General features: G+C 37.8%; 3 protein-coding genes and 1 pseudogene across 3 annotated transcripts in view; 2 read left to right on the top strand and 2 right to left on the bottom strand.

Moving 5' to 3' along the window:
- The first annotated feature begins 205 nt into the window (after positions 1 to 205).
- LOC127948397 (GTPase IMAP family member 8-like) lies at positions 206 to 30,163 on the top strand (annotated as a pseudogene).
- Positions 30,164 to 36,905: 6,742 nt separating this feature from the next.
- Positions 36,906 to 107,207, top strand: LOC127948398 (GTPase IMAP family member 8-like; the record flags this gene model as incomplete). Its single annotated transcript, XM_052544833.1, is given in 6 exon segments — positions 36,906 to 37,550; positions 37,552 to 37,663; positions 55,326 to 55,951; positions 85,134 to 85,152; positions 102,348 to 103,331; positions 106,621 to 107,207. Coding segments are annotated over 6 exon segments (2,973 nt in total), but the record flags the coding sequence as incomplete, so codon positions are not given.
- A 2,972-nt stretch (positions 107,208 to 110,179) lies between these two features.
- On the bottom strand, positions 110,180 to 110,839 carry LOC127948399 (GTPase IMAP family member 9-like). The gene has a single exon (XM_052544834.1). The coding sequence runs from the start codon at positions 110,822 to 110,824 to the stop codon at positions 110,180 to 110,182; it is 645 nt and encodes a 214-aa protein (XP_052400794.1). The 5' UTR covers positions 110,825 to 110,839.
- A 31,783-nt stretch (positions 110,840 to 142,622) lies between these two features.
- The window catches only part of LOC127949460 (polymeric immunoglobulin receptor-like), a 5,686-nt gene continuing 4,129 nt past the window's right edge, over positions 142,623 to 144,179 (bottom strand). The window contains exons 7-10 of the mRNA XM_052546793.1: positions 143,549 to 143,602; positions 143,318 to 143,410; positions 143,153 to 143,195; positions 142,623 to 143,060 (exon numbers count right to left, since the gene is read on the bottom strand). Coding sequence (XP_052402753.1) covers positions 142,709 to 143,060; positions 143,153 to 143,195; positions 143,318 to 143,410; positions 143,549 to 143,602 — 542 coding nt within the window. The 3' untranslated portion in view covers positions 142,623 to 142,708. The remainder of the gene's footprint in view (positions 143,061 to 143,152; positions 143,196 to 143,317; positions 143,411 to 143,548; positions 143,603 to 144,179) is intronic.

Raw genomic sequence — 144,179 nt, forward strand, 5'->3', positions numbered from 1 at the left:
TTCTGAAATTAATAACTTAATCCCACCATGACAGCAGTCAAAATCAATGTTAGTTTTGATGCTATAAAATGTTGCATGTGTATATTTATATTAATAATATATAAATTATAGTTTCATGCTAGAGAATGTTTGATTATTTCAGCATATGGAATTGCATATATGTATATAATATGTATACTACAAAAAAGTAATATTATTTCAACAAAAACACTTTTACATTATAGAAGATCTGAGGATCGTTCTTCTGGGTAAAACTGGATCAGGAAAGAGCGCAGCAGGAAACACCATCCTGAACAGAGAAGCGTTTACAGTGAAAGATTCTCTGATGTCTGCTTCAATGATCTGTAAGAAACAAGAAGCAAATGTGAGTGGTCAAACGGTATCAGTGACTGACTGTCCTGGCCTGTTTGACACTTTAGTCAGTCAAAAAACCCTTAAGATTTTAATAGAGGAGTGTATCTATATGTCTGCTCCTGGTCCTCATGCGTTCCTGCTGGTTATAAGACTGGGTGTGAAATTCACAGAGGAGGAGAAAAATGCAGTGAGATGGATTCAGGAGAACTTTGGAAATGATGCTCTAAAGTACACCATTGTTCTGTTCACTCATGCTGATGCACTGAAGGGTAAACCTGTAGAGGAATATATCAGCAAAAGCAAAGATCTACAACAGTTAATTCAGTCCTGCTATGGTAGATATCACTCATTCAACAATGAGAACAGAGATGATCGAGATCAGGTCATAGAACTGCTGAAAATGATAGAAAAGATGGTGAAATTTAATGCAATGAATCCCTACACTAATGCCATGTATAAAGCAGCCCAAGAGAAAATTAGGAAGGAGCAGATGCTAGCAGAAGCTGGAAAGAGAGGACTAGCAGCAGTAGGAGAAGTTGTTGCTGCAGGGGCCAGAGGAGCTGCAGCAGCTTTTTCTGCAGTGGAAACAGCAGCAGAAACAGCAAAAAAGTATTTAGATGACTAGACATTTTCCAGTACTATTCAGCACTCTAGAATATCTTTATGAGATCCTTGGGATGATAAACATTGGCTCCTTGGGATGGAATTGTATTAGCAATGTAAATATACATACATGCTATTTTAAAGGAAATTAAACTGCAGTTACATTTTCCCTGCCCACCAATAAAGGTTGCAGGCAATCAATAATCAATTTCAATAAATTATAAACACAACTAATGCATTCCACATACTGCAGTATCCTAGAGAATGAAAACTACAATTCTATTACTATATGCATATTACTTTGCATTTGAATTGAATATTAGTTTTATAGAATCATACTGTCTAGTGTAATGTCCCAATGAATGGGAAACCAATTTAACAACTTTTTGTGAAACATTTATTTTAATGTAGATGTAATAGTGCTAAATGTTCTGCTCTACACAATATCTCTTCTGGCTGTTTTCATATTATCTGTTATGTCACTAATTAATAAAATCAGTGTCAATGAAATTAAATAAAAGTTTTTTCTTCTTTATTTCTATTGACTTTTTTCATTTTATATTTGTCTGAACAAAAATCTTAAGAGCATCAGCCTGCATTTCCTTTTTTTTACTATGACAAATGCAGATATCCAATGCCAAGTATCCACCATAAAAAAAATAATATTTATATAAACTGAAATATTTGTGAACATCCATAGAAAAGAGTTATGCAAATTCTTATACTGATAAGGAGAGGTATGACACTGGAGAGTAGAGCCTCTGCACTGATCTTCTGCTGCTTTATGTAAAGACAGTAAATGTGGAGTTGCTGATGCAGTGATGATCTCTGTATTAAGTACTTCATCACATACATGTGTACTATAGCTAACAATGAAACGCAATTATTTGAGCAAAATTCATGTTTATAGTTAATTTACTATGACACATTAAGTGTTTGCAGTTTTATTCTAAGAAATATTCCTTCTCAGTGGATTCTAATGAAATAAGTTAATATTACTAACATCATACTGTATGAATGATAGATTTTAAATTTGAACAGTTTTAAGTAATGGGAGCAGAGTTAATTTCCATGGTAGAATTACAGTAAAACACTGTTAAACATAAGAGTTGTAAATTAACAGTTGAGAGCTATAAATTAACAGTACCTTGATGGCACACCTGCTGCCAGTAAATTACTGTTATTTAACGGCACAATCTTTGTGTAAAAAGTTTACGGCTGCCAGACAAAAACCCTACAATTAATGGTAAATATTAAATTTAAATAAAGTGCAAAAAAAAACTTTACATATATATTTTTTTTTTTTAACAGATAATGTTATTTTAATGAGATTTCCCAAAATATTAGGCTAAAACAACTTAATTGCAAAAACAAAAAACTAAACAACAACAAAAAACAACTGTCAAATAAATGCCAACAACTGCTACAAATAAAATAAAATAAAATAAATCGAATTAATAATCTAAAAACAGTTAATCAAGAACAGCATACACAAAACAATATAACTATATGACACTGCTTAAGTAATTTCAGAGTTATTAACTTTAAATAAAAAAAGGCATGCAGTATAATATGAACTCACATCTTATCATGGCCCAGTTTGTGCTGATTACAGTGAGATTAGACTTTAGCCATTTAGATGTTTATAAGCAACTGAAAAAAGTACAAATGTCAGGGCATGACAAAACTTCTCCAGGACCCAAAAATAGGACCCCCCCCACCCCCCACAGTATTTCATGCACTGCATTGCATAATCAATATACACAACTGCAGTTGTAATTCAAGCAATATACATGTTAAAAAGCCTTTTATTTTGAACCTAATTTATATGCAATCATTCAGATTAATTGGGGATTATTATTTGATATTTCATCACTTATTTAAAATGATTAGCATGATTTGCTGTGGTTTCAAAGAGCATTATTGCCATGTGTGCTTACACACACACACACACACACAAGGAATTTGTCTTGGTGACAGCAGCTTCAAGTGCTGTTTAATTAAAAAAATAAAATAAAAAATAAAATAAAATAAACAAGTGATTATAAAATAGAAATGTGAAAATCAATACACAAAAGACAATAGTCAATAGAAAATAAGACAATAGACAATATAATATATGTGCAAATGTATGTAGCAAACAAGTGAGGAGTGCTGTAGTATATTTATTTACAGTGACAAAAATCATACAGACTTTTTAAAATCAAAAATCAAACAATGATGGAGCATGAGTATAATAACTAAAATAGAATAAAAATATTTTTTTCTACCTTTACCTATATGAATATGATTAAAGTCTACTAATACTACTTACTACCTACAGCATACTAAACAACAATAATGATAAAATAATTGTGTGTGTGTGTGTGTGGCTGTTTTAAGACTACACAGATGTATCTTTAAATCACTGATATGCAGTAAAACTACATGTAATTTTACCATTCTCAGGCAAAATTACATGCAGAACAAAGACACACCTGTAAACAATTTGTGAATAAAATAAATATAAAACACAATAATAATAAGAAAGCACCAAAGAAATAGTAAAACTCACAAATAGTTAGGAATAAGAAATATATTAATGCTTAAATTAAATACAGATAATACATATAGTAGTAGTATTTTATTTCATTTCATTCATTTCCTTTAAAATTGCTGCACTTACAAATGTCTCTCCTTTTGAAAAATACTTATTTATTTGTTTTGCTCTCTCTTTTTTAAGTTTGTCTTTATCTGCAAAAAAAAAAAAACACAAAAAACTGTTGGCTATCTTAGAATGGAAAGTACTGAAGTTTTGTTTACTGCACAAATCTCGGACTGCAAATTCAACAAGTTTTGTATTACAATATCAACAATATTGGAGTTCTAGCTTAGTCCCTGCACCTGTACAATTTGTATATGCTCCCACAAGCACAACCAATGCAAAAATAATGCATTATAATTAGGGCCGGCACTTTAACGCATTAATTGAGATTAATTAATTACACAAAAAATAAAGCGTTAACTAAGATTAATTATTTACAACAAAAAAAAATTCCCGCATTTTTAATAACTTATTTTTGCACCGCAGAACTTTTCTCACTGGATGAGTTTCGGCGGACCGATTATACTGAAGCACCAACTAGAGTTTGCATATCACTGCACCACATCGAGCCTTAAGTATCACCTCAACGCAAAACATATAGCAGCTAGCGTGGACTTTACACTTTACGTTGAACTATGTATTATTTTGTTGGTGCAACTGGCAGTTTATGTTAAACTCTTTATTGTTTTGGCCAAGGTTAAAGAGTGTTGGTCTTAGTATGTTATGGCCTCTGAAGCAACAGAGAGATTTTCTAATAGTCAGTGTTTCCAATGTTCTGAATGTACTTGACAGTATTGTGTTTTACTTAAAAAAAAAAACACTTTACAGAAGGTTCCAGCACCTGTAAGCTTCCTGAATTTCTTAAATGTACTATTTCTAAATTGATTCTAAATATGCTATGGCTACACTTCATGGCAAAAATTGCACTGGTCTGCTAGACTTGGTTGAACAAAAATAAACAATATTTTGTTGCTTAAGCTTATGTATTCAGTCATTATTCAATGGTATACTATAAATCCATGTGAAAAAAATTACTTCTCACTGTTCTCAGGTCAAATATTTATATGCGATTAAAATGCGATTAATTTCGATTAATTAATTACAAAGCCTCTAATTAATTAGATTAATTTTTTTAATCGAGTCCCGGCCCTAATTATAATACATATTGACTCAGGTTTTGCCAGCTCTGTTACAAGTAACCACAAACCCATAGCCTCAAATGCCAATGTATTGATGGAATTAACAATTGGAAGTGCTGTAATGTCCTTTACTTAAAGACAGAAAATAATTAATGGCAGCTTTGGTGGCTACAATGAAACATTCAATACAATTCAAATCACTGATGTCATATTTACGTTCAGTTTTGTATATGCTTTGTATAATGTTAGTTCTGCTCTCTTTGTGTTCTTTCAATTCTCAACAACTCATACATATGCCATTTAAGGCTTGATTTATAAGCATTTAGTTTTCTTTTCAGTAAATTTGTTCTTTTGTTAATAATAATCAGGAGTTAACCCTATAGCACAATGCGTTTTCTTTCCATTAACAAAAGCTATGTTTGGTCTTATGGGTGGGAAATATGCTTTATTTATATTTACAGCAAAGCATTTCAAAACACAGCTGTCAGTGAATTGATTTTTTTACTGAATATTACTGACCATCCCTGTTTGTGGAAGAATTACAGGATGTGTTCAAAGGGTTTTTAAATGTGGATTAACTGTTAGTTCTGAAACTTTAAGATAATTATGTGAGAAAATAAATGCTGCTAAATAGTTTGTGTACCAGTTCACACTAGTGTTAGATGCACTTTTCTATATACATGCATTAATAAGTTAGAGCTTAGATCCGTCATTACCTACATTATCAACAAATCACACAATCATTTTTTTTTACTCATAGTAAATGTAGATTTCATACTAGAATTAATTGGATTTTGTTTTTAATAATCATTGTTAATTGGCTCTTTTAAATGTGCTAAGGCTATACAATTTTTTACTTCACATTTAATGTATACATTTTTTTAAGTCAAACATAAAAACATATTATTTTCTACTGATTCGGCATCATTAATTCTCAGCAGGCATTCTTGATTATGAGAAAGTCTCACACAGACAGGAATGTCTGATGAGGTGGGGTAATCATAATTTTTTATTTTTTATTGCACTTTGGTGTGAATATTAAATACTAAAATTATTTTTAAAAGTGGTTACAATAAATTTACACAATATTCAGAAATAATATTCAGTACAATAAAATTACACAATACTCAGAAATAATATTCATAAAATTCATAAATTCTGCTGTGGCACAATGTTAACCTGTCCAATCACAAACCATGTTTGCCTATTCAGCTGAATAGCTCCAAAATGACACAAGATAGTTTCACTTTGCTTTATCAGCGCTAGACTCTGCTGTCTGGTCTTTGGCATTTTCTTGTCCACAAAATCAATTTTATATTTACCACAACACAGGTAAGGCAAAACATGTAAACTAATAAATAATTACATATTATAAAAAAAAAATGTTTATTGATCACGTAAATGTCTGCCAAGCCTTTACAATAACCTCATCTAACAACTGTTCTTCTGTTTTTTTCAGGTATTTTGTTTGTTTGTGGAGACTGAAATAAAGGACAGACTGAGAAATGGCAGATACATTTGCAGGTGAGCTAAAACCGTAAAAGGTATAATGATATTTATTCAGTAATATAATATTATTTATGTGTACTGCTAACAAATTTGAAATGTATCATTGATCAAATATATATAATTGTATTAGTAAACGTCAACAAACTTTCCAAAAGATTGGAGGATTTCTTTAGTTATAACAGCTCTTAGAACCAGAAATTGTTTGAGGAACTTGGTTTCCTCTGTGTAGCAGTGAACAATCTGTTTTTTTCCCCATGTGTACTGGTTTATGAAGTTTGGACTTTTAGTCATTTTCTTTTGTGATCATATACAAGCCTTCCAAGACAGACCAATGAGTGTTGTTCATTTGTTTGATGCAATCAGAGGTCTGTGATACTGAACTGAATTTTGGCTGTTCTGAAATTAATAACTTAATCCCACCATGACAGCAGTCAAAATCAATGTTAGTTTTGATGCTATAAAATGTTGCATGTGTATATTTATATTAATAATATATAAATTATAGTTTCATGCTAGAGAATGTTTGATTATTTCAGCATATGGAATTGCATATATGTATATAATATGTATACTACAAAAAAGTAATATTATTTCAACAAAAACACTTTTACATTATAGAAGATCTGAGGATCGTTCTTCTGGGTAAAACTGGATCAGGAAAGAGCGCAGCAGGAAACACCATCCTGAACAGAGAAGCGTTTACAGTGAAAGATTCTCTGATGTCTGCTTCAATGATCTGTAAGAAACAAGAAGCAAATGTGAGTGGTCAAACGGTATCAGTGACTGACTGTCCTGGCCTGTTTGACACTTTAGTCAGTCAAAAAACCCTTAAGATTTTAATAGAGGAGTGTATCTATATGTCTGCTCCTGGTCCTCATGCGTTCCTGCTGGTTATAAGACTGGGTGTGAAATTCACAGAGGAGGAGAAAAATGCAGTGAGATGGATTCAGGAGAACTTTGGAAATGATGCTCTAAAGTACACCATTGTTCTGTTCACTCATGCTGATGCACTGAAGGGTAAACCTGTAGAGGAATATATCAGCAAAAGCAAAGATCTACAACAGTTAATTCAGTCCTGCTATGGTAGATATCACTCATTCAACAATGAGAACAGAGATGATCGAGATCAGGTCATAGAACTGCTGAAAATGATAGAAAAGATGGTGAAATTTAATGCAATGAATCCCTACACTAATGCCATGTATAAAGCAGCCCAAGAGAAGATTAGGAAGGAGCAGATGCTAGCAGAAGCTGGAAAGAGAGGACTAGCAGCAGTAGAAGAAGTTGTTGCTGCAGGGGCCAGAGGAGCTGCAGCAGCTTTTTCTGCAGTGGAAACAGCAGCAGAAACAGCAAAAAAGTATTTAGATGACTAGACATTTTCCAGTACTATTCAGCACTCTAGAATATCTTTATGAGACCCTTGGGATGATAAACATTGGCTCCTTGGGATGGAATTGTATTAGCAATGTAAATATACATACATGCTATTTTAAAGGAAATTAAACTGCAGTTACATTTTCCCTGCCCACCAATAAGGGTTGCAGGCAATCAATAATCAATTTCAATAAATTATAAACACAACTAATGCATTCCACATACTGCAGTATCCTAGAGAATGAAAACTACAATTCTATTACTATATGCATGTTACTTTGCATTTGAATTGAATATTAGTTTTATAGAAACATACTGTCTAGTGTAATGTCCCAATGAATGGGAAACCAATTTAACAACTTTTTGTGAAACATTTATTTTAATGTAGATGTAATAGTGCTAAATGTTCTGCTCTACACAATATCTCTTCTGGCTGTTTTCATATTGTCTGTTATGTCACTAATTAATAAAATCAGTGTCAATGAAATTAAATAAAAGTTTTTTCTTCTTTATTTCTATTGACTTTTTTCATTTTATATTTGTCTGAACAAAAATCTTAAGAGCATCAGCCTGCATTTCCTTTTTTTTACTATGACAAATGCAGATATCCAATGCCAAGTATCCACCATAAAAAAAATAATATTTATATAAACTGAAATATTTGTGAACATCCATAGAAAAGAGTTATGCAAATTCTTATACTGATAAGGAGAGGTATGACACTGGAGAGTAGAGCCTCTGCACTGATCTTCTGCTGCTTTATGTAAAGACAGTAAATGTGGAGTTGCTGATGCAGTGATGATCTCTGTATTAAGTACTTCATCACATACATGTGTACTATAGCTAACAATGAAACGCAATTATTTGAGCAAAATTCATGTTTATAGTTAATTTACTATGACACATTAAGTGTTTGCAGTTTTATTCTAAGAAATATTCCTTCTCAGTGGATTCTAATGAAATAAGTTAATATTACTAACATCATACTGTATGAATGATAGATTTTAAATTTGAACAGTTTTAAGTAATGGGAGCAGAGTTAATTTCCATGGTAGAATTACAGTAAAACACTGTTAAACATAAGAGTTGTAAATTAACAGTTGAGAGCTATAAATTAACAGTACCTTGATGGCACACCTGCTGCCAGTAAATTACTGTTATTTAACGGCACAATCTTTGTGTAAAAAGTTTACGGCTGCCAGACAAAAACCCTACAATTAATGTTAAATATTAAATTTAAATAAAGTGCAAAAAAAAACTTTACATATATATATTTTTTTTAACAGATTATGTTATTTTAATGAGATTTCCCAAAATATTAGGCTAAAACAACTTAATTGCAAAAACAAAAAACTAAACAACAACAAAAAACAACTGTCAAATAAATGCCAACAACTGCTACAAATAAAATAAAATAAATCGAATTAATAATCTAAAAACAGTTAATCAAGAACAGCATACACAAAACAATATAACTATATGACACTGCTTAAGTAATTTCAGAGTTATTAACTTTAAATAAAAAAAGGCATGCAGTATAATATGAACTCACATCTTATCATGGCCCAGTTTGTGCTGATTACAGTGAGATTAGACTTTAGCCATTTAGATGTTTATAAGCAACTGAAAAAAGTACAAATGTCAGGGCATGACAAAACTTCTCCAGGACCCAAAAATAGGACCCCCCCACCCCCCACAGTATTTCATGCACTGCATTGCATAATCAATATACACAACTGCAGTTGTAATTCAAGCAATATACATGTTAAAAAGCCTTTTATTTTGAACCTAATTTATATGCAATCATTCAGATTAATTGGGGATTATTATTTGATATTTCATCACTTATTTAAAATGATTAGCATGATTTGCTGTGGTTTCAAAGAGCATTATTGCCATGTGTGCTTACACACACACACACACACACACACACAAGGAATTTGTCTTGGTGACAGCAGCTTCAAGTGCTGTTTAATTAAAAAAATAAAATAAAAAATAAAATAAAATAAACAAGTGATTATAAAATAGAAATGTGAAAATCAGTACACAAAAGACAATAGTCAATAGAAAATAAGACAATAGACAATATAATATATGTGCAAATGTATGTAGCAAACAAGTGAGGAGTGCTGTAGTATATTTATTTACAGTGACAAAAATCATACAGACTTTTTAAAATCAAAAATCAAACAATGATGGAGCATGAGTATAATAACTAAAATAGAATAAAAATATTTTTTTCTACCTTTACCTATATGAATATGATTAAAGTCTACTAATACTACTTACTACCTACAGCATACTAAACAACAATAATGATAAAATAATTGTGTGTGTGTGTGTGTGGCTGTTTTAAGACTACACAGATGTATCTTTAAATCACTGATATGCAGTAAAACTACATGTAATTTTACCATTCTCAGGCAAAATTACATGCAGAACAAAGACACACCTGTAAACAATTTGTGAATAAAATAAATATAAAACACAATAATAATAAGAAAGCACCAAAGAAATAGTAAAACTCACAAATAGTTAGGAATAAGAAATATATTAATGCTTAAATTAAATACAGATAATACATATAGTAGTAGTATTTTATTTCATTTAATTCATTTCCTTTAAAATTGCTGCACTTACAAATGTCTCTCCTTTTGAAAAATACTTATTTATTTGTTTTGCTCTCTCTTTTTTAAGTTTGTCTTTATCTGCAAAAAAAAAACACAAAAAACTGTTGGCTATCTTAGAATGGAAAGTACTGAAGTTTTGTTTACTGCACAAATCTCGGACTGCAAATTCAACAAGTTTTGTATTACAATATCAACAATATTGGAGTTCTAGCTTAGTCCCTGCACCTGTACAATTTGTATATGCTCCCACAAGCACAACCAATGCAAAAATAATGCATTATAATTAGGGCCGGCACTTTAACACATTAATTGAGATTAATTAATTACACAAAAAATAAAGCGTTAACTAAGATTAATTATTTACAACAAAAAAAAATTCCCGCATTTTTAATAACTTATTTTTGCACCGCAGAACTTTTCTCACTGGATGAGTTTCGGCGGACCGATTATACTGAAGCACCAACTAGAGTTTGCATATCACTGCACCACATCGAGCCTTAAGTATCACCTCAACGCAAAACATATAGCAGCTAGCGTGGACTTTACACTTTACGTTGAACTATGTATTATTTTGTTGGTGCAACTGGCAGTTTATGTTAAACTCTTTATTGTTTTGGCCAAGGTTAAAGAGTGTTGGTCTTAGTATGTTATGGCCTCTGAAGCAACAGAGAGATTTTCTAATAGTCAGTGTTTCCAATGTTCTGAATGTACTTGACAGTATTGTGTTTTACTTAAAAAAAAAAACACTTTACAGAAGGTTCCAGCACCTGTAAGCTTCCTGAATTTCTTAAATGTACTATTTCTAAATTGATTCTAAATATGCTATGGCTACACTTCATGGCAAAAATTGCACTGGTCTGCTAGACTTGGTTGAACAAAAATAAACAATATTTTGTTGCTTAAGCTTATGTATTCAGTCATTATTCAATGGTATACTATAAATCCATGTGAAAAAAATTACTTCTCACTGTTCTCAGGTCAAATATTTATATGCGATTAAAATGCGATTAATTTCGATTAATTAATTACAAAGCCTCTAATTAATTAGATTAATTTTTTTAATCGAGTCCCGGCCCTAATTATAATACATATTGACTCAGGTTTTGCCAGCTCTGTTACAAGTAACCACAAACCCATAGCCTCAAATGCCAATGTATTGATGGAATTAACAATTGGAAGTGCTGTAATGTCCTTTACTTAAAGACAGAAAATAATTAATGGCAGCTTTGGTGGCTACAATGAAACATTCAATACAATTCAAATCACTGATGTCATATTTACGTTCAGTTTTGTATATGCTTTGTATAATGTTAGTTCTGCTCTCTTTGTGTTCTTTCAATTCTCAACAACTCATACATATGCCATTTAAGGCTTGATTTATAAGCATTTAGTTTTCTTTTCAGTAAATTTGTTCTTTTGTTAATAATAATCAGGAGTTAACCCTATAGCACAATGTGTTTTCTTTCCATTAACAAAAGCTATGTTTGGTCTTATGGGTGGGAAATATGCTTTATTTATATTTACAGCAAAGCATTTCAAAACACAGCTGTCAGTGAATTGATTTTTTACTGAATATTACTGACCATCCATGTTTGTGGAAGAATTACAGGATGTGTTCAAAGGGTTTTTAAATGTGGATTAACTGTTAGTTCTGAAACTTTAAGATAATTATGTGAGAAAATAAATGCTGCTAAATAGTTTGTGTACCAGTTCACACTAGTGTTAGATGCACTTTTCTATATACATGTATTAATAAGTTAGAGCTTAGATCCGTCATTACCTACATTATCAACAAATAACACAATCATTTTTTTTACTCATAGTAAATGTAGATTTCATACTAGAATTAATTGGATTTTGTTTTTAATAATCATTGTTAATTGGCTCTTTTAAATGTGCTAAGGCTATACAATTTTTTACTTCACATTTAATGTATACATTTTTTTAAGTCAAACATAAAAACATATTATTTTCTACTGATTCGGCATCATTAATTCTCAGCAGGCATTCTTGATTATGAGAAAGTCTCACACAGACAGGAATGTCTGATGAGGTGGGGTAATCATAATTTTTTATTTTTTATTGCACTTTGGTGTGAATATTAAATACTAAAATTGTTTTTAAAAGTGGTTACAATAAATGTACACAATATTCAGAAATAATATTCAGTAAAATAAAATTACACAATACTCAGAAATAATATTCATAAAATTCATAAATTCTGCTGTGGCACAATGTTAACCTGTCCAATCACAAACCATGTTTGCCTATTCAGCTGAATAGCTCCAAAATGCTTTATCAGCGCTAGACTCTGCTGTCTGGTCTTTGGCATTTTCTTGTCCACAAAATCAATTTTATATTTACCACAACACGGGTAAGGCAAAACATGTACACTAATAAATAATTACACATATTATTAAAAAAATGTTTATTGATCATGTAAAAGTCTGCCAAGCCTTTACAATAACCTCATCTAACAACTGTTCTTCTGTTTTTTTCAGGTATTTTGTTTGTTTGTGGAGACTGAAATAAAGGACAGACTGAGAAATGGCAGATATATTTGCAGGTGAGCTAAAACCGTAAAAGGTATAATGATATTTATTCAGTAATATAATATTATTTATGTGTACTGCTAACAAATTTGAAATGTATCATTGATCAAATATATATAATTGTATTAGTAAACGTCAACATACGTTCCAAAAGATTGGAGGATTTCTTTAGTTATAACAGCTCTTAGAACCAGAAATTGTTTGAGGAACTTGGTTTCCTCTGTGTAGCAGTGAACAATCTGTTTTTTTCCCCATGTGTACTGGTTTATGAAGTTTGGACTTTTAGTCATTTTCTTTTGTGATCATATACAAGCCTTCCAAGACAGACCAATGAGTGTTGTTCATTTGTTTGATGCAATAAGAGGTCTGTGCTACTGAACTGAATTTTGGCTGTTCTGAAATTAATAACTTAATCCCACCATGACAGCAGTCAAAATCAATGTTAGTTTTGATGCTATAAAATGTTGAATGTGTATATTTATATTAATAATATATAAATTATAGTTTCATGCTAGAGAATGTTTGATTATTTCAGCATATGGAATTGCATATATGTATATAATATGTATACTACAAAAAAGTAATATTATTCCAACAAAAACACTTTTACATTATAGAAGATCTGAGGATCGTTCTTCTGGGTAAAACTGGATCAGGAAAGAGCGCAGCAGGAAACACCATCCTGAACAGAGAAGCGTTTACAGTGAAAGATTCTCTGATGTCTGCTTCAATGATCTGTAAGAAACAAGAAGCAAATGTGAGTGGTCAAACGGTATCAGTGACTGACTGTCCTGGCCTGTTTGACACTTTAGTCAGTCAAAAAACCCTTAAGATTTTAATAGAGGAGTGTATCTATATGTCTGCTCCTGGTCCTCATGCGTTCCTGCTGGTTATAAGACTGGGTGTGAAATTCACAGAGGAGGAGAAAAATGCAGTGAGATGGATTCAGGAGAACTTTGGAAATGATGCTCTAAAGTACACCATTGTTCTGTTCACTCATGCTGATGCACTGAAGGGTAAACCTGTAGAGGAATATATCAGCAAAAGCAAAGATCTACAACAGTTAATTCAGTCATGCTATGGTAGATATCACTCATTCAACAATGAGAACAGAGATGATCGAGATCAGGTCATAGAACTGCTGAAAATGATAGAAAAGATGGTGAAATTTAATGCAATGAATCCCTACACTAATGCCATGTATAAAGCAGCCCAAGAGAAAATTAGGAAGGAGCAGATGCTAGCAGAAGCTGGAAAGAGAGGACTAGCAGCAGCAGGAGAAGTTGTTGCTGCAGGGGCCAGAGGAGCTGCAGCAGCTTTTTCTGCAGTGGAAACAGCAGCAGAAACAGCAAAAAAGTATTTAGATGACTAGACATTTTCCAGTACTATTCAGCACTCTAGAATATCTTTATGAGATCCTTGGGATGATAAACATTGGCTCCTTGGGATGGAATTGTATTAGCAATGTAAATATACATACATGCTATTTTAAAGGAAATTAAACTGCAGTTACATTTTCCCTGCCCACCAATAAGGGTTGCAGGCAATCAATAATCAATTTCAATAAATTTTAAACACAACTAATGCATTCCACATACTGCAGTATCCTAGAGAATGAAAACTACAATTCTATTACTATATGCATATTACTTTGCATTTGAATTGAATATTAGTTTTATAGAAACATACTGTCTAGTGTAATGTCCCAATGAATGGGAAACCAATTTAACAACTTTTTGTGAAACATTTATTTTACTGTAGATGTAATAGTGCTAAATGTTCTGCTCTACACAATATCTCTTCTGGCTGTTTTCATATTATCTGTTATGTCACTAATTAATGAAATCAGTGTCAATGAAATTAAATAAAAGTTTTTTCTTTATTCTTTATTTCTATTGACTTTTTTCATTTTATATTTGTCTGAACAAAAATCTTAAGAGCATCAGCCTGCATTTCCCTTTTTTTACTATGACAAATGCAGATATCCAATGCCAAGTATCCACCATAAAAAAATAATATTTATATAAACTGAAATATTTGTGAACATCCATAGAAAAGAGTTATGCAAATTCTTATACTGATAAGGAGAGGTATGACACTGGAGAGTAGAGCCTCTGCACTGATCTTCTGCTGCTTTATGTAAAGACAGTAAATGTGGAGTTGCTGATGCAGTGATGATCTCTGTATTAAGTACTTCATCACATACATGTGTACTATAGCTAACAATGAAACGCAATTATTTGAGCAAAATTCATGTTTATAGTTAATTTACTATGACACATTAAGTGTTTGCAGTTTTATTCTAAGAAATATTCCTTCTCAGTGGATTCTAATGAAATAAGTTAATATTACTAACATCATACTGTATGAATGATAGATTTTAAATTTGAACAGTTTTAAGTAATGGGAGCAGAGTTAATTTCCATGGTAGAATTACAGTAAAACACTGTTAAACATAAGAGTTGTAAATTAACAGTTGAGAGCTATAAATTAACAGTACCTTGATGGCACACCTGCTGCCAGTAAATTACTGTTATTTAACGGCACAATCTTTGTGTAAAAAGTTTACGGCTGCCAGACAAAAACCCTACAATTAATGGTAAATATTAAATTTAAATAAAGTGCAAAAAAAAACTTTACATATATATATTTTTTTTTAACAGATAATGTTATTTTAATGAGATTTCCCAAAATATTAGGCTAAAACAACTTAATTGCAAAAACAAAAAACTAAACAACAACAAAAAACAACTGTCAAATAAATGCCAACAACTGCTACAAATAAAATAAAATAAAATAAATTGAATTAATAATCTAAAAACAGTTAATCAAGAACAGCATACACAAAACAATATAACTATATGACACTGCTTAAGTAATTTCAGAGTTATTAACTTTAAATAAAAAAAGGCATGCAGTATAATATGAACTCACATCTTATCATGGCCCAGTTTGTGCTGATTACAGTGAGATTAGACTTTAGCCATTTAGATGTTTATAAGCAACTGAAAAAAGTACAAATGTCAGGGCATGACAAAACTTCTCCAGGACCCAAAAATACCCTTAGACCTCAGAGGGTTAATGGGAAGTTTGAAGGATTGCTTGTTCATTGTTTTGGCATTTGCTCACCCCTGATAAGTTGCCTCAGTTTCTTCTAATTTGTTGATTTATTTTGTGATTGTTTGTACTCCACAAAACTGATACCACATTAGATTGATCCACAGATCAACTAAGTGAATAAAACAGTATTTGAACAGCTATTCATTGTGGTGTCATTTATGTTGTGGTCCTGACCTAGACCGGGGCGTAACATGCTGTACTCGTACTCTTGCACCGATCCCAAACACTGATACCACGCAATATGTGACAAGTTCCATATTCAGACAAAGAAACACAGACAACAGAACAGACAGCAGAATGGAGTTATTAGAGATTAAGGTTGTACGTAGGATATCTATGCAATAAATATATAATGTTAAACATTCAGTGCTAATACCTGTAAAGCTGATGTGCGTGAGCTGAAAGTGAATGTCGTGACATTTGCCAAGTATGGTAGTCCTTACTCGGAATTGGTGCTCTGCATTTAACCCATCCAAGTGCACACACACAGCAGTGGGAAGTGAACACACCGTGAACACACACCTGGAGCAGTGGGCAGCTATAGATCCAGCGCCCGGGGAGCAACTGGGGTTCAGTGCCTTGCTCAAGGGCACTTCAGCCATGGTTAATTGAGGGTGGAAGAGAGTGTTGTTAATTCACTCCCTCCCACTTACAACTCCTGCCAGCACCAAAACTCAAACCAGCAGCCTTTCGGTAACTAGTCCAAGTCCAAGCACTCGGAGTGGATTGAGCGTGCAGTGGCGGAGATGTGCAACTTGTCGAGTGAATATACAGTTCATCACTGGAAAGTTTGAACTTCAGTCAGATATGAAAAAAAAACAAGTAAAACAAAACAAACATTACTTTAAAGTAGAAAGAGAGAGAGAGCATGCACGTTTGATCTTTGATGTTCACACATTGGCACACGCATTTGGATTAAAGCTAAATCGTAAAAAAATACAATTCATAGGGGGATTCACTATAAACAGGATTTCTTTTCAACCATACATTACTTTCTGGCGAAAGTAAATCTAGCAGGCTGTGTGTAATGCGGGACACCGTGATTTTGCCAAGTCAGACATGTTCCTGGATCAACATCTTCTAATGATTCTGGATCAACATTATTGTCCAAAATATAGACTTAACCCAATCCCCACCCCAAAACCTAACTGTACCCATAATTTATTCCTAAAATCAGTGGGAAATGCAACTTGATGATGTAACAAAAACTATGGACTCTCTCTTTTGTAGCATTTTAAATACAGTTGCTTCTGTACAGTTGCTAAGGAAGGTTAAGGAAAACAGTCTGCCACCATGGTATAATGAACATACTTGCACCCTAAAGAGAGCAGCCCGAAAAATGGAGCACAGCTGGAGGAAAACAAAACTAGAGGTATTTCGTATTGCTTGGCAGTAACCTACAGAAAAGCATTAAAAACTGTTAGATCTGATTACTTTTAGTCTCTTTTAAAAGAAAACAGACATAACCCCAGGCATTTATTCAAGCTGGTCCTCAGAGTATCAAATGCTGTCTGGGCAAGCGGTGTCCACGGTAGTTTCCTTGGTTTTCCTTTAAGCAAAGCGGTGAGTGGTGCCGCAATAGTATTGTAGTTTCGGATGAATCTCCTGTTAAAGTTAGCAAATGCCTCAACTTTCCTCGTGTGCATCTCCACTCCATGATGACTGATCTTGTAGACTAGAAAAGTGGTATTCGAGACATGAAATTCAAATTTTTCTGCCTTAACATATAACTGATTTGCCAGCAATAGAGACAGAACATCTTTCACATCTTGGATATGTTGTTCACGTGTCTTTGAATATATTAGAATGTCATCAATGTAGGCGATAACGTGGTGGTTTAGAATGTCCTGAAAGATCTCATTGATAAATGACTGAAATACAGACGGTGAACTGGATAGGCCATACAGCATCACATAGTATTCATAGTGCCCCCTGGTGGTGATAAATGCTGTCTTCCATTCATCACCTTCTCTGAACCTGATTAAATTATTGGTACTTCGTAAATCAAGTTTAGTAAAAATTGTGGCTTCACGTAATTGTTCTAAGGCTGAGGTAACTAATGGGAGTGGGGTCCACAGTGGGTACCCTGTGGGAGTGAGTCACATCCAGTACGTATCAAGACCAGATGGTGGATCGGCACCTAGAAAGGACCTCTACAGCCCTGAAAGACAGCGGAGACCAGGACATCTAGAGCCCCAGATACAGATCCCATGAAAAGACCTTGTCTCAGATGGCCACCAAGACAAGACCACAGGAAACAAATGATTCTTCTGCACAATCTGACTTTGCTGCAGCCTGGAATTGTGGTCAGAGGAGAACTGGCCCCCTAACTGAGCCTGGTTTCTCCCAAGGTTTATTCTCCATTCTGTCACCGATGGAGTTTTGGTTCCTTGCCGCTGTCGCCTCTGGCTTGCCTAGTTGGGGTCACTTCATTTACAGCGATATCGTTGACATGATTGCAAATGAATGCACAGACACTATTTAAACTGAACATAGATTACATCACTGAATTCAATGATGAACTGCCTTTAACTGTCATTTTGCATTATTGATGCACTGTTTTCCTAATGAATGTTGTTCACTTGCTTTGACGCAATGTATTTTGTATAAAGCGCTATATAAATAAAGGTGACTTGACATTATACTGTATGATTGGCTTTGGAATATAAATATTATATTCTATTTGTGAAAAATATGACAAGATATTTATAATAAGTGGTTCCCTTCATTGTTACAGCAAAGCACGTCATTACATTACTAAGTTGCTGCAATGTAGCAGCTCTATTGCTATTTAGAGCAAAAACTTGTTAAATATATTTTAATGGGCATAATTAGGTGTGAAAATAACTGAAGGATATACAGTCAAACCAAAATTTATTCAGAGACCAGATATACATTTTCATATTTGTTCTACTAGTGGGTGTAGGACACTATATTTCATTTATGTAAGTGAGGATAGCACAATAAAACAATTCAAACAATGGACTACCAGTAAAACTGAAACAAGTATGGGACCAAAAATTGAAGTTCAGGTTTGCATTGAACCTGGATGACAGCATGCCCAGGAGACTACAGACAGTCATTAAGGCTAAGGGTTGTCACTATTCGGATGGCAAATGGCAGAAAGAGCAGTGATTTAAATTAGAATAAGAATCAGAAGGAGCTTTATTGCTATGTATGCTTACAAATCCAAGGAATTTATCTTGGTGACAGAAGCTTCCAATGCACAGACAGGATAACACGTGACAAGACACAGATAAAAATTAAAATAACAGTGGAAGCCAACGCTGTGCTTCCTGATGATATCTCCCAAGAGTAACACATAAAGTGTCAAAAGCAATGGACCTAGTACTGAGCCTTGAGGTACTCTATATGTAACAAGGTTAAAATAATTCTATTTCACTAGATTTTCCTGTTTATGGATTCAGTGCGGTTCTCTAATTGTTGAAATCAGTGTTTGTAAAAATACATAAAAAAACTAGTAGGGGTAGCTGCAGCTTGGAGCAATGGGCGTGCCATGGGGGCATGCTGAAGTGTGTGTGTGGGGGGTGTGGGGGGGTGGGGGGGGGGTACATGCTAAAAGGTTTCTCTTTGGTGAAAAAAAGGTGGGGAGCTTTCAAAAAGGTAATGTGAAAGCTGGCTGTTAAAAAAAATAAAATAAATCTGGCGAGCTATAACCCTACTGATTAAAAGGAAGCAATAAATTCAATATAATCCTATGAAACCAAATGTAATTGTTCCAAGGTAAAAACGGTGTTAATGATATTAAGAATATTATTTAAAATTACTTTTGAAAAACATGGTTACTGACGTCATCACCACCGCAAGTTTAGGTCTTGATTTATCAATAAACAAAAACAAATTATAATCATTTTTCGAGGATACAAACATCTCTTAACATTGAACTAGCTGTTCTTAAGTTAAAATCAGTTTTGTTTGTTAACATTAGCTAATACACTGTGAAGTGAATTAACAATAACAAACAACGAACATCTGTACTTTTATTAACTAACAAAGTTGAATAAATATTGTATAAACTGATGTATAAACTAACTTTAACTATGAACAATACAATGTCAACAACTTATTGTAAAGTGTTACCCTAGAAAACTAGGTTTTGCCTAATAGAGAAAAATATATAGTTGACAAAACCACTGAATTATAAAAAATGTAAATTTAGTTAGAAGAGTTTAGTTACTTAAAAACCTTAGTTTATATTTACACACACACATATATATATATATATATATTGGGGTTGGGGTGCTTTCATATATATAGATAGATTGTTTGTATATACATTTTTATGTGTATTTTTACTTTCTCTTATATTCTTGCTTCATCTCTGGAATTTTTTTTTCTATTTATTAGTATTTGTTGTAATTATTGTAATTCAATTTAACCTTGTCACAAATGTTTTGAGAATCATTTGAGACAATTATACCATGTGTGGGTGTTCAGTTAATTTATTTACTTTTTTTGCTAACTGTTAAAAAAAGGAATAATTTGATATTCTTGGTAATTTTTCATACTACATAATTGTATGTATATTCCCAATAAACATATATTTAAAAAAAACAACAACAACTGTTGGCTATCTTAGAATGGAAAGTACTGAAGTCTTGTTTACTGCACAAATCTCGGACTGCAAATTCAACAAGTTTTGCATAACAATATCAACAATATTGTAGTTCTAGCTTAGTCCCTGCACCTGTACAATTTGTATATGCTCCCACAAGCACAACCAAGGCAAAAATAATGCATTATAATACATATTGACTCAGGTTTTGCTAGCTCTATTACCAAGTACAAGTTGACAAGTTAACTTAACTCAAACCGTTTGAGTAAACAGATTGCCTTGATTTAAACCATGTAAGTTTTAAAACTTTGCATTCAAGTAATTAAGTGATTAACTAAGTGCTGATTGTGAATTAGTGATGAACAGCTGCTGTTAACAAACAGAATCACTGAAGAAAAGAGAAACACAAGAACTACTACAACTGACTTCAGACACAGCCTTAGATGAAATCAACTGAAATACATGAAATCTCTCAAGATCTGATTAAACAACCCCACAAACAGCATCACCAGCTCCACTTATTAATAACCAGACTGACTTTATTTCTGTCAGACGTCTACAGAAGATCTTATTGAGAATGAACTAAGGTTTAGATGTTGATTTATTGTGTTATTTGAAGTAACCATGTTAGAGATCAGTGTTTGCTTTAGTTGGGCTCTTGACCCTTGATTTCTGTCTCAGCCTTTTCTCTGGCTGTTATAACCATGTGTTTCTAAAACACATTTGTATTTATATATACACTTCTGTATTTTCTTTGCTATTTTGATCTCTGCTATAACTGAACCTAGATCTGTCTTTGTCAGAAGGAGATGCATAAACGAGAACACAAGTGTACCATTTATGGAGACTATATCTTTAACACCAAGCATTTCTGCAGACTCGATGAGATTGTTCCAATAATAGTAAGTAAGAAAACGGACAGAAATCCGAGCAGAGCGGATGTGACAAAACTTGTAATTCACTATAGCATCTGCCACCGGGTTGGACTCGGATGACCAGCCACCCCTAACTTAGACCCCACCATGAGGAGCGGACACCACAGGTCTGCAACAGATGGACAACACCGACGAGAGGTAACTTCAAAAGGAATAACAATCTTTATTGAACACAATATATCAGTAATCACAGAGCTCAGACAGCTCAAGAGGGGATAACAAGATACCTCACCAGCAATACTGCATCATTTGGGACTCCGACGGTGAGTAGACAGGTAAGGATCCCTCGCAGTACAGAATACTTTCGCCGGGGCACATTAGAGAAAGAATAACTTAAAAGCTTACTTCAGCGATGCTGCGTACTTCCAGACTCAGACGGTAAGTAGGGAGGGAAGAAGTCTTCCCAGTACAGGATACTGGTGTCGGTGCATGTGAGGGAGACCGTGGCTTAAAAGCTTACTTCAGTGATGCAGCATACTTCCAGGACTCAGACGGAAAGTAGACAGGTAAGGGTTTTCCAACAGCAATGTGTTCCTTCCTAGGGCACACAAACAGAGAGAGTGGTTAAAGATGAGATCTCAGCATGACAGTATAGTACTCAGAGCTCAGACAACCCAAGAGAGAATAATGCAAGAAGATCGATAACGCAAGATGATACCTCACCAGCTCAGCTGTATCACTCTGGGATTCTAATGGAGAGCAGGCATCATAACTTTTCACAAATGTGTAAGCAGGGCTTGGGACAGCTTCTCAGCAAAAGCACACCACACTCGTGTTCACCACAAATCCACAGCAATGAATCAATGTGTAACAATAAGGCAAAAGCACTACAATTCACTCACACGGTAAGGCTGATCAGAGGTCTCAATCCATTCGTTACACTCCCGTGGGGGACATTCAATCCTCAATTCCTCTTCAGCACACTCTGAAACCCATAGCTTCCCCAACAATCAGATTTACGTTCACTGTATCCTCTTCAAGCTCTTTGAATGTTTGTAAGATGAAATCAATTCCCTTATCTTTCTCTCTCCCTTCACAGCACAGATCCTATCAATAAATCAGTCCATCAGATTCCCACAAACGAACTCTGTTCTAGCAGACTTCAATAGGCCGCTTTCACCCCAACGAGGCTTCACCACAGGCGAGTAAACTCCCAATGCAGACGACTTCAATAGGAAACCTTTTTCCCCGGAGACTTCAACAGAAACCTTCACACCCAAATAACAGCCCTGAGCAAGCTTGTGCCCAAAAACTGCTCCACAAGAACCCACCACCTCTAAACTTCTCTGAATAGCCCTTTTATCTTTGGCTTGTAAAGCAGGAAGCCTATGTGAACGCCGCTCCTCTCTCTCTCGCACCTGCAGTGCATTAGCGCTAATCAGGCCGGAACGATGCTTCTGCCACATCCGGAACCGGAGAGGGATGTGTCGCACACAAATCGTTCCCCCTGGAAACTCGTGAATCGACAAGACGGTTCTGCTCGCTGAGCGTTTTTGTCACGCGGGACACATCTATGAAGACAGCCTTCATGCTTTTAATGTGAAACTAGCCACAGCTAGACAGAATTTCTTCTCAAACCTTATAAACAGTAACTTAAACAACACTCATACTCTTTTTGCCCCTGTTGAGAGACTGACAAACCCCCCAAGTCAGATTCCCAGTGGAATGCTATCAGACAGCAAATGCAATGAGTTTGCTTCCTTCTTTTCTGAGAAGATTATCAATATCAGCAAGGCGATTAGCACACTCTGATTAGCTCAAGTAATGCAGAGGTCAGACAGATTTGGCCACAATATCAAAAATATACTATGTCTATTTTTGAAGCAATTGATAGCAAAATTCTGAAATCGTCCTAAAATCGTCAACCTGCTATCTTGACACACTTTTTTTCAGAAGTGTGCTTAACTGCTTAGAAGCAGATCTTTTAGAAGTCGTGAACACCTCACTTCTTTCTAGGACATTTCCAAACTCCCTAAAAACTGCAGTTATTAAGCCCCTCCTGAAAAAGAGCAATCTTGATAACACCAATTTTATACCAATATCTAATCTTCATTTTATAGGCAAAATTATAGAAAAGGTCGTTTTTAATCAGCTGAACAAATACTTAAACTCAAATGGATACCTGGACTTTCTTCAATCTGGTTTTCAACCAGATCACAGCACAGAGACAGCACTCATTAAGATAATAAATTATATTCGCTTAATTTGTGACTGTGACAAAATATCGGTGCTGGTATTGCTAGATCTCAGTGCTGCGTTTGACACTGTCGATCATAACATACTTCTACAGAGACTGGAAAAATGGGTCGGGCTTTCTGGGATGGAACTCAAATGGTTCAGGTCATACTAAGAAGGGAGAGGTTATTATGTGAGTCTAGGAGAGCATAAGTCTAAGTGGACATCCGTGACATGCGGAGTCCCACAAGGGTCAATTCTCACACCGATCTTGTTTAGCCTGTATATGCTCCCACTAAGTCAAATAATGAGAATGAACCAAATTCACAGCTATGCTGATGATACCCAGATTTACCTAGCCTTATCTCCAAATATCTACAGCCCTATTGACTCCCTCTGCCAATGCATTGATGAAATTAATAGTTGGATGTGCAAGAACTTTCTTCAGTTAAACAAGGAAAAGACTGAAGTCATTGCATTTGGAAACAAAGATGAAGTGTTCAAGGTGAATGCATACCTTGACTCTAGGGGTCGAACAACTAAAAATCAAGTCAGGAATCTTGGTGTGATTCTAGAGACAGACCTTAGTTTCAGTAGTCATGTCAAAGCAGTGACTAAATCAGCATACTATCTAAAAAATATTGCAAGAATTAGATGTTTTGTTTCCAGCCAAGACTTGGAGAAACTTGTTCATGCCTTCGTCAACAGCAGGGTGGACTATTGCAGTGGGCTCCTCACTGGCCTTCCCTAAAAGACCATTAGACAGCTGCAGCTCATCCAGAACGCTGCTGCCAGGATTCTGACTAGAACCAGAAAATCTGAGCATATCACCCCAGTCCTCAGGTCCTTACACTGGCTTCCAGTTACATTTAGGATTGATTTTAAAGTACTTTTACTCGTATATACAGTATTGTTCAAAATAATAGCAGTACAATGTGACTAACCAGAATAATCAAGGTTTTTCGTATATTTTTTTATTGCTACGTGGCAAACAAGTTACCAGTAGGTTCAGTAGATTCTCAGAAAACAAATGAGACCCAGCATTCATGATATGCACGCTCTTAAGGCTGTGCAATTGGGCAATTAGTTGAATTAGTTGAAAGGGGTGTGTTCAAAAAAATAGCAGTGTGGCATTCAATCACTGAGGTCATCAATTTTGTGAAGAAACAGGTGTGAATCAGGTGGCCCCTATTTAAGGATGAAGCCAACACTTGTTGAACATGCATTTGAAAGCTGAGGAAAATGGGTCGTTCAAGACATTGTTCAGAAGAACAGCGTACTTTGATTAAAAAGTTGATTAGAGAGGGGAAAACCTATAAAGAGGTGCAAAAAATGATAGGCTGTTCAGCTAAAATGATCTCCAATGCCTTAAAATGGAGAGCAAAACCAGAGATACGTGGAAGAAAACGGAAGACAACCATCAAAATGGATAGAAGAATAACCAGAATGGCAAAGGCTCAGCCAATGATCACCTCCAGGATGATCAAAGACAGTCTGGAGTTACCTGTAAGTACTGTGACAGTTAGAAGACGTCTGTGTGAAGCTAATCTATTTTCAAGAATCCCCCGCAAAGTCCCTCTGTTAAAAAAAAGGCATGTGCAGAAGAGGTTACAATTTGCCAAAGAACACATCAACTGGCCTAAAGAGAAATGGAGGAACATTTTGTGGACTGATGAGAGTAAAATTGTTCTTTTTGGGTCCAAGGGCCACAGGCAGTTTGTGAGACGACCCCCAAACTCTGAATTCAAGCCACAGTACACAGTGAAGACAGTGAAGCATGGAGGTGCAAGCATCATGATATGGGCATGTTTCTCCTACTATGGTGTTGGGCCTATTTATCGCATACCACACAGCAAAATCCCCAGTGTTAATTTAACACTCTTGAGTGTGGACTCATATAAACACTGAAGCAGTGTTAAAAGTAACACTGCAGCAGAGTTGAAGTTAATGAGATAATTAAGAAGTTAATTGAGTTATGATTAAGCATTATTGAAGACACCTGATGTTAACAAGCAGAATCACCAAACGAGAAAATCACAATTTGTGTGTCACCATTATAGTGGTCAATGTTTGCTTTAGTTGGGATCTTGACCCTTCAGTTATTATCTTTAGATTTTATGTGGCTGTGGTGACTGAATTATATCATACAGACAGACCACAGCAGAGGCAATCATGTGTGCCATTGATTGTGATTTGAGCTATTTGTTATAGAGTGACCTGAATGCCTGAGTTTAAGTTTCTTTACTGCATACATAAATTAAGTGAAAAAGAAAAGTAAGCAGCTCCACATTTCTAACATAGTATGACATGTTTTTAATAGTTAGTACTACGTAAAAAAAAAAAAAAAAAGAAATCTTTTGTTTAGACACACAGACATCAGGAATCAGCGTGAGCATCACAACAACGGTGACCATCAAAAAAGCATGTTGTAGACAATAAAAACTCATCCATGGCTCCCATCATGCATTGCGGCATGAATAAATTATGAGCTGAACTGTCTTTTTAACTTTTTATTCTAACTATATTTTACTTTTGCTGTTTTTATGTTAATTTTTTTGTATCTAGTTTTGTGATGTTCAGAGTTGGTCTGTTTATCTGAATATGTTGTTTGTCACCGTTGTTGAGATTCATACGTTGATTATTGTTATCTGTGTGTGCCTAAAATTAAAATTCTTTAATTAAAAAAAATCAGAATCACTTGCTAGAGAGATCTACAAAATGTATAGAAAATACAGATTTTTTCATTGTGGAATCAAAGCTGTGACAATCAATAATGGAATTTTGCCTTGAGAAAACACTGTAAATGAGTTCAATGACTCATGTCAAACAACGATTACATTAAAACATAATCATCAACACGCGATGATTTTTGCTCTTGGTTTGACAAACAAACTTTAAAAGTAAAAAGTTACAAGCCAAGATCCCAGCTAAAGCAAACACTGACCACTATAATGGTGACACACAAATTGTGATTTTCTCGTTTGGTGATTCTGCTTGTTAAAATCAGGTGTCCTCAATAATGCTTAATCATAACTCAATTAACTTCTTAATTATCTCATTAACTTCAACTCTGCTTCAGTGTTACTTTTAACACTGCTTCAGTGTTTATATGAGTCCACACTCAGAGTGTTAAATTAACACTGGGGATTTTGCTGTGCAGGGATCATGGATCAGTTTGCATATGTTAAAATACTTGAAGAGGTCATGTTGCCCTATGCTGAAGAGGACATGCCCTTGAAATGGTTGTTTCAACAAGACAAAGACCCAAAACACACTAGTAAACGGGCAAAGTCTTGGTTCCAAACCAACAAAATTAATGTTATGGAGTGGCCAGCCCAATCTCCAGACCTTAATCCAATTGAGAACTTGTGGAGTGATATCAAAAATGCTGTTTCTGAAGCAAAAACAAGAAATGTGAATGAATTGTGGAATGTTGTTAAAGAATCATGGAGTGGAATAACAGCTGAGAGGTGCCACAAGTTGGTTGACTCCATGCCACACAGATGTCAAGCAGTTTTAAAAAACTGTGGTCATACAACTAAATATTAGTTTAGTGATTCACAGGATTGCTAAATCCCAGAAAAAAAAAAAAAAATGTTTGTACAAAATAGTTTTGAGTTTGTACAGTCAAAGGTAGACACTGCTATTTTTTTGAACACACCCCTTTCAACTAATTGCCCAATTGCACAGCCTTAAGAGCGCGCATATCATGAATGCTGGGTCTTGTTTGTTTTCTGACAATCTACTGAACCTACTGGTAACTTGTTTGCCACGTATCAATAAAAAATATACTAAAAACCTTGATTATTCTGGTTAGTCACATTGTACTGCTATTATTTTGAACAATACTGTAAGTCACTAAATGACCTAGGACCGAAATATATTGCAGATATGCTCACTGAATATAAACCTTGTTTTATTCTTTTCTTCATTATTATTGGACTTTCATTTATGTAAAGCACTTTAAATTACCATTGTGTACGAAATGTGCTATATAAGTAAACTTGCCTTGCCTTGCCATGCCTAGGTTCAGTTTTGTATATGCTTTGTATAATGTTAATGCTGCTTTCTTTGTGTTCTTTCAATCCTCAACAACTCATACATATGCCATTTAAGGCTTGATTTATAAGCATTTAGTTTTCTTTTCAGTAAATTTGTTCTTTTGTTAATAATAATCAGGAGTTAACCCTATAGCACAATGTGTTTTCTTTCCATTAACAAAAGCAATGTTTGGTCTTATGGGTGGGAAATATACTTTATTTATATTTACAGCAAAGCATTTCAAAACACAGCTGTCAGTGAATTGATTTTTTTACTGAATATTGCTGACCATCCCTTGTGGAACAATTACAGGATGTGTTCAAAGGGTTTTTAAATGTGGATTAACTGTTAGTTCTGAAACTTTAAGAGAATAATGTGAGAAAATAAATGCTGCTAAATAGTTTGTGTACCAGTTCACACTAATATTAGATTCACTTTTCTATATACATGTATTAATAAGTTAGAGCTTAGATCCGTCATTACCTACATTATCAACAAATCACACAATCATTTTTTTTTACTCATAGTAAATGTAGATTTCGTGCTAGAATTAATTGGATTTTGTTTTTAATAATAATTATTAATTGGCTCTTTTAAATGTGCTAAGGCTATACAATTTTTTACTTCACATTTAATGTATAACTTTTTTTACGTCAAACATAAAAACATATTATTTTCTACTGATTCGGCATCATTAATTCTCAGCAGGCATTCTTGATTATGAGAAAGTCTCACACAGACAGGAATGTCTGATGAGGTGGGGTAATCATCATTTTTTATTTTCTATTGCACTTAGGTGTGAATATTAAATACTAAAATTATTTTTAAAAGTGGTTAAAATAAATGTACACAATATTCAGAAATAATATTCAGTACAATAAAATTACACAATACTCAGAAATAATATTCATAAAATTCATAAATTCTGCTGTGGCACAATGTTAACCTGTCCAATCACAAACCATGTTTGCCTATTCAGCTGAATAGCTCCAAAATGACACAAGATAGTTTCACTTTGCTTTATCAGCGCTAGACTCTGCTGTCTGGTCTTTGGCATTTTCTTGTCCACAAAATCAATTTTATATTTAACACAACACAGGTAAGGCAAAACATGTAAACTAATAAATAATTACATATTATTAAAAAAAATGTTTATTGATCACGTAAATGTCTGCCAAGCCTTTACAATAACCTCATCTAACAACTGTTCTTCTGTTTTTTTCAGGTATTTTGTTTGTTTGAGGAGACTGAAATAAAAGACAGACTGAAAAATGGCAGATACATTTGCAGGTGAGCTAAAACTGTAAAAGGTATAATGATATATATTCAGTAATATAATATTATTTATGTGTACTGCTAACAAATATGAAATGTATCATTGATCAAATATATATCATTGTATTAGTAAACGTCAACAAATTTTCCAAAAGATTGGAGGTTTCCTCTGTGTAGCAGTGAACAATCTGTTTTTTTCCCCATGTGTACTGGTTTATGAAGTTTGGACTTTTAGTCATTTTCTTTTGTGATCATATACAAGCCTTCCAAGACAGACCAATGAGTGTTGTTCAGTTGTTTGATGCAATCAGAGGTCTGTGATACTGAACTGAATTTTGGCTGTTCTGAAATTAATAACTTAATCCCACCATGACAGCAGTCAAAATCAATGTTAGTTTTGATGCTATAAAATGTTGAATGTGTATATTTATATTAATAATATATAAATTATAGTTTCATGCTAGAGAATGTTTGATTATTTCAGCATATGGAATTGCATATATGTATATAATATGTATACTACAAAAAAGTAATATTATTCCAACAAAAACACTTTTACATTATAGAAGATCAGTAAAACTGGATCAGGAAAGAGCGCAGCAGGAAACACCATCCTGAACAGAGAAGCGTTTACAGTGAAAGATTCTCTGATGTCTGCTTCAATGATCTGTAAGAAACAAGAAGCAAATGTGAGTGGTCAAACGGTATCAGTGACTGACTGTCCTGGCCTGTTTGACACTTTAGTCAGTCAAAAAACCCTTAAGATTTTAATAGAGGAGTGTATCTATATGTCTGCTCCTGGTCCTCATGCGTTCCTACTGGTTATAAGACTGGGTGTGAAATTCACAGAGGAGGAGAAAAATGCAGTGAGATGGATTCAGGAGAACTTTGGAAATGATGCTCTAAAGTACACAATTGTTCTGTTCACTCATGCTGATGCACTGAAGGGTAAACCTGTAGAGGAATATATCAGCAAAAGCAAAGATCTACAACAGTTAATTCAGTCATGCTATGGTAGATATCACTCATTCAACAATGAGAACAGAGATGATCGAGATCAGGTCATAGAACTGCTAAAAATGATAGAAAAGATGGTGAAATTTAATGCAATGAATCCCTACACTAATGCCATGTATAAAGCAGCCCAAGAGAAGATTAGGAAGGAGCAGATACTAGCAGAAGCTGGAAAGAGAGGACTAGCAGCAGCAGGAGAAGTTGTTGCTGCAGGGGCCAGAGGAGCTGCAGCAGCTTTTTCTGCAGTGGAAACAGCAGCAGAAACAGCAAAAAAGTATTTAGATGACTAGACATTTTCCAGTACACTGTAAACCCCGACAAGTTAACTTAACTCAAACCGTTTGAGTAAACAGATTGCCTTGATTTAAACCATGTAAGTTTTAAAACTTTGCATTTAAGTAATTAAGTGATTAACTAAGTGCTGATTGAGAATTAGTGATGAACAGCTGCTGTTAACAAACAGAATCACTGAAGAAAAGAGAAACACAAGAACTACTACAACTGACTTCAGACACAGACTTAGATGAAATCAACTGAAATAAAATACATGAAATCTCTCAAGATCTGATTAAACAACCCCACAAACAGCATCACCAGCTCCACTTATTAATAACCAGACTGACTTTATTTCTGTCAGACGTCTACAGAAGATCTTATTGAGAATGAACTAAGGTTTAGATGTTGATTTATTGTTTCATTTGAAGTAACCATGTTAGAGATCAGTGTTTGCTTTAGTTGGGCTCTTGACCCTTGACTTCTGTCTTAGTCTTTTCTCTGGCTGTTATAACCATGTGTTTCTGAGACACATTTGTTGTAACTCAAAAGCCCAGAAGAAAAGCCATCAGGTGTTAACCTGTACCTAGATGTAGGTTGTTATACTTTATATTGGTGATAATCATCAATTATTGATTCATAAGAAGTCTAATCTCTGATGAAATAAGTGTTATGTAATTTGATTGATTACAGGAAAAGTGATCCTAAGACCCAGTGGTTCTGTGATAATCCATTAATACAAAGACTTTCCAAACAGTGTGGACTTCTATGGTGTCAATTAGTCACACACAGACATCAATAATCAGAATATGAACCTCAACAATGGTGACCATAAAAAAAAAAAAAAAATCCTGCAGAGCATGCTGGGCGCCATGGATTTTTATTGTAGAGTTTTGTTCTACAATAGTACCCAGCATGCATTGCAGCATGTTTTTTTGTCACCATTGTAGAGGTTCATATTCTGATTATTGATGTCTGTGTTTGACCAGTTACTGGCATAGAAGACAAAAGTCTATGTACAAAATGTTTATGAAGTCATTTTAATATTAATTGAATATTACAGAATCACTGGCTCTTAGTGTCATTTTTACTAGGTCCACTTCTACTAATTACACATCAGAGATTAGACTCCGCATGGATCAATAACTGTGAATAATAATGAATAATTACCATCACCTTTGTAAAGTATAACAACCTACACCTAAGTACAGGTTAACACCTGATGGCATTTCTTCTGGGCTTTCGAGTTATAACAAATGTGTTTTTGAAACACACGGTTATAACAGCCAGAGAAAAGACTAAGACAGAAATCAAGGGTCAAGAGCCCAACTAAAGCAAACACTGATCTCTAACATGGTTACTTCAAATGAAACAATAAATCAACATCTAAACCTTAGTTCATTCTCAATAAGATCTTCTGTAGACGTCTGACAGAAATAAAGTCAGTCTGGTTATTAATAAGTGGAGCTGGTGATGCTGTTTGTGGGGTTGTTTAATCAGATCTTGAGAGATTTCATGTATTTTATTTCAGTTGATTTCATCTAAGTCTGTGTCTGAAGTCAGTTGTAGTAGTTCTTGTGTTTCTCTTTTCTTCAGTGATTCTGTTTGTTAACAGCAGCTGTTCATCACTAATTCTCAATCAGCACTTAGTTAATCACTTAATTACTTAATTGCAATGTACATCTTTCAGTGAACTCAACTGAATTAAGTAAAGAGTACTCATAACTGTTAGTTTTTTCAACTTAAACGGTTTAAGGCAATCAGTTTCCTCAAACGGTTTGAGTTAACATAACTTGTCAGGTTTGAGTAAGTCTGTGTCTGAAGTCAGCTGTTGTTCCTTTCTCTCTTTTCTTCAGTGATTCTGTTTGTTAACAGCAGGTGTTCATCACTAAAGCTCAATTAATCACTTAATCACTTAATTGCAATGTATATCTTCTTTCAGGGAACTCAACTGAATTAAGTTCAGAGTACTCATAACTGTTAGTTTTTTCAACTTAAATGGTTTAAGGCAATCGGTTTCCTCAAACGGTTTGAGTTAACATAACTTAAGGATATCTGTTTACTCAAACCGTTTGAGTAAAGTTTACTTGTCGGGTATTACAGTCAAGGCAATCAGTTTACTCAAACGATTTGAGTTGAGTTAACTTGTCGGGTTTTACAGTGTACTATTCAGCACTCTAGAATATCTTTATGAGACCCTTGGGATGATTAACATTGGCTCCTTAGGATGGAATTGTATTAGCAATGTAAATATACATATATGCCATTTTAAAGGAAATTAAACTGCAGTTAAATTTTCCCTTCCCACCAATAAGGGTTGCAGGCATTCAATAATCAATTTCAATAAATTTTAAACACAACTAATGCATTCCACATACTGCAGTATCCTAGAGAATGAAAACTACAATTCTATTACTATATGCATGTTACTTTGCATTTCAATTGAATATTAGTTTTATAGAAACATACTGTCTAGTGTAATGTCCCAATGAATTGGGAAACCAATTTAACAACTTTTTGTGAAACATTTATTTTACTGTAGATGTAATAGTGCTAAATGTTCTGCTCTACACAATATCTCTTCTGGCTGTTTTCATATTATCTGTTATGTCACTAATTAATAAAATCAATGTCAATGAAATTAAAAGTTTTTTCTTTATTCTTTATTTCTATTGACTTTTTTCATTTTATATTTGTCTGAACAAAAATCTTAAGAGCATCAGCCTGCATCTCCCTTATTTTACTATGACAAATTCAAATATCCAATGCCAAGTATCCACAAACTGAACAACTGCAGCCTTAAATTGTCCACAGGAATATTGAATACATCCACATCTACATCTACATATTTTGAAGATGCTGTCATCTATTGCATTCTGTATTTCATTTGTTAATTCATTCCTTGGGATTAAATAAATGACCTTGTGCAACACTAAAGTGCTATAGGCTCTATTGTTGGAACTAAGTGAAGACTAACCTATATTTCCCAAGTCTCCTTAGAAACCCGATTTCAAAAATATTGGGACACATATCTCATAAACTTATATTTTATTCACAATAGAATATAGATAACATATCAAAATTTGAAAGTGAGATGGGCAGAGGATCACCAGTTCCCCCAATGCTGCAGCGAAAAATACTGGAGCAATATCAGAAAGGAGTTTCTCAGAGAAAATATTTATGTTATCTGTATAAAATCATCTACTGTGCATAATATCATCCAAAGATTCAGAGAATCTGGAACAATCTCTATGCTTAAGGGTCAAGGCCGGAAAATAATACAGGATGCCCTTGATCTTCGGGCACTTAATGAAGTGAAAGTGACATTCAGCCAAGTATGGTGACCAATACTCAGAATTCGTGCTCTGCATTTAACCCAGCCAAAGTGGACACACACCCGGAGCAGTAGGCAGCCATTTATGCTGCGGCGCCCGGGAAGCAGTTGGGAGTTCGATGCCTTGCTTAAGGGCACCTAAGTCGTGTTATTGCCGGCCCGAGATTTGAACCCAAAACCCTAGTGGTAGGAGTCAAATTCTCTAACCACTAGGCCACAACTTCCCCAAGACAGCACTGCATCACATACAGGAATGCTACTGTAATGAAAATCACAACATGGGCTCAGGAATACTTCTAGAAAACATTGTCGGTGAATACAATCCAGTTGGTGTTTTTTTTTTTTTTCTTTTTTTTTTTTTTTTTTTTTGCGAACTATTAAAAAAAAGGGTGGTGTTAGCACAGTGGATAAGTGTCACGGTTGGTAAACCTTGATCTCGGGATGTTTACACTTTGTGGTGAATTCTGTGTGTTCCGCGTCTGCACTGATTAGTTGTGGGCATCTCCGTTAATTGTATCAGCAACAGTTGCCACTCATTACTCATCCACTATATAATGGCTTGTCTCACGTCTTGTGTTTGTGAGATCGTTGTTCTATGTAGATGTGTTTACCCTGTTCGTCTGGCTCTCAGTGTTGTTTGCGTTTGGATGTCTGTGTTTCCCCAGAACCTCATCCACTCTCCGTACGATCACTCAGCCACGGACACTTACCTTCGGCTCTGTTCCCCGCAGTTCCTATGCCATCCTCTCCTGCTGCCTCACGCCGTCATCATCCGGATTACTCACCATCTCTCCACCATCAGCTGGACTTCTCACCGCTTCCCCATCCCCTCTGAGTATCGCTGTCTCATCGTCATTGTTTGTTTATGTACCAACACTATATCTTCTCATTAAATCAGTAAACTTGCATTTGCTTCCAGACTGTCCTTTCACCACCCGTCACAATAAGACACTCACCTTAGGTGTGAGAGACCCGGGTTCGAATCCACTGTGAGACACCAATGTGTCCCTGAGCAAGACACTTAACCCCTAGTTGCTCCAGAGGCGTGTGACCTCTGACATATATAGCAATTGTAAGTCGCTTTGGATAAAAGTGTCAGCTAAATGAACCAATGTAAAGGAATAATCTGATATTCTTGGAAATTTTGCATACTATAGAATTTGATGTATATTCCCAATAAACATATCTTTAGAAAAAAAACTGTTGGCTATCTTAGAATGGAAAGTACTGAAGTTTTGTTTACTGCACAAATCTCGGATTGCAAATTCAACAAGTTTTGCATTACAATATCAACAATATTGGAGTTCTAGCTTAGTCCCCGCACCTGTACAATTTGTATATGCTCCCACAAGCACAACCAATGCAAAAATAATGCATTATAATACATATTGACTCAGGTTTTGCCAGCTCTGTTACAAGTAACCACAAACCCATAGCCTCAAATGCCAATGTATTGATGGAATTAACAATTGGAAGTGCTGTAATGTCCTTTACTTAAAGAAAGAAAATAATTAATGGCAGCTTTGGTGGCTACAATGAAACATTCAATACAATTCAAATCACTGATGTCATATTTACGTTCAGTTTTGTATATGCTTTGTATAATGTTAGTTCTGCTCTCTTTGTGTTCTTTCAATTCTCAACAACTCATACATATGCCATTTAAGGCTTGATTTATAAGCATTTAGTTTTCTTTTCAGTAAATTTGTTCTTTTGTTAATAATAATCAGGAGTTAACCCTATAGCACAATGTGTTTTCTTTCCATTAACAAAAGCAATGTTTGGTCTTATGGGTGGGAAATATACTTTATTTAAATTTACAGCAAAGCATTTCAAAACACAGCTGTCAGTGAATTGATTTTTTTACTGAATATTGCTGACCATCCCTTGTGGAAGAATTACAGGATGTGTTCAAAGGGTTTTTAAATGTGGATTAACTGTTAGTTCTGAAGCTTTAAGAGAATAATGTGAGAAAATAAATGCTGCTAAATAGTTTGTGTACCAGTTCACACTAGTGTTAGATGCACTTTTCTATATACATGTATTAATAAGTTAGAGCTTAGATCCGTCATTACCTACATTATCAACAAATAACACAATCATTTTTTTTACTCATAGTAAATGTAGATTTCGTGCTAGAATTAATTGGATTTTGTTTTTAATAATAATTATTAATTGGCTCTTTTAAATGTGCTAAGGCTATACAATTTTTTTACTTCACATTTAATGTATACATTTTTTTTAAGTCAAACATAAAAACATATTCTTTTCTACTGATTCGGCATCATTAATTCTCAGCAGGCATTCTTGATTATGAGAAAGTCTCACACAGACAGGAATGTCTGATGAGGTGGGGTAATCATATTTTTTTATTTTCTATTGCACTTTGGTGTGAATATTAAATACTAAAATTATTTTTAAAAGTGGTTAAAATAAATCTACACAATATTCAGAAATAATATTCAGTACAATAAAATTACACAATACTCAGAAATAATATTCATAAAATTCATAAATTCTGCTGTGGCACAATGTTAACCTGTCCAATCACAAACCATGTTTGCCTATTCAGCTGAATAGCTCCAAAATGACACAAGATAGTTTCACTTTGCTTTATCAGCGCTAGATTCTGCTGTCTGGCCTTTGGCATTTTCTTGTCCACAAAATCAATTTTATATTTACCACAACACAGGTAAGGCAAAACATGTACACTAATAAATAATTACACATATTATTAAAAAAAATGTTTATTGATCATGTAAAAGTCTGCCAAGCCTTTACAATAACCTCATCTAACAACTGTCCTTCTGTTTTTTTCAGGTATTTTGTTTGTTTGTGGAGACTGAAATAAAGGACAGACTGAGAAATGGCAGATACATTTGCAGGTGAGCTAAAACTGTAAAAGGTATAATGATATATATTCAGTAATATAATATTATTTATGTGTACTGCTAACAAATTTGAAATGTATCATTGATCAAATATATATCATTGTATTAGTAAACGTCAACAAATTTTCCAAAAGATTGGAGGTTTCCTCTGTGTAGCAGTGAACAATCTGTTTTTTTCCCCATGTGTACTGGTTTATGAAGTTTGGACTTTTAGTCATTTTCTTTTGTGATCATATACAAGCCTTCCAAGACAGACCAATGAGAGTTGTTCAGTTGTTTGATGCAATCAGAGGTCTGTGATACTGAACTGAATTTTGGCTGTTCTGAAATTAATAACTTAATCCCACCATGACAGCAGTCAAAATCAATGTTAGTTTTGAGGCTATAAAATGTTGCATGTGTATATTTATATTAATAATATATAAATTATAGTTTCATGCTAGAGAATGTTTGATTATTTCAGCATATGGAATTGCATATATGTATATAATATGTATACTACAAAAAAGTAATATTATTCCAACAAAAACACTTTTACATTATAGAAGATCTGAGGATCGTTCTTCTGGGTAAAACTGGATCAGGAAAGAGCGCAGCAGGAAACACCATCCTGAACAGAGAAGCGTTTACAGTGAAAGATTCTCTGATGTCTGCTTCAATGATCTGTAAGAAACAAGAAGCAAATGTGAGTGGTCAAACGGTATCAGTGACTGACTGTCCTGGCCTGTTTGACACTTTAGTCAGTCAAAAAACCCTTAAGATTTTAATAGAGGAGTGTATCTATATGTCTGCTCCTGGTCCTCATGCGTTTCTGCTGGTTATAAGACTGGGTGTGAAATTCACAGAGGAGGAGAAAAATGCAGTGAGATGGATTCAGGAGAACTTTGGAAATGATGCTCTAAAGTACACCATTGTTCTGTTCACTCATGCTGATGCACTGAAGGGTAAACCTGTAGAGGAATATATCAGCAAAAGCAAATATCTACAACAGTTAATTCAGTCCTGCTATGGTAGATATCACTCATTCAACAATGAGAACAGAGATGATCGAGATCAGGTCATAGAACTGCTAAAAATGATAGAAAAGATGGTGAAATTTAATGCAATGAATCCCTACACTAATGCCATGTATAAAGCAGCCCAAGAGAAGATTAGGAAGGAGCAGATGCTAGCAGAAGCTGGAAAGAGAGGACTAGCAGCAGCAGGAGAAGTTGTTGCTGCAGGGGCCAGAGGAGCTGCAGCAGCTTTTTCTGCAGTGGAAACAGCAGCAGAAACAGCAAAAAAGTATTTAGATGACTAGACATTTTCCAGTACTATTCAGCACTCTAGAATATCTTTATGAGACCCTTGGGATGATTAACATTGGCTCCTTGGGATGGAATTGTATTAGCAATGTAAATATACATACATGCTATTTTAAAGGAAATTAAACTGCAGTTACATTTTCCCTTCCCACCAATAAAGGTTGCAGGCAATCAATAATCAATTTCAACAAATTTTAAACACAACTAATGCATTCCACATACTGCAGTATCCTAGAGAATGAAAACTACAATTCTATTACTATATGCATGTTACTTTGCATTTGAATTGAATATTAGTTTTATAGAAACATACTGTCTAGTGTAATGTCCCAATGAATGGGAAACCAATTTAGAAACTTTTTGTGAAACATTTATTTTACTGTAGATGTAATAGTGCTAAATGTTCTGCTCTACACAATATCTCTTCTGGCTGTTTTCATATTATCTGTTATGTCACTAATTAATAAAATCAGTTTCAATGAAATTAAATAAAAGTTTTTTTCTTTATTCTTTATTTCTATTGACTTTTTTCATTTTATATTTGTCTGAACAAAAATCTTAAGAGCCTCAGCCTGCATTTCCCTTTTTTTTTTACTATGACATATTCAGATATCCAATGCCAAGTATCCACAAACTGAACAACTGCAGCCTTAAATTGTGCACAGGAATATTGTTGAATAAATATACATCTAGCCTTATTTGGCAGTTGCCTTTGTCTGCACTGTTGCCAGTAAACAGCTATTTTCTACAGTTTGTTGCCTTTAAGTCAAGGAAAAAAAACAGCAAAATACTGTAAAACATAAGAAACAGAAGCACAGACTCTACTCTTCAGCACTTTTTCACTAACCACGCATAAGCATTTTCTTTCGCAAAATCACAATCATGTACAATACATGCTGCTCACATATTATCATTGCCCAGTTTGTGCTGATTACAGTGAGATTACACTTTAGCCATTTAGATGTTTATAAGCAACTGAAAATGTGTTGATTTATTTTGTAATTGTTTGTACTCCACAAAACTGATACCACATTATATTGATCCACAGATCAACTAAGTGAATAAAACATTATTTGAACAGCTATTCATTGTGGTGTCATTTATGTTGTGGTCCTGACCTAGACCGGGGCGTAACATGCTGTACTTGTACTTTTGCACCGATCCCAAACACTGATACCACGCAATATGTGACAAGTTCCATATTCAGACAAAGAAACACAGACAACAGAACAGACAGCAGAATGGACTTATTAGAGATTAAGGTTCACTCAAAAAAATAACTCTTTGAACGAACATAAAAAAAATCATGGAAAGGATTTCCACATGATTAATTTGCTTTATTTCAGCATTATGCAACTCTGTTACTCCAATTTAATGTACTTACGTTGGATCAACTTAATTTATTAAGGTTGATTCAACTTATTTACTATGGTTGGGTAAAGCTTAATTTAATAGTGTCAGCCCAACTAATTTGCAATGTTTTGGACAATGTTTTTAATAATTAAGTTCATTTTACAAAATAAGTTTAAGTAAACTTAACAAACCTTAATAGAGTCAACAAACAACAAATGAGTTAATTGTACCTGAAAATGTTAAATAATGGTGACATAAAATTTGAATAATGCCATTTTAGGAACGCCACCCCCTTGCATTAGGATCATGAGCAGCTGATTAATATTACTTTTCATTCATACCTTTCTATAATTACGGCTTATCAAGCATATCTCAAACATATTTAAAATACAAAGCAACATTTCAAACCGTTTGTTTCTTTGTTTGTTTTGTTTTAAAACTTATTAGAACAACTTAATTGCTATAAATTGTATTACTCATCTACCTATCTAATGGTGCTACACTTCTCCAAGAGGGTGACAGAATAACAATTACCCATAATACACTGCAGAAATCCTCAGCCAATGAGATGCAAGTCTGTGTTGGTTTCATTAATTTGTTACTTTTACGCAAAAATGTTATGTTGGCTGAACAAATAATTTTTAAGTAAAGCTGACAATACACACTTTTTTGTTGAATGAACTAGATTAAATCAAGTTCACATTGTTAAATAATTTTTTTAAGTAATCATAACGAGAACGGATTAAGTAAAATTAGCAAAGGTGAAAGTAAATTTTTTTGAGTGTTGTACGTAGGATATCTATGCAATGAATATAATGTTAAACATTCAGTGCTAATACCTGTAAAGCTGATGTGCGTGAGCTGAAAGTGAAAGTCGTGACATTTGCCAAGTATGGTAGTCCTTACTCGGAACTGGTGCTCTGCATTTAACCCATCCAAGTGCACACACACAGCAGTGGGAAGTGAACACACCGTGAACACACACCTGGAGCAGTGGGCAGCTATAGATCCAGCGCACCGGGGAGCAACTGGGGTTCAGTGCCTTGCTCAAGGGCACTTCAGCCATGGTTAATTGAGGGTGGAAGAGAGTGTTGTTAATTCACTCCCTCCCACTTACAACTCCTGCCAGCACCAAAACTCAAACCAGCGGCCTTTCAGTAACTAGTCCAAGTCTCTAACCATTAGGCCAAAGCTGATGAGGCACTCTGAGTGGATTGAGCGTGCAGTGGCAGAGATGTGCAACTTGTCGAGTGAATATACAGTTCATCACTGGAAAGTTTGAACTTCAGTCAGATATGTCAAAAACAAGTAAAACAAAACTAACGTTACTTAAAAGTAGAAAGAGAGAAAGAGAGCGTGCACGTTTGATCTTTGATGTTCACTCATTAGCATACGCATTTGGATTAAAACTAAATCGTAAAAAAAAAGACAATTTATAGGGGCATACACTGTAAACTGGATTTCTTTTCAATCATACATTACTTTCTGGAGAAAGTGAATCTAGCAGGCTGTGTAATGCGGATCACCGTGATTTTGCCAAGTCAGACATTTCCTGGATCAACATTATTGTTTAAAAATATAGACTTAACCCAATCCCCACCCCAAAACCTAACCCTACCCATAATTTATTCCTAAAATCAGTGGGAAATGATAGCTAATTAACAAGGGTGTAGAAGCACCTAACCCTGATTTAAGCCTAAAACATATATTTCCTGAAAAGTTATATTTCAATTCTGATTTGTTGATTGGAATGTTGTTCCAGGATCAACAAGGATGATGATTCAGTAACATGTTGTACTTGAGATGAGATCAAGGTCACCGTGTAATGTGCTAGGCAGTATGTTACTTCTGTCCCGCTTGTTCTGCAACAGAACAAATACATACACATGTTGCTCGTGTTTTGCTTGCTATAGTGTTTCTGCATTATGAGTGGCTTTGGAATCTTATATTCTACTATTTGTAAAAAAATATTACAAGATATTTATAGTAAGTGGTTCCCTTCATTATTACATCAATGCACATCATTGCATTACTAAGTGTCACACTGTCAGTCTCTGTTTTCCTGGGTGTCCACTAGTGAGCTCACTTCTCCTTAGGCACTTCACCATAGGCACTATAATTCCTCTAGTCTGGTCCTGTCTTCACAGTTATTGCACTCCAATTGATTGCACCAGGTGCAGGATATCTACTGTCATTAGTCTCCTTATAAATACCTATCTTTCCCTGTTGTTTGTATGGAGTCCTTACCCTTCGTGCTACCAATGTTCTCATATCCCGAGACTCACCCTTGCTATCTCGTCCTCCGAGTTCCCGTTCCGTTCCTTCCGGTTCCCTCTTTTGTTTTGTTTATCTCCTTTGACTGTTTGTTTTGGATTACCCTTTTTGTTAATAAATCGTACCTGCAATTGGATCTCTCCCTGTCCTTGTGTTTCTCTGGTGCACGAACGTCACAGAAGGACTCCATCCTAGAGATCCAGTGGTATGTCTGCTCCAATTTCCTCCCCACCCATCAAATGGGAGAGGAATGGATTTGAGGGTACTCGCCTAGTTGTGTTCCATGGAACGAGGGGAGGTCGCTCCAGAATGTGTAGTCGAGAGGAGGTCTGGCAGCGATTTGCACTGTGGCCTCCCATTGACCCGGGGTTCAGATGGGAGCCTCCGTTTCCCCATTGTAGACAGAGAGGGAAGAGGAAGCACAAAGCGACTGAGCCAGCGGCACTATGCAAGATGGCCGCCAGTTCTGTGCCACTGCACAAAATGTCCGCCAACCCAGCGCCGCTGCGTAGCATGACCGCCAACCCAGCACCACGAGGCAAAATGGAAATCAGCCCCACACCACAGCACAGGATGGCCGTCAACTCAATGCCATGAGGCAACATGGCCGCCAACCCAGCACAGATGGAAGCCAACCCCACATTACAGCGCAAGATGGCCGCCATTTCAGTGCCACAGTGCAGGATGGCCGCCAGCTCAGTGCCAACGCACAAGATGGCTGCCAACCCAGCGCCAGGAGGCAAGATGGACGCCAGCATAGCGCCACAGCACAAAGTGGCCACCAGTCCAGCGCCACAGCACAAAGTGGCCACCAGTCCAGCGCCACAGTGCAAGACGGCCGCCAGCTCAGCGCCAACGCCCAAGATGCGTTAGCCAGCACCAAAGCACAAGATGGCCGCCAGTTACAGTGGACTTTCCTGAGTTAAGTCATATTCCTGTTGACCTTCCAGAGTCGAGTCAGGTGCCCGTTGACCTTCCTGAGTTGAGTCAGTTTCCAGTTGACTCTCCAGAGTCGAGTCAGGTGTTCATGGACCCTCCAGAGTCAGGGTTAGACACCGTCAACCTTCCAGAGTCAGGGTTAATTACCGTTGGCACTCCAGAGTCAGGGCTAGTTCCTGTTGACCTTCCAGAGTCGAGTCAAATTCCAGTTGACTGTCCAGAGTCGAGTCAGGCTCCTATTGACCTTCCAGAGTCGAGTCAGGCTCCTATTGACCTTCCAGAGTCGAGTCATGTGCCCATTTACTTTCCAGAGTTGAGTCAGGTTCCGGTTGACCCTCCAGAGTCGAGTCAGGTGTTCACGGACCCTCCAGAGTCAGGGTTAGTCACCGTCGACCTTCCAGAGTCAGGATTAGTTACCGTTGACCTTCCAGAGTCAGGGCTAGTTCCTGCCGATCTTCCAGAGTCAAGCCAAATTCCAGTTGACTGTCCAGAGTCGAGTCAGGCTCCTGTTGACCGTCCAGAGTCGAGTCACTTTCCAGTTGATTCCCCAGAATCAAGTCAGATTCCTGTTGACCTTCCAGAGTCGAGTCAGGTGTCCATTGACTTTCCAGAGTTGAATCAGGTTCTGGTTGACCCTCCAGAGTCGAGTCAGGTGCTCATGGACCCTCCAGAGTCAGGGTTAGTCACCGTCGACCTTCCAGAGTCAGGGTTAGTCACTGTTGACATTCCAGAGTCAGGGCTAGTTCCTGTTGACCTTCCAGAGTAGAGTCACGTTCCAGTTGATTCCCCAGAATCAAGTCAGATTCCGGTTGAACTTCCAGAGTCGAGTCAGGTGCCCATTGACTTTCCAGAGATGAGTCAGGTTCCGGTTGACCCTCCAGAGTCAGGGTTAGTCACCTTTGACCTTCCAGAGTCAGGATTAGCTACCATGGACTTTCCAGAGAAAAGGCTAGTCACCGTTGACCTATTCAGAGTCACGTCAAGTCACTGGTGATCTTCAAGGACTGAGTCAAGTCACTGGGGATTTTCAAGGACTGAGTCAAGTCACCGGGGATCTTCAAGGACTGAGTCAAGTCACCGGGGATCTTCAAGGACTGAGTCAAGTCACCGGGGAACTTCAAGGACTGAGTCAAGTCACCGGGGATCTTCATGAATAAATGCAAGTCACCAATAATCTTCATGAGCAGAGTCAAGTCAGCACCGATCTTCTGGAATCCAGTAGAAACACCATAGGATTACCAGAGTTTCATCCTCCCGTTGGTCTGGCCACACGGATGTGGTGGTCTTCTGCTCCACCCTGGGGGACTCCGGCATCAACCACAAGGACGTGGTGTTCTTCTGCTCCACCCTGGGGGACTCCGGCATCGACCACAAGGACGTGATGGTCTTCTGAGGACGTGGTGGTCTTCTGCTCCGCCCTGGTGGACTCCGGCATCTACCACAAGGACGTGGTGGTCTTCTGCTCCACCCTGGGGGACTCCGGCATCGACCACAAGGACGTGGTGGTCTTCTGAGGACGTGGTGGTCTTCTGCTCCGCCCTGGGGGACTCCGGCATCGACCACAAGGACGTGGTGGTCTTCTGCTCTGCCCTGGGGGACTCCGGCATCGACCACAAGGACGTGGTGGTCTTCTGCTCCGCCCTGGGGGGCTTCCGCCCTGACCACACGGTTGTGGTGGTCTTCTGCTCTGCCCTGAGGGACTCCGGCATCGACCACAAGGACGTGGTGGTCTTCTGCTCCGCCCTGGGGGACTCCGGCCTCAACCACAAGGATGTTGTGGTCTTCTGCTCCACCCTGGGGGGCTTCTGCCTTGACCACATGGTTGTGGTGGTCTTCTGCTCTGCCCTGGTGGGCATCACGTGATGTCCTTCACGGACTTATGTTTTTGTTTTCCTTTGTTTTTCTGTCTGTTTCCTCCTTTGTACCTGGCCCTCCGTCCCTCCCCCTGATCCTCCGCCGGTCCACCACCCTCCTGGACTCCTTGTTTTGTGTTACACTTCTCTTGTCTCTGTTTCCCCATTTTACCTGGTTGTCTTGTTTCTATTTCCCCATTTTATCTGGTTGTTTTGTCTATGTTTCCCCATTCTACCTGGTTGGTTTGTCTCTGTTTCCCCATTCTACCTGATTCTCCTGTCTCTGTGTATCATGTTTTCTTGCCCTCCGTCCCTCCCCCTAGTCCTCCGACGCTCCACCTCCCTCCTAGTTTCTTTATCTGTTGGTTTTCCCTTGGTTTCAGGTGGAGCATCTGGCAGCTGCTCCTTGGAGGAGGGGGTAATGTCACGCTGTCAGTCTCTGTTTTCCTGGGTGTCCACTAGTGAGCTCACTTCTCCTTAGGCACTTCACCATAGGCACTTTATTTCCTCTAGTCTGGTCCTGTATTCACAGTAATTGCACTCCAATTAATTGCACCAGGTGCAGCCAATCTATTGCCATTAGTCTCCTTATAAATACCTGTCTTTCCCTGTTGTTTGTATGGAGTCCTTACACTTCTTGTTACCAATGTTCTCGTCTTCCGAGACTTACTCTTGCTATCTCGTCCTCCGAGTTCCCGTTCCGTTCCTTCCGGTTCCCTCTTTTGTTTTGTTTGTCTCCTTGGACTGTTTGTTTTGGATTACCCTTTTTGTTAATAAAACGTACCTGCAATTGGATCTCTCCCTCTCCTTGTGTTTCTCTGGTACACAAACGTCACACTAAGTCGCTGCAATGGAGCAGCTCTATTGCTATTAAATTACAGATGATGAACCATAGAGCAAAAGCTTGTAAAATATTTTCTAATGGGCATAATTAGGTGTGAAAATAGCCGAAGGATATACAGTCAAACCAAAAATTATTCAGAGACCAGATATACATTTTTACATTTTTTTTTACTAGTGGGTGCAAGACACTATAGTTAATTTATGTAAGTGAGGATAGCAAAATAAACTGTGACAAATTATAGCTAAAAAATCTTCATACAGTGGACTAGCAGTAAAACTGAAACAAGTACGGGACCAAAAATTGAAGTTCAGGTTTGCATTAACCTGGATGACAGCATGCCCAGGAGACTACAGACAGTCATTAAGGCTAAGGCTTGTCACTATTTTAATGGCAAATGGCAGAAAGAGCAGTGATTTAAAATCAGAATAAGAATCTGAAGGAGCTTTTTTGCTATGTGTGCTTACACACCCAAGGATTTTATCTTGGTGACAGAATCTTCCACAGACAGGATAACAAGTGACTAGACACAGATAAAAATAAAATAAAATAACATTGAAAGCTAACGCTGTGCTTCCTGATGATATCTCCCAAGGGTAACACGTAAAGCATCAAAAGTAACGGCCCTAGTACTGAGCCTTGAGGTACTCTACATGTAACGAGGTTAAAATAGTTTTATTTCACTAGATTTTCCTGTTTATGCATTCAGTGCGGTTCTATAATTGTTGAAATCAGGGTTTGTAAAAATATATTTAAAAAACTAGTAGGGGTAGCTGCAGCTTGGAGCAATGGGCGTGCCATGGGGGCGTGCTGAAAGGGGGGGGGGGGATACATGCTAAAAGGTTTCTCTTTGGTGAAACAAAAGGTAGGGGGCGTTGAAATAGGTAATGTGAAAGCTGGCTGTTAAAAAAAATTAAATAAATCTGTCGAGCTATAACCCTACTGATTAAAAGGAAGTAATAAATTCAATTTAATCCTATAAAACCAAATGTAATTTTTCCAAGATAAAAATGGTGTTAATGATATTAAGAATATTATTTAAAATTACTTTTGAAAGTACCTTCAACACTTCATGGTTACTGATGTCATCACCATCACAAGTTTAGGTCTTGATTTTTCAATAATCACAAACAAATTAGTTATTTTTTCGAGTATACAAACATCTCTTAACTTCGCACTAGCTGTTCTTAAGTTAAATTCAAAAGTTTTATTTGTTAACATTAGCTAATACATTGTGAAGTGAAATAACAAAAACAAACAACAAACAGCTGTACTTTTATTAACTAACAAAGTTTAATAAATATTGTATCAACTGTATTGTTCATAGTTAATGTTAGTTTATACATCAATGTTAACAAATAAAACCTTATTGTAAAGTGTTACCCTAGAAAACTAGGTTTTGCCTAATAGAGAAAAATATATAGTTGAAAAAAACACTGAAATCTAAAAATTTTAAATTTAGCCAGAAGAGTTTAGTTACCTTATGTTAAGTGACATTAACCAATTTAGCAAACAGATCGACTAAAATACTTTTTTAGCTTTCAGTTTCATTTGCCAATTCAAGTAAACACATATAATATATATATGTATGTGTGTGTGTGTGTGTGTGTGTGTGTGTGTGTGTGTGTGTTTGTACATGTGTGTTTGTGTGTGTATGCGTTTATATATATATATATATATATATATATATATATATATATATATATATATATATAGATAGATAGATAGATAGATAGATAGATAGATAGATTGTTTGTATATTTAAGTGAAATTAATTTTTATGTCTATTTTTACTTTCTCTTACATTCTTGCTTCATCTCTGGACATTATTGTTTTTATTAATTATTATTGTTGTTGTAATTATTGTTATTTAATTTAACGTAATCATTTTAGACAATTATACCAAGTGTGGGTGGTGGTAGTTGGTGGGTGTTTTTTTTTTTTTTTTTTTGTGAACTATTAAAAAAAGGAATAATCTGATATTCTTGGTAATTTTGCATACTATATAATTTGATGTATATTCCCAATAAACATATCTTTAGAAAAAAAAACTGTTGGCTATCTTAGAATGGAAAGTACTAAAGTTTTTTGTTTACTGCACAAATCTCGGACTGCAAATTCAACATTAAGTTGAATGTCCATTACTTAAATAAAGACAGAAAATAATTAATTGCAGCTTTGTTGGCTACGATGAAACATTCAATACAATTCAAATCACTGATGTCATATTTACGTTCAGTTTTGTATATGCTTTGTATAATGTTAGTTCTGCTCTCTTTGTGTTCTTTCAATTCTCAACAACTCATACATATGCCATTTAAGGCTTGATTTATAAGCATTTAGTTTTCTTTTCAGTAAATTTGTTCTTTTGTTAATAATAATCAGGAGTTAACCCTATAGCACAATGTGTTTTCTTTCCATTAACAAAAGCAATGTTTGGTCTTATGGGTGGGAAATATACTTTATTTATATTTACAGCAAAGCATTTCAAAACACAGCTGTCAGTGAATTGATTTTTTACTGAATATTGCTGATCATCCCTGTTTGTGGAAGAATTACAGGATGTGTTCAAAGGGTTTTTAAATGTGGATTAACTGTTAGTTCTGAAACTTTAAGATAATTATGTGAGAAAATAAATGCTGCTAAATAGTTTGTGTACCAGTTCATACTAGATTCACTTTTCTATAAACATGTATTAATAAGTTAGAGCTTAGTTCGTCTCGGTTACGTACGTAACCCTCGTTCCCTGATGGAGGGAACGGAGACGTTATGTCGACCGACAAATGGGGTCTCACTTGGGAGGCCAATCATCTCTGATTTTAAGAGAAAACGCCAATGAAATTGGCAAGTGGATTAACACACCTGAGCCACTCCCCGTGCCAACGGGTATAAATAGGGCGACAGGTGCATCCACTCATTAGGTTTTACGCTGAGGAGCCGAGAATGTGTCCCGGCAACAGCGAATGGTTCAAGGTTGTGGCATGGGGACATAACGTCTCCGTTCCCTCCATCAGGGAACGAGGGTTACGTACGTAATCGAGACGTTCCCTATCTGTCGGTCACTACGATTTATGTCGACCGACAAATGGGGTCCTATGGAAAACGCCATAACCTGAACCTCGTCACAACCCTGAGGCGCTGCAATTGTTGACAAGCCTTGGCGTGCCACAAAAGCTACGCATAAGGTCGTAACCTTCCCAAAGCCCCAGCGCAAATTCACTGACCTTGGTACCGAAGGGGCCAAAGGGTGAGTACATCGCTGCTGGAGAAGGCCATGCTGCTGTTCCGCCCATATAAAGTAAATGGAAGGGATTTCAACCTTGTGAAAGTGAAAAGATTGCTTCAAATCTTCCCTATTTGTTCTTTCAGCTGGCAAGACAATGGGGAAGCGAGCCTTTAGGAAAAGGTCGCTACGGAGACCACATCCTACCCGTAGGGAGGTGACATGTGGATATACCGATATGGACTGACCCAGGGGGCAGTACTACATATGGAAGGGTCTCTGAGGCATGTCCTACCTTGGAGTAGGGATGGAACGGCTGCCAGAAGAGACTGACAGAATGATCTGTCAAGGGAAGACACGGGTTTGCCAAGAGGGAAACCTTACCGTGGAAGAATACACATATGGGATTACCCGTAGGGAACCCAGCCATATGGACACCTAGCCCAGTACAGGGGCTGACCGGCTCCGGGCATGCTAACACCAGTACTGGGCCTGGCGACAGACTGCTCCGCCAAGTCTGACGCCGAGGGTGCTGGAGGATGATCGACCAGGGTACGCCAACCGGGGAACTCTACTGGGAGAAGAAGGCGCTCACATCCCCGTGTTAGGGGGAATGGCGCAGCAAGCGAGACACCCAGCCAGCCCTTCCCGCCAATTACCTGTTACCCAACACACGGGAAGAAACTGGCTCTACACGGAGGTTGTAAAACCTCGCAAGGGTGTTAGGTGTCGCCCAGCCCGCAGCTCGACAGATGTCTGCCAGAGAGGCGCCGTGCGCCAACGCATAGGAGGAGGCCACACTCCGTGTGGAGTGGGCCCTCACCCCCAGGGGGCACGGCTCGCCTTGGGAATGGTAAGCCAAGGCGATGGCGTCCACTATCCAGTGGGCCAACCTCTGCTTAGAGACAGCCTTCCCCTTCTGCTGACCTCCAAAGCAGACCAGGAGCTGCTCAGAGCTTATAAAGCTCTGGGTGCGGTCCACGTATATGCGAAGCGCTCTTACGGGACACAGCAACGACAAGGCTGGATCTGCCTCCTCCAGGGGCAGCACTTGCAGGTTCACCACCTGGTCTCGGAAGGGAGTGGTGGGAACCTTGGGCACGTATCCAGGCCAGGGTCTCAGGACAACGTGAGAGTAGGCCGGCCCGAACACAAGGCACTCTTCACTTACCGAAAATGCTTGGAGGTCCCCGACCCTCTTGATGGAAGTGAGCGCGATCAGGAGCGCTGTCCTGAGAGACAGGAACTTCAGCTCGACCGAATCCAGCGGCTCAAAGGGACCCCTCTGAAGTCCCGCCAGGACAATAGAGAGGTCCCAGGAGGGAATCAGGGGTGTCCTAGGAGGATGTAACCTTCTGGCACCCCTCAGGAACCTAACGATCAGGTCATGCCTCCCCAGGGACCGGCCGTCCACTGCATCGTGATGGGCTGCAATGGCAGCCACATACACCTTTAGGGTGGAGGGTGACAGCCCATGCTCCAGCCTTTCTTGCAGGAAAGAAAGCACGACTCTGACCGGGCATCTCAGGGGGTCTTCTCGGTGAGAAGAACACTAATTCGTGAACAGACTCCACTTCAGAGCATAGGCCTGCCTCGTAGAAGGGGCTCTAGCCTGAGTGATAGTGTCTACCACCGCTGGGGGCAGATCACTTAGGTCTGCCGCGTCCCGTCTAGAAGCCACACGTGGAGGTTCCAGAGATCTGGACGCGGGTGCCAATGGTGCCAAGCCCCTGAGAGAGAAGGTCTCTCCTCAGGGGGATGCGCCAGGGAGGGGCTGTCACGAGGAGCATGAGTTCCGAAAACCAGGTCCGGGTGGGCCAGTAAGGCGCAACCAACAGGACCTGTTCCTCGTCCTCCCTGACCTTGCACAGAGTCTGTGCGAGCAGGCTCACTGGGGGAAACGCATACTTGCGTAAAGCCCGAGGCCAGCTGTGTGCCAGTGCATCTGTGCCCAGGGGGGCCTGGGACAGGGAATAGTACAGCTGGCAGTGGGAGGACTCGCGGGAAGCAAACAGGTCTACCTGGCTTCCCCCAATCGACTCCAGATCAGCTGGACCGTCTGGGGATGGAGTCGCCATTCCCCGGGGAAAGTGAGCTGTCGTGAGAGCGCGTCGGCTGCACGATTGAGCTCCCCCGGGATGTGGACAGCGCGCAGCGGCTTGAGCCACGTCTGACTACAGAGGAGGAGATGGCGGGCGAGTTGAGACATGCGACGTGATCGTAGACCGCCCTGTCGGTTGATGTACGAAACAGCCGCAGTGTTGTCCGTGCGGACCAACACGTGCTTGTCCAGCACTAGCGGACGAAACCGTCGCAAAGCTAGATGCACTGCCAGCAACTTCAGGCAGTTGATGTGCCAAAGCAGTCGAGGTCCTGTCCAGGACCCTGAAGCTGCCTGCCCGTTGCATGTCGCGCCCCAGCCCGAGTTGGAGGCATCTGTTGTGACAACAACGTGCCGGGACACTTGTTCTAAGGGCACGCCGGCCCGTAGAAAAGCAAGGTCCGACCAGGGACTGAATAGGCGGCGACACATCAGTGTGATGGTGACACGATGTGTACCGCGGCGCCATGCCCATCTCGGGACTCGGGAGTGTAACCAGTGCTGAAGTGGTCTCATATGAAGCAACCCGAGCGGCGTGACTGCGGCTGCGGATGCCATATGCCCCAGGAGCCTCTGAAAGTGTTTCAGTGGTACCACTGTCCTGCCTCTGAGGGAAGTCAGGCAGTTCAGCACTGACTGGGCACGCTCGCTGGTGAGACGTGCCGTCATACTCACCGAGTCTAACTCCATGGGGAAGTCGTGGCCTAATGGTTAGAGGGTAGGACTCCCAATCGAAAGGTTGTGAGTTCGAGCCTCAGGCCGGCAGGAATTGTGGGTGAACAGCTCTCTCTCCACCTTCAATACCACGACTTAGGTGCCCTTGAGCAAGGCATTGAACCCCCAACTGCTCCCCGGGCGCCGCTGCATAAATGGCTGCCCACTGCTCCGGGTGTGTGTGTGTGTTCACTGCTCTGTGTGTGTGCATTTCGGATGGGTTAAATGCAGAGCACAAATTCTGAGTATGGGTCACCATACTTGGCTGAATGTCACTTCACTTCACATACCGAGATAAGAGATTCTCTGCACAGGGGAGAGCTTGCTCTTCTCCCGGTTGACCTGAAGCCCCAACTGACTGAGGTGCCGAAGCACGAAGTCCCTGTGATCGCACAACTCTTCTCGGGACCGGGGCATAATGAGCCAGCCGTCGAGATAGTTGAGGATCCTGATGCCCACTTCCCAGAGTGGGGCAAGGGCGCCCTCCGCGACCTTCGTGAAGACACGGGGGGACAGGGAGAGCCCAAAGGGGAGGACCTTGTACTGCCATGCCTGACCCTCGAAAGCAAAGCGCAGGAACGGTCTGTGACGAGGGAGGATAGAGACATGAAAGTACGCGTCTTTCAGGTCGATCGCTGCAAACCAGTCCTGGGGCTGGACGCATTTGATAATGCGTTTCTGCGTCAACATCCTGAACGGGAGCTTGTGTAGGGCCCGATTCAAGACTCGCAGATCCAGGATAGGTTGTAGGCCACCGCTTTTCTTGGGCACGATGAAGTAAGGGCTGTAAAACCCCGTCCTCATCTCGGCTGGAGGGACCGGCTCGATTGCATCCTTCGCCAGCAGGACAGCAATCTCCTCGCGCAAGACAGGGGCGTCCTGGACTGCCACCGAAGTCTCGAGCACGCCATTGAATTTGGGGGGTCGCCGGGCGAACTGAATCGCATAGCCGAGTCGGACCGTCCGGATGAGCCAGCGTGATGGGTTGGGCAGCGCAAGCCACGCTCCCAGATACCATACAAGTGGCACCAAAGGGACAGTCGACATACCCGCAGTGGTGCAGCGATGGGGAAATCGTGCCGGAAGGCCCAGAAGGCACTGCATCCTGAGTCATCGCAACCACACTCCCCGTGTTCCCGGAGGAACTGGCCAGAGACGCGTGGAGAGGTGTTGCCGTGGCGGAACAGAACCAGAAGATTCTCCACCCGGCCCTCCTCCGGGGGAAGGAGTGGCGCTGTCTTCGCCATCTCCTGAAGAGCAGTTCTCCGCATCTCCGAGTTGCCCATGTCAGGGCCGCTTAGTCGACTTCCTCGAGGACTTTGCAGCCAGGAGTGACACGGGGGGGCGCCGCTCTCCTGCATGGGGCTCGACTCGCCGGCCTCGAAGAACTCTCAGCACGGGGCGGAGCTGGTGTGGAGGACGCAGGGGGGCGCCCTCGGCGACGAGCAGGCTGAGGCACTGCCTGCGACGGAATGGTGGCAACCGGAGGATCACGTCGTGGCAAGATGTGCTGTATGGCCTCAGTCTGCTGTTGTTCTGTCAGGAACTACTGGGCACAGCCCCTGACAGCGTCGCCACACAGGACAGCCTGGGACATGGGAGCATCGAGAAAATGCACTTTGTCAATGTCTCTCATACAGACCAGGCTGAACCTGAAACGGCACTACTGGACCACCAGAGTGGACATCGCCTACCCAAAGGACTGCGTTGTGACTTCCGTCACCCAGAAGGGAGAGGTCAGTCGCCATGCACAGCTCCTGCATCAACCTCGGGTTGGTCCTACCCTCGTGCATTTGTTAAAGCCTTGGCTTGTTGGGTTTGCAGGATAGCCATGGCATGCAAAGCAGAGACAGCTTGGCCCGCAGCACTGTAAGCCTTGGTAGCGAGCGCGGCCGACAGCTTACAGGACTTGGGTGAGAGGCGCGGACTATCCCTCCCAGTGGCGGCGTTTTGCGGACACAAGTGCACCGCAATCGCACTCTCCTGCTGGGGAATGTCAACACACCCCTAGCTGCCCCGCCATCGAGGGTAGTGAGGATGGAGGAACGAAATGAGCTGCTTCCGGCCGTAAAAGGGGCCATCCACGACTACATCACTTCCCCATGCACATCCGGGAAGAAAGGAACCAGAGTAAAACGCGGTTGTGAGTCGCGCTCCACACCGAGAACCAATCAAACAGCCATGAGCACTCAGGGCTGGGCGGTGCATTCACCTCCATCCTGATGCTCACAGCTGCCCGGGCAAGCACGGCTGTCAACTCTGGGTCCAATTCGGCAGTGGCGACAACACCCGAGGGGGGCAGCCCCGCCGAATCTTCATCAACAGAGGTCAACAGCCCATCCCCGATGCTGCAATCGACATCTGATCTCCGGCGGCAAACTGAATGACCCGTTGGGACTGCCATAAGACAGCCCAGCAAAATCACCCAGCAGCAGCACAGGACAAACACTGCAGAAGGGGTAAGAGGTCCGTGGGGCGTGGCCCGGCGGAGAAGCTCTCACTGTCACCTTCAAATCTCCCAGAGCACTAGAAGTGCTCCAGAAGGACGCGGACGAAACGGCGTCTTGAAAAAGACGCGAATCGTCCGCGATTTGCTCTTTTAGGAAATCTGCTCTCTTAGTTGAAGCGCCCAGGGGAATCGCTGAAAGGCACACCGCTGTTTGCGCCGTACCGCCAACCAGAACAGCTTCCCGACACAGCAGATGAATGGCTTTGTGGAGTATAACAGCTTTCATACAACCACTCGGCTCCGAAGCAAAAATCTAATGAGTGGATGCACCTGTCGCCCTATTTATACCCGTTGGCACGGGGAGTGGCTCAGGTGTGTTAATCCACTTGCCAATTTCATTGGCGTTTTCTCTTAAAATCAGAGATGATTGGCCTCTCAAGTGAGACCCCATTTGTCGGTCGACATAACTCGTAGTTACCGACAGATAGGGAACTGTCATTACCTACATTATCAACAAATCACACAATAAATTGTTTTTACTCATAGTAAATGTAGATTTCATGCTAGAATTAATTGGATTTTGTTTTTAATAATCATTATTAATTGGCTCTTTTAAATGTGCTAAGGCTATACAATTTTTTTTACTTCACATTTAATGTATACATTTTTTTAAAAGTCAAACATAAAAACATTCTTTTCTACTGATTCTGCATCATTAATTCTCAGCAGGCATTCTTGATTATGAGAAAGTCTCACACAGACAGGAATGTCTGATGAGGTGGGGTAATCATATTTTTTTTAATTTTCTATTGCACTTTGGTGTGAATATTAAATACTAAAACTGTTTTTAAAAGTGGTTACAATAAATTTACACAATGTTCAGAAATAATATTCAGTAAAATAGAATTACACAATACTCAGAAATAATATTCATAAAATTCATAAATTCTGCTGTGGCAAAATGTTAACCTGTCCAATCACAAACCATGTTTGCCTATTCAGCTGAATAGCTCCAAAATGACACAAGATAGTTTCACTTTGCTTTATCAGCGCTAGATTCTGCTGTCTGGTCTTTAGCATTTTCTTGTCCACAAAATCAATTTTATATTTACCACAACACAGGTAAGGCAAAACATGTACACTAATAAATAATTACACATATTATTAAAAAAAATGTTTATTGATCATGTAAATGTCTGCCAAGCCTTTACAATAACCTCATCTAACAAATGTTCTTCTGTTTTTTTCAGGTATTTTGTTTGTTTGTGGAGACTGAAATAAAGGACAGACAGAAATGGCAGATATATTTGCAGGTGAGCTAAAACCGTAAAAGGTATAATGATATTTATTCAGTAATATAATATTATTTATGTGTACTGCTAACAAATTTGAAATGTATCATTGATCAAATATATATAATTGTATTAGTAAACGTCAACATACGTTCCAAAAGATTGGAGGATTTCTTTAGTTATAACAGCTCTTAGAACCAGAAATTGTTTGAGGAACTTGGTTTCCTCTGTGTAGCAGTGAACAATCTGTTTTTTTCCCCATGTGTACTGGTTTATGAAGTTTGGACTTTTAGTCATTTTCTTTTGTGATCATATACAAGCCTTCCAAGACAGACCAATGAGAGTTGTTCAGTTGTTTGATGCAATAAGAGGTCTGTGCTACTGAACTGAATTTTGGCTGTTCTGAAATTAATAACTTAATCCCACCATGACAGCAGTCAAAATCAATGTTAGTTTTGATGCTATAAAATGTTGCATGTGTATATTTATATTAATAATATATAAATTATAGGTTCATGCTAGAGAATGTTTGATTATTTCAGCATATGGACTTGCATATATGTATATAATATGTATACTACAAAAAAGTAATATTATTCCAACAAAAACACTTTTACATTATAGAAGATCTGAGGATCGTTCTTCTGGGTAAAACTGGATCAGGAAAGAGCGCAGCAGGAAACACCATCCTGAACAGAGAAGCGTTTACAGTGAAAGATTCTCTGATGTCTGCTTCAATGATCTGTAAGAAACAAGAAGCAAATGTGAGTGGTCAAACGGTATCAGTGACTGACTGTCCTGGCCTGTTTGACACTTTAGTCAGTCAAAAAACCCTTAAGATATCAATAGAGGAGTGTATCTATATGTCTGCTCCTGGTCCTCATGCGTTCCTACTGGTTATAAGACTGGGTGTGAAATTTACAGAGGAAGAGAAAAATGCAGTGAGATGGATTCAGGAGAACTTTGTAAATGATGCTCTAAAGTACACCATTGTTCTGTTCACTCATGCTGATGCACTGAAGGGTAAACCTGTAGAGGAATATATCAGCAAAAGCAAAGATCTACAACAGTTAATTCAGTCCTGCTATGGTAGATATCACTCATTCAACAATGAGAACAGAGATGATCGAGATCAGGTCATAGAACTGCTAAAAATGATAGAAAAGATGGTGAAATTTAATGCAATGAATCCCTACACTAATGCCATGTATAAAGCAGCCCAAGAGAAGATTAGGAAGGAGCAGATGCTAGCAGAAGCTGGAAAGAGAGGACTAGCAGCAGTAGGAGAAGTTGTTGCTGCAGGGGCCAGAGGAGCTGCAGCAGCTTTTTCTGCAGTGGAAACAGCAGCAGAAACAGCAAAAAAGTATTTAGATGACTAGACATTTTCCAGTACTATTCAGCACTCTAGAATATCTTTATGAGACCCTTGGGATGATAAACATTGGCTCCTTGGGATGGAATTGTATTAGCAATGTAAATATATATACATGCTATTTTAAAGGAAAGTAAACTGCAGTTACATTTTCCCTTCCCACCAATAAGGGTTGCAGGCAATCAATAATCAATTTCAATAAATTTTAAACACAACTAACGCATTCCACATACTGCAGTATCCTAGAGAATGAAAACTACAATTCTATTACTATATGCATGTTACTTTGCATTTGAATTGAATATTAGTTTTATAGAAACATACTGTCTGGTGTAATGTCCCAATGAATTGGGAAACCAATTTAGAAACTTTTTGTGAAACATTTATTTTACTGTAGATGTAATAGTGCTAAATGTTCTGCTCTACACAATATCTCTCTGTCTTTTGTATTTTGGCTGTTTTCATATTATCTGTTATGTCACTAATTAATAAAATCAGTGTCAATGAAATAAACTAAATAAAAGTTTTTTTTTCTTTATTCTTTATTTCTATTTACTTTTCATTTTATATTTGTCTGAACAAAGATCTTAAGAGCATCAGCCTGCATTTCACTTTTTCACTAAGACAAATTCAAATATCCAATTCCAAGTATGCACAAACTGAACAACTGCAGCCTTAAATTGTCCACAGGAATATTGAATACATCCACATCTACATCTACATATTTTGAAGATGCTGTCATCTATTGCATTATGTATTTCATTTGTTAATTCATTCCTTGGGATTAAATAAATGACCTTGTGCAACACTAAAGTGCTATAGGCTCTATTGTTGGAACTAAGTGAAGACTAACCTATATTGCTCTGTCTTGGTTTAGTTCATATCTATCTGGACGCAGTCAGCGTATTCAATTAAAAGGTTTTAGTTCAAGACTATCTACAGTCACCAATGGTGTTCCCCAAGGTTCTGTTTTGGGCCGCTTCTCTTCATTATATATATGCTACCTCTTGGTAATATTTTAAGGAAATATGGTATTAATTTTCACTGTTATGCGGATGACACCCAAATTTACCTGTCTGCCAAACCTACCGGTTCTTTTCCTCCGCCATCTTTGTCAAGCTGTTTAGCTGAAATTAAAGACTGGCTTTCAGCGAACTTCTTGAAATTAAATGCCAATAAAACTGAGGCACTGCATGTTGGCACTAGATCTGTTGTGTCTTAATCTAGCTGTTTCTCTTTACACATTGATAATACTGCAATCTGTCCTTCCTCTCAGGTTAAAAGTTTGGGTGTCATCATGGATAGCACACTATCTTTTAAAGCTCAGATTAATAATATCACACGGATTGCATTCTTCCATTTGCGCAATATTAATCGTCTACGTCCATTTCTTTCAAATAATAATACTGCAGTTCTCGTTCACGCACTAGTCACCTCAAGTATAGACTACTGCAATGTTCTTCTCACAGATATTCCCTCCAAATTGCTGCATAAGCTTCAATTGGTTCAGAATTCTGCAGCTCGTGTTCTCTCTAGAACAACTTATACTGATCACATTTCTCCGGTTCTCCAGCAATTGCACTGGCTTTCAGTAAAATATAGAGTTGAATTCAAAATCTTGCTACTCACTTATAAGGCACTTCATAATCTTGCACCACAATACCTTACTCAACTTCTCCAGGTTTATACTCCTTCACGTGCACTTAGATCTTCATCTTCAATTTCTCTTGTGGTACATCGGATTCGACTTACTACTATGGGTGCCAGATCTTTTAGTTATGTTGCCCCCCGCCTATGGAACTCCCTTCCCCTCGATGTTCGCAATAGCGATTGCTTGTCGACTTTTACAAAGCGTCTTAAGACATATCTTTTTATACAGGCTTTTTTATAAAAAAAATTATAGAGACTTATATCCACTTTATATGTATATGCTGTTTGTTTGTTGTTTGTTTTGTCTCATGCAGTGACCTGTATATTGCTTGTAAGGTGACCTTGGGTGTTCTGAAAGGCGTCATGAAATAAAATTCATTATTATTATTATTATTATTATTTTTTTTTTTTCCCAAGTCTCCTTAGAAACCTGATTCCAAAAATATTGGGACACATATCTCATAAACTTATATTTTATTCACAATAGGATATAGATAACATATTGAAATTTGAAAGTGAGATGGGCAGAGCATCACCAATTCCCCCAATGCTGCAGCGGAAAATAGTGGAGCAATATCAGAAAGGAGTTTCTCAGAGAAAATGTTTATGTTATCTGTATAAAATCATCTACTGTGCATAATATCATCTTCCCCAAGACAGCACTGCATCACATACAGGAATGCTACTGTAATGAAAATCACAACATGGGCTCAGGAATACTTCTAGAAAACATTGTCGGTGAACAGAATCCACCGTGCCATTCGCCGTTGCTGTCTAAAAGCCTATAGGTAAAAAAAAAGCCACACTGAAAAAAGTAATAAGTAAATTTACTTAATTTTTATTTGGCAAGTTTTTGCACAAGCATTTTTCAAGTAAATTTAACACATTTGGAAATTAAGTAAATCTACTTAACTAAATTAAGTAAATAAATAAAATAATAATAAGTACATTTTATTGAGTAAAATTTAATTAAATAATTTTAAATTAAGGCCTTTAGCAGACACTTTTATCCAAAGCAACTTACAGTGCATTCAGGCTAACAATTTTCACCTATCATGTGTTCCCGGGGAATCGAACCCCCCAACCTTACGCTTGCTAATGCAATGTTCTACCACTGAGCTACAGGAACACTTCAAGATCTTGTAAAAAATAAGTGAAAACTTCACTTACTTACATTTTTAAAACCTGAAACAGATATTCTAGAAATTTCTAAATGTAAAATAATTTTTTTCAAAACAGTTTTATCAAATGAGGGTAAATAAGTCTCTCACTTCTGTCCCTTTAAACCAGTTTACAGCAAAGACAGCACGAAGTACTGGATGCACGTGATAAATATTCTGCAATTAAGAAAACAGACAAAAGAAATAGCACTGTAAAACCCGATAAGTAAACTTTACTCAAACCGTTTGAGTAAATAGATTGCCTTGATTTAAACCATGTCAGTTTTAAAACTTTGCATTTAAGTAATTAATTGATTAACTAAGTGCCGATTGAGAATTAGTGATGAACAGCTGCTGTTAACAAACAGAATCACTGAAGAAAAGAGAAACACAAGAACTACTACAACTGACTTCAGACACAGCCTTAGATGAAATCAACTGAAATAAAATACATGAAATCTCTCAAGATCTGATTAAACAACCCCACAAACAGCATCAGCAGCTCCACTTATTAATAACCAGACTGACTTTATTTGTGTCAGACATCTAAAGATCTTATTGAGAATGAACTAAGGTTTAGATGTTGATTTATTGTTTCATTTGAAGTAACCATGTTAGAGATCAGTGTTTGCTTTAGTTGGGCTCTTGACCCTTGATTTCTGTCTTAGTCTTTTCTCTGGATGTTATAACCATGTGTTTCTAAAACATGTTTGTTGTAAGTCAAAAGCCCAGAAGAACTATCATCAGGTGTTAACCTGTACCTAGGTGTAGGTTGTTGTACTTTATATCGGTGATGATAATCATCAATTATTCATCTGTATGGCGTCTAATGAAGTAGGTGTTGTGTAAATTGTTGAAGTGATTCTAGTAAAAGTAACACTAAGAGCCAGTGATTCTGTGATAATCAGTTAATATAAAAATGACTTTCTAAACATTTTTGTACACATACATTTTTCTTCTATGCCAGTAGTTGGTCAAACACAGAGATTAATAATCAGAATATGAACCTCTACGATGGTGACGAAAAAAACATGCTGCAATGCATTCTGGGTACTATTGTACTGCAGAACTCATCAATGGCTCCCAGCATGCTCTGCAGCCTTTTTTTTATGGTCACCATTGTTGAGGTTCATATTCTGATTATTGATGTCTTTGTGTGACTGTTTAACACCGTAGAAGACCACACTGTTTGAAAAGTCATTCATATTAACTGATTATCACAGAACCACTTTTACTATAATCAAATTAAACACATATTTCATCAGAGATTAGACTTCGTACAGTTCAATAATTGATGATTATCATCACTGATATAAAGTATAACAACCTACACCTAGGTACAGGTTAACACCTGACGGCATTTCTTCTGGGCTTTTGAGTTACAACAAACATGTTTTAGAAACACATGGTTATAACAGCCAGAGAAAAGACTAAGACAGAAATCAAGGGTCAAGAGCCCAACTAAAGCAAACACTGATCTCTAACATGGTTACTTCAAATGAAACAATAAATCAACATCTAAACCTTAGTTCATTCTCAATAAGATCTTCTGTAGACGTCTGACAGAAATAAAGTCAGTCTGGTTATTAATAAGTGGAGCTGGTGATGCTGTTTGTGGGGTTGTTTCATCAGATCTTGAGAGATTTCATGTATTTTATTTCAGTTGATTTCATCTAAGGCTGTGTCTGAAGTCAGTTGTAGTAGTTCTTGTGTTTCTCTTTTCTTCAGTGATTCTGTTTGTTAACAGCAGCTGTTCATCATTAATTCTCAATCAGCACTTAGTTAATCACTTAATTACTTGAATGCAAAGTTTTAAAACTTACATGGTTTAAATCAAGGCAATTGATTTACTCAAACGGTTTGAGTAAAGTTTACTTATCAGGTTTTACAGTGCTATTTCTTTTGTCTGTTTTCTTAACTGCAGAATATTTATCATGTGCATCCAGTCCTTCGTGCTGTCTTTGCTGTAAACTGGTTTAAAGGGACAGAAGTGAGAGACTTATTTACCCTCATTTGATAAAACTGTTTTGAAAAAAATTATTTTACATTTAGAAATTTCTAGAATATCTGTTTCTGGTTTTTTGTTAGTGTAAAAACTTTTCCAAAATAAAAAAGTAAGTAAGTGAAGTTTTCACTTATTTTTCAAAAGATCTTGAAGTGTTCCTGTAGCTCAGTGGTAGAACATTGCATTAGCAAGTGCAAGGTTGGGGGTTCGATTCCCCAGGAACACATGATAGGTGAAAATTGTTAGCCTGAATGCACTGTAAGTTGCTTTGGATAAAAGTGTCTGCTAAATGCATTAATTTAATATCATTTAATTAAAATTTACTCAGTAAAATATACTTATTCATTTTTTTTATTATTTTACTTAACTTAGTTAAGTAGATTTACTTAATTTCCAAATGTGTTAAATTTACTTGAAAAATGCTTGTGCAAAAACTTTCCAAATAAAAATTAAGTAAATTTACTTATTACTTTTTTCAGTGCACATCTAAACGTAATCCAGAAGCGCAGGCGTTTTCTGTGGGCTGAGGCTCATTTAAAATGGACTATAGCAAAGTGTAAAACTGTTCTGTGGTCAGACAAATCAAAATTTGAAGTTCTTTTTGTAAAACTGGGATGCCATGTCATCCGGATTAAAGAGGACAAGGACAACCCAAGTTGTTATCAGTGCTCAGTTCAGATGCCTGCATCTCTGATGGTATGGGGTTGCATGAGTGTGTGTGGCATGGGAAGCTTACACATCTGGAAAGGCACCATCAATGCTGAAAGATATATCCAAGTTCTAGAACAACATATGCTCCCATCCAGACATGTGTATGTGTAAGACATGGTACGAATACATTTATTAAAGTATTTCTTGAGAGTGCGTTTTTTTTCTTTTTTATTTCTGGATAACTTTATCATTTGCTCCGACTAAACGAAGTGGGAGTTGAGCGTGCCTTCTGCACTACAATGTCTATTTACAATAAACATTATAGTGCTGCCAAAATGAATGATTAATCCAAGTGATTAATCAAAAACTAAAAATGAAAAATAACTCTAATCCTATAATCCTGATACCTTCTTGATTGATATCTTCCTGTATTCTGTACATACGTCTTCTATGTCCAGTGTTCGGGGGGGAACAAGTTACAAAGTTGGTGTAGCCTACTTATCACCACATAGTCAATCGCGTTGTCAATCGCAAACAATAATTTATTCAAACGTCTTGCTACCGAACTACCTACAGTAGCTTAAGTTGTGGAGGACAAAGAGAAAGCACCCATTTGGAGAAATAATATCTTTTAAGTAGGTCTAGTGCCTTTTCTATAATTTCAAAATGGTACTGGCGCCTTAACGGTGCCTGAACCGATACTTAAAAAAAAGAACCACAAAAAACTATGGATAACATTAAAGAAAATTACAAATATTTAAAATAAATCCATAGCTTTCACCTTGGATGCGCTCATTTCCCAAGTGGTGCTTTCCTTAATCTAAGGCTAATAAATGTATTTCACAATCTGGGTCATTATTTAATACAAAACTACACATAATCTCTGTCACTCACTCTGATATTTAGTTAAGATGAGTGCGGTCTTTCACTGTCTTTAATCAGTTCTGTGAATTACTGTATGCTCATTCTTTATAAAGTAGCAATGTAGCAATCTAGTTTGTAAAGTACAGTACTGTGCAAAAGTCTTAGGCACATTAGTATTTTCACCCCAAAAAAGGGTTTTAAGCTAGTTCCCAACAGGCACAGTACATCAATGTGACATCAGGAAGACGTTGGACTCCAACTAATCCAACGTCAGTCAGACGTCATATTTTGGTTGTAGATGAAAGTCGGGTTGACGTCTAAACCCAACTTTGTTTGACGTCAAACTCCGACATCAGACAGACGTATAATTTTTTCAGTCAGCGATATTTATACTGTGGGATTGATTACTTGATTGTGGTCCACCTGTGATGATTAGGCTAAGTATCTGACGTGCTCCTCCCGAATCTTCATTGATAATTACATTTAATTTTCGATAACAGCATAACAGTTAAACACCATAACAGTGATTAGTGTTTCCATTAGTTGGGCTCTTAACACTTATTATGTCTTTTGTGGCTGCTGTGACAGTTTGTTTATCGAGCACATTTGCAGCATCAAACACAGCCAAAGTGACATGAGATCAGGTGATTATTGTCACGCTCGGTGATACAGGAACGAGGAGAGAGAACCAAATGCAGGTATGAATCTTTATTTAAGGGCAAATCCAAAGGGGTAAACAGTTCAAGCCGGGTCAAAACCAGAGTATCCAAACAACGAGGAACAGACAGAACACAAGGGAAGATAGAAACTACGGATAACATGAGGCAAGGACTCCGTAACACAGACTGAAACAAACCAGGTATTTAAAGACAGGTGCAAACGATGTAAGTGGAAACAGCTGAAAACAATCAACAGTGACGATAAGGGGAAGTGAGACCTCTAGTGGACACCCAGGGATACACAGACCAGACACTGTGACATTACCCCCCCTCTAAGGAGCAGCTTCCAGATGCTCCTCAGACACAAAAAACAAACCAAAAAGACCAGGAAGGCGGCGGACAGGTGGAGGCTCAGGGGGATGGACGGAGGGCCGGAAAAGAAAACTTGGGGAACAGACACCAGAAGTGTAAACACAAAACAGGGAGACCAGGAGGGAGGAGGATCGGAGGAGGTTAGGGGGAGGGATGGAAGGCATGACTAACTGAGGGGAACAGACAAAAACAAAACAGAAACCAAGAACACCAAACAGAAGTCCAAGAAGGGCATGTTGAGGCACCCACCAGGGCGGAACAGAGGACCACCACAGCCGTGTGGTCAGGGTGGAGCAGAAGACCACCATGTCCTCGTGGTCGCCGCCAGAGTCCCCCAGGGTGGAGCAGATGACCACCATGTCCTCGTGGTCACCGCCAGAGTCCCCCAGGGCGGAGCGGATGACCACCACGTCCTCGTGGTCGACGTCGGAGTCCCCCAGGGCAGAGCAGATGACCACCACATCCTCGTGGTCGACGTCGGAGTCCCCCAGGGCAGAGCAGATGACCACCATGCCCCCGTGGTTGAGGCCGGAGTCCCCCAGGATGGAGCAGCAGACCACCCAGTGACTCGACTTGGCTCTGGAGGGTCATCGGTGACCGGCCCTGGCTCTGGAGGGTCCACAAACACCGGACTCCACTCCGGAGGGTCCGCTGGAACCTGCCTCGGCTCCGGAGAGTCCCCCGGAACCTGACTCGACTCCTGAGAGTCCACCGGAACCTGACTTAACTCTGGAGAGTTCACGGGAACCTGACTAGACTCTGGACTGTCTGTGGAGACCTGAGGCGCCTCGGCTTCGGGCACTGCCTCTGGAATGGTCTCGGGCACCGCCTCAGTGACGGCATCGGGAGCGGCCTCAGGCACTGGATCGGGAACGACCTCGTGCACCGCCTCGGCATCGGGCACCACCTCGGCCTCTGGAACAGCATCGGGCACCACCTCGGCCTCTGGAACAGCATCGGGCACTGCCTCGGCCTCCGGAACAGCATCAGGCACCGCATCGGCATCGGGCACCACCTCGGCCTCCGGAACAGCATCGGTCACCGCCTCGGCCTCCGGAACAGCATCGGTCACCGCATCGGGAACGACCTCGGGCACCACCTCGGCCACGGCATCAGGAGTGGCCTCGGGCACTGCATCGGGAGCGGTCTCGGGCACCTCCTCGGTCTCTGGAACAGCATCGGACACTGCCTCGACCTCTGGAACAGCATCGGGCACCTCCTCGACCTCTGGAACAGCATCGGGCACTGCCTCGACCTCTGGAACAGCATCGGGCACCGCCTCGACCTCTGGAACAGCATCGAGCACCGCCTCGGCCTCCGGAACAGCATCGGGCACCGACTCAGCATCGGGCACCACCTCGGCCTCCGGAACAGCATCGGGCACCGCCTCGAGCTCCGGAACAGCATCGGGCACCGCCTTGGCCTCGGCCTCCGGAACAATCTCGGGCACTGCATCGGGAACAGCCTTTGGCACTGCCTCGGGGATGGCAGCGGCCCACTCGGGAACGTCCTTCTGGACGGCAGCGGCCAGCTCGGGAACGTTATCCAGGCTTTGAGGAACGGAAGACGTCTGTCTCCTCGTCCTCCGCCCTCTATGATGGCGAGTCGGTGGCACCTTGACTGGCGACTCAGGTGTTGAGTCGGCCATCTTGTGCTGTGGCGCTAGGCTGGCGGCCATCTTGGGTTGTGGCGCTGGCTCAGCAGCTTTGACGTGAACAGTCTTGGGAACTTCTAGGATCTGTGACAGCATGGAGAAATACTCTAAGAATGAGTCAGCGGCCATCTTGTACTGTGGTGTGAGGCTGGCTTCCATCTTGCCTCGTGGTGCGGGGTTGGTGGCCATGCACCGAAGCGGCGCTGGGTTGGCGGCCATCTTGTGCTGTGGCGCGGGGCTGGCGGCCATCTTGTGTTGTGGTACTGGGCTGGCGACCACTTGGTGCGGTGGCGCTGGGCTGGCGGCCATCTTGGGTTGTGGCGCCACCATGGCGTGCGTGCGCTTCTTCTTACCTCTCCGTCCGCCATGGTGAGACGGGGGCTCTGACTCATTCCACAGGAGCCCCAGATCAAAGGGAGGCCATGGTTGAGAGCGATGCTACATACATTCAGCCAGGGCCGTCCTTAGGGGGTGTTTCTGGTGTTTCATGTTTAATGGTAATGAATGAGATGCTGTGGTTTAAGCAGATAAATGTAAGCACTATAAACCTGATTGAATTGAGGATACATATGGACAAACAAAAATTTTTGTGCCTTTGCACTGATTTGCTTTGACATTGTTTTAATTGTTATAAAGTATGTTCTTTATATGTATTGAAAACACTGAATGTGAAGACATTTTGGTGCAGGGAAAATGTTACAATGTTTCAGTTAAAATAAATAAGTGTAAACGCATTGTTTTGTGGATTAATTTCTCTCTCTCTCTCTCCCTCTCTCTCTATATATAATGTTTTTGTTGTTGTGTTTAAAACACTTATTGCATTGTTGTTATTTAACTCTAATAGTGTTACATTTTAACACCATAATAGTGTTGGCAATATCAACTACTTAGTCACTTGGTTTTTGGAAAAAAATCTACAGGTTTATTTTTTACATTTCATCTGCATTACCATTTAAAAATCCGTATTTACATTAAATCAACATAAAACAAATACACTGGGGTTCTGTGAATAATCACCATACAGTGTTAAATTCGTATACTTAAGAGTGCTCATTTCTCAACACCTTGATTGTTAAATGATACACTAATGCAGTGTTTGAATAATAAACACTTTCGTCAGTGTTGTTTTAACACTAGCAAAGATGGACCTGTATGTTCACCTGGAAAGTGATAATTTTAACACCCATGGGGACAAATCTCCCAACATAATTTTGCTGTGTGGAGGTGAGAGACTGGTGATATACAATGAACATATAATCACAATGAGCTGGTTTAATATCTAAAATAATATATATATATATATATATATATATATATATATATATATATATATATATATATATATATATATATATATATATATATATATATATATTATTTTTTTATATTAGTGTTTAGGTTTTGAATAATCGTCCCAGTGAAACCAGAGCATGCAAAAAAAAAAAAAAGTACAGTTTTTTTTTCTTCCAGTTGATTTCATCCAAGGCTGTGCTTAAAGTCAGTTGTAGTTCTTGGGTTTCTCTTTTCTTCAGTGATGTAGATTGTTAACAGCAGGTGTTCATCACTAATGCACAATCTTCATTTAATCAGTCACTTAATTATCTCATTAACTTTAACTCTTTGAGGACTTGGGATTTGACTCAAGACTAGTTTGTGACTTGGAAGGAATTACTTGTTTCCTCCTCTGGTGAAATCAGCTGCTGAGTTCATGGGTGGAACAAAAATATGGCAGGAATTTTACTCTTTGGCCCCTGGACTACTCACCTCTGTTCTGGGTACCAGCACAGTACAAAACTCACCCATGACTCCCAGCATACAAAGTGGCATGAATAAATTATGCCGCTGAATTGTCCTCTTATTTCCTTAATTCTTTAATGTGCTTTTATATTTCTATTTATATTTTGTTTATGTCTTGAGTTTTAGTATTTCATAACAGCCTGCTCATTTTGCTCTTATGCATTGCCAGTATATAGTTTTTTTGGAACAAAGAACACAGGGTAAAATGAGAAAACATGGTGTTAAATGACAATTATGTCAGTATCAGAGCACAATTAACAATGTGATATAGTCTGTCTTAGCCTGTTTTGCTGTAACAAATGTGTTTAAAAACACATGATTGCAGCATCCAAATGAAAGTTATTGTTATAAAGTCACAGTTTAAGAGCCAAACTAAAGTAAACACTGATCTCCATCATGGTAGTCCCCCCCCCCCCAAAAAAACAAAAAAAAACAAAAAAAAAAACAACAACAACAATCTCTAATTCTCAATAAGCATGTAGATGTCTAACAGAAATAGTGTCAGTCTGGTTAGCAATGTGTGAAGAAAGTGAAGCTGTTTTAGGGGTTGATTAATCAGATCTTGAGAGATTTAATGTTTTCTTTTGTATTTCAGTTGTTATCATCTAAGGCTGTGGCTGAAGTCAGTTGTAGTTCTTGTGTTTGTCTTTCATTCAGTGATTCTATTTGTTAACAGCAGCTGTTCATCACTAATGCTCAATCATCATTTAATCACAGAATTATCTCAGTGTTGCTCTAAAACTGTAGTGTGCACACATTATTAGTATTTTGCCGTGGGGTTTAAAGTGTTAAAGATGTAAAATAGCATGAAATATAATTTAACCGTAATAAACTGTAATTAATTTACCCTAACAGTAGAAAAACTGTTATTTGTTGGAAACTTTGTTGCCAATAAATTGCATGATTACACACGTGAACTAAAGGTAAAGGGCTGTAAATGAACAGTACATTACTGGCAACCCTACTGCCAGTGGATTACTGATTATTTGCTTTGCAGTATTATATTGTAATCTATTTTGCAGCAATTAGCATGATTTTTACAGGATTTTAATGACAAGTTTTTTACAGTAAATCCTGTAAATTCTACAGAATTTTTAATAATACACATCATGTAGTTAGATAAAAATTTTATTTAGGCAAAAACAATGAGCTCAATAAAGCAATTATTACAAGTCGTGATTATAATGATTACAATATGTTGAAAATTTGGCAGTGGTGTATGCTGATTTAGAGTTGGTTTCATCTGTAGTCTTGGCAGGGGTTGGTGTCATCTCTTCACATGTAATCTCCAAACTGAAGCTGGTGTAATCAACTTAGCATTTTTTCCTTTAAATTGGTACAACAATAAAGAAATAAGTTTTATAAAATATAAATATATTGTTAAAAAGCCCTTTGACTAAATTTCTAAAATAACAAAGACAGTGAAAGAAACACAAAACCTGCAAAAGCTTTTCAAGCTATTTCAAACCTAATCTGCTAATATTTTCACTTTACTATTTGCTTTTCTTTACTACTACTACTATTGCCACTACTATCCCACAAACTACTCCTAATTTAATTGCAGTATTTAATTGCAACCTTAGCCCATTCTGAACCTCATTAAACATCTCATTAGTGTAGTACCGTCCTCCATTTTTAAGCACTATTGCATCCATCATATCCAGCAGCTCGTTGACTTGATTTTGATTGCTTCTGTCCTCATTGTTGAATGCATGATATCTGCCACCACAGGTCATAACAAACTGTCGTAGATCCGGACTGTCTTCTATGCGATCTTTCAGTGGTTTTCGCAGTGAATCAGCGTGAGTGAACAGAATGATGGTGTAACGAGCAGCTTCATCTCCAAAGTTCTCCTGAATCCATTTCACTGCATTCTTCCTTTCATCTGTGAATCTCTCATCCAATCTGATGACCAGCAGAAACACATGAGGACCAGGATCAGAGATTTTCATACACTTCTTTATTTCAGCTTTCACTTTGTTTTCATCTGCTGTTGTATCCTGCAGTCCTGGAGTGTCGATTATTGAGATCATCCTGTTCCCTTTTCTTGTCATTTTGTTCTCTGATTGTTGAGTAACTGACTCTGGATCGAAATCCACTTTAAACTCATCTTTTCCCAGGATGGTGTTTCCTGTTGCACTCTTTCCAGCTCCAGTAACACCCAACATAACAATCCTCAGATCTCCTGAAGTTAGAGAGACTAATTGGTTTCAGAATAATAACACACACTTGTCTTTAAAATAAATTATTTTTAGGTTTAAAATTCAGTGGAATTAAGAGACATTATTATGTGTAATTGAGTAATGACAGAAAGCAAGGTTTTAAACAAATTACAACTAGTGGGGTAGAATACACTATGACTTTTAAGGTCTGAAAAGGTTTTAAAAAACATTATAGGCATCATATATTTAGAGCCTATCAAGAGTAAATACGCAGCAGCCATACATTTTCTTTAATACAATATGCTCATCGTTGGACAATGTGGTGATCATTGCAAGGATTTAAGTTATGAGTGAGCACTGCACAAGTGCTTAATAAAATGATGATAAATAATTAACACATAAGGCTTGATCCGGTAATTTGTTGTAACAGTGTTCGGCCATTCACTGATTGCAGGAAACTGTAAAAGCAGGGTCACCTGAGCCCAGGAAAAATATGGGTAGTGACAGTTTGAAATATACAGTGTAAATAAATAAATAAATAAATACATTCTTCTTGTTTCTCCAAAATGAATATAATGGTAGTTAATCACACAAATCTGTTAAGGATTGTATGATAAATGGCACTTTTCTTTCCTTAAAGTTTCAAGATCAGTTGTTTGATTTTTACCTGGCAAGATGATAAAAGTCCCATAGACTTAAACTGAGACATATCCTAGAGATTCAGTAAACAATGGACCAATATAATATATATATATACACACACACACATTTTCAGCAATCCAATAGCATTATTTTAAAATAAATATATTATAATCTTATTGTTAGGTAATCAAATATTTTTTCCCTTGATTAATTTCATCAGATTAATTAAGTTTTACTGACCTGTAACTGGTGGTGCCATTTCTCTAAAAATCGTATTTTTTCTGTTTTGCTCTGTTATACTCTGCCAACTTGTACTTGCAGTTCTCACTGTTCTCTTTCTCTTCCAAGATCTGAATGAATGACAAAAAAAAGTGTGATGGACAGACTGCAAGTGCTCAGGTAAACTCCTCTTATTTGAATATGATCACATGACTGCCCCAGAAAATCTTTTTAGATTTGACATTAATTTGACATTTTTTTAAATACCTTTACCATAAATAACATTATGTTCTAAAATAATTACATAAAACTTTTTTTTTCATTCTGAATAGAAAGTTTAAAATTACTTATCTGATGCATTGTAGACAACTTATTTCTAACTTCTTTAATATGTTGGTCAGCACATTTAAACGTTTCATTTGGTAAATGAATCCCTTGCAGAGGATCTGTAAGAAGGAAATGAAAAGCAAATGACCTATACTCAAGGCAGATATTGATAATACTTTAATCTGGATTATGTTTCAGCATCAACTGTAGCCATTTCCTGCAAATTTTAAGTGAATTTTGGCTTTCATAAAATTTCCTACAAAAATGTGCAGTAATTGAGTGTGTTTGGATCTTATTTACAGAATACAGTAAAATATTTATTTTATATATATATATATATATATTTATATATATATATATATATATATATATATATATATATATATATATATATATATATATATAAATATATATATATATATATATATATATATATATATATATATATATATATGTTGTATTTTGTATTTTTTTTTAATGATCCTCCCCTGTAGTCCAATTATATTGTAGCCTAATAGCTGTCAAACATCCCCACCTAATGTTCAAGGCAAATATCTCCATCTTCAGACTTATTTTACCCAAAGTACACCCGGCTGCAGCCTTTGCAACATAAAGCAGTGTGTTTGTACAGATATTATAACTGAAAGTGACTGATATAATCATAAGTCTGAAACACAAGGGACAAATGGATCTGCAGCAGGGCCGTGCACAGATCTTTTGAGGGGCATGTGCTGAAACTGAAAAAGGGCACCCCCCTCCCTTTTTTATATCAATTATATATATTCTCTTTTTTAGCTATTCTGTTTGGTTTTATAAGCTAATTTGTATTATTTGGTTAACATGATTATGAATGACATTGAGAAGAGGGGAAGGTGAGCAATGAATCAAGAATTTTTGACAAACTTTTTTTAAATATAATTTAAGTAATTATGTCCAACTCAATTCCAGATTATAAGAAACTATAGCCATACCGTTACTATAACATATCCAACATGTATCCGCCTACCTGGCAAAACTTGTATACTGTGGTGGACCAGGGATGTTGGTTTCTTGAAGGTCTCTTATTCACTACACTTTCCCTAAAATAAGCCAGCAATGAAAAAATAAATAAAAATAGTGTGAAAAGTACAGTTGCAGTGAAAAGCATTTCTGAAGGATCACGTGACACTGAAGAGTACTGAACTGGAGTAATGATGCTGAAAATTCAGCTTTGATCACAAAAATAAATTACACTTTAAAATATATTCAAATAGAAAAGTTATTTAAAATTGTAAAAATATTACACAATATTACTGTTTTTGCTGTATTCTGGATCAAATAAATGAAGCTTTGGAATGAATCATGAATTACATTCTGCATGATAAAATATAAAGATTTCACAGAGATCTGTAATTTTTTTTTTTTGTTACTACTATATTACTGTCGTAAAACCATGTTTTACTACATTTTATACATGTGAGGATGAGCGGAGAGTATACCATAACATGATTAGCCTAAATGTTAATAAATTAAGTGTATCAGCAATCATAAATCAAAGAAGAAAATTTCTTAGAAATATATGTTATCAAGGGGACGAGGTACGAACCCAGCTAACATTCACTAACGTTCTTTAAAAGTTGTGTAAATGTTAGTACAAAACGTTATTGAAATAATGTTTTTGGAACGTTCTTATAACGTTGTTAATGTTCTTGTAAGGTCGCTAGAAAACTTTCTTAGAACAACGTTCTCGGAACGTCCTTAGGACGTTATTTGTACTTGATGAATGTTCTTATAAGGTTGCTAGAAAACGTTCTTAGGACAACGTTCTTGGAACATCTTTAGGACGTTATCTGTCCTTGATGAATGTTCTTCTAAGGTTGACAGAAAACGTTCTTAGAACAGCGTTCTCGGAACGTCTTTAGGACGTTATTTGTACTTGATGAATGTTCTTATAAGGTCGGTAGAAACCGTTCTTAGAACAACGTTCTTGGAACGTCTTTAGGACGTTATCTGTACTTGATGAATGTTCTTATAAGGTGGCTAGAAAACGTTCTTAGGACAACGTTCTTGGAACGTCTTTAGGATGTTATCTGTCCTTGATGAATGTTCTTCTAAGGTTGACAGAAAACGTTCTTAGAACAGCGTTTTCGGAACGTCTTTAGGACGTTATTTGTACTTGATGAATGTTCTTATGAGGTCGGTAGAAAACTTTCTTAGAACAACGTTCTTGGAACGTCTTTAGGACGTTATCTGTACTTGATGAATGTTCTTATAAGGTGGCTAGAAAACGTTCTAAGAACAACGTTCTCGGAACGTCTTTAGGACGTTATTTGTACTTGATGAATGTTCTTATAAGGTTGCTAGAAAACGTTCTTAGAACGACGTTCTTGGAACGTCTTTAGGATGTTATCTGTACTTGATGGATGTTCTTCTAAGGTTGACAGAAAACGTTCTTAGAACAGCGTTTTCGGAACGTCTTTAGGACGTTATTTGTACTTGATGAATGTTCTTATGAGGTCGGTAGAAAACGTTCTTAGAACAACGTTCTTGGAACGTCTTTAGGACGTTATCTGTACTTGATGAATGTTCTTATGAGGTCGGTAGAAAACGTTCTTAGAACAAAGTTCTTGGAACGTCTTTAGGACGTTATCTGTACTTGATGAATGTTCTTATAAGGTGGCTAGAAAACGTTCTAAGAACAACGTTCTTGGAACGTCTTCAGGACGTTATCTGTCCTTGATGAATGTTCTTCTACGGTTGACAGAAAACGTTCTTAGAACAGCGTTCTCGGAATGTCTTTAGGACGTTATTTGTACTTGATGAATGTTCTTATAAGGTTGCTAGAAAACGTTCTTAGAACGACGTTCTTGGAATGTCTTTAGGATGTTATCTGTACTTGATGGATGTTCTTCTAAAGGTGACAGAAAACGTTCTTAGAACAGCGTTTTCGGAACGTCTTTAGGACGTTATTTGTACTTGATGAATGTTCTTATGAGGTCGGTAGAAAACGTTCTTAGAACAACGTTCTTGGAACGTCTTTAGGACGTTATCTGTACTTGATGAATGTTCTTATAAGGTGGCTAGAAAACGTTCTAAGAACAACGTTCTTGGAACGTCTTCAGGACGTTATCTGTCCTTGATGAATGATCTTCTAAAGTTGACAGAAAACGTTCTTAGAACAACGTTCTCGGAACGTCTTTAGGATGTTATTTGTACTTGATGGATGTTCTTATAAGGTCGCTAGAAAACGTTCTTAGAACAACGTTCTTGGAACGTCTTTTGGACGTTATCTGTACTTGATGGATGTTCTTCTAAAGTTGACAGAAAACGTTCTTAGACCAATGTTCCCGGAACGTCTTTAGGACGTTATCTGTCCTTGATGAATGTTCTTCTAAGGTTGACAGAAAACGTTCTTAGAACAACGTTCTCTGAATGTCTTTAGGACGTTATCTGTACTTGATGAATGTTCTTATAACGTTGTTAATGTTCTTGTAAGGTTGATAGATAATGTTCTTAGCACAATGATATCTGAACATCTTTAAGACGTTATTTGTACTCAATTAATTTTCTCAATGTTTCTCAATTTTAGAACAATATTCTTAGAGCTTTCAATTTCATTAATGTAAGTTCTAAATTAATTAACTGCTAAATGTTGTTATGCTGTAATCCTAAAATATTATGATAACAGCATGTCCTTATATTTTCAGGTTATTATGAACGTTATCATAATGTTGAGAGAAACTTCTTTCTTATAGGCTACATAAAACATGAATAGAATACAACGGAATACATTAGGATAGAAAAATAAATGTATTTAAATATGAAACTACAACCTTGAGTATGTGGTGGCTAATCGCCTGAATGTAATTTATAATTATTAATTATATATCTTTTTGAATTTATTGAAGTCACTTCGGGGTATTACGTGAATGGCATTCACTGTAAGTGTAAGTGAAATTTGCCAATTGAAGTTAATTAATTTAACTCAAAAATGTAAAATAATATTTCATCTTAATTTGTGATTTGAACTCAAAAGCTATTTAGGTTAAGCAGAACTCAAGCTAAAAAAATACATATTAATTTATTGAATCTACCATACAAACTATTATTTTTAAGTATAAATGGGTGACCACAAAATATTTAAAAGAATAATGAACATAATTCGTGTTTTCAAACAGAGTAAAAAAGTTATTATTTTACTCGACAAAATAATATCCGTGTGTTTTTCAAAAACCGCGCGCATTTTTCAGCCAGTCACGTCACGTGCACTCCGCTCATCCACACTGGACCGCGCTCACTCACTCGCTGATGGGACCACAGCAGGATTAACGTTATTTGCGAGACACGACGCGCTCATGGTAAAAAATACAGGTACGTTAACGTTAAGCATTTCGAGCTTCTTTAATCCCGTTTAAAGCACTCTAAAGTCAACTTTATCTAAAAATTAACAAGCTTAATTATCAAAATGTGTTCAACTCTAGCTAAGGTTAGCACAGGAGCAAGGTGATAACGCACCATTAAGTTATATCAAAGTTATCAACGGTGTTAAGTGTTAAATATGCAGTGTCATACACAACATCATTCATCATTCGTCATTGGTAAATTAAGAAGTATTTTTGTGGTTTATCACATTAAGACAGCGTAAGACGAGTCCCGCAAAGTGTAACGTTATTTTCAAACTAATGTTACCGTTAGAGAGACGCTGATCTCTAACCGTCACTCCTCGTAACTCAATCTGAAGCGAGGTAAAGCGAACACACATTCACTGCATTAAAACACTTTAACCATTGTGTTCAGTATTACTGAATATCTGTAGGTTTTATCTAGAATGTCCCATCTGATGCTGATCAAGTTTACTAAATCCGCCGAATGTTAAACAAAGGGGCTGAAGAGCGTTTATAAAGGCTGTTTAACCTTAGGTAACATTTTACAGTTATTTGCTCCTCACGTTGTCTTATTTAAAATTCATTCTAACAAATTGCTGTCATACTTTGAAATCAATGTTTTCAGTGCAAAGGCAGAGAGTGAAGGTGTGGTGGTATTGGCAGCAAGAAGGCTGCAATAATAGAGGTCGGGATCGTTGCGTCACGTCGCAATGCATTGTGGGAATCGCGGTACAGAAGTAGATGTACTGTATAGTAGACATTAGGTAACGTTGGTCATTTGGTCATTAATTTTGATTATTTTTTGGAAAATGGTTCAGTATTGCTGTATTGTGAACTGCTGTAATCGGTTTCATGATCGACAGGGCAAACGCCTCGTGAATCATATTAGTTTTCAACATTTTCCTACTTGGAAAAAAAACACAAGGTGTCTGAAATCACCAAGAGGCGTCAGATGGCTTGGGTCGCCACTGTACGGAGGGAAACCATCACCTTCGATAATATTATAATACATAGTTATGGTGAGACATGTTGTGTATGGTCTCTCTCTCTCTCTCACATACACACACACAAACACATTACGTTTTCTCTAGTTTTTGGCCAGTAAGGGAGTCAGTTTAGTGTCTGTATTTTTTGTTTAAACATTTTCTTTTGACCCAATCCTGAACTTAATTTGCTTTTTGATATTTTTGTGCTGACTGTATTTAACAAATTTGAACAACTTGTTTAAAAAAAAAAAAAAAAACTGGAACGAACTTCAAAATAGGAAGTTAAGCGTCTTGTTTTGGTGAATGGTGGGTTCAGGGTTGTGTCTGAGGTGAATGTTCGTCAATATTATACCGGATTACAGAACTACCGGAGGAAAACAGTGGATTTTTGCAAGTATGATAGGTGAGTAATTACTCCTGAAGTGTAACAAACCCGCATAGACAAGCTTCATAGCTCGCAGAATCTGATAAGTGTGTGTGTGTGTGTGTGTGTGTGTGTGTCACCACTGATGCTTAGTTAATGTTAACATTTCCTTAGTGAAAAAGATTGTTTTCTCCACGTTTAATTTGCAGATCCATTTATGATCTGCAGGTGAGCCTCCAGTGACTTTTTAAAAAGTGAAAGTGACATTTTTAAATTGATCGGAGGTGTAAGCGCTCACTCCACAGACCCGGTAGGATAAATTATCAGGGAAACTGAGGCTTGGTAAACTTTCATGTGTTCATAGGGATCGATTCCACCTACAACCTCTTTTTTTTTAAGTAGCGTTGTTTGGCTTCATTATTAAGTTTGTCCGTATAGGTATAGGTAACTTTTTTTGTCACGTTCTATAACTTTTTCTGGAGACTGGCTATTATCTTATTACAAACCTGCTTTGCGATGCCTCTAAAATGGCCGCCGTTACCCACAATGCACCATTCCATGACGTCTACGCCCGAGCTCTATATGGGCCTGAAATGAAGTACCGGTAAGTACTATTCACATTAAACAAATTGATGGGCTTTAGTGTTGTACCAGATGTAATTTGTCACGTTAAAAACAGTTACTTAAATACATCGTACTTTTGTTTTTATTTTTTGATGATTTGCTATTAATGCAGATGTAATGGTGACCAGAAATGACCAGCAGCACAAAAGTCTTCTGAAGCAATTCTATACTTTTGTTTTATAAGTTCTATATTTCTAATCCAATTGAATATTAGATTAATCAAATAATTAATACACAGATGAAAAATAACAAACCTCAACTAAAGTCCAACAACAATAACATCATGACATCTAAGAACCAGTCATGTTTGATTCAGATTAGGGCTTGGCGATATTTGAAAAAATCTTGATATTGGCAAATTTTTTATGATATTCAATATATATCTTTATATATTTTATATAATATATATATAGATAATATAAATTTAATTCCTATAAGTAATTCCACATTGCCAGGTTTTAACACATGATTATAAATAAGCTGTCCATAAATGTTACTTAATTGTGAGTTAAATTTCTCTAATTTTGTGTTTTGTCTTCAGGAACATTATCAGTCATTCAAGCTATGATATCCTGGCAGATCTACTTCCTGAAAAGAAGACTCAGCAGATCTTTTCAAGACACACTAGGTAGGACACAGTTCAGGACAACTTTATATTTACTTGGCAACATTTTTCTGAAATCAGCAGAAATTACTGAATAGTTGATCTAGGGATGTTCATTTTAACCGGTTAACCGTTAACCAACCGTTAAGGATTTTGACGAAATTAAATTACAAAGTAATTTATACAAATATTTTTTAAAAGGTTTGCTGCATAGTTAAAATATGCTACTCTTATCATTTTTATTTTATTTTTATTTTTTGAGAGAAAAAAAAAACACAAGTCACTTATTTCATTCAGAAATAGGCCTAAAGGCTATTTTAGTTCCCCTCACTCCCCAACAAATCATTTCAATTAAATGTATTTATTCAACACAAATTAAAATGTTTCCATATTCACAATGTATTTGAATAAATAATATTTATTATGTACTTAGTTTGCATTCTATTTAGGGATGTGCATTTCAAGAAAAAGTAATAATCGATAATCGCTTTGTATTATTCGATTAGTGGTCAATAATCGCCCCCCCTCTTGCGCATGCACCCACACACGCATAAACACACACACATAAAAAGAGAGAGAGGGAGAGAGACTATTCAGGCTTTCAGTCTGTATGATAACAAACTGTTGAATATATTAGAGAAAGGTCTATCCTAAACCAAGCCAATTGATGGTTGTATGATTGCTAAAGCATATTAATATAAATCAGAATGATGGCAATTAATAACATAACAGTCCGTCTATTATCAACTGTTCACAAGGTTGTAAGAGCCTATGACATTTCTGTTTTTTAAAATGAGCATGAACATTCATAGCATTTTTAAATGAAGTTTACAGATTAAGATTAGACAGATTAATTCAGACATGATTATTAGGCTTAAAACACATTACGCGTTAAACAGAATATCATAAAACACGGTACGCGTTAAAACATGTGGTGAACAGCCTGAATGAAGGCACTAATTTGAACATTAAATGTAATGTATGTATTTATAACAATAGCATGTCCACAGTTCTAGTTATTGGCAGCACTACCCTCTGATTATGTCTCCCTTTTCCCGCTGGCCTGTAGACTGCGCTTCACGCTCCGGGCCATTGCTCTGTCCATCTCTGTTACCCTGTCAGATTCTGTCCCCTTCCATGAAAAAAGTAGGTAGTACTTATATGGGCCCGACAAACCGAGGGGGAGCTTTTAATTGAAACAAGAGAACTAATATAGAGCCTTACATGGCTGGTCTTTTCAATTCTTTATTAATTTAATTCAGAAATATGATTGGAACATTTTATGTTTGTTAAATTCAAGTTTGTTTGTTTTTTAAATAGCCTACAAAGCGACAAGCTCAAGACCGTGAGTTTTGATCAGTTTATCCTTCTCAAAAAAAAAAAAAAAAAAGATTAGCGTCATAATATTTAATTAAGTCAAAACTACGACAATGAAATCATGTTACATTGCATGAGGTAAAATTGAATATATTACACCTGTAATTTAAAAAAAGAATGTGGCACCTGTCATACTTCACGTTAAAAACCAAAAACAACAATAGGCTTACTGACGATTTTTTAAACTCAAATTGATTTATTTCAAGAGACACTGGTTTGTATTAAATTGTTCTATTTTTTTTTTTCAACATGCACTCAAATATTTATTCGTTATTATTTTCGTGCTGCAAATATTAAACAGGAAAATATTTGATTCACATGCATTCAGCATGAAAGGAGGCGAATATCTCACTACAGATTAAAGAGCGTAAAAAACATTTATTGTTTGTATTTTATCTTAAAATTGACAGAAGCCTGAGGCTTTGTGTTATAATAAAAAGTAACAAAGCCCAAAGCTTATTGCGATTAAAATAGGGCTGAAACGAGTCCTCGAGTAACTCGATTTAAAAAATGATCGAAGCAAATTCCTCTGCCTCGAAGCTTCTTTTAATTTATTTTAAAATCTCACGTCAGGTTCTTTCTCAATAATTTTTTTTTTTTATGTGACACAACACATTTACGTCACCCACAAAGCGAAAGGAGACACAAGGAGTCAGCAGTGTTTTGATTTGAGGGCGTGGGCAAACGTAAAGAGAACGTCGTGGCGTGTGTCCATTGCAAGATAGAGCTGGCATACCACAACTAGAGCCCTATGATTTCTGCGATGCAGAAAACGTGGAGGGAATCATGGAATCCAGTCATAAAAACAGATTTTACAGTTTAACGCGGAATGGCACGGAATTTGCCAAATTTTGAATGAAATAATCGAAAATAGGTCATTGCACTTACATCAAATCATGATATGAACTAATATCTGTAAATATTAAGCCGGAACAGTCTATTTAAATATGAATCCTGCATGTTCTGCGTGTCTCTGTTAATGAATGGAGCAGAAGCGCGTCTTCATTCATTAAACACACGGAAGCGCGCATGACGCTAGCGGTGATTTCAGCGTCTGCTGTCTCACTAAATAAGGACGTGAACACATGAAGAACATCTCAAGAACTGCAATGAAAATCACTTCATGAGCATTTGACCATTTGATTTGATTAAAACTAGCGTCACATCACGGTTTATTTTAGTTATTGCGGGTTAGTACTGAAAAGTTAAGTTTGCTTAATTTTCAATAATTAAAAGATTAATTAAATTAATGTTTTATGTGTTTAATGTGCATCTATTTAAAACCCCAATTGAATAGCACTTAAATGCACTTAATTTAACTTTATATATAACTTTATTGTCATTGTTTGTACAGACAGAGAAACAATGGGTAGTGATTAAATGTTTATTTTTGATGTATGCATTGCATTCTATGCATTTAAAAAATTAAAAAATAAAAATTATATAAAAGGAAACTTAGTTGTTCATTTTAAGAGACCCAGGAGTCTTATTTTCTCTTGCATAATTAATATTGCACTTTAATTAAGCAAAAACGCATTTTAACTGATTACTCGATTAATCGATGGAATTTTTGGTAGAATACTCGATTACTTAAATATTCGATAGCTACAGGCCTAGATTAAAACGTTACATATTATTTCCAAGCTTACCATAATTAAAAGCTTGCGAATAGTCACATAACGTGTTATGTGAACATAAAAACATAACATGTTCATATGTAAATCAACATAACAAGAGTCAAATTTTTAAATGGTTTAAAAACATTTTATGGTTTTCAAACCAGTGGAATATTACATTTTAGTCCTACAACAAATTACAAATCATTTTAATGCAGCTAGCTCGTAATCACGAATTACGTGGGAGACAGGAAGTTTCTCGCTCTACACAGTGGAGTGGAGTGTTGTCGCAGTACCAAAATTTCAGTGTTCGGTACCGATACCAGTGAAAATCCAAAATATTTTTTAGTACCAACTTGGTACCGAAGTACCGGGTCTTTTGAGAACACTAGTGGACTGCATCATTCTGTTAACTTTGTGGTTCATTATTTTGAGTCGTTTGGGATGATGACTCATTATTTTGAGTCATTTTTTCAGAAGACCCTCTCACAACATATTGCTTTATAATTCTATGGTGTTTGCCCCTCCAAAATTGCCCCTTTCAATTAATCATGCTGCACGTGTCAGTAGTTCCCTGGCGTGGTTGCTCACACTGCACGTGTACAGCACACTAATTAAACTGAACCGCGTTCTGGCCCACTTCTTCCAACCAACCGTGTCCGAGCGCAGCACAGAGCAATCACAGTCACCCGAACTAGGCTTTGGGGGTAAGAGATGCTCGGGCACGGTTCACATCCTTAGAAAATAATCGCACAGCCTAATCAATAATCGGTCATTAAATCAACTAATCAAATATTCAAAAATCGTGACCCATCCCTAATTCTAATATCAAATATGTTTAGCATAACATTACGCTGGTACGGTAATAACACTTAACAGCACTGATTTTACTGCATATTTAAACTGAGCAGTGTGGCTGCATTGTCCAAGTAGAAAGTTTAACTGTGTCACCCTCATGTTGTTCACACCCATTGAGACAATTATTTTTATTTTTTTATAATCTTTCATCATTTTTGTCTTTCCATTGAAAGTCTAGGCAGTAGACTTATTATTTCATAGGAATTTTGTAATAACACAGTTTGTAACATCAGCTAATCTGTTTACTTTACAGATGGAGCGCGGAGAGACCGGACAGTTCCCACAGTGCTAGTTTTTCAGCACCCACACCCCAAACACAAATTCATATAGAAGTTTTCAATAATAAAAAGTTCATATGATAGTTTATATTTAGCTATGAAGCAATAGTTTATTGTCATAAATATTAAACTAAATATTAAAGTCCTTCTGTAGTGAAAATCAAGTTTTTATGCTGTTTTTTTTTGTCTTTGTGGCATTAAATATTGCTACATCACAATCCAATAACCAATCACATCTAAGAATAATTTCCTATAGCATGCCAATACACAGCAAAATCCCCAGTGTTAATTTAACACTCTTGAGTGTGGACTCATATAAACACTAAAGCAGTGTTAAAAGTAACACTGAAGCAGAGTTGAAGTTAATGAGATAATTAAGAAGTTAATTGAGTTAATTGACCATTATTGAAGACACCTGATGTTAACAAGCAGAATCACCAAACGAGAAAATCACAATTTGTGTGTCACCATTATAGTGGTCAATGTTTGCTTTAGTTGGGATCTTGACCCTTCAGTTATTAACTTTAGATTTTATTTGGCTGTGGTGACTGAATTATATCATACAGACAGACCACAGCAGAGGCAATCATGTGTGCCATTGATTGTGATTTGAGTTATTTGTTATAGAACTACCTGAATGCCTGAGTTTAGGTTTCTTTACTGCATACGTAATTTAAGTGAAAAAGAGAAGTAAGCAACCCAGCATTTCTGACATAGTATGACATGTTTTTAATAGTTAGTTCGACGTAAAAAAAAAAAAGTAATCTTTTGTTTGGACACACAGACATCAGGAATCAGCGTGAGCATCACAACAACGGTGACCATCAAAAAAGCATGTTGTAGCCAATAAAAACTCATCCATGGCTCCCATCATGCATTGCGGCATGAATAAATTATGAGCTGAACTGTCTTTTTAACTTTTTATTCTAACTATATTTTATTTTTGCTGTTTTTATGTTCATTTTTTGTATCTAGTTTTGTGATGTTCAGAGTTGGTCTGTTTATCTGAATATGTTGTTTGTTACCGTTGTTGAGATTCATACGCTGATTATTGTTATCTGTGTGTGCCTAAAATTAAAATTCTTTAATAAAAAAAAATCAGAATCACTTGCAAAAGATACCTACAAAATGTATAGAAAATACAGATTTTTTCATTGTGGAATCAAAGCTGTGACAATCAGTAATGGAAGTTTTACTTTGAGAAAAGACTGTAAATGAGTTCAGTGACTCATGTCAAACAACGATCACATTAAAACATAATCATCAACACGCAATGATTTTTGCTCTTGGTTTGACAAAACAAACTTTAAAAGTAAAAAGTTACAAGCCAAGATCCCAGCTAAAGCAAACACTGACCACTATAATGGTGATACACAAATTGTGATTTTCTCATTTGTGATTCTGCTTGTTAACAGCAGGTGTCTTCAATAATGCTTAATCATAACTCAATTAACTTCTTAATTATCTCATTAACTTAAACTCTGCTTCAGTGTTACTTTTAACACTGCTTCAGTGTTTATATGAGTCCACACTCAGAGTGTTAAATTAACACTGGGGATTTTGCTGTGTACCAGCGCACAAGCACAAAGACAAATTATAGCAAAAAAATTAGATTAAATATTTGACTACAGGGGACTTTCATTTTTTTTTACAAGATATGAAATTTTCACCAGTCTGTTCAATGTGTTGAAAGTGATTATCTTTAATAATTCAGATACCTGTTGAAATGCACATGTAATTGAATGCTTGCTTGGATCTGGAATGTTGTGTTAATAAATGTTATGCTGAAAGAGAATGTTGCAACAGTGCTAACCTGAAAATAAAATTTTATTAAGCTACACTTTGTAATGTTCAAATTAAAGTTTATACAATGTTTTATTCTTAATAACATTTAAGTGGAAAGAACATTGTAGGCACATTATGCTGACCATAAAATAAAGTTCCAACATTTTAACGTTCTTGGAATTTTCCAAATAAATGTTAATAGAATATTGTGTTTAAATGAAAATTAGGTTGCAATGTTCAAATTAAAGTTTATACAATGTTTTATTCTTAATAACATTTAAGTGGAAAGAACATTGTAGGCACATTATGCTGACCATAAAATAAAGTTCCAACATTTTAACGTTCTTGGAATTTTCCAAATAAATGTTAATAGAATATTGTGTTTAAATGAAAATTAGGTTGCAGGAACGTTATGCTGACCATACTGTAAAATAACGTTCTAGCAATGTTAAGCAAACTGGACATTTTAACGTTATTGGAATGTTCAAAATAAATGTTCATAGAACGTTATATTTTTTATGAAATGTAAGTTTCAAGAACGTTGTAGGGACGTTATGCTGACCATAAAATAACATTCTGGGAACGTTAAGCAAACTGGACATTTCAAAGTTTTTGTAACATTCTAAATAAACGTTCATAGAACGTTATATTTTTTATGAAAGTTAAGTTTCAAGAACGTTGTAGGAACGTTATACTAACCATAAAAAAACGTTCTGGGAACATTAAGCAAACTGGACATTTCAACGTTTTTGGAACATTCTAAATAAACGTTCATAGAACGTTATATTTTTTATGAAATGTAAGTTTCAAGAACGTTGCAGGAACGTTATACTAACCATAAAAAACGTTCTGGGAACATTAAGCAAACTGGACATTTCAACGTTTTTGGAACATTCTAAATAAACGTTCATAGAACGTTATATTTTTTATGAAATGAAAGTTTCAAGAACGTTGTAGGAACGTTATACTAAACATAAAAAAACGTTCTGGGAACGTTAAGCAAACTGGACATTTCAACGTTTTAGGAACATTCTAAATAAACGTTCATAGAACGTTATATTTTTTATGAAATGTAAGTTTCAAGAATGTTGTAGGAACGTTATACTAACCATAAAAAAACTTTCTGGGAACATTAAGCAAACTGGACATTTCAACGTTTTTGGAACATTCTAAATAAACGTTCATAGAACGTTATATTTTTTATGAAATTTAAGTTTCAAGAACGTTGTAGGAACGTTATACTAACCATTAAAAAACGTTCTGGGAACATTAAACAAACTGGACATTTCAACGTTATTTGCAACGTTCAAAATAACGTTTCTACAACCAAAAGGGAACGTTAGGAAAACGTTCTCACAACATAAATTTGTTAGCTGGGAAACAGCGCGGGTGCGTACCTGTTATGATTTTTCGATGGTAAAAACAAATTATATGTTGTTGTATTACTTATCAATATAAAGTTTTTGACCAGCGAATGTGTGCAAATGTGGATTTTTTTTTGTCCGTCATTAAAACGGCGACGGCGCCTGCCGCTGCCGGTGTAGCAGTCGATTCAGTTCCCCTCGGAATGTCTGTTTCCCCTCGGGTTGCCAGGTCCATGTAATAAACCCAACCAAATAGTTAATCAAACATTTTCCCAAAGTAGCCTAAATTCCGCGGATTTGGCAACATTCCCGCATGCAAATAAACCAAACACACCTGGATGAAAGCAAAAAGGGACAAATTTCTTGCTACACTGCTGCATAGTAAAATGATTCTCACACTCCCGTTTATGTTCTTTTTTATTATTATTCATCTTGCAGTTGTTCCGTTATTTTTGTCTTATTTTTTTACATTTCAAGTTGAAAAACCTCTAGTCCTAAATTTATTTGACCTGCCGTACATCCAGTCACGCTTCTTGCGCACGCTAGTTCTGATCGTACGTATAGTAACTCGGCAACTACGCAACAATTGTAGTATGTTTGCGTAAAGGGGAACAGACATTCCGAGGGGAACAGAATCGACTGCTACACCGGCATCACATTACATTTTCATCTACAGGTTACAAACTAGTTTTTGTAACGTTAGCTATATAGACGGAGCGCTCAGTTTTTCCTGTGGTAAAATGCATTTGGCCTAAATCGCATTTTATTAAAGATGAAATGCTACTATCTGCACAGGCTATTTAAGTGTTGGCTATGACTAGATGGCAAAATGCTAGCCCTCTCTCTCTCTCAGGCTACGCCCACATGTCTCAGTCAGTGAGTCAGTCAGACATCAAATAAATAAAATATGAGCCTTTATAGACATAGTGTTTAGTAGTACTTATTCAAACAACAAGATATTTATTTACCCTTCGCAAAACTGTGTTCAGCTCAGCTGTTGTCTACTGTGCGGCTGCTGTAGAACTTCAGTTGATTCAATGAATATTGAGGGGGCGGAGTTATCAGCTTACTGACCGCTTGAGGATCGAATAAGATTTACACAAGCTCGTTTTAAGAACTTTCATTTGCTAAATATTTGTAAAACAGACAGACAGACGTAAAGGGTGACCAATAGCATTGATAAAAAATAAAAATAAAAAATAAATAAAAAAAATAAACACCACCAAAAAAAGGGCACTTCCGAGTGTAAGGGCAAAAAGGGCATGTGCTCTGCACAGGTTGAGCCCTACCTGTGCACGTGCCTGATCTGCAGATCGAGGTGAGGCTGCTCCTGGGGATGTTGTTGCACGTACAGCCCCGCCCCATACCTACTCTGATTGGTTCAATCATCTTTCAAAGACATACATGATAGGAAATGTGTGCGTAGTTGGTGTAGGACAGAATGCTGTTTAAAAAGCTAAAACGCTGTACAGTTTTACAAAGCCTTTACTATAATGCAGTTTTTTATTGTTAACTTGACTCAGCTATGTCTGATTTATTGAATCAAGAGATGTTAGCTGCTGCAAGTTTGCTCTTCTTGACCACATTAATTCTCAAATGAATAATTGGGACATTCTAAAAGCACGCTTAACGTGAAAGTATGTGGCTTTATGCATTAATACAGTGTTTTAAAAAGAACAAACTCAGTAAACAAATTATTAATTAAGCATTCTATTCACAGACAAGCCGATATGAGCACAGAATACGAACACAAAGCGTTTAATTTCCACCCATAACCTGCTTGTCTGTAAATAAAATGTGTTATTAAAAATGTTTACTGAGTTTGGTCTTTTTAAAACACGTTTTAATGCATTACGTCATGTTGCGCGTTTTCCTTTTAGGCTAATGGTTTTCTATTGGAGTAAAACGCTTAACACGTAATTAAACACATTTCATTCTTATTCTGGACTCATCGTCAGTGAATAGAATGCTTTATTATTAATTTGTTTACTGAGTTTGGTCTTTTAAAAACACTGTTTTAATGCATTAAGCCACATTAAACGTAGAATGTCCCGAATCATTCCAGCTGATTGAAAAGAATCAGCTCAATGGTCACAAAATGGATATCGGAGAGGATACCAATTTAATATAAATAGATGATACTTTATAAAGTTTATCTCAATATTTGACAGTGGCTGTGAGACTGCACTAAAATAAGAGCACAATTATCATTAAATTGTGTTTGTTACTATAGCACTGGTTTACAGGTATGTCCTTTCAGAATCATCACTGGACGATAGAAATAAAAGTTTATCGATTTCTTCACTTTCAAATAACGAGGAGCAGCATATTTTCCTGAAAAAAAGGGGATGCAAAGTCTGTGTTTTGCAATGTATAAAAAAAAAAAAAAAAGTTTCATAAAATGTGAATTGGCAGACAAATTAGACTATTGCAGTGTCATTTATCAACTGCATGACGGATAATTATATGTAACAATAATTCTCTTGTCATGCTATATATATTAAAACAGTAATGATACACCCCTTTCATTTTCCTTTCTCATACTCTGATGATATGAAATAATCATATTTTCTAAAATAATTTAATTTATAATTCATTCTTCTATCTGGAGACCTGATCGTCTTACTGTGGATAATCAACCCAATTAATTTACTATATTCGTTTGTTAGCCTAAAGATCAGCTTAATTTATAAATACAGTCATTTCAGGGACATGGCGAGTTACAGGCTCATGTTTTTTTTTCTTCTTTTGTGCATTATGAAAACTGGGCTTTATAAAACTGTACAGTGTTTTTAGCTTTTAAAACAGCATTCTCCGTCCTACACCAACTACGCACACATTTCCTATCATGTAAGTCTATGAAAGACGATTGAACCAATCAGAGTAAGTGTGGGGCGGGGATGCACATGCAACCCCGCCCCAGGTGCAGCCCCACCTCTATCTGCAGGCTGCAGCCGGGTGCTTCTCATTTTACCTGGTTACAAGAAAATAATTTTAATCAAAACCAAAAGCACTATTACAGGGCCATAAATTACAAATCTGACAGGATAACAGATTTGAAAAAAAGGCAATTGGCTTACCAATTCAGAGAAAACTCTTTATATCTGGATAGGTGAATGATTTAAAAAATGGGTACAAGATTCTTTCACATCTAATTCAGCATAATATATTTTTCTGAAATACCTAAAAAGTAAGTTGAAAAATAATACTGTTCTTGTAGCAAAACTCTTGGATGTCTTTAAAGACACTAGATTGTAAAACTTAACTGTAAATTTGCAGGAATTAACTGTCAGCAGCTTCAACTACTAAGTGCTGTGTGTGTGTTTGTGTGTGTTTATATATATATATATATACACACATTTTTTTTTCACTGTATTTAGAATTATAGTGTAATAAAAATAATCGTGTAAATGAATGGCCTCTCTGTAATATCTATTAAAATGTCATATGTCTCAATCAGAGGTGGGTAATCCAGGGGCCAACGGATAAAAGTCCTGCCATATTTTTGCTCCACCCATGAACTCAGCAGCAGAGGAGGAACCAAGTCATTCCTTCCAAGTCACAAACTAGTCTTGAGTCAAATCCCAAGTCCTCAAAGAGTTAAAGTTAATGAGATAATTGAGTGACTAATTAAATGAAGATCGTGCATTAGTGATGAACACCTGCTGTTTACAATCAACATCACTGAAGAAAAGAGAAACACAAAAACTACAACTGACTTTAAGCACAGCCTTGGATGAAATCAACTTGAAGAAAAAAAAAAAAAAAAAAAAAAAAACTGTGCCACCATAATTGTGGTGTTGAAAATGCAGCCTCCGGTTTTGCAAGCAGATCCTACTCTGTTAAAATGCCCAACTAAAACGTTTACAGCCTGGTTCACAAAATTATTTTGGTATATATTGCTTATTTTACCCTTCATGACAACTGTGAGGGGAGTGAAATCTTTTATAACTTTTTAAAATATAATCGTTTAAATCATATTAAGCCTTAAAGTTCTGCATAATCAAGGGGATGGCCATGTGGCTGGTTGCTGAAGCCACACCCACCCATCCATATCAGCAGCGGCAACTCCTCTTTTCCACTGTCAGGCCAGTGCGAGCCAGGGCTTTAAACGGGCTGGGCGGAGCTAATAGCCTCAGGCCAGTAAAAAATTACAGTCCGTGTATGTTTTGGTCATTTCATGTCCTATTTAGAATGTGATACAGAGAAATGGAAAAATGGATTGTTTATTCGTTTTTGAATAAATTCACGATTTTTGCTCGATTTCTTATTTTTTCGTTTGAGGTTTACAAATCGTTTTTTGGCTTCAATATTGCATTTGCACTTGTGGGCGGAGCTGAAACGCTGCTGTCATCTGATTGGTTGAATTGCTCTGCCTTCAGCTCTGTCTTTTCATTCTTTCGGACAGAATAAGAGTTAGTGCGAGTGAAGCACTGTAATGTCTGAAACCACCACTCACTGTTAATTAGCATAATATTTGAATCAGATATTACTGGACACATAATTGGTGCTGCTGCAACCTTCTTTGTTGAGCTTGAGAAAGCCAACATATATTTGACCATTATTATTATTTATTATTAGAGTAATTGACACCGACTAGAACTTTAATGTTTCACCAATTTCAGCTCAGATCTTCAGACTCGTCTGACTCATTGCTGTATAACTGGTCAAACTTTTACCTTCACAAAAAATCCTAGTGACTTTAGTTATCTGAGCAATAGTGTCCACAAGAGGGGGCGACAGGTTTAAAAAAAATACAGCCTACTCTTTTACTGTTTACAATAGTTTAAATGACAAATAAACACATTGATTACATGTGTACTGCCATGAGTATTCCATATCTGTGTACAAGAATAAACTTCACACAAAAACACAACAAAAGTCCAAAGGGGTGTGACACCCACTGCAGGTTGTACACGTGGACCTGTGGACCTCGTTTAAAACTGTATAAATTAGCACAAATAAATAAATAGAAGATAGATATAAATTAAAGGTTTTTTTCTACAGATTTGCAGTTGTCGATGTTTAGAGACAGAAACCGAATAATGAAACATAAAATATCATTACATAGTCTTCACTTTATAAATTAAATATAGATTAATTATTATTAAAACTAAGTAATTCAGAAAAGAGCAGTGAGTGATTTTCCAAAATTTCTTGAATTAAATTAAGGACACCGACAGCAGCTAGTAAATTAGGCACGGACAGTCACTTTAAGAGACAACGCATCCAATATAATGAACATCCGATTTCTTTCTCAACAGTTTTTAAGGACATTGCCGACATTTTTTAAAAAAATGTAAGGATACTAGTAAACACTAGTATTGTCACATAACTTTGTATATATTTGTTGGTTCAAGAGCAAGATGAGGCAAAACTTAGTTGTGTTTAAAAAGGGGTGCGAGACATGGACCTCCGAAAACATATGGAGGGAGGGACACAGTTCGCAGCACCTGATGATGCAGAAAATCCTACTATATCCAAAAAACAATGAGGCTAGAATTTGCTGTCAGTCTTGACTGGTGGACTATATAGGGGATGCTGCAGTTATGGAGGCTCCTCCTCAAAGCACGAGGCCAAATTTGAACACAATGCATTTATTTACACGTTAAGCGTGTTCTGCACGCTTAGTAAACAAACTACAGCTAGTCCAAAATGCAGCAGCAAGAGTTCTTACTAGAACCAGGAAGTATGACCATATTAGCCCGGTCCTGTCCACACTGCACTGGCTCCCTATCAAACATCGTATAGATTTTAAAATATTGCTTATTACTTATAAAGCCCTGAATGGTTTAGCACCTCATTATTTGAATGAGCTCCTTTTACATTATACTCCTCTACGTCCGCTATGTTCTCAAAACTCAGGCAATTTGATAATACCTAGAATATCAAAATCAACTGCGGGCGGCAGATCCTTTTCCTATTTGGCGCCTAAACTCTGGAATAACCTACCTAACATTGTTCGGGAGGCAGACACACTCTTGCAGTTTAAATCTAGATTAAAGACCCATCTCTTTAACCTGGCATACACATAACATACTAATATGCTTTTAATATCCAAATCCGTTAAAGGATTTTTAGCCTGCATTAATTAGGTAAACTGGAACCAGAAACACTTCACATAACACCCTACACTGTAAAACCCAACAAGTTAACTTAACTCAAACCGTTTGAGTAAACATATTGCCTTGATTTAAACCATGTAAGTTTTAAAACTTTGCATTCAAGTAATTAAGTGATTAACTAAGTGCTGATTGAGAATTAGTGATGAACAGCTGCTGCTAACAAACAGAATCACTGAAGAAAAGAGAAACACAAGAACTACTACAACTGACTTCAGACACAGCCTTAGATGAAATCAACTGAAATAAAATACATGAAATCTCTCAAGATCTGATTAAACAACCCACAAACAGCATCACCAGCTCCACTTATTAATAACCAGACTGACTTTATTTCTGTAAGACGTCTACAGAAGATCTTATTGAGAATGAACTAAGGTTTAGATGTTGATTTATTGTTTAATTTGAAGTAACCATGTTAGAGATCAGTGTTTGCTTTAGTTGGGCTCTTGACCCTTGACTTCTGTCTTAGTCTTTTCTCTGGATGTTATAACCGTGTGTTTCTAAAACACTTTCGTTGTAACTCAAAAGCCCAGAAGAAATAAGTGTTAACCTGTACCTAGGTGTAGGTTGTTATACTTTATATTGGTGATGATTATAATCAATTATTGAACTGTATGGAGTCTAATCTCTGATGAAATAGGTGTTGTGTAAATCGATTGATTATAGTAAAAGTGATTCTAAGAGCCAGTGCTTCTGTGATAATCAGTTAATACAAAGACTTTCCAAACAGTTTGGTCTTCTATGGTGTCAGTTAGTCACACACAGACATCAATAATCAGCATATGAACCTCAACAATGGTGACCATAAAAGAAAAAAAAAAAAAAAAATGCTGCAGAGCATGCTTGGAGCCATGGATGAGTTTTGTACTACAACTCAGCATGCATTGCAGCATGTTTTTTTTGTCACCATTGTTGAGGTTCATATTCTGATTATTAATATCTGTGTTTGACCAGTTACTGGCATAGAAGAAAAATGTATGTGTACAAAATGTTTAGAAAGTCATTTTTATATTAACTGATTATCACAGAATCACTGGCTCTTAGTGTCATTTTTACTAGAATCACTTCTACTAATTACACAACATCTACTTCATCAGAGGGTAGACTCTGTACAGTTCAATAATTGATGATTATCATCACCAATATAAAGTATAACAACCTACACCTAGGAACAGGTTAACACCTGACGGCTTTTCTTCTGGGCTTTTGAGTTACAACAAATGTGTTTTAGAAACACACGGTTATAGCAGCCAGAGAAAAGACTAAGACAGAAATCAAGGGTCAAGAGCCCAACTAAAGCAAACACTGATCTCTAACATGGTTACTTCAAATGAAACAATAAATCAACATCTAAACCTTAGTTCATTCTCAATAAGATCTTCTGTAGACGTCTGACAGAAATAAAGTCAGTCTGGTTATTAATAAGTGGAGCTGGTGATGCTGTTTGTGGGGTTGTTTAATCAGATCTTGAGAGATTTCATGTATTTTATTTCAGTTGATTTCATCTAAGGCTGTGTCTGAAGTCAGTTGTAGTAGTTCTTGTGTTTCTCTTTTCTTCAGTGATTCTGTTTGTTAGCAGCAGCTGTTCATCACTAATTCTCAATCAGCACTTAGTTAATCGCTTAATCACTTAATTGCAATGTATATCTTCTTTCAGTGAACTCAACTGAATTAAGTTCAGAGTACTCATAACTGTTAGTTTTTTCAACTTAAATAGTTTAAGGCAATCAGTTTCCTCAAATGGTTTGAGTTAACATAACTTGTCAGGTTTGAGTGAGGCTGTGTCTGAAGTCAGCTGTTGTTCCTTTCTCTCTTTTCTTCAGTGATTCTGTTTGTTAACAGCAGGTGTTCATCACTAAAGCTCAATTAATCACTTAATCACTTAATTGCAATGTATATCTTCTTTCAGTGAACTCAACTGAATTAAGTTCAGAGTACTCATAACTGTTAGTTTTTTCAACTTAAATAGTTTAAGGCAATCGGTTTCCTCAAACGGTTTGAGTTAACATAACTTAAGGATATCTGTTTACTCAAACCGTTTGAGTGAAGTTTACTTGTCGGGTTTTACAGTGATGTACATCATTAGAAGAATGTCATCTACGCTAATATTAGTCTGTTTCTCTCTTGTTCCGAGGTCACCGTGGCCACCAGATCCAGTCTGTATCCAGATCAGAGGGTCACTGCAGTCGCCTGGATCCAGTACGTATCCAGACCAGATGGTGGATCAGCACCTAGAAAGGACCTCTACATCCCTGGAAGACAGCGGAGACCAGGACAACTAGAGCCCAGATACAGATCCCCTGTAAAGACCTTGTCTCAGAGGAGCACCAGGACAAGACCACAGGAAACAGATGATTCTTCTGCACAATCTGACTTTGCGGCAGCCTGGAATTGAACTACTGGTTTCGTCTGGTCAGAGGAGAACTGACCCCCAACTGAGCCTGGTTTCTCCCAAGGTTTTTTTCTCCATTCTGTCATCGATGGAGTTTCGGTTCCTTGCCGCTGTCGCCTCTGGCTTGCTTAGTTGGGGTCACTTCATCTACAGCGATATCATTGACTTGATTGCAAATAAATGCACAGACACTATTTAACTGAACAGAGATGACATCACTGAATTCAATGATGAACTGCCTTAACTATCATTTTGCATTATTGAGACACTGTTTTCCTAATGAATGTTGTTCAGTGCTTTGACACAATGTATTTTGTTTAAAGCACTATATAAATAAAGGTGATTGATTTATTGATTGATTGAAGTGTTTTCCTCTCATATAAAGACAAGGCTTCATGCACAGAGACAGTGATATTAAAAGAGTACATTGTGTTCACACCTTACTAATACTACTGTATGTGTGAAAAAACAGATGAGCTCAAAATATGAACTTTAAATATAACTGTCTTAATACATAAACCATGTTAAGTGTTTCACTTTGTATATTTTTATAAAAGGAGGGAAATTAAATGTGTCGCTTTAATATTCTGGCCTCTGCAGGTCTTAGCATCACTGTCTTTCAACATTAAACCAGGATTTTAAAATGGTTCAAAACTGTTCACAAGCTTCCAGTGTTTTTATTTTGGTTGGCATTTGTTTAAAGACTGACCTGTGCTTTCTTCCACCTTTAATACCATGACTGAGGTGAGACACTTATTTACATTATGACAAGTTATTTACATTATGTGATTTATTGCAACACCCGTTACCTCAATTTTCACCAGGTAAGATCCTTTGTTTTACCCACTCCAAATATGGAGCCAAAAGAGTCTCAATAAAGATAAATGCACACACTACATTCACATATGCACACACAGGATTCATACATGCACACACATGATTCATAAATACACACACAGGATACACAAATGTGCACAAAATTTACAAATGCACACACAAAATTTAAAAAGCACAGAAGATTCACAAATGCATACAAAATTCAGAAATGCACACAAAATTCAGAAATACACACACAATTCAGAAATGCAAACAACATTTACAAATGCACTCAAGATTCACAAATGCACTTAACAAGATTCAGAAATGTATTTCTTATGCACACACACATATATCTTGATTTACAAACTGCTTGCGGTCTGTGAACTTCACTGCATTTTGAGACTCCTCTGACTTGGCTCGACACACAAATGCCTTTTTTTAAACAGGGAATGATCTGCAACCAATCAGATGTCTCCCTTCTTTTAGCCAATCACAAGAACGCACTCCACGTGGTTGTTTACTTATAAGCCAATCACATGAACGCATTCACACAGCGCGATATGCCTGTGGTGCGACATATTATAGCCTACTTATTTATGAAATTGTATGGAAATACAGATGTTTAGATTACAATTCAGGTTTATTTTTTATTATTTTTTACAAAATATAAATTAAAAAATGTCTCAATACATATAGCCCAGACTGTGACTGCAGAAAAAAGTTAACCATGGATTCATAAATTTGCAATAGGCAATTATTTCATTTCATTGAAATATTTTAATGAAAGTAAAACAATTTTTTTACATCTTTTTTAATATTTTAAATATATCTAAATATTCTTTTGGATGCAATATAGAAGTCACTTTAATTATAATATTCGGTCCCTACATGAAGAGAGAGTCAGACCACTGCAAGAAGAAAGTGACTCTCCAGCTGCGCAAAGTGAATCGCCGGCTGCGTGAGGAAAGGGAATTGTTCGCTCAACTTCGCCGGGTGAGGAAAGTGAATCGTTCGCTGAGGAAAGTGAGTCGCTCGCTGCGTGACTCGTGAGGAAAGTGAGTCATTCGCTGCGTGACTCGTGAGGAAAGTGAGTCCTTCGCTGCGTGAGGAAAGTGAGTCGTTCGCTGCGAGAGGAAAGTGACTCTCCGGCTGCGGAAAGTGAGTCTCCTGCTGCGCAAAGTGGGTGTCCGGCTGCGCAAAGTGAGTCACCGGCTGCGTGAGGTAAGTGAGTCGTTCGCTAAGGAAAGCAAGTCGTTCGCTGCGTGAGGAAAGTGAATCGTTCGCTGAGGAATGTGAGTCGTTCGCTGATTGAGGAAAGTGAGTCGTTCGCTGATTGGCTTATAAGTGAACAATCCCCCACGTGGGGTGCATTCTTGTGATTGGCTCAAACAAGGGAGATATCTGATTGGTTGCAGATCATTCCCTGTTTAAAAAAAGGCATTTGTGTGTCGAGCCAAGTCAGAGGAGTCTCAAAATTCACACACAAATGCAGTGAAGTTCACAGACCGCAAGCAGTTTGTAAATCAAGATATATGTGTGTGTGCATCAGAAATACATTTCTGAATCTTGTCCTGTGCATTTGTGAATCTTGAGTGCATTTGTAAATGTTGTTTGCATTTCTGAATTGTGTGTGCATTTCTGAATTTTGTAAGCATTTGTGAATCTTCTGTGCTTTTTAAATTCTGTGTGTGCATTTGTGAATTTTGTGCGCATTTGTGTATCCTGTGTGTGTATTTATGAATTATGTGTGTGCATGTATGAATCCTATGTGTGCATATGTGAATGTAGTGTGTGCATTTATCTTTATTGATACTCTTTTGCCTCCATACTCCTAGCACAAGGCCTCCTTAATCTCCCTCTTTAGTGCATTGAGGTAAATCTGCAATAAACAATAAATCACACTTTTGACACTTTTCAAATTGTTCTTCTGTAGACACAATTGTAAATTTTTCAAGTAAAAATTTCAACGCCCTATTCAGACGGGACTAGTTTTACTGGGGGTCGTCAAGTCAAGTCACCTTTATTTATATAGCGCTTTATAACAAAAAAGATTGCGTCAAAGCAACTGAACAACATTCATTAGGAAAACAGTGTGTCAATAGTGCAAAATGATAGTTAAAGGCATTTCATCATTGAATTCAGTGATGTCATCTCTGTTCAGTTTAAATAGTATCTGTGCAATCATTTGCAATCAAGTCAACGATATCGCTGTAGATGAAGTGACCCCAACTAAGCAAGCCATTTACAGTCTATGGAATGCAAAATCTTTGAAGCTCAATATCTCAAAACTGCTCTGAAGAGTAGCTTCCTCTGGTGGGAAGTGCACAAAAACAAGAATTGACCTGACCTCTAAAGTTTGCTCAAGTGTGTGTTTATACCGCCATCAAGTGGCATTTGCATTTAGCTGTGTGTATTTAAAAGCTGCAAGGCAAACAAAAAAAAAAAACAGAAATAAAAAAACAGAAAAAAAAAAAAAAAAAAAACTGTGAGGAACCCGCCACCCTTGTCTAACTATTTATAAGTGTGGAAGTTAATGGTCTATCAATGTAAATAAATACTGGTATGGTCTGTTTTGATTTATAAATGATTTTACACACACTGTACTGTTTATGCAGCATATGATCTGTAAAATGTTTTATATAAACAGTTTCAGAATGCTATTTTTAGAACTATATAGACATTCCTGTTAAATGTCAATAACAGGAAACAAGTATCAAGTTCTCACAGACCATTGTGTATTTTGTGTTTTTGAGAAATTAAAGTAAAATTACTGTGTAAATCAAAAGTGAAACTTAAATCTCTCAGGAAGACTTTAGTCACGTGATCATGGTTTGAAGAAAATTATTTGACTGGTGTCAGCAGGAGCTGCAGCACTTTGACTCTGTGCAGCTCAGAAAGAAGACGGAGGAGAAACACAAGAGAAGACAGTAACAATGACTTCAACACATACAGGTCTGTGGAAACCTATTAATATATAATATATTTTAACATAAGTATAAACATATTTGACAAAATAAACTACAGTGTCTGCTGTAATTATTAAACAATGTCTGTTTTAGAACTGTCTCATTTCAACAATAATCGTTGAACATTACAACAATACAAAATTGTATAGTTGTGTTTGTAAGCTACAGTAACTTTTCTATGTAATTCAAAACTTTTCAATATAAATGTTTACATATCACTGATAATGTTGCATGCATATTGCAAAGAGAGAGAGAGTCATGCTATATCAAGTAAATGACGGTGAGTCAAGAGGAAATGGCTTAAAGTGTCATTATTGAGTTTAGAAAATATTTTCAAGGGGAAAAAAAAGCTTCTGAACATCCAGGATAAGGTTACGTTTCAAAAATGATGATTTCAGACTAATATATATATATATATATATATATATATTTGCCTGCTGTTATATATATATTTTTGTTTTCAGTAAAGATTGATTTTAAATCCTTTATTTTAATTAATCACTCTTAAACAACAGCAATAATACTGTATATAATAATATATAAAAGCTATAATAATATATAATCCTAATACTACTACTACTACTACTAATGAGATATTAATTTCAATAAATAAGGGAAATAAGGAAAAAGGTGCAACAGAAAAATAAGAGACTTCAATGTCTTTGTGTAAACAACCGGCAGGGGGCGCCCAATGGCGCGGCTGCGTAGTGAGCGGAGAGGGGAGGAAGACACGAGAGAGCCAGTATCAGAGCAAACTGAAACACTTGTGTGGAATGCAGGTTCCCGGTCTAAGAAATGAGGGATGGGAAAAAATAGAAAACAAAACAAAACAACTGGTAGCAGCAAAAAATGGCATGAAAGAACAAGGCTAGACTGGAAAAGACAGAGTGGCTGTACATGGACTATTGTCGAACGATGATCTGGCACCAATTGGCGCGAAAGACGGGAATAAATAGAGCAAGAGATGAATAGATATTGAATTCAGGTGAGCAGAGTCAAACAATTAGAAGCAGAAACTGTAGTAACGAGGGGGAGGGATGAACGCCATAGATAGGTTCAAGATGAACAATCAAAACCAAAACAAAACACCAGGTGCACAAGAAATGCAGAAATATACAAAAACACACAAACAACACCGAAGAATAGGGTGATAAGACAGCGGATATGAGAGTACCCCCCCTCCGACGGAGGCCACCAGGCCTGGGTGCCAGCTTGCGTGAGGCTACCCTGAGAGGCAGGTCCTTGGTGGAGAGCCATACCCTTTGACCACACACATAGCGGGGAGCAGGAATCCGGTGACTATTGGCCGCTGCTTTGGTCCGCCTATTAGACCTCTTCCAGGTGCGTTGACACCGTCGGACAAAATCCAAAGCAGATGGTGCTGCAGCTTCGGGTTCCTGTGTGGGAATCAAGGGAGATTGATAACCGACAGAACACTCGAATGGGGACATACCTTTGGCAGAGGCCGCAAGGGAGTCATGGGCGTATTCTACCCAGGACAGCTGTTGACACCAGGAGCTGGGATTTAGGGATGCCAGGCAGCGAAGGGTTCGTTTCAAATCCTGGTTTGCCCGCTCGGACTGCCCGTTGGTCTGGGGATCAGAGACCACGTTGACTGGAAGACCATGAATCCGGAATATGTGATCAACCATCACCTGAGCAGTCTCTTTGGCTGAGGGGAGCTTGGGAAGGGGAATGAAATGGGCCACCTTAGAGAAACGGTCCACCACCGTAAGAATGACGGTTTTACCCTTAGATTCTGGGAGACCAGTGACAAAATCAAGGGCCAAATGTGACCAGGGGCGAGAAGTGATGGGAAACAGGTGGAGCAGACCAACTGGCATCCTTGGCCATGGATGGCCACCAGAATCGCTGACAGATGGCAGCCAGCGACCTCTTGACTCCTCGATGACAGACCAGCCTGAACGAGTGACCCCACTGGATTACTTCAGAGCGCAACTGGGGGGGAACAAGCAGATTACCCGCTGGACCCCCCTTCAGCACAGGCCCCTTAAGTAGGACCTCCTCTACTCATCTCTCGATGTCCCAAGAGAGGGATGCCAACAACACCTCTTTGGGCAAAATGGTGTCCGCTAACTCCTCCTCCTCAGGAGCCTCGAAGAGACAAAAAAGAACATCGGGCTTAACATTTTTGCACCCGGGCCTGTATGATAAGGTGATATTGAACCGGGCTAAGAAGAGGGCCCAGCGAGCCTGTCGGGAGCTCAGCCTCCTGGCCGAACGGATATACTAAAGGTTTTTGTGATCCGTCCAGACCAGGAAGGGCCGAGCTGCACCCTCCAACCAGTGACGCCACTCCCCCAAAGCCAGCCTGACTGCCAACAACTCACGATTACCTATGTCTTAATTCAGTACTGGGGGACTCAGGCGGTGGGAGAAGAAGGCACAGGGATGCACCTTTCCATCCTCATGCGACCGCTGAGATAGGACCGCGCCCACACCGACATCAGAGGCATCCACCTCAACAATGAATTTACATTCAGGGTCTGGAATAGACAAGACAGGAGCAGAGATAAACCGGGATTTTAATTTATCAAAGGCCTCCTGTGCCCCAATATTCCACTTAAAAGGTACCTTAAAAGGTGCAGCAATCAGACCAAAGTTCCGGATGAACCTCCGATAGAAGTTGGCAAACCCCAGGAACCGCTGCAGAGCTTTGAGAATTAGGAGCTGGCCAACGTAACCTTACAGGGGTCCGCTCTGATCTCTCCCACAGAAACAACGAACCCCAGGAATGGAACCAACTGGGCATGGAAGACACACTTCTCCACCTTAACATAGAGCTGGTTCTCTAGCAGCCATTGTAACACCTGGTGAACATGCTGAGTGTGTACCTGCAGAGATGGGGAAAATATCAAGATAACATCAAGATACATGCCTCTCAACACGTCATTAACCAGGGCCTGGAAGACAGCTGGGGCATTGGTCAGACCAAATGGTAGGACCCGGTATTCAAAGTGTCCCGTAGGTGTGTTGAAGGCTGTCTTCCACTCATCCCCCTCACATATGCGTATCAGGTGATAGGCATTTCGAAGGTCTAGCCTGGTGAAGACCTTGGCTCCCTGCAATAGCTCAAAGGCAGATGACATAAGAGGCAAGGGGTACCTGTTCTTAATAGTGATGTCATTCAGGCCTCGATAATCTATACAAGGACACAAGGAGCCGTCCTTCTTCTTGACAAATAAGAACCCGGCACCCACAGGAGATGAAGAGGGTCAGATGAGACCGGCTTTGAAGGATTCATTAATGTACTTGTCCATGGCCTCTCTTTCAGGACCTGAAATGGAAAAAAGTGACCCTTGGGCGGAGAAGTGCCTGGGAGGAGCTCAATGGCAGAATCATAAGGGCAATGTGGAGGTAAGGAAGTGGCCCGGGACTTACTAAACACCTGGCACAAGTCGTGGTACTCCACCGGGACCCCCTTCAAATCAGCAGCCTCCACCTGCAAGACAGGACACACAGACACAGGAAAAGAGGCAGCACCCAAACAAGATGCAAGACAAAACTTACTCCAAGACAAGACAGAGTTGATGGACCAATCCACGTGAGGCCATGTCGCACCAACCACAGATGCCCCAGAACTATGGGAGCACTCGGGGATTCAAGAAGGTACAGCGTGGTCACCTCACGGTGATTGCCCGAGACTATAAGATTGACAGGAGGAGTAGCATAGGAGACAGTGGTGATTAAAGTGCCATTCAATGAACAGGCAGGAATAGGTTCAAGGAAGAGGAATGGCAGGAATTCCCCAATGGGTGGCTAGAGAGAAGTTCAAAAAGTTGCCCTTAGCTCCCGAGTCAACAACTGCTGCACAGGAGTTAAAAACATCACCAAACTGAATTGAGACAGGAAGGAGAGTGCAAGAGAATGGGGGATGCAATAAAGGGGTAGCGCTTCACTGTTGAGCCTTGACTTTTAACAGACAGCCTGCTGCGCAGTGACCTGATTGGCCGCAATACAGGCACAGCCCTAGGGTGATGCATTGCTGCTTTTTTTGTAGAGTGAGTCGAAGGCACCCCACCTGCATAGGCTCAGGCTCAGTGGTTTCTGTGGGGGAAACAGATGATGACTCCTCAGTCCTCCAGGACGGACGAACTGCCAGGCGCTGACAGCGGCGCAGAAGGCGACTCTCAATCCGCAATGCCATATTAATAAGATCGTCAAAGTCACGTGGCAAGTCCTGAGTGGCCAGCTCATCCTAGATGTCATCCTCTAGCCCTGCACAGAACATAGCTCGACAGGCCTCCTCATTCCAATCACAGGTAGCTGCCAGAGTCTTGAAATTAATAGCATAGTCCGTCAACCCACCTGACGGAGCCATGCTAGCTGGTCAGCCGCTTCCTGACCTCTGGCAGAGCGGTCAAATTGCCTCTCCATCTCCTGGTGGAAATGTTTGAAAGAAGCACAACATGTTCCCCAGTCTCTAGCTTTCCCAGTTAGAAGAGTCAATACAAAAGCCACTTTGGACATCTCAAGCGCAAATGTGCGTGGCTGCAGGGCAAACACCACAGAACACTGGGATAAGAAGGACCAGCAGGAATTGGGTTCCCCATCATAGGGTGGTGGGTTATTGCATCGGGGTTCAGGCTCATGGCGAGGAAGATGGTGAACTGCACCACCCTGTGCAGCCTCTTGTTGCAGCTCTTGGATGCGGGTGGTCAGCTCAGCCACTTGGTTTGCTAGGAACTCCACCTCCCTTGTGGTGTTCGTCAGTCTGGCTTCATGCTGGCACAAAAGAACACCCTGTTGGGTGACTGCGGTTCTGACAGAATCTGCGCCTGCTGTGTCCATCTTGGCCAGATCGTTCTGTCAGGAACACAACTGGACACAGATGCAGGTTACAGTATAACTGTAATCAATAATTCCTAAAGAAAATCTCCCTCAAAAGAACAGAAACAGGCTGGGAAAAAAGGAAAAAGGTCCAACAGAAAAATAAGAGACGTCAATGTGTTTGCATAAACACCCGGCAGGGGGCGCCCAATGGCGCGGCCACATAGTGAGCGGAGAGGGGAGGAAGACACGAGAGAGCCAGTATCGGAACACTTCTGTGGAATGCAGGTGCCCGGTCTAGGAAATGAGGGAGGGGAAAAATAGAAAACAAAACAACTGGTAGCAGCAAAAAATGGCATGACAGAACAAGGCTAGACTGGAACAGACAGAGTGGCTGTACATGGACTATTGTCGAACAACGATCTGGCACCAGTTGGCGCGAAAGACAGTAATAAATAGAGCAAGAGATGACAGACATTGAATTCAGGTGAGCGGAGTCAAACAATTAGAAGCAGAAAATGTAGTAACGAGGGGGAGGGAGGAACGCCACAGATAGGTGCAAGACGAATGATCAAAACCAAAACAAAGCACCATGTGCACACGAAATGCAGACATAACAAAAACACACACACACAGAACAGCGGGGTGATCAGACAGCGGACATGACAGGATCAATAAAAGCTCATAATTTAAATAGTATATAGATTTTTTAATATATGAATGTATATGTGTGTGAATGTTAGGATTTATTATTTATTATTATTATTATTATTTGTAGGGTCTGATCTGAGGATCGTTCTTCTGGGTAAAACTGGATCAGGAAAAAGTGCAACAGGAAACACTATACTAGGCAGAAAGGCTTTTGAAGTTGTTGATTTCATGAAATCAGCAAATAAACTGTGTGAGAAACAGGAAGGAAAGGTGGGAGGAAGAAACGTCTCTATAATAGACACTCCAGGACTGTTTAACACAGCTATGGATAAACAACAAGTGAAGGCTGAAATAGAAAAGTGTGTGCAGATGTCCTCTCCTGGTCCTCATGTGTTTCTGCTGGTGCTAAAGCTTGGAGTGAGATTCACAAAAGAGGAGAGAGACACAGTGAAATGGATTCAGGAGAAATTTGGAGAAAAAGATATAAGTCGTACCATCATTATGTTCACTCACGCTGATCTGCTGAAGGGAAAACCTCTGGATGAGTACATCAACAAAAGTGACTATTTAAAGGAAATAGTTCACAGCTGTGGAGGCAGATATCACTCATTCAACAATGAGGACAGAAACAATCAAGATCAGGTCAATGGACTGCTGAAAAAGATCAACTCAGTGATGGAAGAAAATAAAAATAAGAGAAATCAGGCAGAAATTACAGGGAGAATAAACCAGAAAATGATTGCATGGGCAGTTATAGTGCTGCTAGTTGGTATAGTTTTTGCATTACTGCTGAAAAAGATGAAGTTGGAGGAACCGATGTCACCTACAGCAGAAGATGGAGCAACAGATGTCACAGCTACACCAGAAGACAGAGCAACAGATGTCACTGCTACAGCAGAAGACGGAGGAACAGATGTCACAGCTACAGCAAAAGACCAAGGAACAGATGTCACAGCTACAGCAGAATACGGAGCAACAGATGTCACTGCTACAACAAAAGACGGAGGAACAGATGTCACAGCTACAGCAGAAGACGGAGGAACAGATGTGACAGCTACAGCAGAATACGGAGAAACAGATGTCACTGCTACAACAGAAGTTCAATCTCTGTGTACTTCAACAAGCTGTCTTTAAATATTTGAAACAACGTTTACCACAGATCTGCAAATGACTCCCAGATCAAACAGCAATTTTATGTTTGCAAAAAATAAAATAACTCATTCATTATCAACAGACTGCAATGAATCCTTACTGAGCAATTTCCTTATTATTACAGTGTAATTGTGTATAATTATTGACTTAATAATAATAAAGTAGAAGAATTTTGGTCAAGTTTTTTAGGGTTTGGAGTAACACTGATGCACCCTGCACAGGCTCTTTTCTCTTTTCTGCCCTGTAAAGCAGCTCAGGATCATTCAACTTTACTTGAGTTTATTGAACACAATTTATCTTTGGCAGTATGGTTCCTTATGGGGGTTCTTGCTCCCAAAATAATTGAACATACAAGAGCTTAAACATTAACCCCCCAGAATCATCAGCTTGGAAATACATGACAATTAAGACTCTTAATAATGTCTTTAAAGCAAACAGTGATAATCATGTAGATGTGGCAGAGGGACATCTATCCTGTAGCCTGGTTATGAGGATGAGTGTCTCTCAGCAGTGAGGTCCATGCCCGCTAAAACTTGAAAGCCTTAGTTATCTGTAACAAGAAAGACGACACCCAGAAGGTGCACAGTAATATGCTCATGCTTATAATGGGGAGGGTTGCGAGCCATTGAGCATACTTACCGAGCAGTGGTGCCATGTATACATGTCCCGTGTCTAATAGGAGAGTGGTAGTGATTGGAGTGATTTGTCAGCTGACCGCATCAGCTGGTCACAGCTTTGCTACCGTGACCTAACTGAACTAACGCTGCACTTAATTTCAGACCGGAACCAGTTTGACAAGTTTACTTGAGTTTATTGAATGCAATTTATCTTTGGCGGTATGGTTCCTTATTGGGGTTACTGCTCAAAATACTCAAAATAATTGAACTACAAGAGCTTTAAACATTAACCCCCCAAACATAATGAGAGGGATTACCTTGTTTCTTTCCTTGCAAAAGAAAAAAGACGATGTTACTGAGATATTCTTAATACAGCCTACTGGCTAGCAAAGGGGTATTCTCCCCTCTAATGAGGGGTGATAATAATGATAATAGCGGGTTTCTCGTTAAATAAAGTAGCGAGTAATGGCAGCTAAGGGTATTCTTTCCATCGGGAAAACCGCAAAACGAGCATTATGTCCCAGAGCTTGGTATGAGCGGTAGGAGAGTAGCGTGAAGACCCCCAGAAATTGTCCTTGTTCCATTCCTGCAAAAGAGAAAGATAATATTATTGAGATGTCCTTAATGCAGCCTATGGCTAGTAGAGGGGTATTCTCTCCTCTAAACGTGAGGGAGAGAATAGCAGCCCCTCTTTAATTTAAAGGGATAGTTCACCCAAAAATCTAAATTATGTCGTTCCAAACCCATTAGCAGACTCATTCTTCTCATCCTCCCTTCATGTGCTCATTCTCCTCCTCGTTCTTCTAATCCTCCTCCTCATTCTTCTCATCCTCCTCCTCATTCTGCTCATTCTCCTAATCGTTCTTCTCATCCTCCTCCTCATTCTGCTCATCCTCCTCCTCATTCTTCTCATCCTCCTCCTCATTCTGCTCATTCTCCTCATTCTGCTCATCCTCCTCCTCGTTCTTCTCATCCTCCTCCTCATTCTGCTCATTCTCCTCCTCATTCTTCTAATCCTCCTCCTTATTCTGCTCATTCTCCTCCTAATTATTCTCATCTTCCTCCTCATTCTGCTCATTCTCCTCCTCATTCTGCTCATTTTCCTCCTCATTCTTTTCATCCTCCTCCTCATTCTTCTCATCCTCCTCCTCATTCTGCTCATTCTCCTCCTTGTTCTGCTCATTCTCCTGCTCGTTCTGCTCAACCTCCTCCTCGTTCTTCTCATCCTCCTCCTCGTCCTTCTCATCCTCATTCTTCTCATCCTCCTCCTCATTCTTCTCATCCTCCTCCTTATTCTGCTCATCCTCCTCATCGTTCTTCTTATCCTCCTCCTCATTCTTCTCATCCTCCTCCTCATTCTGCTCATCCTCCTCCTCATTCTGCTCATCCTCCTCCTTGTTCTTCTCAACCTCATCCTCATTCTTCTCCTCCACCTCCTTGTTTTTCTCATCCTTCTCTTCATTCTGCTCCTCATGTGTGCTCTCTTCACCCAACCATCAGGCCATCACCCACCACCTCCATAAATTTCCAACAGCACAACAATGCAGTGTAGCTAACAACAGAATTTAAAGCGTTGTTTTTACTTTTTGCCCTCTGAAGATGTGAAGCCTGATGTTTAAGATTATTCTTCAGATTTGAAAATAGCTGGACATTATTTTTTTCCACCTCCACCAAAATAACTGTAATTTCATGCTTTGAAAACTGGGGTTTTCGTGTAATTTTTATTAATAATTTTATTATAATGTCAGAATGGCAAGGAGACTTAAATAAGACTACGTAACGTCATTTCAAAAGTTTAATTCGAGTCAAAGAAAAGAGAAAATAAATTGTATGTGCTCATGGGACTAGTCGGCTATTATAACAACAACAACGTCGTAATAACAGCTCAAACCAAGGTGGTTTAAATGATGGCTCTGCGACACAGTTTCGGGAAACAGTCGTGACTAGCTAGTTCGTTTCCATAACAATGCATCATACTATTGTGGTTAATTAGTGAGTTACATCATTGTATAGGAAACGCACCCCTGATCAGTAATACAAGATGAATCTGGTGATACTGTTTTTATGGCTGTATCAGAATGCTTAATATTTGCAGAAGAAATTTATTTTAAACATGTTAGCAGTTTCTGACATGACTGATATGTTACTTAAATTTTTTACCACATTGTTTGCATGTTAATCATGTTGCTAACTAGTCACAAGAATGTTTTTAGCATGAAGCGCATGTTGTTAGCATGTTTCTAGCATGATTAGTATGTCACCAGCATGTTGCTAACAGTTTTCTAATATAATTAATGTGTTGCTAGCACGTTTCTAGCATAATTGGCATGTTGCTAACATAATTAATTAATCATTAATAATAAATTGGTTGAAATAACGAAATACACCAAATCAGGTGTAATTAAATTGAACATTGGCATTGAAAACTTTGGTTCACCTTCATTTAATAAAGTCATTCCAACAAAATGTTGAGCTCAAATAACTTTATTTGTCAATTTCAAATACAGTAAATACAACAACTTAACTGAGTCAGTGTAAAAAGATAACTCAAAAGGGTACGTTCAGTTAACAGTCTACTTGTTACATATGCAAAGTAAACTTCACTGTATATAACTAAATGTCTTGTAACAGATCTGAGGATAATTCTTCTGGGAAAAACTGGATCTGGAAAGAGTGCATCAGGAAACACAATCCTGAACAAAGATGCGTTCACAGTGAAAAACTCTCTGAAGTCAGTTACAACGGCCTGTGAGAAACAGGAAGCAATTGTTGATGAACGAAGTGTATCAGTTACAGACTGTCCCTGTCTGTTTGACACTTCAGCCAGTCACAGAAACCTACAGACTTTATTACATGAGTGTGTGCATCTTTCAGCTCCTGGTCCTCATGCGTTCCTGCTGGTTATAAAACTGGGTGCAAAATTCACAGAGGAGGAGAAAAACGCAGTGAAATGGATTCAGCAGAACTTTGGAGAAGATGCTGTGAAGTACACCATCGTTCTGTTCACTCACGCTGATGCACTGAAGGGTAAACCTGTAGAGGAATATATCAGCAAAAGCAAAGATCTTCAGGAACTGATTCAGACCTGCTACGGTAGATATCACTCGTTCAACAATGAACACAGAAATGATCGAGACCCGGTCATAGAATTGCTGAAAATGATAGAAAAGATGGTCAATTTCAATGGAGGGAAGCCCTGCACTAGGAAGAGGAATTAAACAAAGCTAATAAGAAGAATATACTCAGAAATGTCAGAGAAGACTTACAGCAGCTATAATCTCATTTAATTATGACCATTATATATATATCTCTACAGACCAATGTTTCTCAGCCCTGTTCCTGGAGGCACACAATCACTGCAGCGCTATTTTGGATGTTTCCCTTCTCTGACAAATTTAATTTCAGATCTTGTACTCTCTACTATTGAGTTGATGAGTTAAATGCACATTTACATTTAGTTATTTAGCAGACACTTTTATGCAAAGCGACTTAGAGATGAAGACAATGGAAGCAATCAAAATCAACCAAAGAGTAATAAAATGACTTAACAAAAAAAAAAAAAAAAAAAAAAAAAAAGGAAAAGGAAAAGGAAAATTAATCAGTTAAATGAAATGTTTGTGGTGCATCGAAATCCTGATTTCTGCCACGTGTAAACTTGCTACGTGCTCAAAAGCACAAGACAGTCTGTTCCAGAGGCCTTAACAGGCTGTTACAGACCTTAGAAGGCTTCTGCAGCAATATAGAAATAGAAATAGATGATGCAGAAGCTTTCCATCTAGTTCCACAAAACGTTCATATTTTGAGCTTTATGATTCTGTATGTCTGGGTTTTAGTTCCACAATGTCTGCATCTTGAGTTATTTATGATCCTTCTGGATTTTGATGAGGGAGACAATACAACCAGTCTCCTGAGGTATTTGTAACCCTGTATTCAACTGAGCAAAGTCTAAACAACAGTAATTATATGATTGGTAACCAAGATGTTCTGAGCTGCCAAAATGTGGAAGTGGAACAAAACCAAATGGCATATGACCAATGTTTTTATATCTATTTGAGATGTGGCTGCAGATTTAATCACAAGGTTTATTGTTTTGAAGGGGTATAAAAGAGGTGCAGACACCCTCCCTTCTCAGCTCAGACCGAGTTCAGTCTAGTCTATACTAGCTGAGCTTCATTTCTCATCTTTACCTTCTTCTTGTATTCCGGGCTCACGTGAATACCTTGAACTTCTTACAGGTTTATCCAACTCAGATACTTTGACTTTTAGATACTTTGAATTTTAATACTTTGAACTTTATTGCTTTGACTTTTGATATACAAGTATTCTTATATACTTTGTGTTATTTTTTTTAAAATACATTTTAACAGTTTGATTACTTTTGAATATCATAATCATTTGTACTAATCTTAGATGGGCAAAATCCATCATATATGGATTGCTTTTAAAACTATATCAATTTTGGATTTGCATTTTCTATATTTGAAGATGATTGTAATACTTGATAATCTGTTTGCAAGTGATGATTTGTTCTCTCACTTTCTATATTCTTTGAATAAATTTGCATACTAAAATACCACCCACCGTCTGACCCGGAGTGAAGTATTTTTTTGCATCAGTTTGTGATTAGGAAGAGTTTGAAAATGTTTTGACAATTATTAGGTTACTTCTGCCTGTGCTTTGTTGCAAAAGTAATGTATGTGCTTGAGCGCTCATAATGATTTAGAGCAGGGGGGGCAGTCATATTAGGTAAGTCGTGGCCTAGTGGTTAGAGAGTTTGGCTCCTAACCCTGGGTTTGTGGATTTGAGTCTCAGACCATAAATGATGCCCACTGCTCTGTGTGTGTGTACGTGTGTTCACTGCTCCAGGTGTGCACTTTGGATGGGTTAAATGCAGAGCACAAATTCTGAGTATGGGTCACCATACTTGGCTGTAGGTCACGTCACTATTTAATTCCTTCTAGACCTCTCAGTTAAAGTTATTAAACATTTTATATGCGTTTACATAAATTTTATATATGCATAAGATTTTTTTTTATTTTTTTATTATTATTTATTTTTCCCCAAAAATGCATATCCATGATAATATTTTTCCTGAAAATGCAATAAATCCATTGAATCAATATGAAAGTTATTTTTAATAACTTACAGAAAAGAAAATTACCAGTGAAAATTATTTTATCGAGAATTTGGCTGCATTAATATACAATCACTCATTCATTTATTTATTTAATTTAATTGTTACTTTATGCAAGTGCGATGTATTGTAAATAGTTATTCACTGTTTATAAGGGGATATAAGGAGAGTCAGGTTTTTTTTTTTTTTTGGCAATAGCAATTAGTATTTGCTTGTGTACCATTTTTATTTATTGATATTCAGTGTTAGAATATGGATAGTTTATGGGGATGCAAAAAAAAAAAAAAAAAAACATACAGAGTTGTGAACCCAACATGCACACACACACACACACAGAGAGAGACAACAAAATAAAAAATAAAATAAAACCTCAAACTTGCAAGCACACCCATAAAAAGCTGCAAGGTTTGTGTGATTTAATTATTAATATTTTTTTATTAATATACTTGTTAAAAAGGAAAGACTTAAGGATGTGTTCATGAGCCATAAAGGTGATGCCTGTTTAAAGAAGGCCATTTCGTGGCATAGAAACCATTTTACTTGAAATGTTTGACACTTTTCATGTTCGTTTGCATTGCTGGATGTATACTGAAACAGATGTAGGAACCTAAATATTTTTCATGCTTTTATGTTGGCCTAATTTCAGTTATATTTACACTTTAATGTGGATTATATTACAATTTGTATTGTTGCAAATAAAACTCCCATAGTCCATAACTACTGTAGTTTTAACTCATTTTAATACATAAATTCAGTTAAATCATCAAACATTTGTATGACTTGACAGTGACGTGACTTTAATTGCTTGACATAAGCAGTGACTTGACTTGACTTGTTTGATTCTCATAAAATTTGACTTAGACTTGCTTGAGACTTGCACACGTGTCTTACTCCCACCTCTGATGTGAATACTAAAGATTTTTACAGTTAAGACATTAAGTAAAGTAAGAAGAAAACGTTAGCAGCAGTAGTTTTCTTCTTACTTTACTTAATGTCTTAACTGTAAAAATCTTTAGTATTCACATCAAGTCAAGTCAATGGTCCATAAACTACTGCTTATATCACTGCTACTAGTACTACAGCAACTGCTATCTTCCAGTAACTTTTGGAAAGCATTGCCTGGGCTTTACGGTACATCACATTAGTGTAGTGCTTCCCTTCATTTTTAAGCACCATTTCATCCATCTTGAACAGCAGCTGATCGACTTGAGCTTTATTCTTTTTGTCCTCATTGTTGACTGCGTGATATCTGCCACCACAGCTGATTATTAAGTGTCGTAGATCAGGACTGTCTTTTATATGATCTTCCAGTGGTTTCTTCCTCAGTGAATCAGCGTGAGTGAAGAGAACGATGGTGTGACGAGCAGCTTCTTCTCCAAAGTTCTCCCGAATCCATTTCACTGTGTTCATCTTTTCCTCAGTGTATCTTTCGTCCAGTCTGATGACCAGCAGGAACACATTAGGACCAGGAGAGGAAATGACCATACACTTCTTTATTTCAGCGTGTACTTCATTAAACTTCCTTTTTGAATCCTGGAGGCCTGGAGTGTCGATTATTGTTATGAGTCTTCCATCTTTTTTTACCTCTTTTTTCTTAGACTGTTGAGTAACTGACTCTGGATTGAAATCCACTTCAAACTCATCTTTTCCCAGGATGCTGTTTCCAGTTGCGCTCTTTCCAGCTCCAGTCATTCCCAACATAACAATCCTCAGATCTCCTGAAGTTAGACAGACACATTGTTTTCACACTCATAACACTCACTTGACTTTGATATAACATTTTGTTTAGGTTTAAAATCAAATTAAATAACTTAAATTACTAAGAGTTTTATTTTAATTTCCTTTTTTTTTTTTTTTTTTTTTTTTGTGATCAGTGATTTTTACCATCAACGTCAATTGAAGTCATATCTAGAGAGTTAGACAAGTAGCGAACCTCCTAGAACAACCAAGAATTATGATGCCTAGAATTATAATATTATGGTACTTGGTAAGAGCTTTTATTCAGGTTATTTATTAATTTTTATTGTGTATTTTATTTTTTAAGTCTCTCAATGATCTGTTTGATTGTTCATATTCTCAGTGGTTTTATTTCTAAGTTTAGCTGGAGCTGTACAACAGTTCAACTTGTGTCGATTGTAAATGTGCTTTAAAAACTCAACATCCCTTTATAATTTGTCATTCTAAATACAAAGTGTCAGTTTGCTTATATGCATCTTAGGCAATTTACTTCTAACATGTTTAATATGTTAGTACATTTAAGAGTTTAATTTGGAACAGAAATCTTTTGTAGAGGTCTTGTAAGAAGAAAAGCAGGTAGCTTCTCAAATTCTGTCTGTATGAATGAGCAACCGGAGTCAAGCCTGTATTCCTTACTAGCAAGTAATCATAGAGACAGTGGACAAAGAAATATCAAAGATGGTGACATCCATAAAACTGAATCTCTTATCATTTTCTGACACGACAAGAGTGCAATCATAAAATCTGTCAAATCTTCATTAACCCTTTGAGCCTATGATTACACGGATGTGATAAGAACGTTCAGTGCCACGTGATCAACTGCTAAATTCAAATCTGCTTTCCACTTTTCCTGGCACTGACCCAGAGACAGACGCACTGAGCGCTTCTGGTGTTGTCAGTGTGTTCAACTATAATGCTGATTTTAGGTTTTAGACATATACATACACATAAGTACTAGCAAAACAATGGAGTTATAGTTTACAAAATACACTCCGATGTCTATGATTTGACGACATGTTTTGTTGATTTCATTTAGAAAATGTATAACCATTTCTTACTATGTGTAAGTTGTTGTTTTAGCATGTGTTTTAGGATTAGGGTTAGGGTTAGCAGTGTTATTATTACTACTGTCTTTTAATTAGTATTATTTGTATTTGTTATTTTGTTAAATTATGTTTTAATTTATTATGTCTGAATAGGTCTCTTATTAAGTTTTAGTTTTATTTAATTTGATAATTAATTTACATATGTAGTTTTTTTCTTTTGGTGTTTGGCTTAGTGTTATGTTAGAATCATTATTATAATCTTATACCTTTTGCTCTTTAATATTTTTTAATTGTTTTTAGCTTTTTTATTTTAAATCTTAAGTTTTGAAATATTGTTGAATGCATCTGTCATTTACCTACAAAACACATCCGTTACACATTACACATTACAAATTGGCCTGTGATGGTTTTTCTCTTTACATGAACATGTTGATAAAAGTTAGGCATAACCTGTCTGAGGTTGGCTTTGTTAAAGTCCCCAGTGATGATAATAGCAGCGTCAGGATGTTTTTGGATGTTGCCACTGAGTAAATCGTGAAGCTTAGACAAAGCTTAGACAAATCTAAACAGCAGTAACAATGATCAATGAAAACTCCCGGAGCAGATAGAATGGGTGGGAAATAATGGATAAATGTCCCATAAGAGACGAGAAGGAGCACGACAGAGTGGAGATATTCCTGGGGTCACACCATTTCTTGCTGATCATGAAACACACTCCTCCACCTTTGGATTTACCGGCTTCGGCTGTACTGTCCATCCATTAAACAGAGAAGTTTTCAGACGGCATTACAGCAGAATCCTGGACCGAGGGTGTGAGCCATGTTTTGTACAAAGGATGGTACAGTTCTTAATGTCCCGTTTGAAACTTATCCTGGCTCTAAGATTGTCCATCTTTTTCTCCAGAGACTGGACATTGGCGAGCAGAATGCTCGGCAGAGGAGGACTGTGAGCTCTTTTCTCAGTCTGTTGTGGATCCCAGCGTGTTTTCCGTGGTGTTTCTTGATCCATCAGTTATTCAGGTGGCCATTGTTCATCTCGGCGTTCCGGAGAATCTCAGATGGCCTCGACGAATTGAGGCATAAAGTATCCTGAAACAGGTTGAAGTTGTCACCAATTTCCAAAAGTGTTCCTTTGTTGTAAGTGATCAGTTCAGAGGTTATTTGTGTAAAAAGAGAAAGCAAAAGTAGGTAAAAAAATAAATAAAATAAAAACACACTCTAAGCGCACCGACCTGGATGGCGACCGGACTTGGCGGTGCCATGGAATGTCCGTTGTCTAATTTTTTTGCCCCTTTGATCATGTGAATGGACATTACATCCATCAACACAACATGTTCTTCCCATAGATACGACTTCATTGGTGCATAACAAGTAGACTCACAAAATGACAATTTTTCCCATTAGCCACCATGTAAGTAACTATAAAGTTCAGTCTATTCTTCACCCAGTTCTCCGGCCACTTACTACTTGTATCTAATAACTGAAAGTGGTGTCAAAACCTAATTAACTTACAGACTACAGCTGTTACAACAGGAGCAACTTCAATTACATGAAAGGTAGTAAACTCAATATGTACAAAAGTTTGAGCTTAGGATGTTCTGGGTTCATTCTGACTCCGTTGAACCCAAGGTACTACATGTACTTTGTCACTGCTATGCTGCAATAAACATCTTCATCAAGATCTTAAACGTCTTCATCACTTTTTCTTAAAAGTACTGTTCTGATTGTGTGCAGTTATTGTAAAAGTAAGTGCAGTTTGGTTTTCTTTACAAATCTGTTGTGAATGCCACTGAACGTGTGTGGTTTTACCACAATGCTGTAGCTTGATCTTCTTAGTAAATAACCAGTAAAGCACAGTAACCACAACACTTACCATACCTCGACTATAATTACTGAATTTATTGTGTACTCTTTGCAGTTAAAGAATCTCAACAATAAATTAAGAAATTAGCACGATTGATTGTGGAGTGGAATCTGGGTCGGGGAAGCCTAGTTTCTTACAGTTCCCCCTCTTTGCCCAAAAGAAGCATCACATTCATTACTGTTGCAGATAATATAACATATATCTCCACCCTGACCAACAGGCTATCTTGAATAGTGATGTAAAATTCCTAACTTGATTCGCGTTGTCCACTCACTTGTTGGGGTAAAACGGATTGTTGTTGTTCATTTGCACTTGTTTCTAAGTCTTGCCGATTCAAGCGTTTTAAACCATTTGCACATATTCAGAGCTTACACACACTCATTCAAAGCATGTGCCGAGAGCAGCTTCAGACAATTCGCTTACACAGAATTGATTCCTCTTTTGCATATCCTTGCTTCTGAATGAACACAGACACAACATTATTTCAAAATATTTGTCTTTGCAAGTATTCTCGTAAACACAGTCGGTTATGTCTTAAGAGAAAGTATACAGTGGATAAAGAAATCTTCTGTGCATTATTATATTGGACCTTAAAATACCTTTAAATACCTGCTGTTCCATTAGTGGCACCTTCTGTTAGAGAGTGACATTTGCATCTCATTCACAAAAGCTAAAATTGGACCACTCTAATTTTACTTACTTACTTTTTTTTTTTTTGGATAGTAATTCAAATGGATTCCTCTGATTTAAAATAGAGCAAAGCAAAAGCCTTTGTTTATATGTGGTTATTTCTTTTAGTTGATTTTTTTTTATTTTATATTTGATATTTTTTTTTTTTTTTTTTTTTTTTTGATTTTGATTTAGGATTTGTTTTACATTTTCAAGTCTCATTATTTAACATTTCAATTTCACAAAGAAATATGCAGCATTTTGTCTGAGAAATAATAAAAGCACACATTTTCATTTATAATTTGTCTTAAATCTCTCTAATATATATATATATATATATATATATATATATATATATATATATATATATATATATGAAGAGTTCAGATGCAGAAGCCTCTAAGTACCATCTGAAATTTTCATCTAAAGTTAGGATTTTTATCAAGCTCCTATGCTTAGGAGAGTCATTTTACTTTAATGGCAATGTGCAGGTCCTTGTCCAGGCTATTAAAGTGAAATAACTGAACATAAATATAGGAGCCTGATAAAAATCCTAATTTTAGATGAAAATTTCAGATGGCACTTAGAGGCTTTTGCATCTGAACTCTATATATGGTCAATGTAGAATTTTACCCATCATTGGGTCATCACCTCCTAAACTTTCAGTTATCATGGACAGTCAAGCATAGACAAAATGTCAAAGGAGCAAGACATCAATCAGCAGGCAACATAGTGTGTGTCTTTGTGGTTTTTTTTTTGTGAGTATGCATTCTTTTTAGTCATGTATGTTTTTTTCTTATATATTTGAGCATGCATATATTTGTCTCTTTCTATTTGTCTGTAACTGTGTGCATTTCTTAGTGTGAGTATGTCCTTTGCCCACTTGTTTTTCATTTTGGAAGAATGATTTACATAATCTCTGAAATGGATTTATCTCTCCTCATTTTTCTTTTCTATCATCCATTATTTTTTAGTTGGACTTGGACAACTTGGATTTCTGAGATCACCCTGTTCTTTAAGAAGTCATTTTTCTTGAGGAAATTCCCTTGCTCCACTAGTTCTGATAGTCCGATGCTTATCTCAGTGCTTATGTTTGAAACAAGATCTAATACATGTCCATACAAATATCACTGGAAAAAGTTGTTCTCTTTTGCCTCATCTTGATTGCTGTAATTCGCTCCTTTAGCACATGCATCTGGATTCAAACTAAACTGTAAATATAAGACAAAGAAAAAATATTGGTGCATTTACTATAAACAAACTTTATTTTAAACTTCAAATGTATAGGACTTTATTTAAAGTGAAAGTGAAACTAGCAGCCTGTATCAAATATGTCTTTGTCGTTCTGCACCAGTACAAATGTTTTGCATGCATTAAAGGTTAAAAAATCCTTCAGTTTTTACTCACATGTGAGGGTCTGCATTCAGTATGCACATAATCATATACTGTATAATGAGTGGCTCTCTACATTATTACAGGAACGTGTCTTATGACAATGGAGCAGCTCTAATCACCATTAAATGAAAGATAAAATACCATGGAGCAATAAAATGAACAGTAAAAGTACAAAGAATAAAAGTACCACACTCCATCTGATTAAGTTCAGTTAAAATCTTAAACAGAATTTGTACAGAATAAAACTCCTGCTAATACAGAATAATCCAAATTCTCTTTTATCCAAAACATCTTCTTTTCAAGATTTCTTTCTTTTTTTTTCTTTTTTTTTAATGAGGGGTTTCCCTGAGAGATATCAGCATAAACAAATATAGCAGTTTTTTTTTTTAATTTTCCCTGCTTTCATTTAACAGAGGTCTAGTATAAACGTGCCACTCCTTGAAACCGTTTTCATTTATTTATTTATTTCACACAACGGTTTCTCAACTATTTCAGAGAAATTCAATATGCCTTATTTCCTCACTTACTAAGTATCATTCACTTTAAGATTCTGTTAGAAGATACCACAGCATATAAACAGAGCTGAGTCCAGAAAACAACAGAACAACAGAGAGCAGAATTGAATAATTAGAAATGAAGGATGATTTCTAAGTATATCATTGTAATGTTAAACATTCAATATTCGTTCCAGCATAGTTGATGTGTGTGAGCTGATAGACAAAGCACGATGAGTGGATAAAGTGTGCAGTGGCACACATGTGCAAACTTGTCGATCTAATACATGTCCATACAGATATCACTGGAAAGTTTGTTCTCTTTTGCATCATCTTGATTGCTGTAATTCGCTCCTTTAGCACATGAATTTGGATTCAAATTAAACTGTAAATATAAAACAAAGGAAAAGTATAGGGACATTTACTATAAACAAATGTATTTTCAACTTCTAACATATAGAACTTTATTTAAAGGGAAAGTGAATCAAGCAGCCTGTGTGAAATGTGATTTGTGTCTTTGACGTTCTGCACCAGTACAAATATTTTGCATGCATTAAAGGTTAAAATATACTTCAGTTTTTACACATACGTGAGGGCCCACATTCCTTGACAGAAATCAGCATAAAAGAATATAGCAGCTTTTCTTAAATTTTTCTTGCTTTCACTTAATTACAGTGGCCGAAAGAGCTCAATTCACTGCAATTTAAGAAAACAAATGCAAATTGAAAAAACACCAGCAAATAAAAAAAAAAAATTAAATAAAAAAAATATCTTCATCACTTTGACAACACAAGTGTTGCAAATCCTTCACAACACATGCAAATTCACAAATGTGCTGCAAATAGCACTGACCACAATGGAAATGTTTCAAGGAGACCCCAAAAAGTGTCGGACCCCACTTGGATTTGTTTATCGTGCAGTGGCAACTGGTCAGTGGAGTTGTTGGTGAACTAAAAGGTGAGTTATTTTTTTTTTTTAAACACCCTGATCGCATGATTCCTTTATCTTTTGGATATTATTAGCCTAAATAAGCTGAATAATTACATGATTAAATGTAAAACGTTACTTAAGATGGCTAAATTTAATCTCAGCTAAATATAATTTTAAGGTTAATGAAAATAAATTTGCAATGCTTCATTAATCGATTCTTAATCTGCATGTGCTGTGAGGATTTGCAGCATTTCTTAATATACATGTGTTGTGATGATTTGCAGCGCGATTCGTTATATGCATGTGTTGTGATGATTTGCAACACTTGTGTTATCAAACTAATGAAGATGTTGTCTTAATTTGCTGGTGTTTTTTCAATTTGCATGTGTTTTCTTAAGTTGCAGCGTGTTGAGCTCTCTTGGCCACAGTACTTAACAGATCTTAACGGTCTAGTATAAACATGCAATCCCCTGTTACTAAGGTATTTTTTTTTTTACACAACGGTTTCCCAACAGTTTCCGAGAAAGACTGGTATTTATATGAAACGGTACAGTACAGTTTATGGTGGCCCAATCAGACAGCAGGATGAACAGCGCCTCCTGATGGTTTCACTAGCACCTCTTCCAGCAGCAGCAGCCTGGTCTTCCCAGGAGGTCATCTGTCCAGGTACTGACCACGCTCAACCCTGCTTAGCATCAGCAGATGTGCAGGTGAGAGTTTTAGGTTGATGTTGCATGATGTGCTTCAGGTCTCTTCAAGTGTCCCATATACTTCTGACCCAGAGCTTTCCAGACAGAGATTCATTGGCATTTAGCTGCTCATCTCAGCTTTGATGTGCACAAAGGTACAATCTCACAGTTAATACACCGTTGTTAAATTAACAATGCTTGGTGTTCGGTTGAAACCACTATGTTATTAAGATTTAAGGGTCTGTAACAATTTAACTATTTATTTATTATTATTATTATATAAATGTATTAGTTATTTTGTCTTGTGGACTATATGCAAACATCTGTTAGCCAATGTGAAATTTTAGGACAGTAAGACTGTCAGTAAGGGTGAGTAATTTTCATTTTTGGGCGAACTAACCCTTTAACTGTGTAAATCTGTGTGGTGGTCACCATTCACGGAGCTAGTCCTGTTTCGTTACCCTTTTGTTTCTTGTATGTGCCTTTTCACCTTGACTGTTTCTACAGTTTTACAGTCCGACAAGGTGTTTAAGTGTATGGAATGTGTGTATGTATATTAATGATTGATCATGTGTTTGTGTATTCTTCTTTTCTGATTCTAGATAGGAGAGTTTTGGGACTTATTCCTGAGAGGAGCTGGATGCCTTCCCCAATTTATGTATTTTTGTAATATGTATTGTCATTTGTGAATTATATATTATTCTTTTGCTAGTGTTTTTGTGATGATCTGTGTAGTGCATATTTGTGTTTTTTTATATTATTGTTAAATAAACAAATCTTTTATATAATTATTGTCTCATACCTGACCCCACCGAACTGAATCTGTGAGCTTTATTCTCGTTGAGTGCTATTCACGTGTAATAAAACTTGTGTTGGCGTAGTCGGTCTTATTTGGGCTTTTAATTCTGTTGCCCTTCTTTTATTTGTATCTGCCACATAAGCATCATTCACTTTAAGATTCTGTTAGAAGATACCACAGCATATAAACAGACCAGAAAATAACAGAACAGCAGAGAGCATAACTGAATAAATATAAATTAAGGGTACTTTAAAGTATATGATTGTAATTAATATACAGTAATGTTAAACATTCTGTAATGACCCGAAAGTCAGCACTGGCAGCCAGGTGCATTATGGGTATTTGTTTAGCGTTCAATTATGGGTTATTTAAGCAAGATGATTGTGTTCTGAATTAAAGAGGAACAGACACTTATTGCCTCCTGTTGGCTGGTTTGTTAATAACTCTGCTCACAGAGACACTCACGGTCGTGCGGTGTATGGGACGCGAGTGCTCGCTCTGCCCGCTGGCGAAAATAAGTTGCGACGTATAGATGCTAGCACCCTGCTAGCCGTTAGATTAAAACAAACAGTCTAGCTTAGCTCTAGTCAGCCCACGGTAATAGAACAACTACAAGTTGTTACACTGGTGTCAGAAGTGGGATTTAGGCCGTTTAGAAGACGCAGCTATGGAGCAAAGTATAGGCGAAATAAAGCGTGCTCTCAGAGAGAACCGAATCACGTTGGAGCGCTTGACAAATGAGTCGACGCGGAGAAGGGCTCCGTACTGGCCTGATGGCGCCAGCGTTCCCCGGACTGTGCATCGCTCTCCTATGCATGGGCAGAATGAACCTTCGACTCTCACACCAATGCACCAAATTAGTGTCCAGTCTAGCCTCCTTCCACGATCACCCGCAAAGCTACCACGATACAGCGGGTTGACGCCCCTGGAGCCCTACCTGGCCCAGGTCGATCTGGCTGCTCTCCACGACGGATGGACCCGCGAGGAGACTGCTACTCACTTGGCCCTCGCCTTGGAAGGTCCTGCACTTCAGGTCCTCAGCGATCTGTCTCCCGAAGAGCGGCGTGATATCCAGGCCCTCACCGCTGCCCTTAACAGCCGCTTCAGGCAGAGAACTTCTGCAGTGCAGAGCAGGGAAGAGCTTACTAACCAACGTCGACGTCAAGGAGAGAGTGTGGGTGCATTTGCCGCTGACATACGTGTCCATACTAGGAAAGGCTACCCTACCTTCCCAGCCACAGCGAGGGAAGAGCTGAGCCTCCACGCTTTCCTGCGGGGCCTGACACCTGAGCGTCTACGTCAGCATGTCCGTTTGTCATCACCCCAAGACCTGAGTGAGGCACTGAGAGAGGCTGAGCGAGCTGAGGAGGTGCTGCAGGCTGGGCCGACAACAGGTCGATCTCAACTACAGCGCCAGCTGACGAGAGCAGCAGAACAAGAGCTTGACGGAGTTCGGCCTCAGGAGGAGGAGGTCAGCCGGGTTCAACCAGTGACCCCCCGACGGAGGTCGAAACTAGACCGCTGCTACCGCTGTGGAGAGCCGGGGCACTTCGCCAGGGACTGCCCTGCCCCGAGTCCCCGGCCCCGGGCAACATCACCCCCGGGAAACGACCTTGGAGTGAGGCAGTGAGGGGACCCTCACCCCGTTCTTTGGCACCCCTCCACAATGACTGCCCTGTTGTGGGGCGCTGTGGGCTTATCAGAGGATTGTACCTTGACTGTATTATTGACGGACAGCCCTGCAGCGCCCTGGTGGATACGGGGTCCACCATTTGCTTATTACAAAAAGGATTGTTGCCAGGGACGGCCGGTCCTCTTCCAGGGGACTGGACCCCACCAATACCGAACTCCTCACCGTCACGGGTGAAAAGACAGTAATGCCTGGGAAGAAGTTGTTGTCTGTATCTGTGGGGATGAGCCAGACAAGCCATGAGTTCTGGCTCGCCGACATCAGAGATGAGTGCATTGTTGGTTTGGACTTGTTAGCCCACTGGGGAGCATGTGTCGACGTGCTGGGGCCCGCACTGTGCTTAGGTAACGAGAGAGTGCCACTCCGGTCGGGTCGGAGCCATCATGGAGAGGCTGCCACCCCACAGTCACCGCTTAGACACCAGTGTTCACTGGCTCCAGCCCCCAGCCGCCATACAAGATCTATAGAGACTCAAGGGGTGCTCCCGGGGTGTATTGCAACTCAGACCAGTGCATCCCAGTCATTATCAGTGCACGCTCCTTTCACCCATCCATCACCTGAGACTGTTGCTGCTGTTGAGGAGTTGGGGCGACGAAGCAGTGAGCATCTGAGCGTGCTGCAGCAGGAGCAGCTGCAATGCCTATTGAAAGACTTTGTGGACATTTTTGCCGCTCGAGAGGAGGACTGTACTAGAACAGCTTTGGTGCAGCATCACATTTACACTTGTCCCGCTGCTCCCATTCGCTTGCGGCCCCACAGACTGCCTCTCGCCAAGCACCAGGCTGCTGAGGAAATGATCAGAGATATGGCAGCTAATGGCATTATAGAGCCCTCAGACAGTCCCTGGGCTGCACCTATGGTCATGGTGCGGAAGAAAACGGGGGGGTGGCGCCCTTGCGTGGACTTTCGTCGGCTTAATTCGGTCACCCGCAAGGACTCATACCCACTTCCGCGCATTGATGACGCATTGGATTATGTTGCTGGATCCTGTTGGTTCAGCTCTTTGGACTTGCGCAGTGGGTATTGGCAAGTGGAGCTGGCGGCGGAGGCCCGGCCCAAAACTGCGTTTACCATAGGGCAAGGACTGTGGCAGTTTAAGGTGATGCCCTTTGGGCTGTGTAATGCCCCAGCCACCTTTGAGAGGCTTATGGAGCGGGTCCTTAAAGACATTCCCCGTACCCGCTGTGTGGTCTATTTGGATGATCTGTTAGTCCATGCCAGAGACTTTGACCACGCTGTCCACAATTTAAGGGAGGTTCTGACAGCCATCCGTAATGCTGGGCTGCGGTTGAACCCGGCCAAGTGTAACTTGCTCACCTGCCAAACGTAGTTCCTGGGTCACGTTGTTAGTGAGAGCGGAGTGGCCACCGACCCAACAAAGGTGGCCACAGTGAGGGACTGGCCCCCACCAACCAACCTCACTGAGTTGCGGAGTTTCTTAGGCCTGGCCTCCTATTATAGAAGGTATGTCAGAGACTTTGCCACCATCGCCAGCCCCTTACATCAGCTGACAAATAAGGGTCGGTGATTTGGGTGGTCCGAGGACTGTGCGGCAGCCTTCCACCAGCTAAAAGCCGCTCTTATAGATGCTCCTGTTTTGGCCTGCCCTGATCCCAACAAACCTTTCCTGATGGACACTGATGCCAGCAACGTGGGGGTTGGCGCCGTACTCTCCCAGAAGGGGGAGACTGGAGAGCGAGTGGTGGCCTATTATAGCTGCAGCCTCAGTCGTTCTGAAAGAAACTACTGTGTCACCCGGCGGGAGTTGTTAGCTGTGGTCCTGGCAGTCCGTCACTTCAGGCCCTACCTCTTGGGCACCAGGTTCACACTGAGGACCGACCACGCTAGCCTCACCTGGATGCTGAACTTCCGCCAACCAGAGGGTCAGGTGGCAAGGTGGCTGGAGATCCTCCAAGAGTATGACTTCGAGGTTCAGCACCGACCAGGGCGGCAGCATGCCAACGCTGATGCCCTCTCCAGACGTCCATGCCTTGCTGATGAATGTCGGTATTGTGCTCGTCAGGAAGAACGAGATCTGGGCCCATCGTCGGCAGCCACCGAGCCGGGTGGCAGTGATGGAGACGGAGGGCAATTCACCATCGAGCAGCTGAGACAACAGCAGGCAAATGACCAAGTTCTGGTGAAGGTGAAGGGTTGGCTGGAGGCTCGAGCACGTCCGGACTGGCCAGCGGTGTCCTCACAGGGGTCTGACATCAAATCACTTCATGCTCAGTGGGGCAGCCTGGAGCTCCACGATGACGTGATCTACAGGCGGTGGCAGGCACCCGGGGGGGAGTTGACCATCTCCAACTTCTAGGTCCCCACGCTCTGCGGCCAGAAGTCCTCCATTGGGTTCATGGGGCAGCTGGAGCTGGCCATTTCGGGAACTCCAAAACAGTGCGGCGGCTGTGGCAGCGGTTCTACTGGCCGGGGTGTCGGCAGGATGCAGAGCTACATGTTCACTGCTGCGATGTCTGCACGGCGCAGAAGGGACCCAGCCAACGCTCTCACGCACCGTTGCAGCAGTACCTAGTAGGGGCACCCATGGAGAAGATCGGAGTGGATATCTTGGGACCATTTCCCATCACAGAGGCCGGCAACCGCTTTGTCCTGGTAGCTATGGACTATTTTACAAAGTGGCCTGAAGCATATGCGGTGCCGGATCAGAGTGCTTCCACATCGGCACAGCGACTAGTGGATGAGATGTTTGCCCGTTTCGGGGTGCCGGACGAACTTCACAGTGATTAAAGGAGCGTCTGGGCACAGTCCATCAACAGGCCAGAGAGGCCCTAGAGGACGCTGGAGCCTGCCAGAAGCGGGCGTACGATACCCGGGCCCACGGGCCTACCCTTAAGCCAGGGGACAGAGTGTGGGTGTTCTGCCCCCAGAGAAAGCGCGGGTTGTCACCCAAACTGACTCATCATTAGCAGGGACCTGGAGAGATTCTAAATCAAATTTCGGAGGTGGTTTTCCGGGTCCGAATGCCTGGACGGGGTAGGCGGGTGGTGCTTCACAAGGATCGGTTGGCACCGTACCACCCACTGGCCCCAGAACAAGAGAATGGTGGAGGCCAGGGAGGCTCCCCACCATCCACTCCCAGCGCTGCAATGGACAATAACGGACTCAGGGTTGAGCCTGGCGCTGGGGGTAAAACATCCGAGAGGCCGAAGCGTGTTCGACGTTGGCCAGGACATTTGTTAGATTTTGTTGTGGGAGAATAGGGTTGTGGGGACACTAACCCTCTTGGGGGGGGGGGGGGGTGGGGGGTGCTGTGTAATGACCCGAAAGTCAGCACTGGCAGCCAGGTGCATTATGGGTATTTGTTTAGCGTTCAATTATGGGTTATTTAAGCAAGATGATTGTGTTCTGAATTAAAGAGTAACAGACACTTATTGCCTCCTGTTGGCTGGTTTGTTAATAACTCTGCTCACAGAGACACTCACGGTCGTGCGGTGTATGGGACGCGAGTGCTCGCTCTGCCCGCTGGCAAAAATAAGTTGCGACGTATAGATGCTAGCACCCTGCTAGCCGTTAGATTAAAACAAACAGTCTAGCTTAGCTCTAGTCAGCCCACGGTAATAGAACAACTACAAGTTGTTACAATTCAATATTTGTTCCAGTATAGTTGATGTGTGTGAGCTGATACACAAAGCACAATGAGTGGATCGAGTGTGCAGTGGCACACATGTGCAAGCTTGTCGAATTAATACATGTCCATACAAATATCACTGGAAAGAGTTTTACTAGAGTTTTACATTTACTAAAAACAACATTTATTTTAAACTCCAAATGTATATGACTTTATTTAAAGTGAAAGTGAAACTAGCAGCCTGTGTGAAATGTGTCTTTGTCATTCTGCACCAAATATACTTTAGTTTTTACTCATACGTGAGGATCTGCATTCAGTATGTACAGTTCATGCACATAATATACACATCATATACTGTATAATGAGTGACTCTCTGCATTATTACAGGAACGTGTCTTATGATTACAGTACTGTGCCACTGCAAAGGAGCAGCTCAATCACCATTAAATGAAAGATAAAATACCATGGAGAAATAAAATTAATAGTAAAAAGTACAAATAATAAAAGTACCACACTGCATCTGATTAAGTTCAGTTAGAATCTTAAACAGAATAGGGTCAAGGAATCCTGCTTATACAGAATAAACCAAATTCTCTTTTATCCATAACATTTTCTTTTCAAAATTTGTATTTATTTATTTTTTAAAACGAGGGTGTTCCTTGACAGAAATCAGCATAAAAGAATATAGCAGCTTACATTTCCCTTGCTTTAACTTAACAGATCTTAACTGCCAAGTATTAACATTTCAACCCCTGTTACTAAGGTGATCAAGTTTTTTTTTTTTTTTTTTTTTTTTTTTTTTTTTTTTACACAACAGTTTCCGAGAAAGACTGGTATTTATATGAAACGGTACAGTACAGTTTATGGTGGCCCAATCAGACAGCAGGATGAACAGGGCCTCCTGATGGTTTCACTAGCACCTCTTCCAGCAGCAGCAGCCTGGTCTTCCCAGGAGGTCATCTGTCCAGGTACTGACCACGCTCAACCCTGCTTAGCATCAGCAGACGTGCAGGTGAGAGTTTTAGGTTCAGGATCTCAGCTATGATGTGCACAAAGGAACAATCTCACAGTTAATACACCGTTGTTAAATTAACAATGCTTGGTGTTCATTTGGAACCACTATTCAATTAAGATTCAAGTGTATGTAAACTATTTATTATTATGATGATTATTATTATTATTATTATTATTATGATTATTATTATTATTAATAATAATAATTATGTGTTAGTTATTTTGTCTTCTGGACTTTGCAAACATCTGTTAGCCAATGTGAAATTTCAGGACAGTGACTGTGACCAATAATAGTAGGCCTAACCTATAATTTGTATTATATAATATTTTAACCCCTATATTTTCCTAATGACCATTTTATGATTGGATTTTGTACTTTAAGCATGTGTGCATAAGTCATCATGAATTGTATACAATGTAAACAAAAATAATTACTTATGTCGGCACTGCTAGCCTTGTCGTTAGTGTGTTGAAATACTGTATACAACATATATGTTGAAATATACAGCAACTGCACTCACGGCGACTTAACTCTGATTCCCGACTCCTGGGTCCGGTTGCATAAAGCACCTTAAAGGTCCCGTTCTTCGAGATCCCATGTTTCAAACTTTAGTTAGTGTGAAATGTTGTTGTTAGATATTAGATAATATCTGTAAAATTCTACAGCTCAAAGTTCAATGCCAAGCGAGATATTTTATGTAACATAATTTACCTACAAAAAACGACCCGTTTGGACTACATCCCTCTAGTTCCTGCAGTAATGACATCACTAAAACAGTTTTTTTGACTAACCTCCGCCCACAGGAATACACAATAAAGGGCTTGGTCTTGTTGCGCTCCCACAGAGAAGAGTAAGAGTTGCATTTGTAGAGTGTGTTTGTTGTCATGTCATCGAAAAGCTGTTATTTTCATCTCCAAAAATCATGACAATAACATAATCATCTTTGTTTGGCCTTCCCAGGGATGATGTACTTGGAGATCAATGGTTACAATTTACCAGAGGTGGGACTTTCAAGTCACAAGCAAGTCTTCAAGTCATATCTCAAGTCCTCAAAGGGTTAAAGTTAATGAGATAATTAAGTGACTAATTAATAGGGGTGTAACGATTCACTCGTTTTCTCGATGCATCGATTACAAACCCTGTCGATTCATATGCATCGATCTTGAAACATGATTTTTGAATCCTGAATCGCCGATCTTGGACAGTAATCGATTCAAAATGCTAAGAATCGAATGAATCACGATTTCTATAGCGAATCAATGCTTTCAAAATGTATACACATTAAATTACTACACGCACAAATTAATGGAGACCTTGAAGAGTGTTCGTGAATCGTGCCTCTTATCTGTCCTTCACGCGCTACACTATTTACCTGAGACTGTCACAGGATTGCGCTCGCGCTCCGTTCGTCTCTGACGCAGCTGACTTGTGATCTATAGTACTCGTGGCCAGTAATAATAACGTGAAGAAGTTTTACTTTTCTGTAGTTTGTCAATGGCCCTCTGCATCTTACCGACGGAGTTACCGGAGCCGTCGACAGCTGTATTTATTGCATGGACAGAGCAGAAATGTAAGTGCCTAAATCATACGCACAGATCCACTGAATGATAAATGTTTTTAAACAATGCGGATGAACCGAATATACGAAGGAAACTTTTAAAATTAACTGCAGCATTAACAACGACCTTGCAATAAGAGCGCAATATTAATCTGATAATCAGATGCATGAAAGTAGCGTTTGTTTCATTAGCAAACAGACATCTGGCGCGTTTTCTCTCAGAATCATTCGCTAATGGAGAGGAAAAGTTAAATAGAGATGAAGACGTTTTCACACTGAAAGAGAAGCGATCTCGCTCTCATAAACGTGCCAGGCTATATTAACTGAATAAAAGCAGAATGAACTGATGAAACTAACAAAAAAACACAAACAATCTATGAATGATGCAGTGCTAATTGACATTTATTACAGTACAGAAACTATAAAGAATATTTTCTACCTTATTCTATGCAGAAAATTTAAATAATTGCTAATTAAATGTAGCCTAGTATATAAAACAATCATAAAATTGCCATTAGGAAAAAAATATAGATTACAAATGATTGATTATTTTCCAGCAGTGTATTTGATTTATTACAGCTAATTAAAAGTAATTAAAAAAGAAGATAATTCATTGTAAAATAATAATAATAATAATAATAATAATTATAATTATAATAATAATAATAATTATTATTATTATTATTATTATTATTATATAGGCTACATACATAAAATGATTGTATTTGAAATTTCTGTCACTTCTGAAATTATGGCTACGCCCCTGGTGTGACAAAATGTTAGTTTATACATAATACTCTTTAAGCTCTTTTTTAAAAACTTGGCTTACATACATTTTTACGTATGCCATGTCGCATCATTAAACTAGCATTTAACAGACAAAAGGTTATTTTTGTTTTTTTTCTAACCTATGGTTCTCTAACCATAAATGCTACTGTATTTGCCCCCTGACTAAGCATTTAAAGAATTTAGTAGAAGCATTTAAATAATCCCGTGAATGCACTTAAAGAATGCAGAATCGAATCGTTATAATCGAATTGAATCAAATTTAATTGTGAATTGAATCGAATTGAATCGTTCTAAATTTGCAAAAATCGTTCTTGAATCGAATCGAAAAAACCTATGAATCGTAATCGAATCGAATCGTTGCCTTGCCAAAGATTCACAGCCCTACTAATTAAATGATGATTGTGCATTAGTGATGGACATCTGCTGTTAACAATTGACATCACTGAAGAAAAGAGAAACACAAGAACTACAACTGAATTTAGGCACAGCCTTTAACTGAGAAAGACAACAACAAAAACACTATGCCACCATAAATGTGATCAAGGTTTGCTTTAGGGAGTCTCTTGACCCTTTAAGTAATTTAAAGCAATTTGATTCAAAATAATTGCAATATTGTTTTTGTAACAAACATGTATGTATTGCTGAATCAAACCTTGCAGTACAGATTATGTTATGTTTTTTTTCTGCTTATAACTCATGATGACTCAACATCCTGAAATAGTCTTTATCTTTGGATTGTTGACTAACACTCAGCCATTACTGAACTGAAGTAAAAAAAAAAGAAAAGCCCTTCAACGTTGAAAGACAAAAAAAAAAGAAAGCTGTCATTTCAGGCTCTTAGACATGCCCACTTATCACACGATCCTCAACAGTGGTGACAGTTTTTCATACTGCAGTGCATGATAGGAGTTTTTACTATGGTGTTACCCACCATGCAACATTTTGTTGACTGTCACCACTGTTGAGAGTCATATGCTGGTTCTTTATGTTTGTGTCTGTCTACAGAGCAGTAGTGATGGGATTTATGGCTCTTTGAGGGGATCCGGATCTTCGCGATCCGTTCCTTTCAAAGAGCCGTTCAAAAGAATGGCTCTTTTGGCTCTTTTTAAATATTTAGTCAGTTTTAAGAAGCCAGCTTGGGAGCATCTCAGTTTATCCTGGAAATAATCACTGGGAGGTATTATGAGGTGAGATTTGTAGTCAAATAATTAAAGCTCAGATATCACACACCAATATCTGAGTTTGAATTCTTCTGAAATATTGATTATTACCTCATTTCTCATGTGTCGACTATATTCCATAGGGTTGCACAAATCCCTCTGCTTAGACAGTGACATCATTATTTTGATTTACCTTTAGTACAAAGTGTGTGTGTGTGTGTGTGTGTGTGTGTGTGTGTGTAAAACTACGTTGACTTATGTTATTCATACAATACCTACTCAAACAAAATAAACTAAATAAACTAAACATAAAAAACAAAGCCGGCTGCAATGAATTTCTGTGCAAAACAGCTTTTACTACAAACACTTCCACACAAGAACATTTTGATAGAAAACTAATTTTTTTTTTTAAGTAGATAAAATTGGAATAAATAAAATGGAAATGTCTACATACTACATACTATTACTACTGTAAACTTTGCAAATAGGACATCAGCCCCTTCAAGTCAATGAACAATAACAAAGTGGGCTGCAATGAATGTCTGTGGAAAACAGCTTTTAGTGAAACATTTCTATACAAGTACAGTATCACAAAAGAACATTTTTAATGATTTTAAAATAAGTTTTAAATGAACACAAAATGCAATGTAAATGCATGCACAACTAATAACTAATATCATCACGCTATAAAGGGTTGGCCTGCGCTGGGTGCGCCCCTCCCCCTATAACTGTTCTGTCTCCTGGCAGAGCTCATTTGTATGAACACGCATAGGAAAAAAGAACGATAGAAAGAACGGCTCCTCTCCAGTTGCGACTCGGCTCCCATCGTTCATGTTTATGAGCCGTTCAAAAGAATCGGTTCGTTCGCGAACGTCACAACTCTACAGAGCAGTGGTGCTCAAATTGTGTGTTCACTTAAAGGTGCTGTAGGGAACTTTTGTAAAAAAATATTTTTTACATATTTATTAAAACTGTCATTATGTCCTGACAGTAGAATATGAGACAGATAATCTGTGAAAAAATCAAGCTCCTCTGGCTCCTCCCAGTGGTGCTATTGCCATTTGCAGAAACTCCATCGCTCCCGGTAAAAAATAACCAATCAGAGCTGCGGTCCGTAACTTTGTTTGTGTTCAAAATGTTGAAAAATGTATATAATATGCGAGTACACCATGAATCCATTTTCCAAACCGTGTTTTTGGCTTGTCCTGAATCACTACACTGTAAAAAATGTTGCCGTTAAATAACAGTAATTTTCTGGCAGCAGGGGTGCCAGTAAAGTACTGTTAATTTACAGCTCTTAACCATTAATTTACCACTCTTATTTTTTAACAGTATTTTACCGTAAATTCTACCATGGAAATTAACTCCACTCCCACTGCTTCAAACAGTTCGAGTTTTTAAAACTAGCATTCCTAAGATGTTAGTACTATGAACATATTTCATTTGAGTCCACTGAGAAGGAATATTTCTTACACTTAATGTGCAGTAATAAAGTAACTAAATACATGACTTTTACTCAAATCACTGCAGCTCATTGTCAGCTGTATTACACATGTATGTGCTGAAATACTCAACACAGAGATCATCACTGTATCAGCAACTCCACATTTACTGCCTTTATATAAAGCAGCAGAAAATCTGAATTTGTGGCTCATCATTGACTGAAGCACCGGCTCTACTCTCCAGCACAATGGTGAACAACAAAACTACATTAAACTAAACGATCTCTCTTGTGCAAACACACATTAATACAGTCGAGTTCAGTATTTACTCTCATTATCAGTGTATGACTTTGCCTAATTTTTTTCTATGGATGTTCACAAATATTTTAGTTAAATTAACTTTTTTTTCATTTGGTAAATCTGACGTTTACATTTTACAGTATATTACTGTTTTTCCTTGACTTGACGGCAAAAAACTGTAGAAAAACACTTTTTTTGCTGGCAACCATTAATTTACGGCAAGAAACAGTAGAAAAACAGTTATTTACTGGCAGCAGGGGTGCCAGTTAATAACTGTTTTTCTACAGTTTGTTTCCTGTAAATTAATTACAGTTTATTACTGTTAAATTATGTTTCATTCTGTTTTTTCTTCATCTTAAATCTTTAACCCTTTAAACCCCACAAGAAAATCCTCAGTTTTAAACGAACACTTATAATGTGTGCACACTACAGAGTGTTTGAGTAACACTGAATCAGTGAAGTTAATGAGATAATTCGGTGATTAATTGATGATTGAGCATTAGTGATAAACACCTGCAGAATCACTGAAGGAAAGAGAAACACAAGAACTACAAATGACTTCAGCCACAGCCTTAGATGAAATCAACTGAATAAAAGAATACATCAAATCTCTCAAGATCTGATTAAACAACTACTAAAACAGCTTCACTAGATTCACATTACTAACCAGACTGACTTTATTTCTGTCAGATGTCTACAGAAGAACTTATGAAGAGTTAAATAGGTTTAGGTGTTTTTTTCACTACCATGATGGAGATCAGTGTTTACTTTAGTTGGGCTCTTGAACGTGACTTTTCAACAACTAAGGTTTTTGTTTTGTTTTTTACATGCTGTAACAATGTGCTTTTGGAACCTGTTATAGCAAAACAAAAGTACACAGAAGAAAAAAAAATCTGATATTGTTGTTTATAGATTGACAAGAACAAATACTATTATTTCTGATCTAATCCTGTGTCTCTTCTCTTATTGAATATTGATACTACAGCATGAGAAGGAACACTGCTGAGCCATAAGTTAAGAAAGACTGTTAAGAAAATTTCACTCATAATAATAAAAAAAAAAAAACCTTAGCTGAAATTTAGACAGAAACATCAAGAATCAGCGTATGAATCACAACAATGGTGACAATCCACAAAATAAATGAAAAGATCAGTTCTGAACATCACAACACATGCTACTAAAACTTAAAACAAATGCAAAATTATAAGCACATAAGAATTCAAGAAAATAAGTGAACAATTCAGTGGCATAATTTATTCATGCCGCAATGCATGCTGGGAATCATGGATGAGTTTTATCCTGTGCTGGTAACCAGCATGCATTGCATCATGAACCTTTTGATTGTCACCATTGTTGAGATTCATATGCTGATTGTTGATTTCTCTCTTTGAGTGTTGTGGGTACTGCTGCCCGAAATACTTTTTAACTAAAACTAGTCATTAAATCCATAAATACTGGTTATCACACTACTTTTCAGGCTTACTAAATTGAAGTGTCATTCACTCAAATATTTCAACACCAAATTAATATTTGATTATCATAGTAACACTTTAAGTCAGTCTAGTAGATCATGCCTGTTAGAAACAACCATAATCACTTGACTATCAAAATTAATACTGCTGTAACAGATGCATCATAAAGATACAAATACAGCAATAAAACAAAATATAAAGTGTAAAAGTCAATGGTCAGGAGCCCAACTAAAGCAAACACTGATCTCCAAAATGGTGACGCTAAACGAAACAGTAACATTATCATCTAAATCTCTTTAATTCTCAATAAGATCTTTTGAACTCTGTTCTCTGATCTGACAGAAATAAAGTCAGTCTGGTTAGTAATGTGTGAAGTTGGTGAAGCTGTTTGTTGATCGTTTAAATCTTTAGTTGATTTCATCTAAGGCTGTGGCTGAAGTCAGTTGTATTTCATGTGTTTGTCTTGTTATGTTTTTTTTTCTTCAGTGATTCTTCTCATTAACAGCAGCTGTTGATCAGTGTCTGAATTCACTCATTAGTGTTCATTCTCTCTGTCAGGAGGATTATATTAGTAAACTCATGTGGAATAGTGAATGAGGGTGTAGGGTGTTATTTGAAACACAGCCGCTGAGTGTCGACTTTGAACGTTGTTAATTTACGATATATAGCAGCAGGCTACTTCTCGAAAACGATGAATATTACCCAGAATGCACTGTTTTAATGAAAAACAGTATTTTACTGTCGAAATTTGGCCGTTTTTTTACAGCGATTTTTAACAGTGTAGGGTGCACCTATAATAAGTGTTTATATTCGGACTATTTTAGATTGCTTCGGGGGTACCGCGGTGGAGTAACCCAGTACCTTTGTGATTCTTCATAGACAAACAGAGAGAAGTAGTTCCGGCTACGATGTTCTTCCGCAAGACGCAAGCAGTTCTGTTTATTAACCGCTAGAGCATCAAAAGTTCCCTACCACAGCTTTAATAAACTTAAAATTCCACGACTGTAATTTTTTGCATGCTATAGTTTTACTGGGTCAAGTATGCAAAACTCAACTAAAACAGATGTTAATTTTACTGTAATCAGACCAGGTCATGAATACTAGCTTATCACATACAGCCAGTTAATATTTTCTTTCTGCTTTACAGAAAGTCTACAGAAAGTGATCTATCACAACAAGTAAAGGGTCAAGAGCACAACTAAATCAAACACTGATCTCCATGATGGTGACATCATTTTAACCAATAAAACATCAACATCTGATCCTCTGTAATTCTCAATAACAGCAGGTGTTCATCACTAGTGCACAATCATCATTTAATTGGTTACTTAATTATCTCATTAACTTTAACCCTTTGAGGACTTGGGATATGACTTGCTTGTGACTTGAAAGTCCCACGTCTACAATTTACACTTAACTCGGTTCCCGAAAATTATAATCCACATGTAAAACTATGTGCAGCACATTTGTCTGAGGACAACTTCCCCAATCTCAGTCAGTTTAATGCCAGATTTGCACAAATATTATTCCTGAAAAGCAGTTCCCTCTTTATCTGGAGAAGGCGTTGTTTATGGACCACAACCGGTAAGTGTATTTTAGTATTTAAGTTGGTGTGTTTAATAGTTTCTGTAAGTTATTACATAAAGGGCGAGGCTGTTTAGTTTTGTTAACTAGATGTTAGGGCTGTGCAAAAAAACGAATGCGATTTTCATGCGCATCTCGTCAATAAAGGCGTTCTGTGATTATAAGTACATCTCCAGCATGTGCGTTCAGATCAGGATTGCCAGGTTTTCAAAACAAATCCTGCCCACTTGCTTCTCAAATCTAGTCCAAAACTAACACAATCACGTTTTCAGGAGGGCAGTGTGCACTAAGCTGCTGTCGAATCACAACACAGGAACCACTGGCCCAATCAGAACTCGTTACGTATTTCTGAAGGAGGGACTTCATAGAACAAGGAAGACATCAGCCCGTTTTTATGACAGTGAAAACAGCAGTATACAGATAAGTGAATTGTGTGAAAAATACTGGGTTTTTTTTACACGCGAAACATGAACACGTTTTATTGCACATTGTGAACACAAAAAAAGCTTAAAAAAAACACAAACAAAGTGACCTTTACATTTTTCTCTTAAGTATGAGCCTTGAGTGATTTCCTTTACCTAAGGGAATGATTTTAGAGAGTAGAATATAATCCCTTAAACACTTCCCTAAGGAAAGGGAAATCGTTAAGTATTTCACGACCGTGACCGAGGTTTTGCCGTTAAATAAATCCAAAGAATGCCTGTATATTGTTTGGAGCTGTCAGTCACACATCGGGAGCATATCTGCTCATCTGCCCAAACTGCCATTATAATGAATTACGCTGTTATGCTGCACAACGAAGCTCTTAATGTATTAATTGCAATATTTTGTTTGCTGTTAATTGTGGTGAAAACATTTTGTGAGAGAAAATGCGTTGCAATGACGAGATCACTGCAGACTTTCATGTGATGGAAAAAGATCTAAAAAATAATGCTAGAAATCAAAATTTCCACGATTCGTTAATCTCAACAACTGCAATAGTAAAAAAAAAACACATCTAATGCACATTTTGAATGCAAAGATGTCAGCCAATCACAACAGTTAAAGTTTACTCTGAGTCCCGCAGACACGCCCCTTCAAACAGAGCATTCAAGCCAGAAGACTAAAATCGGGACATAAAAATGCCTTTTATTTCTCAATTTTAAATGTAATATCATGCTTACAATATAAGTACACCTCAGGAAACATTCTAAAAGAAAATAATCCACTTCATGGGACCTTTAAACCTTTAAATTCTCATACAGTGTGTGTTTCATTCATACTCAAAGCCGGAGGGCGCTCTCGTGCTAAAAGTCCAAACCGGATTCATAGAAGTAGGCTATTTTATAAGCTGAATAAAAAGATCAATCTTAAACATAGTAAACTCGAGATTGCAGCAATATATGGTTTACGTCTGTTTTTCAAGTCATCTCCTGGTAATATGTATGAGAATACAATTATAAAATATTATGTAATATAAATTTGCTCTCGAGTGTGATGCACTGAAGTTTGAGCTAATTATGGGCCGTATGTTGAGTTGATGATTGTTTATATGTGATTAAATGCATAAATTAAAATCTGTTTAACATGTAAAGCGACCGATCATGACTTATAGTAGACTTTTGTGAAACACTTAAGGTGACATTTTCTAACCCTTATGTTATCCTTAGGAAAATTATGTTTAGGGGCTTTATGCAACACTTATTGGGTTTTAAAGGATACAAAGAGAAATTCTAAAGGTTTATGATGTTTCACCTAAAGAAACCCTTCAGTGATGTTTAAGGGGAATTTTCAGCAACACACCCTTAAAGGGATAGTTCACCCAAAAATGTGACCCAAAAACGAGTAAATCTTTTGTTCGTTACTGATATCATTACACTGCAGTGAATGCCCTCACAACAGACCGGAAGAGAAGACAATGCTGAAAAAAAGTTGTAGTTTTTGCTATTTTTGGACCACGATTCTTCAAAAAATTATAATCGACTCTCTGATGTCACATGATGTTTTCTTACCTTTCTGGACATGGACAGTATACCGTTCACACAGCGTCAATGGAGGGACTGAGAGCTCTCGGATTAAATCTAAAATATCTTAAACTGTGTTCCGAAGTTGAACGGAGGTCTGCAATGACATGAGGGTAAGTCATTAATAACATAATTTTCCTTTTTGGGTGAACTATCCCTTTAAGTTTAAGGGAACCTTAAGGGCGAATTTAAGGGAATGTTACACTTAAGGTGTTTTATGCAACTTGGCCCAGGTCCTTTGCCAAATCCTGCTCCCCTCTCTTCCCAATTATTTGCTGTCAACTTTCCAATTTCCTCTCACATTAAAGGTATTAAAAAATATAGCAGCATGTGCTATTAAAGCCACTCTAACACTTGATAAGGCTTTTTATAACAGAATAAGGCAGAATATTTTAGGATATGATATTAAGCACGTATTACCTAAATCACATTTTAACGTCTTTACGTTTCATTAATCAAAACTCAACTTTTTATTCAGCTACAGTGATCGTTGCCTTTATCCATATATGTGGTTTCCTAAACACACTAAGTTATTACTTTCATGCGGCCATTAGTAAACAACAGACTGCTCATCCGGAGCTGCTTTTATTGTCGTGTGGGTTTAATCACTCCAAATTAAAGACAGTGCTCTCTAAATTTCACCAGCATGTTTCCTGTCACACTAGAGGAGACAAAATTTTGGATCATGTTTACACTAACATTGATAGAGCTTACATCGTGACCCCCCTCCCCCACCTCGGACAGTCTGATCACCTTTCTTTGTTTCTCACACCTAAGTATTCACCCCTCATCAACCGTGTGAAGCCATCAGTGAGGACCATCAAAGTGTGGCCAACTGGAGCTGAAGTTTAAAACTGAAGTTTAATCAAGTGTGCTATTAGTATACTTCTTTTAAACTTAAAATAGGAAAGTATACTTTTAGTTTACTTTTATGTACTTCTCAGAAATGCTCTTTATTTACTTCTCAGAAATATACTTAAAATTACGTTTAAGTAAACTTGACTTATACTTACAAAAAGTCTAAATATATTTGAGCTATAATCCTAGAATCTGTGTTTTCATTGTTTTATGGTAGAGGGTGCTAGTATGCATCTTCTGTACAAAATTTTCAAAAATACACTAGTGAAGTAGAAAAAGAAACACCACCCAGCAGGCACAGTACATCAGTGTGACGTCAGGAAGACTTTGGACTCCAACTAATCCAATGTCAGTGAGACGTCATATTTAGGTCGAAAATGAAAGTCGGGTTGATGTCTACTCCGCCATCAGACAGACGTTGGATTTTTGTTGGAATAAGCACCACACTGCAACAATGGGTGAAACGCATGGCAGAACATTAAATATCTCAAGATCTCAGCAGAGAAAGATTAAACAACTCCACAAACAGCGTTACCAGCTTCACTTATTACTAACAGACTGACTTTATTTCTGTCAGATGTCACAAAAGCTCTTATTGAAAATTAACAGGGGTTTAACTCTAATGTGTTTAATTTCCATTACAGCATAACAGTTAAATACCATAAGAGTGATTAGTGTTTCCATTAGTTGAGCTCTTTACATTTATTATATGTTTTGGCTATTGTGACAGTTTGTTTGTCGAGCACAATTGCAGTGTCAAAGAAAGCTAAAGTGACATGAGATCAAGTGATGGCTGTTACCTGTTAATGGTTTTATAATCATCATGAAAGAACCTGATTCGCTGATGTTTTTAATCTAGCAATTATGTTGGTCCTTTAGTGCATTAATATTACAAACTCTGTGTTTCTGCCACATGAGATCCAGCAGTATTATAACAATCAGTTAAAATATTTTAACAAACATGAGCTCAAAAAACTTAACCTACACTGACACACACAGACATCAACAATGGTGACATGCTTCATGCAGCAATGCATGCTGGGAGCCATGCATTTTATACTATGGTGGTTCCCAGTATGCATTGCTGCATGAAGCATGTCACCATTGTTGAGATTCATATACTGATTATTGATGTCTATGTGCCTCGAAAGCTTTTTATTCCAAAATGTATTTCAAAGTAAAAATTTAGAATGTCTGATCTGAGGGAAGAAAGTGTTGTCTCTTGAATATTGTACATTAATAATAAAAAAAACACTTTGGGTCAATGACAATAGAAACTATTTCCTAAATCACATTTCTTCATGATGATGAAAACTGTATCACCTTGTCTTATCACCTTAACAAATTATGTGTGTTGGTAATCACTATTACAGGAACCACGAACTTACTAAGCCAAGAGTCAAACTACCCAACTAAAGCAAACACTGATCACAATAATGGTGACCAAACATTTTCAAATAAAACATCAACATCTAAACCTCTGTAAATTCTCAAAAATAACTTCTGTAGAAGTCTGACAGAAATAAAGTCAAACTGGTTAGTAATAAGTGAAGCTGGTAATACGTGTACTGCCAGCCAAAATTCATCTGCCCAACATTGGAGCTTGACGTTGACCAAAATCCAATGTCTAACCGCTATCATTATGTTTGAGATATCAATCACTGGTTGATGTATAAACTGTAGGTAACAACTGGTAAAATGTGCATCTAGGTCATAAAAACCATAATAATACCTACACTTAAATATTTTCTTCTCAGCCATGTCATCAATTGGTCTTGAGCGAAATCTCCTCATCCATTGTCTGATTGGAATTTTGCAAAGATTTCTGTGTAGTTAAAATGTGCATAGCCTGAATCTATCAACTTTTTTTGTAACTTACCCACATTAAAGTGTTTAAAAAAAGAATGCATGAAGCTAGAATGAAATGTTTTTATTTACATGCAGATACACTGTTTTTTCTTTGTATGTTTTGCATGCTCAGATATTCATGTAACAAAATGTATACAAATTGAAACCTAAATAGGGACATTGTAGTCTTAAAGTATGATATAAATTTCACTTAAAGAAAACTTATGAGTATACTTGCAGTATAAGTGTACAAAGTATTTAATTAGTAAACTATCAGCAAATCAAGTTCACTTTTATTATAATTGCAGTACAAACTACAAACATAGAGGTAAACTAGTTGTGTACTCAAAGTCTTAGGGGTGGGCAGATCGATCTAAATATCAATAGTATCGATGCCAACACTGGTATTGGTATCGGATCAATACAATTGTAATTGAATTGATATTTTAATTTAAATATCTCTCATCTATGTTCATTATACTTTGCTCGTGTCTTCTACCTCTACAATCCTGAGCAAACGCTGCTTTCACATCCTGGCCCACTTTGCTACTCCTCCCCCTCCTGCTGCTCTCCTGTGATTCGTTGTTTTGTCGTCACGTGACTCACTGACACAACGCGCCGAGGAGCAGCGAACAGAGTGAGCGAAGCTGATAGCACATTTAGAAGGGGGGTTTCAGGGAATGTAATTGCACAGGAATATTTGTTCTGTGTTTGTTCTTCAGTAATAATTGTATGCACTTCATTTCATTTGCTTTTAAAACCAGAAAAAAGAGAGATTTTTTGTATTCTTTATTTATTTTTTATTTTTTTTAAAGGCTGTAAAGAATTAATTCTACAGTGCCTAATAACAAATAATTTTGTGGACTTCAATACATTAATAAAAAAAATATTTGCTAAATAATTGATCATTCATCCACCTCAGAAATAATGACATAGACCTACTGCACTCCCCTACACTTTTTTTTTTTTTTTTTTTTTAAGTAAAAAGTATCGTGTTGGTTTCGGTATCGGCGATACTGACCCTATATTTATTTATACTGGTAAATTACCATTAATAGATCATGAGTGAAAAGGACTTTTCAAAAATCCTGGTAAGTTGTCCTGACAATCATATCGTTCTCGTGGAGATGCTTGATTACTTTGAGCTGTTTACAAAGCTCCGCTGCTTTTTAATAGCTTTTCTTTGTATTCCTCTCATACATTGGTAGGTGAACTCATGAACTCCACCTTGATATCAACAAGTGTATTTAAATGAAGGCGCGCCGTCTTGCAATAGCACCGCATGTGACGTCACAGGGTTGGTTCCCAGTGAAGTAATTTAAACATTTCTTTACATTTTTAACACACTTGTTTTGAAATGGAGTAAGATTAAACTTGAAAGCACTGTTAAGTCTATAAAAAGTGCAATTGCCTATGCATTAGAGCATATACTGTACAGGAAAGGGGCAGGGTAGGACCTAATAGGGGATGAAGAAGTCCTGAAGCTGCGGGTTTGGGTTAAAGTGCGGATCGGAAACAATACTTGTTTACATGGATACTCTTCGAGACTGTCACTCTGACATGCTTTGTGTGCATTTGCTGATGATAGCAGAAAAAGAAAGCTCAATTTGGTTGCCCTTACTCATATGCTGTCCGAGCTGAGCTGTGGCTTTGTGTGTGTGTGTGTGTGTGTGTGTGTGTGTGCCGACGTGAACATACATTATCTATCACAATGTTTGAGTACCGCTTTTAAATCTGTTCCAGAAAGGATCTATGACAGCATGTAAGTAACACATTGAAATATATTATGTGCTGTCTCACACTTGAATGGCTCAAAACACTTCTAATATTTAAACTGACACAACTTAAAACATGAGAATTATCAACTTTGGGGAAGCAGCACTGGTCCCATTGTTCAGATAGCTGATTAGTTAAACACCATGTCCAGTTAACAACAGGAAAGCTAATTGTATTCACATGTGAACATAAAATATTATACGCACAACTGGTGAACAAATCAATGTAATGCATGTCTCAATTGTCTGACATAACAATAAAAATGTGACATGAATGATATTGTATGAAGCGTTGTTCGTTTACATCACTTTGTGCCTCGCATTATAAAAAACAACGTCTGTGATACCATGATCAAAACTTAATATATAAACAGTTTGTTGTTAAATATTCATGCAAATTATGGTGAAGACCTGTTTTTTTGTATTAAAAAAACATTTGTGTGTTCAAAATGTAAAGAATTGCTTGTATTACTTCACTGCCCATCGGAGTGAACCAAACCAACCCCATGACTTCACATGTGTTGCTACTGCAAGATTGCGGCGCCCTTTATCCAAAAGCTATAACAAAACAACCTTTTTTTAAATAAATGGTAACATTAATCATGTTTGTGATGAAAATCACTTTATTCCTACATAGCAACATTGTGTCGGCCCAGATCCGGCCCAAATCTGGCACCTGTGGAAAGATGATCTGGCCCACATGCAGCGTGGAATGATGGCCCTTGTATGGACTGCTCCTGTTTGCCAGATTTGAGCCACAAGCAGGCCATAGCAATGCCACCTGTCTGCCAAAAGTAGAGAAATGAACCAGAACTGGACCTTATCTGAGCCACAAAATGTAATTTCAGCCTTAATAAGCCTTTTAACAAGCAGAATCAATGAAGGAAAGAAGAGAACAGAAAAAGAGATGAGCAGAAACACACAAACTACAACTGACTTCAGCCACAACCTTAGATGAAATCAACTGAAAATAAAAGAAGACATTACATCTCTGGAGATCTCAGCAGAGAAGAATTAAACAACTTGACCAACTAATTATAGATTTTGTCTTTTTTTGGCCACTGAAACAGTGTGTTTGTTAAACACGTTTGCAGCATTAAAGAAAGCTAGAGTAACATGATATCAAGTGAAAGTTGTTATCTGTTTTCATTCATGTTACAAACCCTGTCTTTCTGCTGCATAAGATCCAGCAGTATTATAACAATCAGTTAGAATCTTTTAACCAACACGAATTCAGATAGTTTAGACTATGCTGACACACACACAGATATAAAAAAATCAGCACATGAATCTCAATAATGGTGACAATCAAAAATATTTAGATAAACTGATCAATTTAGAACTTCACTGAAAAGCTACCAAGTCACAACAAAAACAACGGCAAAAAATATAAGCAAATATTTAGAATTAAACAAAATAATAGGACAATTCAACTGCATAATTTATTCATGTTGCAATGCATGCTGGGAGTTTTGTACTAAGCTATTTCCCAGCATGCATTGCAGCAAGGTACATTTGATTGTCACCATTGTTGAGATTCATGTGCTGATTGTTGATGTCCGTGTGTGTCATCATATATAGACTATTTCATGCTTGTTAAAATTTTCTAACTGATTGTTGTATTATTTCTTGATACCATGCTGCAGAAACACATGGTTTGTGATGTGAATGTATTAATGAAACAATTGTTAGATTTAAAAAATAATTTGCAAATCAGCCTGATTATAAAATCGTCAACTGATAACTGCTATCACCTGACCCCAATTCTCTTCAGCTTTCTTTAATGCTGCAATGTGTTTAAAAGGGGGAGGGGGGTGAAATGCTATTTCATGCATACTGAGTTTTTTACACTGTTAAAGAGTTGGATTCCCATGCTAAACATGGACAAAGTTTCAAAAATTAAGTTGTACGTTTGAAGGAGTATTTCTGTTCCAAAAATACTCCTTCCGGTTTGTCACAAGTTTCGGAAAGTTTTTTTTCGAGTATGGCTCTGTGTGACGTTAGATGGAGCGCAATTTCCTTATATGGGTGCTAATTCACTTCTGCCGGAAGAGCGCACGCTCCCGTATAGCAGAGCAATGAGAGCACAACAGACTTCACTGATCAGAGCGAGAGCGTCGCAAAATGTCACAAAATAAGTGTGTTTTTGGTTGCCAGGGCAAGACAACCCTGCACAGATTACCAAAAAAAAAAAAAAAAACAGCATTAAGGGACCAGTAGATGGAGTTTATTTTTACAGAGCAAGTGTTTGTGTTTGTTCCCTGCATTTCGAAGATGCTTGTTTTACAAACAAGACCCAGTTTGACGCCGGATTTGCACATTGTTTATTTCTTAAGGATAATGCAGTCCCAACGAAAAAGGGTCACGATCGTGTGTTGGAACCGCAGGCGGTGAGTAAAACTGCTTCAAATATCTCTGTGTTGTTAACTTAGCTATCGGCGCGTAAGCACATCAAGTAAACAACATGCAATGTTGTCATCAAACTGCACTTTCCACATGTACAGCTTAAAAAAAAAAAGACGACAAAGTGGAACTTAGTCATTTTCCAAAACCGCTAAGCAAATATATACAGTTTCAATACATACTACATAGAGACGTCCTGCTGTAGTCGTTGCTGCTGCTGCTCTTGTTAAATTTCAGCCTCTGGATCTGATTCTGGATCATAAATATATTTAGTTTGGTTAGTAATAAGTGAAGTTGTTAAAGCTGTTTGTGGAGTTGTTTAATCCTCCTCTGCTGAGATCTCCAGAGATTTAATATTAATTCTAATATTTTATACTTCTTTTATATTCAGGTGATTTCATCTAAGGTTGTGGCTGAAGTCAGTTGTAGTTCTTGTGTTTCTGCTCATCTCTTTTTCTGTTCTAAAGGCAAGTGCCATCATTCCATGCTGCATGTGGGCCAGATCATCTTTCCACGGGTGCCAGATGTGGCCCGGATCTGGGCCGACACAGTGTTGCTATGTGGGTTAAATAATGTTAACTGAACTGACTGCTTCACTTCCACTTTAAGACCGGTATTAATTTGGCGAAATATTGTGACTAACAGATGCGTAATCACAGTGAGTCTCCTCTTTACTGAATCTGACTGTAGCTTCACTGAGAGACTCTTCATGCTTCTGGAAACTGACAGCAGCGTACAGGAGCCCATCAGAGGGGATTGTGGGTGAATGAACTGGGGAATAGAGAGGATTTGATTCAGGATCTGAATGGCTCCTGGCGTCTTCTTGAGTCTGTAAGAAGAAAAATTTTCCAAAACATGAAGCACAGAGTATCAGCTTAGCCATACACATATTGAGATGTAGATTATTGTTCTGAAACTCACCGTTTCATGATCCCCTGTCTTCTGTCTGTTGATGAAATTATTCCTGTGTAAAGAAGAAAAACATCTGAGATGATTTTAACTGTATTTCTGACCAGTAGAGGGAGACGAGCTCAGATTTACTAAATGTGCAGAGTGTGTGTGTGTGTGTTTGTGTGTGTGTCTCACCATGTTTGTTGTGTTTCAGTTTGAATAAGATTAACCCTATAACCAGAGCCAGCAGAAGCAAACCCACAGAAACTGCAGCTATTATAAAAAAACCTGAAATCACACAAAGAGATTGTGACTGAGTAACAAGGTAAGACCATCACATTTAGCAACAGATATTCATAAACATACATCGGACGCTAATGTTTGAATAGTTAGCTCAAAATGACAAACTGAGCTTTTGGATCTCACCAGACTTTGCTTTTTGCTCGTCTTTTCCACTTTCGCTGTCAGACGAGATCATTTCTAAAAACACAATCACAGTATGAGGACCGTATGGAAGCTTATTTCCGTCATGGATGAAGAATATAAAAAAAAGAGGTGACTTTTTATCTCATAATTTAAGATACTTTTCTTCTTGCAATTTTGAGTTATATCTCACAGTTAACATTTTTCCTCATCAGAACCAGTGGTGTGTACAGAACGTGTATAATTCACATCATCACCTCAATTAAAGGAAAGAACAAATGATTAAAGGATGATATAGACTATAACCTAGACAGCAAGTGCTCTCTTTATAATCATTAAAAAAGCTATCACCCTCTTCAGTTCATGGCAATCTCACAAAGTTCTGTTATAATTAATGAGTCTGTTCTTTGCTATAATGAGAGGATTTTTGAGCGTGCAAAACTCAGCACTCAACAATGCTGTTTAAGCTGTGAGAGGATTGATTAAATGAATGTGTTCAAAATCAACACATATGTCTGTGATTGCTCACATTGCTCAACACTGCAAAAACACCTCTGACACAGATGCACTGAAGACTGCCAGGAAAAGAGACAGAGCATTCAACGATATGCTATAATTTTGCTGGTTGTAGATT

This window comes from Carassius gibelio, chromosome B1 (genome assembly GCF_023724105.1).
Source record: "Carassius gibelio isolate Cgi1373 ecotype wild population from Czech Republic chromosome B1, carGib1.2-hapl.c, whole genome shotgun sequence".
NCBI classification, from domain to species: domain Eukaryota; kingdom Metazoa; phylum Chordata; class Actinopteri; order Cypriniformes; family Cyprinidae; genus Carassius; species Carassius gibelio.

Excerpts from the sequence above, each read along its gene's own strand:
- LOC127948399 (XM_052544834.1), bottom strand. The coding sequence starts at position 110,824 with ATGTTGGGAATGACTGGAGCTGGAAAGAGCGCAACTGGAAACAGCATC.